Raw genomic sequence first — 144,179 nt, forward strand, 5'->3', positions numbered from 1 at the left:
GGAGTGTGCCCAGAAAAGGGCAACAATTTGGGGAAAGGTCGCCCACAAGTCCTATGAGGAGCAGCTGAGGGAGCTGGGGGTGTTTAACCTGGAGAAGAGGGGGCTCAGGGGGCACCTCATCACTCTCTACAACCACCTGAAAGGAGATTGTAGCCAGGTGGGGGTCGGCCTCTTCTCCCAGGGAACAAGTGACTGGACAAGAGGAAATGGTCTCAAGCTGTGCCGGGGAGGTTCAGGCTGGACATCAGGAGGAATTTCTTAATGGAAAAGGTTATTAAACATTGGAATGGGCTGCCCAGGGAAGTGGTGGAGTCACCATCCCTGTAAGTGTTCAAGAACTGACTGGATGTGGCACTTAGTGCCATGTTCCAGTTGATAAGGTGGTGTTCACTCAAAGGTGGGACTCAATACTCTGAGCGGTCTTTTCCAACCAAAATGATTCTGTGATATTTACAAGCAGTTAACTGAAGTAACACCACTTGTAGGGCTTTTTCCTTTTCTGCTTCCAAGTTATTCCTCTGTCTAATGTTTCATTGGTAAATGTTTTCTAGAGCTTCAGAATTGTTGATTGGAGAGAGGCCTCTGGAGGTAAACTACTCCAATCTCCTGCTGAAATTCCTGAATAAAACTGCTGTTGATATTTGGTTTAAAACTTTGCTTCTTAATTTCATATTATCTTTTCTTAGCAAATAGCTAAGGTGAAATATATACTCATTTGTGACAACCTCAGAATATGCTGCTGTAATTTCAGAGGCTGTGAAATCTATATCTGAGATATCTCAGTGGGTCCAAGGCATAACTGAAAAAAGAGAGAACTCATTGCAGCTGCTTCGGGTTCAGAAACTGCTCAAAGGACAGAAGACCCAGGTTTTCACTCCAGGTGGGTCCTACTGACAGCTCTGTTTTTCTTCTACCATGCTGAGATACATGAAGGTATGCTCTCCTTCACCTCTGACTCAACTCACATTAACCATTTTTCCCCTTCTGCCCAAATTACATAGAGAGGTGGTGAAAGAATATGACTACTAATTCAAGCATTTTTTTTTTAAAGTTAAGCATTTTTTAGTAAGGATAAGCAACATCTTAATTGCCTGACATTCAGGTAGGAGGAGCTGATGACATGTAGTTAAAAAGTTATGAACCCAAGGAAGCCAGGATTTTAAGTCCTGGGTGGGAATGAAAGACAGACATTAAAAATTTTTTAAAAGACTGTAAATAGTGGCATTGTCTCTACTCCATTGCAGGAACCACAGATTTCTGAGTGTCAAGGGCCCAACCACTGTGTTATTGTTTATCTTAAGCCATAAGATTCATGGAATTCTGCTCATACCTTTCATATGAAGAATTGTCTTTTATTTATTCTTTTTTTTTATTTATTCTTTTATTTATTTCTTTGCCAGAAATCAGCATATTTGTGTTGATAGCTGAGATATATAAAATCACAGTCACTGGCATGTAAGAACATTTAATAGGATAACTGGTTTCTATGACCTCTTGTGTTACTGGGTGCTCTCCAAGCCCAGACCACGCTCCAAGCTGTGTAAGGAATATTCTGATACATGCGCCCCATCTGGGAAATTATGAAATGGTCACCTGGGGTTTCACCCTCCGCTATTGCAGAGGTTATTCAGGCACAGTGCTGCAGCTGGAGAGGAGTGTTAAAGTCACTGTGTGTGAAGGCACAGCTCCAGGTACTAGTGAATGTGGTTGTAATTCATACCTGTGGATCTTTGGGTGAAAGACACATTCCACAGCGGGATGAAGGAGAGATTCAGAAGGGTAAAACTGACAAAGCTCGTGAGCTGAGACGAAGACAGTTTAATAGATAAAGTAAAAGCTGTTCATGCAAGGAAAACAAAGCAAGGAATTCATCCACCACTTGCCATGGGCAGACAGGTATTCAGCTATTCCCAGGAAGGCTGGGCTCCCAACACACACAGTGGGAGACAAATGGGAAGACAAATGCCATCACTCCAAACACCCCCCTTCCTCCTTCTTCTCCTAGCTTTATATGCTGACCATGGTGCCACATGGTATGGAATGTCCTTTGGGGAGTTGGGATCAGCTGTCCCAACTGTGTCCCTTCCCAGCTTCACATGCACCCCCAGCCTCCCTATTGGTGGAGTGAGGAGCAGGAAAGATCTTGATGCTGAGAAGTGCTTACACAGCAACAAAGAAAAGATCCCTGTGTTGTCAATGCTGTTTTCAGTGCAAATCAAAACCAGCCCCATAGCAGTTACTATGGAAAAAAATTAACTCTATACCAGCCAAATCAGCCAGGCTGACAAAGGTTGTTTATCAGAGGTCACTCTCAAAAGTGCTTAATCAATGGGCAGATAAATTTAAAATTCTCTTCCCCGTTCTTACAATTTTTCTCATGATGCCAGAGGAAAGGGAGCTCACACAGGTGTGCTCTATTTACAAGGGAGCAGGAGCATGTGGTGGGGGGCCTGGGCACATTCGGGTAGTGCATAAGTAAAAAGGTAAATCAGTTATCCTGAATGCCAGAACTAATAAGATAACCCCTTTTTTAAAAAAAAAGAACAAACAAACCACCCAAAACATTACAGCTAGACCAGAGATGGCCATCATTTGAAAGTGTTTGGTCCATAGGTTTTTTGGTCTTTGAATATTCTGAGACATGTAGCAAGGCAAGTGTTGAGGGTCTGTAGAGGCCTCTCCATTATCTAGGATAGGGAATTTTTATGGTCATGTTTTCCATTGCCTGGAGTTACACAGGTACTCTTGGATGTGTGAAGCAGAAAAGTAGAGGCAACTGGAGCTTGCTAGTTTTGAGTCAGCTTTCCAGAAACAAGCTAGTTTTTTTCAGAACTGTTAAGATTGTGTCCTGCCACCAGGAGGGAAATAAAAACATAATTCTGTAGATTCACAGAAAGGAGGAGCTTTGGAGTTGGGTATCTCACATTTGGCAGTCTCTCAGATGTACTGCTCCCAGTGAAGAGACCCTGCTTTTCTTGCTGCATTCCATATTTAGGGCAACTACCATATTAACCAGAACTGCCTCCTTAATTTAGCACACTGTTCTGTCATCCTGAGCTTCCATAGGGATATTTTCTTGCCCTCCTTTCACAGCCATTTCCTAAATCTTGTGCCCCTGGTAATCCATGGATTTAATCCATAATCCAAGATTTCCAGTACAGTCCAGGACAGATTGTATACCTGAGAGTCTAAGCACAGCTTAGCCTGAGGGGAACGGTTTCCCAGTCCAGTCCCATGTTGCTGACACCTTCCTTTTATTTATTTCTTAAACTTTGATTGATTCCTGCACTTGATTCCTTCTCTTTCTCACGTTCTAATTCAGACAAGAGGAGTGGTTCCTGTGGAATAAGATAAGCAGGAATTCACCTGCCTCTTCGTTTTGTGATTGTAGCATACTAAGTAAGACACAATCCATAATTAAACAAAACCGTGATTTTTTTCTAAAAGGTACTTAATAGCTCGTGCAGAAGCTAAGGCATGAAAAACAGTGGCAGAAATTCCCTGGCAGGTGTTTCCTAGACAAGGCCAGGTGGCAATACCTAATTACAGCTTTATATTTTTACAAATAATCTCACTGGCAGGTGCCTTCATAATTTCCATGAGTTGATGGCTATCTTGCACAAGAATCCTAGTTAAAGGTCCTGCTTTAATTATTCCATTTTGTGTAGATGCCATTTTTTTAATTGCCGCTTTTTAATTGCTGCTTACAGCTGGGTTTATCTAATTGCTTTAATTATTTTTCTGCTGCTTTCTCTTCCTTTACTTTTATTGCAATTCATTTCATGGGTGGATGACACTGGGTTCTGTTCTGTAAGAGAGGCTGATAAGGTTGCCTTATTTTATATCCCCTTTCTTATTTTATATCCCCTTTGCTTAGAACAGTAATCTGCATCGTGCAATCCCTTAACTACTGGAGGTCTGTATATAATTAGGTGATCTGTGAAACATGGAGGGTTTGGTTTTTCTGGCGTTTTTCTTTTTTTTTAAATTTATTTAATTTACACACACAAGCAAGCAACAAAATACTACATTTTCAAAGCTTAGGCTAACTTGTTTCGCCACTAATGATAAACAAACGGGCAACACAAAGATTGTTCATGGTGTGTTTTCTGAAGGCTTATTTTAGTTTAAAGGTATGCGTACAATTTTAAAACCATGTTTTTGTTCTGATCTTTTTAAACAGGCTTGCCTATCATAATATCCTCTTAATTAACAAAGTAGATTTATAACAACTTCAGCCTGCTCCTAAACGTTTTGGGCTGGTACTGCTTTTGTATGGGTGTTTTCCGTGTTGGTGGGCTGGACCCAGCTGATACTTCAGTGCCTTCTAGTGGCTGGAATTGATGTAGAACCCGGTAACCTACAAGGGTGGCTCACGCTGTATTGCTGTTTGTCTCATTACATCCTTCTTTCCCCCCTCCTCAAGTGATCTGACAACTGTCTGCTTCCCTTGCATGCCCAGGGCGCTGGTACATCAGGGAAGGCTGGCTTTTGGTGGTGCCTTCAAAGGGAGAAGAACTGAAGCGCAGGATGTTCTTCCTGTTCTCTGATATCCTCATTGCAGCAAAGCCCTGCCACCCCCTGCACCCGCTGAACTCGCACAAGCTGGCGTGCCAGGCTGTTTACCCTCTCCACCAGTGCACCGTGGATAAAGTGTTCGGCCACACGCGGAGCCAGGGAGGGCTCCTCAGTGTAAGTCTCCCCACTTCTGCCTGGCAGGAGTGCCAGTGGAGTCAGACTTGGAAGCAGGTTTCCAGCTGTCTCAGCAGCAGCAGGACTGAGACGATGAGACTAGTGACAAAATGCAATGAGCTAGTCTGAGTCAAGGCAACTCTTCTCTTTTTGAGTGGTGTAGGTCCTTTTCCTTTCATGGTGTAGGCCCTCCTGCACGCTCTGGGGTACAGGTTGCTGCTGGTTGCTTCACTTAGCTCAGGTGAGGAGGGTCCAATAAGACTTTGACATGCCCTCATCAGAGCCACAGGTTTGGGGGGACAGCCCCCCGACATGTGACAACGAATACACTGACTGTGGGCTGAACTTACAGAAAAACAGAGAATGAGGGAGGTGTATTATCACAACAGATATTGCCTGTGCATCAAGCTCCCTGAGGGCTGCAGGGTCCTTGGCAGGGACCAGTGTCCTCAGTAGAGGTTTCAAAGTCAGTTCTTCCAAGGTTGCAGGACCTGGGGCTGTGTTATCTCATTCCTTGTGAGCTGCGACAAAGAACACTTCGAGCAATCTGTGACCTGGTGGTAGTGGAAGGACCCCGAGGGACAGCTTGGAATAAGGGAGAAAACTGAATGAAGAGCTGCTAAGAACTGCCATTGCTCATCTCCAAACAGCATATAAAGTCAGAGTGAGCTGTCAACTGTGGCTGGAAAGAATGGTCAAGTCTGGCACTTGCTCTCTACTGTCCAGCCTCTGGCTTCTCCCAGTACTAAAGCTAAATTTTTCAGTCTGGGAAGGAAAATGGTGAAAATCAGCATGCAGAGATGAGTTGAATTCAGTAGTGATGATTCTCCTTTAATCAGAATTGCTGCCTAGGCAAGGAATGCCACAGATTCTGTTTGCCTTTCAGCTTTCCTTTCCACACAAGGCACTGCTGTTGATGTCCAGCGACCAACAAGATATCAATGACTGGTATCGGAGTCTCACAGCTGCAGTCAGGTAGGCATCTCTTTTCCAGAGGTGGAAGGGGCTGAGAGTAAGGGGACAGGACATAAAAATGATCATATAGGCCTGTGTATGGTTATAAAGGTGATAGAGAAGGACTGGCTCTGGCAGCCAGGAACACAAGGAATTGTATGAACAGATTTCACCTATAAAGTGGCCTTTCCATTTGTTTTTCTCTACAGGCAGCTGAAAGCCTGATGTACTTGAGTACAAGACAGACTGGCAAGACAACCACTGTGTAGGCAGAAGCATACACAACCTTAGAAAATGCTCAGGGGCATATAGTAGAACTGCATTTAGAGGGACTACACACTGTGCTTGTGAGATGACGAATGCTTTGTCAGCTGTCCTAATGTTCATTCAGACACTGCAAAAAACAAGTGTGCACACTAAGCATTTGTGTATAAAAAATAAGTATCAAGAATTTTCCCCAATTTAGTTTAGAAGCTTCTAGCTTTTCTGCACTTTTGTAAACTCAGATTATTAAGGACAAGCAGACGAGAGCCTGATTTGCTTTCCCTCATTAAATGTTTTTATTCAACCGTCTTTCTAAACCAGTTTTCACGCTCATTTGTCTATGTATGTGTCCAGCTGCTCATGCTTCTGGGTCCTGTGACCAAAATGTGTGTTTTGGGTAGTGGTAATATGGACATTACACTGTATTTCCTGCCAGTGGTGCAGGCCACAGTCATCTTATCAAGAAGCATTCACATTTATAATCTGAATACTAAGAGATTATGCAGCTGAAACAGCTCTTGCCTTTGCCTGCATGTTTTGCAGTGCCTTATTGCTTTGAAATCCTGCAGAGAAAACCTTTGGCAGCACCTCTGCTCCTGATCTCCAGGGAAAATCTCCAGGGGCTACAGTCAGCATCCTGGGTCATCAATCCCTGGTAATGTGCTAGGGTTCAGTTTACTCGGATGCCAGACCACTTGAGGAATAAATACAGAAAACGTATTATTCATGAGGATTTTGTTAAAGCCTCAGCATGGACTTTTAACACTGTGGAAGCTCTGCAGCAACAGCAGTTTGATTCATCTCCCTACAAAGAGGGCAAATTCAAGGCTACTAGAGACAAAGATTAAGGTCTGTCTGAACACTGACCTTTCAGCATTTTGACTGTTTTTTTCTTCTTCCTTAAGCAGTACACGTCTTTAATTTCACACTGGGTTCACTAAAACAGAGAATACGTAACCTTAACTTTTTGTCTTTCCATACAATTAACTTGCTCCATGGGATCACTCATTTAAATGTCTTAAGTCTGTAAAACTTGGGAGGGAGGAAGGAATGAAACAGGGGTTTTGGAAGCCACACCAGTTCCACCATGTTTTACCAAGAAAGGTCAGAGTAGATATCCTTGAGGTCCCTTCCAACCTGGTGATCTATTCTGTGATACCATGTTTCGGTTGGTTTAGGTGGTTTTTTTTTTTCACTGCAAAGGTACAGCTAGGACTTTCAAGTACTAGCTGTGCTTGAAATCAAAGACAAAGCTAACAACTAAAGATCCTTAAATAACTGAAAAAGTCCTGCCATTCTTCCTTTTTGTTCTCATTAGGTAACATAGAGACTTCCTGTAATCCTGCACCCGAAGCTGGGATGTCTACCAAGCTCTTCCTAGAGATGGCAACAACTCCTACTTGTGCTGCCACCTTATTATAAGACAAGTTCCTTTGATACTGTCTCTTTATAAGACTTATCTCAGTGTTACCACCCTATTTGCATTCAGTACTTTTTGAAACAGCAAAAGTATCTAATTTTTCACTGAACTTCCTACCCTGAAATGCTGCACACTGGCTTCTAGGAAACAATGTAGCTATTGTTTCCTAGAAGCCAGTGTGCAGCATTTCAGGGTAGATGCTGCCCCAGAGCAGGGCTGTGTGACCAGAACCTCTAACAAAGCCAGGTTTTGCTGGAGTGTTACTAATGCTCATGCACAAGAATTAAGCTGTGCCAGGGGAGGTTTAGGTCAGACATTAGGAAGAATTTCTTCACAGAAAGAGCGATTAGACACTGGAATGGGCTGCCCAGGGAGGTGGTGGGGTCACTGTCCCTGGAGGTGTTTAAGGAAAGACTGTACATTGCACTCATTGCCATGGTCTAGGCGGAATGGTGGTATTCAGTCACAGGTTGGACTCAACGATCTCAGAGGTCTTTTCCAACCTAACTGTTTCTGTAAACATAATTCAAACAGAAGCAAACTGAACTTTCTGAACAAAGTTTATTTACACAGAGAACATCAACCACCAGGGCTCCTAGCTTGATTTCCTCCTCTTGCCGAGTCTCTATTCAAACCACGGGAAGAAGCAAGTAAACTGTGCGCGCCTCCCATGGCAACCTCAGGTTAGTGACCAACCTCCAGCCCTCCCGACACACTCCTTCCATTCCCGTGCTCCAGGACAGCCTCTCGGGGCACGGGGGGACCCCTAGACAGGGGTGCCCGGCGGGGCCGCCGCCCTTTGCAGGTCCTCCCGGTAGCCCTTGAGCAGCTGGTTGAGCAGCGTCTTCTCGGAGTCGCGGCGCGGGCGGACGAGCGGCGGCAGCGGGTTCCCCTTCAGCTCGATCACCGCCATCTTCGCGCGGTCCAGCGCGTCCCGGTTGGGGATCTGCAGCATGCGCGTGTAGCTCCCGGGGTGCGGCTGGAACCGCGGCGCCAGCACCTTGAACAGCTTGTGGATGAGGTCCTTCTCCTGCGGGGCGGCACGCTCAGTCAGCTCCGGCACCGCGGCGGGATGAACAGGAGGGATCCGGGGCTGGGAATGCGGGGGTGGACGGGGGGGTACTCACCGTCAGCCAGAAGTTCGCCATGCGCATGGCTCGCTCGTCCGTGTCCCCCCGCTTGGCGTAGTCGATGAGCTGCGGAGAGGAAGGAGGCGGCGGATCAGGGCCCCTCGGCCGCCCGCCCGCCACCCCCGCCCTAAACCCCGGCCCGGCCCGGCCCGGCCCCGCCGCTCACCCGCTCGGCGTAGCCGCGCATCTCGTCGGCCCGCGCCCAGGGCGTCTCGATGCGCTCATGGCGCACCAGCGCCGTCACCAGGTTGCGCAGCAGGTCCAGGCGCCCCTTCGGGCCGGACCCGAGCCGCCGGTACACGCGGCCATGCGAGATGGCGGCCGCCACCGACAGCCGCATCCCGCCGACCTTCCCCGCCGCCCGCCCTTCCCGGCCGCCGGCACCGCCTCCCGGCCTCCGCGCGCCGCCCGGGCGCTGCCGGGAGATGTAGTCACAGATGTGGCCTCAGGATCGCGGGGTGGGTCAGGTTGGGAGGAACCGCTCTGGAGTCATCTGGTCCAAGCTCCCTGCTCAAACATAGCACGGATTTGCGTCCAGAGGGTTCCTGAATATCTCCAGTAAGGGAAACTCCACGATCTCTTTGGGAAATCTGTTCCAGTGCTCGGTCACCCACAGTAGAGAAGTTCTCCCTCATTTTCAGGTGGAACTTCCTGTGCATCTCGCCCCGTTGCTCGGTACCACCGAGCAGAGCCTGACTCTATCCTTTTGACACCGTCCCTTTAGAGACACGTTGATAAGGTCCCCTCTCAGTCGTCCCTTCCTCCGGCTGAAGACGCCCCGTTGCCTCAGCCTTTCAGTACAAAGAGAGATGGTATAGTCCCTTAGTCATCTTTGTACCCCTCGCCTGGACCCGCTCTAAGACCTCCACACCTCTCTTGTCCTGAGGTGCCCAGAACACAGCGCTCCGGATATGTCCTCGGCAGTGCTGAGTAGAGGGGCAGGATCAGCTCCCACTGCCGCTGGCAATGTTGTTCCTAACGTAGTCCGGCCCGCAGCCGCGTACCGGGACAGGGAAACCGGGACAGACCCGGCAGAGAGAGGCGGAGGTGCTGCTGGCGCTAAAGGGCCGCACTGCCCCCGGGTCCCGCTGCCGGTCCCGGCGGTCTTTTGCTGCTTCTTTTAAAACTATCGGACGCAAGTTAAATAGCCACTCAGATTTTAAAATGTCTAGCTTGATTAAACTGCTGTGTAAGTGATTAAAATCAAAATTAAACTGCATCATCATGTCATATGACTATACCATCTGGCTTTCCCCAGATGCAGACGCTAAATGACTCTGCTTTTCATGAATTCTTGTCAGTTCTGTTCTGTTATCATCATTCAGTCATGGAAAAATAAAATTCCAAGTACAACTGGGAACGTCTTTGTCTACCTTTTCATTCTTAGATCTGCTAACCATAGATTTTTGTCTTTAACATTTTGCTTCCACTATCTACTTTGTAAAATCTAAGACAGTTGTTACTATGATTGTTCCAGCCTTTTTTTTTTAATTTCTTTCTTCTTGTTTATGTTTCAGTATGATTTACAAATGCTTTTCGTTTTACTTTGCGTTACCCAAGTCCTAGGTCCCAGCAGTGGAGCCGGATCCCACCAGGAATGACAATCAGCCCGGTGTACCAGCCCTGCTGCTGTCCCTGTGGCATCGGCAGGCAGGGTGGGCTCTGAGGGGAGGAGAGAATGCAGCCAGGCTCCCCGCTGCCGCTCACTACAGCTGTGATGGGGCACAGCCCGCAGGATGCTCCTGGGGCTGCAGGGAGCGGCTGGGCCACGTTCGAGGGGCAAGCGAGGCCTGACAGAGCCTGTGTCTTTATTCCCCTCTTTTCCACAGTGCTGGTGGCAGGATGTCAGAGAGCTTCAGACCCCTGTAGCACACGCCCAGGCTGTGCAGAAACTGCACACTGACAGAGTGGGGTAAGGCTGCTGCATCCAGCCTCACACAGCACAGGAGCCACCATCCATATAGCAGAGCTGGTGCTGTGCTTTATTCCCACAAAGACTGAAACCCACATTAGTTTGCAGGAGCTGATTCCTCATAGTCAGAGAACTATGGCAGTATGTGTACCTCAGTTCCAAGAAAAATGCCAGAAGGCAGCACAAGGAGGTTTCCCTCCATTTGTTTCTTTCAGCCAACATTGCTGTATTTCAGAGAAAGTGATGTGTAACAAAAGCAGCTTCCAACAGTCTAAGAAAAAATATCTTTGTTATTATGAATACATCATAAAATCACAGTCATCTTATACACATTTTAGTATTTCATATATAAATAAAGTGAACAGTATAGTTATTGGAATGTGTAATAGGAACAAACATACGGATTTTAATGTGAAATTGAGAGACTTGGACTCCACCCCCATCTTTTGTTGCTGCTCTGGGACTTGGCATATTAACTCTGAAACACTTCTAGGAAGAAGGCTATGTAAGCTGTGATGCCAATAATAACTCCAGCCATTACCCTAATTCCATTTACAATCAATTTTCCTCTTCTTTTCCTGATTTAGCATGACAATATAAAATTCTTCCATGCCAGAATTACAGCTTTGTAAGAAAGACTAAACCTGTATGTACTTGGCACAGCGTTGAAAGAAAACATTTTTCAAGATTCATGATTTTGTTAATCCCGTTAACAATCAATTTTCCCACCACTACACACTCTCGCAAATGTTTCCATTAAATATATTTCTAATATTAATAAAATAACAAATTCTTTATTATCCTTCTGCTTATAACTTGATGTATTAACATCAAAACAATATTTCTTTCTAATAAAACTATACATAATATTTATATGAAACAAAGTTGTCATGTGCATGAGCCTAGTAATGAGACTAGACATGAGTGTAGAAGTTTCTACTTTCTTGTTTTGGATTCTTGGGGAAGTTCGTTATTTTTGGAGCCACAGAGTAATAAATAATTTGAAAGGTAATGACTTCTCTGGCTACCCCGTAATGAAACTTAAGTTTGGAAATTATTCCTCTGTGCTGGTGTTATAAAATGTTGGGTATGCTGAAGAAAATGACACTTTTCTGAGTGTCTTCATGTGTTTATCCAGAAATCTTAATGAAATGTTGCTGATAAAATATGTTATGAAAGTTATCATACCGTTAATCAGAAACGAGAAAGGTCATAGCTGGACGCAGACCGGAGGCTGACCCTTCCCTGCCAGCTGTGCTCAGAGGGGCTCTCTCTGCTCTAGGAATTCCTGTGCCATGTTGGCTGAACTTATCTTTGCCACAGTGTCCCCCTTGTTGCTGGGACTAGAACAGCTTTGGGGCAGAAAGTCTGGACTGAGAAGGGTGAAAGACAAGGACAAGCCCAAGGAGCACTTTCTGTCACCTTTTTTTAATGAACTAAACTCATCTGTTGGAAACCCAGCTCTAGGCTGTGAAAACCAATGATGCTGACTCCAGAAAGGGAAGACACTGAGGTTTCTATTCAGAAAGTCATGTTAACATGTGCTATATTTATAGTCATGAACCTGTAGAACAACTCTCTGTACTTACAGCAAAGCACATGTTTTATCTACTTTTCTGGTCGAGTCTCAGAATTTTCCTTCCCTGGATACTTATGCACAGCAGGGCAATTGTCACCTCTCCCTGAATTTGACTGTCAAATTGTGGGAACTTCTCATTTGGTATGTTTCTATATTTGAAAAAGCAGAGCTTAGAACTAAAATAAGTGCCTTTTTTAGAACATATCATCTTGTGGGCAGGGGGCAATAGAATCTGTAGATATGTAGGAAGTGGCACATCTAACATAAGTTATGTCATTTTGTAAGTGATGGTCAAAAATCTTAAGCTACTAATTCTCTAGTGGGAACCAACCTGGCCCAGCAGGTGATGAAGTGTACTGGTAAACATATGCAAGAGTTACACAATTTGCAAGATTTAAAAATACAACATTTGACACCGAACAAATTTAATTAAAATTGCATATTCATAAATGATGTAATTTATACTTAGTTGCCCGCCAAAAAAGCCTCATATGCTGTCTTTGAGGTTTCTTTCAGCCTGCTGCATATAAGACCATCCCTCTTCTGGCAACAACTTCCTTCCTCAAGTCTCCCTTATGACGTGGTTCACAAGCCTACTTGGATCTGCAGCTGCTGGCAGAGGTCCTCCCAGACTGAGGAGAAGCCCAAGGACCACAGGGTAAGACCACTATCTTTTTTTTCAGCTATCCCTGTGATTTAGACATTGCTTTGTAAATACTGATAAAGACATAACATGAAGAGGAATACAGAATACTCATGTTAAAAGTTAATGCCCTTGCTTATGGCTTAGTGATAGTGAGAAGCTGGGAAACAGCTACAGGAATGAATACATCCTCTTAAGACGACACACAACAGACATGAAAGGTCTAGAGAGCCAACTGTTTACACTGCATGATCTGTACTGGTGGTGTCGGGATTACACCAACTATCTTTTGGCCTAGAAAATATGGAAGGGAATCCAAACCTTTATGTGTTATCTGAAAAGGCCCTGCTTATATTTTTATCTGTATTTATTCTATTAGAACATGCAAGCCCTGAAAAACACGGCAAAATAACAAGATTTGCTTTGCATTTGTAACATGGACACCACTGAGCACTAGACACACTGTAGAAGTAGCAGCTACACAGATACAACATTGAAATTTTGTGCTTAATATACTCCTTTATATTCCAATCTTGGCAAAGTCCTCAGGAGCTGTGGAAATCCAAAAGAAATGGTAACATACATCACCCATGAGGTATGGTCTAACTTGTGCATCCAATCTTCCAGTGTAAATAAAGGGCACTCCCTTTTATCCCCATTCACAAATACAGGATCCCATGTGCAGTACCTCACTTAGCCATCCTCGTACCTGTTGAAATGTTTTGTCATGTGCACTCCTGCACCTACTCATACTCCTCCATACACCCAGCCAAGTACGCTGCCACTCTGTGTTTCAGTTCGGTGAAAGCCGTTTAGGTTGATCTCATGCAGCAGAGGAACAAAACAGATGGAAGCTCTTTGCAACCATGAGGCCTCTCTCCGGTGTCGATTTCACTCAGACTTCAATTTCACCAAGGAAGACATGAACATGCAGGAGGTCAGAATCTGACTCTTTCTGCAAGGCTGGGATTGATTTTGTGCTTGCCAGTAAGCCTGCCTGATTCACTTATGATTGGTTTTCCTGTTTTAAACATCCCCTTTATCTTGCTCATCTTTGTGCAGTGTATTCAACATGAATCTGTTGAGAAAGGTAACTGGCCTTCACACTGAGCAGTGGGACAATGGTAAGGAAAAAGTAGTGTTAGTTTAGGATGAACATCTTTTGACTGTCTTTGAATGATACTCTAGCAACACAAAGCCTAATAATTTCCAGATCAAGCAGTAACACCCTTGTATCACTGCTTCACCATACTTTTTTTGCCTTTTTCTGCCACAATGGGGCATAATAGAAGACAATATCTCACTTACAGCTGGCCTCTGCTGTGAAACAGGGATCCACTTCTCACACTGTCCTAAGCCTGGGGACAGTAGCTGGAAACTTGACTTCAGTGGTATAATATATTTGCATTTATAAAGTAACTGCGGACCAAGGTTTTCATTATTGGCATAATTCAGGGATGATGTTCAGCTACCCCTCTGTCCCTGGCAAGATTTGGGTCATTTGGAAATAGAATGCAAGGTAGGCAGATGGAATGCTGTGGTCTGCATTATTAGCTAGAGCATGCCTTAGTCATATTATATACTGTGAAGGTTTTCTTGATAGTATAGGTACAATGCACAGTGCAGGCTTGATGGTATGGAATTACTGCAAGGAGGCTACCGTGAACCAGGAAAGCTACAGTACAGGCAGCATGGTTCAGAAAAAGCAGAAAGAAAACTGGGAAATAATATATATATATATATTTTACATTGTCAGTGCATCTTTTATATTGAAGAATTCTAAAGGGGCTTTATTTTTCAGTGGGCATAGCTAAGGATGGTCTGCCTTCTGTATCCTGGAGTTTCTGGGTGCTGCCCGTGGTTTGTAGTCTTCTCCAGATCCAAAATCTACTGTATCATGATAGTTTGTAAATTCCTGAGGTAATGGAAATTCCTCTGTTGATGAGTGAGTCCTGTGTCCAAACACTCTCTCTTGCAGCTCAGCGATGTCATTTCTGATGTCTGCCATCATCAGCAATAGGAAATCAAATGAACCTGGTGGGCCCTGCAGTCACAACGCATGGTCATTAATAACAAACCACCTTGCTCTTACAGTTTTCAAACTGCTTGATAGAATTACCCTTGCGGGGGTAGTTCAGTAAAATACTGCTTTGTATCAATTGCCAAAAGTTAGTGGTCTGCTTTTTAACCAACTTGCTCAGGAAACAGTTTTCAAAAGAATAAATTTTTTTTTCAGACAGAGCCTACATTTAGAAGATACTCAGCCCTTTTGTCACTTAACAATTCCTTTGCTGCATCTGTTTCCTAAGAGTAGCCTGACACCTCACGGGAATAGAGGACATAAATCTTGCTTCCCCGTCTTGTTTAGTATTAAACTGACAGAAATTATATTCTTAGAATGACTAAACAACTCATTTTTTTAAAGACTTCTGTTCTTTGGAAAGTATCTTTTCAGTATGGTAATCTCACTGCTGCCCATCACTTACTAAATATATTGATAATTACAATGCAGAGAGTATCTAATTTTAGCTGACTTCACACATTAAACTAAACTGTTTAATACTGAGGATACTTTGATGGGCACACTCTTAAAAATCCACTCCACCTATGAGAAAATAGCATAAGAAGTTAATTCATAGAATTGTAGAACAGCCATCTAGTTCCAACCTCCCTGCCATGGGCAGGGACCAGGTTGCTCAAAGGCCCATCCCACCTGGCTTTGAACACTTCCAGGGATGAGGCATTCACAGATTCTCTGGGCAACCTGTGCCAGTGCCTCACCACCTCACAGTAAAGAATTCCTTCCCAATATCCAATCTAAATCTACTCTCTTTCATTTTGAAGCCGTTCCTCTTTGTCCTGTCACTACAGGCTCTTGTAAGAAGTCCCTCTCCATTTTTCTTGTAGGCCCCTTCAGGTACTGGAAGGTTGCAATTAGGTCAGCCCAAAGCCTTATTTTTTCCAGGCTGAAAAATCCCAATTCTCTCAGCCTTTTCTCATAGCTGAGGTGCTCCATCCCTCTAATCAACTGGGTGGCCTCCTCTGGACTCGCTCCAACAGGTCGATGTCTCTCCTGTGCTGGGGACCCCAGAGGTTTTTAAACAATTTCACCTGAAAACAGATTGTAAATACTCATCCTTCTGATGACTGACTCAAAGCCTATAGCTTCCCAAATCCCAGAGAGATGAGGGGCAGGATTTTAAAAGGTTCCAGGGATCAAACTCCAAATAGGAGCTGAGGTTGAATTTGTGCTAACTAGCACTCTGCATGGGATCTCATGCCTTCTGAGGATGTTCCAGCACTATTGTAGAGCAGAGGGGTACCTACTGCCTCCAGTCTCATACCCAGAGAGGAAAGAGGTGTGCAAGCAAAAAAGACCTGGATGAAAACAGGTAATTACTTTGTTTCCAATAAAATTTTCTGTGTATGTAAAGCATCTTTGTTCTTGACCCAGGAGGGTTTTTTTTAAAAACTTTTGGCTGACCTGTTATTAATAGTCAACATCACTCTGTTGTGTAAATTCTTCCTGTGAGAAATACTTACAGGTATCCCCTTTGGTCCTGGTGCACCTCGCTCCCCCTGTAATCAATACCACCATGGTTAGTTTGCTGTGACTAAAGAAAACAAAAAAACCCCCCACTGTTTGCCTCTGCAGTCTCCCTTATTTACTGTCTCCAGGTCAGGAACCATCAGCTGATGCTTGTTTGGAAAAAGAAAAGAAAGCGAAGGAGGAAAAAAAGGAAATTGTCACTGATTTTAGAGGGAGCAGAGTGGGGCACTTCTGATGTTTGTCCTGCACAGTAACAAGCAAAGCAATGAACAGGAGAAATTCACAGAAGAATCATCTAATGAAAAGGGCTAAATCATCAATGCTTCTTCAGGGGAAAGCCTAAAAATCTACAGGGAAAGGAAAGAAGGCTGCTTGACAGCCTGGAGGGACTATTTGCAAGACTTTAGTGAAGCCAAACGCAAAATAGGAGAAGGATGACATGAAGGGACAACAGGACATTTTCATCTTAGCAAAGAAAATGAGATGGTGAAAGGGTTTGTCTACAGGTGTGCAGAGACACAAGCCTTCACTCTAGCAAGCCTTCACTTCACATGTGCATGTGTCCATCTTACAGAAATTATTACTGCTCCTCACCTTGCTACCATCTCTCCCTGGGGCTCCAGGTGGGCCCTGCAAGAGAAAAGAAAGTGTTCACAAGGACATGAGAAGTTGTGGAGCTAAGGCCAATTGTGCAGGGCATGACAGGAGATGAGAATACTGACCACGGGGCCCCGTCTGCCCTGCTTAATATGTGATATGTCTGGAGATGGGCCCATAGGTCCCATGGATCCACGAGGGCCTGGCTGTCCAGGAGGTCCAGGTAACCCAGGAACTCCTTGGCTCCCTTTTGGTCCTGGAGCCCCTGCAGTCAACAGAAAAGGTTATCTGTCAGGGAAAGCCTTCAGGACACTTCATCAGTGCAAACAGTGAGGAATGATCATTTTCTGAATGACTCAATTGATTGGTTACCTTAACACATCCAAATCCATAACAATACAACAAACACATCTGCATATGCACATCAGCGGCCCTCTGAGACAATACTCTTTGTCATAGTAGCTACAAGAGATGATCAATTAAACAATTCAATATTGTGTATACAAAGAATCCAAGTCTGCCACTGCCAGATGGTTAGGGACACAGACTGGGAACTAAAAGAAGAGCAAAAATGACTCATTTTGACACAAAGAAGAACAAGTCACATTTGAGGAATATCTGATAAAAAGAAAGCCTCATAAAACTCATGGGAATTCTGTGTTGATGGCATCTACGTGACTGGCACAAGCAAGCCCTTTCCAGTGGTGGGCTGCACCTCTCTTTTGCCCAGTACTGTAGCCAAAGTGTTAGGGGCAAAAAGGGCTCTGTTCTTCCATTTTGCTTTATATCCTTTTCAGTTTCCGTTGGTTCAGCAGAGCATGTTAGATTTTAGGAAGCACACAGGCAACAAATGTATGTTTAGCTCAAGAGAAATTCTATGAAATGAAAATCAGACAGAAAATCAGAAAATCAGGCACCCGAAACAACCTTTGCACAAAATAAAGACCATTGAAGTGCCACTAGCTGAAACGCTTTTTGATTAGAGGGAAAAGCACTTTTCTTCATAGAGGACACATGAAAGACATAGAAAATGAAAGGCAGAGAGTAAAGAGGGTTCAGCAGGACAGAATATGTACAGTTAAGATTTTCAAAAGGAGACAACCCAAGTTCGGTGATGACTCTCTGGGATTCCTCCTTTCTGGGCAGCAGAGGGGGTGATTTTAGGGGGAGCAGAGTTCTACAGTACCTCGGACAGCTCATTCATGGGAAAAACTGGTGGGTGGAAAACCTTGGAGGGTCAGGCCTGTCTTGGGGGGATTGCAAGGCAATTGTACCCTTCAGAGCCTGATGCAAAACCTCTAACCACACTGTCCTTGCACTTGTGATATATTGAAAACTGAAGGTACTCATCCTCCAAGGAAATGAGATAAAGACTCAAAAACCAAAGCGAGACTGCAAAAGGGGGTATAAACACAGGGAGGGAAGGAATGAAGGGAGGGGACAGCTTAATAGGGAGTAAAATCCTTGTAAGGAGTATTTTCTAGTTCTCTGTAAGAATCTTTCTGAAATCCACCACAATGTTAAAATTCCTTGGATTTATTGCTAACCCAAAATTAGATTTCCAAAACTTTTAGTACCGTTGGCTGTCAGTTGCAAGATGTCTGGCTTAAGTTAGAGCTTTAGGATCCCTCTATTTTTCACATTGTTTCAATCTATACCTTAGCAAAGAAGGTGTGAGTAGAGTTATACTTTTCTTTTCAGATTCCTTTGAATCTGAACACAACATAAAACCAAATCCTTGCAAAACCAGATGAGGAAAAATAAAACAGTTGGCACAAACCCCCACAAACTGAAAGCATATTTTCTGCTCTACTATTGACAGTGAGCTAAAGCAATTGATATTCCTGAAATAATAGCGAATGTTTTAAGACAGGGTTAAAATACAGGAAATGACAACTGAAGCAGGTGAGATATCCCAGTGAGAGGGAGAAATTTAACACATACGGGACAAACGCAGCTTGCACGCCAAGAAACACATGGAGACACAGTGGATGATGTTAAACAGTTGGCAGAGGCTGATCATAACAACCAGAAAGTTTTTCTTTTCAAATTTAGCACAAATGCAAATATAATAGTATCAATCAAAATGCGAAAATGCAAATTATAATAGTATCAATCAAAATGTGAAACACATAAAATCCTATCACACTGAAAGACTGAAGCTTATTATTTTTACTTAGTAGTACTGAACACTTCTACACCTCTCATCTGTATCTTACCTGGAGGGCCTTGTTGGCCAGGCTGGCCTGGGGGGCCAGGAATATATGCATTAGATGCAAGCACTTTTTCACCAGTGATTTGCTTGCTAAGATCAGCAGCATTATTTGGTAGCAAAGCAACCTGCCAAAACCAAAAATCACTGTAAGACCTTCATTGTTCAGCTGAATAAATTCCATTCTTAGTTAAACTTTCACAAGAAAAAACAGTCTATTTAAATATTTCAGGAAAATATAAAGTGTTTAATCATATCTTTCATTGAAATCATTAGGAAAGAAAAAGTTACTTCGTGAGTCTGTTCACTTTTCAAGTCACTGTGGAAACACTGAAAGCCAATCCAATGGAGAACAGGAGAAATTCAGGAGAGATACAGCAACAAATTCTGAAGCACCCAAGTCTCAAAACTACTTGGATCTTCTCAGGAAGCCTGCTTTTCTTTTATTTGAAGTTTCCTCTATTCATTTACTCTTCCTTTCTCAGGGCAACATTTGCTCAGATATTTAAGTACTCAATTGCAGCACAAGCTGCTGATTTTCCATTGGTTTCAATGAGAACCCCAAATCTTTAGTGGATCTGGCCCTGTAACCATACTAGTTAACCCAACAGATGTCTGGATCTTCTCTGGATAGAGACGCAAGATAAAGTAAGTGAGAATGTAAGAAGAATTGCACATTATAGTTTAAAGTGTCATTATCCATTACATGTTTAATTATCCATGAAACATTAATCTGTCCAGATTGAACATATTTAATAATTAAACATACTTAGAAAAATACACAAATGTTTAGTCTCTCCAGAGGCAGCTGAAGGGAAATGACGAGCCAGGAGGCTGGTCTGCAAAGAGGAAAGAAGTTTATTAGTGGTGAGCAGCTGCATGTAGAGTTGGGGATTGTGCTCTGCCAAATGGAACTGAAGAGCTATTTCAGCCACACCAGAACAGACCTATCTCTGGGTGAGCTTTTTTGCTTGAAGGAATTTGGCTCACTCGATAATTTGATGCTGAATTCTGCAATATTTGCCTGGGAGAGCTGCATTAAATAAAATACATGATGACTCCTGCTATCTGACAATGCTTTTCATCAGCTATTTGGAATTCCCTGAACTGGGTTGTTCTCAAGACTCCTACTTGTTTCTGTAATTATTTGATATACATTCCCCTGTCATTACTGCAAACCTAATGTTTGTAATGCACAAGAAAAAAACCCGGTGCTATGCACTTTCAGTGCCTACTATGACTGGGCAGATTTCCTTTGGCAAGCAAGTTATTACTTACAGAATGCAACTTAAGAGCAGCTAGTGCTGCTTGCAGTTTTGGGTTGGAGGTACAGAACAGTTCTGAAGGAAAAAACTCAGGGAAAAAAAGGAGCTGGAAATCCTGATGATTCTGGTGGCATTTCTGAAACACCAGTTTGATTATTGAGGCTGGAATTCAAAATGCAATGACAGAAATATTAAGATTTATTAGCCATTTGTTACTTAGGTTTTGGAAAGCACTGCAGTTCCAAAGACATGATGACTGCACTATAGGCAAATTAAGTGTCATGATACAAGTCCTACAAGAATTTGGTAGATTCACTCCACCCCCACAGAAATCAGTGGCTATATGAGGTCAACACTTCCCACAGTGTGTTCCTTAAATGCTCACTCGTATCTGCTCACACAGAAAATGGGGATCCGGTACACCTATGGCTCTGGGGTGAGCTGTCATCTTTGGTTTTCCAGAGAAACACCTCTGCTTTGTTTACCAGTGACCCTGCAGCTTTCTCAGCCAACACCCCAGACCTTGCAGCACAGACCAAAGTGAGGGGCTACTGAAGATGAAGGGCTACTCCATGGCTCACAGCATCCTACACCTGGGACTGAAAAGGAAAATGTGGTAGTTGGGGGCTGACAGAGCCACACTGGCCAGGGACCAGCATGGGAAGCTCCAGTGTCTGGCTCTGGTCAGCAAAGTTTTGTGTACCAGAGGCGTGTCCACTCCGTCAGAGAAGGTTCCTGGCTGGGTGCAAATGGAAGGGTTGCAAGGACCATCATGCTGCAAAACTTTCGCTATGTGACACAAATCATCCAAGGGTTCTGCGGTGCCAGTGCTGCCATGCCAAAACTGAGACGCAAAGATAAATCCTGTGACCACCTGAGAACATTATATTTTTCAGGTAGTTTTTGTGAGAATATTTTCAGTAAGTGTTTCTCCTTAGGGGTGGCCACTGTTGGGTGACGGATTAATTGAAGTCCTCTTTTGAGCTTGTGCATATAATTCTCAACAGATCTCATTCTGGGGATCTGTCCCAGCTGATAAATAGATGTCACTTAATACATAGACTCTGCTGTGAATACTCTCCACGTTATATCGCAAATAGGCAAGCTGGAGTAAAAAGGTGCATGTAGTGGTGAAGACTCATCAAGAAGAGGATTTGGAAGCGTATTCTTTTCTGTTGCTTAAATATTGACTTCTTCCTGCCAGCAAGGCTGTTGTAACAACTGAGTATGTAAAAAAACAATCACATAGCTGCTGTGAAAGCATCTACACATGCTTCCCCACTGAGTCAGCTGGACTTGAGGCATACACTAGGAGTGCCAAAATACCCAGGCTCTGGTCTAGCTCACTACTCTTTGATATCTTCTGGACAGAAAATGGTTGTTAAATGCACCGAAGCCAAACCATGTGCTTTTGATGTTGACTCACATCCTCTTAGGGATTGGCTATACCCACTAGCCTAATTTGTTTCACCTTTTAACTGAACCGAGATCCTAGTCCAGGGTGACCTTGGCTTTCTCCATTGACAGCTCCAAATCTGAATGGACCTTCGAAAATAATTTTTTTGTCCCATGTGCATGCAAATATTAGTGAAGGTAAATTTTAAAGAAGGATTGCTCTAGAAACAAGACTCCCATATGCTGTGTTGCGTGCTGCATCTGGAGTTTTGGGTAGTTTCTAGGGAATCTGTGGTTTAGACAAATTTTGACAGTGCTTGTCAGGAGTGATGTGGAACATGGCTTTCTAATTAAGATGTTTAAACACATCTGTGCAATAGAATCTAGTTTACTTGATTTTTAAAAAAAATTCTTGGCAGTCTGTCAGCGTGTCAGATATCTTTCCCCCAGTTTTTCAGCTTTTCACTCTTCTTCCTTCCATCAGGGTCTGGGATCAATGTAGGATATCCCACAGACCTCTAGCATATTGGGACAGAGCATCACACAGGCTTTTCCGCTAACCACAATTTTGAATAAAGTTCATAAAATCTGAAAGCCTTAACCACAAGACTGAAGACTCATTCCATAAACTGTCTTCCTGGCAGACAGAAATGAGTTTTTCTACACAAAACAGAACAGCTTCAACCACAGATATTGAGAGACGTCTTCCCCAGAAGAACTTGACCATGGGGAGCAGTGGGTGAAACACAAGAGTTGATGTCTCCCTGGGTAGAGAATTAGTAGTGGGCCAGATCTCTCAGCATGGACAAAAGCTCTCCTCTCTGGGCAGTAAAATTGCTGAGGGTATCAGGGACCTTCTCTTCCAGCTCTGTCTGTATGTGGCACAACCCAGTGGGCTCCCTCTGAGGATGCCAAACAGGTCAAGTCTCAGTAGGAAGATACTGGGGGAAAAATTAAGCTATGTACTGTGACAGGACAGTTATGAAGTAAGAGTGAGCTGCTTAGTTTGGCCACAACTGCTGTACCAGTGCCCATAGTGACAGGTATTGATGGCCTGAACACAGGCATCTAACATTTTGAACTCAGGCATCTAAGAGTGGAAGTTAGACACAGAAAACTTTCCATTGATTCCATCAGTCAATTCTTGCAGCAAACAACATGACCAACAGTGTGACTCCAGATCCCTCCCTGGAGGTCGGTGTGAGTCTGTTCAGCATCACAGAGAGTGGCTGGAGAAACAGCCATGCAAAAGCATAGATCCTTTTTTAACTTCTGTGCTACCATTTGTTTGAAAAACAGAATTTCTATCACACATGGAATTCTGTCACTTCCACATTTGTCTTCATGCTGATCCAGAAGGAAAACATGACATTTTGAGATTTTTGAGATAAAGATTATCTCTAACCTCAGTGAATTTCATTTTTAGTGAAGCAGATTTCTTTCTTCCTATAATTGGAGGAATAACATTAAATGCAACAAGCACACCAAATTCTGTTTTGACACAGTGAAATTAAATTAGTACCCTGGGTGAAATAATTACAGCCTGTCAGCATGAATTGCTGAGAATATTCCTGCAGAACATTTGAGTTTGAAAGAATATGAATGTTCAAAGGAGATGTCACCAGAAAAGGCATTACATGTGCATCCCTGCACTAGGCTCTCCAGATCTGAGGCTGGGTCCTTGGGTTATTTCAATCCTAACTCAAACGCAAAAGGAGGCTACATATAGGAGCAATTAAAGGCCAGGGGAAGTTTCTAAATGCATTGTTCTCTACTTGTAAGACGACAAGTGAAAGCAAAAAAGGTTTGGGACTGAGGGTTTTTCTTTTTTAAAAGAAGAGTGATGTTTCAAGCTAGTGACGTTCCTGTTTAGCCCCGCACCTAAGAAAGCAAGAATCCTGTTATCAGCACCCCATTAATGCAAAATCATGTTCCTACATCTACAGAATGTCTTGCACTTGCTGACTCTGAAGGTGGATCAAGTCCAAAATCCTGTGCATCCAGAGTGAATGAAAAGCTTAGGTCAGCACAGATTGCCAAGAAAGCTGGGCTCAGCCCGGGATGGGTGTTTGCCAGTCTATTACCACGAGCTTGGTAACAGACGTACATGAACTTGGGTTGCAATCTGCTTAAAATCCATACAGAAACGCAAGGAAGAGATGCCATTCTTACATGATTTTAAAATATATTGCCATCCTCTTTATGGGTACAAGAACGACATGTCAGTGACAGCTCCAAATACTTAAATTTAATCTCAGTTGTTGTAAAACATGCAGATCTGGTAAAGACATGGCTGATCAGTGTTCATACCTTTTGCTTTAGCTGTAAAACCGTCTGCTTTATTTGATGAAATTCCTTACAAGAGGCACAGCATGTCCCCGGTTTCGCCACATTTTCAGATTTCTCTGGAAGCACAGCTGAAAGAAAGCAGCTTCCAATATAAATATAAAGATCCAAAGGAAAGAAGTTCATAAAGTGACTGCAAAAGAAACTTGAAGGCTGTTACATTTCCCCAGACTGTGAAAAGAGAAGAGAATCTTACCATTATTAAATCTTTGACTGTGAATTCCTATGAAAGGCTGAGAAACTTCGCAGGGACAGCTCTAAGCTCATTTTAAAAGCAGCTGTTTTCAGTTAACAGTCCCCAAAGAATTCATTTTTTTAATACCTGGAAAAGTTTACACCCCTTCTTTTATCTTTGTGTTTAGGGTAGACTAACCCCATAGATCTGAACCAATTTACAGTCCCCTGAAGGGCAAATTTTCATATGCTATAAATTACAGTAAAATCCCTCACAATATGGTAATTTTGTTCACTTTTCACAAACTGCTCTTTATCACTGTGGGTTATTCTCCATGCATGGAATCAGCCTGAGCAGAGATGAGGATTGAGATTAATGACAGGGATTTAAATCCACACAAGAGAAAGGGTCACATCTGTTGATACTATGCATGGATGGGATCTTTTCAGGAATCCATTAAATGATTCAAACTGTAAGAGATATTGCAAATGTTATTTTTGTCCTTTTCCCAGTCCCATACACAGTCGAGCACTTCTGCATCGCAAACAAACAAGCATTGTTGTAACAGATGTCTGCTTAAAAAGAAATCTGGTTTCCAAACCACAGGGTGACACATACTGGCAAACTCCAGGTGAACTTTTTCCCTTCCACATACAGTTGCTGAGAAGCATGAAGTGGCTCTGCATAAAATGTGTGGCCCTGTACGATGTTACCTGGGCAGGTTATCAGGCATGTTTGAAGTCTGACCTTTCAGGGCACGTCTGGCAATGGAACAACTCTGCAGGTGCTCCTGGTTAAAGCCAGGAAATCTTCAAAATCTTCCAAAAGGATCAACTGCAATGTGCTTAGCTATTGTGTTGTAATTCCCACTTGGGCACACACTTATATGGCCTTCATCTTTTCAGAAATGTGCATTGATTCTGAAAACATCTGCATCTTTTTAAATACACCCAGAAGTTTCTAATACTAAAGATATTATGTAATACTTGACTTTAAGTGTTTGCAGGGTCCAATAAGAAAGAATCTGATGGTTATCTATGGACCACCTACACACAATTCTAGGGAATGTTTTTCAGTATGTTTTGTCCATTGGGTGTAATTACACATCAGGTAAGCTTGCTTTTAGAAGAGAAAGATTAGTTTCATCTCGTAATCAGTAGAAGAGAGCTGTAAGGGCAAGATGCTGGAACAAACAGAAGCCTTAAGACTGATATGAGTACTGAACTGATCAGAAGATTGGGAGGCAAAGGCTTGAAGGTTTTCCCCACTCATCAACTGCCTGTTCCCACAGCTGCACTCTGACAGCACTACAATATTACATATATTATTTATCATATTTATGGCAGCAAGCACACTCTGCTGTTTGAGCTTCACAGCCCTTTCTGACAACACAGGCTTGGTACCTGAACAGCTTTCTGTGCAGTGTTCAGGTGGCTCGAAGATTTAAGGCCAGAAGGTGCTATTTGGTGTTTTCCAGCAGAGTCTACATAGCATAGAATAGAATTTCATCAAATCAAGCTACACTGAATCCAAGGCTATTTGGCAAAAAGACCTCTCAAAAGAACTCCAGCATTTGTATGAAGATACCTGAATACACAACATTTGCTGCTTTCCTTCCTCTCTGCTGTATTCATAATGCTAATCGTTTTGCCTTTAACTCCCTCCAAAACCTCTTTGCCCATAAACCTTTTTCTGGTAGATTAAATAATCTGCAACGTGCAGGGCTTTTTTTCCTTAACGAGGAATTGATGTGCTTTAATCCAGACGCCTATTGACATTTCTATAAAATAAATTTTCTCTTGACCACAAGGCAGTTTTGTGGGGTTCTTTCTCCCTCTCCAATTTTTCATCTTTTCTTAAAAAAAAACCTGTGTCTTGACATGTCCGTTTTTGGACCTGTGTAGGATTTACAGATATACATAAATAGAACTGTTAGGAAAAAAAGCATTTTTTTTTTTCTTTTCAAACACCAATAAAGTCTGTGTTTGGTACTAGTCTCAACCAAAATTTCTTTTAATAGCTGTCTCACCAAATGAGTTCTGTCATATTCTGTTAAGAAATGTTGCTGAAAGCAACATAGAGTCATAGGGAGAAACTGCCAGAGTCTCTGCTATTTGAAACCTAATGTAATCCCACTAGAATCAGTGGAATTATGAGCAGATTAGGAAGCGGTGAATTTGGCCTTGTGTTTCATTATGAAAGCCAGTTTATCTTCCAGAAGGATGCGGCACACGGGGCTGACAAGTTCAGATAAAAGAGGGCTGTAACAATCCATGGAGATGAATGCTGGGGGGATCAGCAAATGTTTGGGAAATATCATACCAGTGAGATTTCTGCAAATCCGGTTGGATTGACTTGTCGGAGGAAGAAGTCCAACATCCTCATATAAGCAAGCGTGAGCTGCATCCCAGGAGAGAGGTGGAATCCCCCTAACTCATACCAGACAGAGGTGATGATTTGCCCAGGGAAGGAGTCATCCATCAGACATTCACTCTACCCGCATCCAATCCTGTATCAGGACCAGACTACGAGTAAAGCCAGAATAAAGCATGGATAAAGCCAGAAGCCACCCAGGACAGGCCAGAGGGGGCAGGAAGCCGTTAGATGGAGCCACTCACGCATGGTGCAGAAACAGAGATCACCTACCATGGCCAGTTTGACCAGCACTGAGCAAGGCACTTACAGAGCCTGTTTCCATTGCACAGACCTATACCAGGAAACTAAAGTTATTTTGGAGGAGGCTTAAACCCTCCCCATTTTCATGAAGGCTTTCCAAAGCACAAAGTCTAGTTCACACATGATGTTGCTGTCCTGACGGGGGTCCTTTAATCTTGGCGAGATGCTGGTGAGGCCAGTGGCACCTATAGTTAAGAGATCCGCTCAGGGAAGTTGTGTGTTTTCTTTCCATGTGCTTGGAGGCTCTGCCTTGCTGATGCTGGAAGAGAAGGAGACGCTGGCAGGGGAGAGCTCTGCGGGAGCTCTGCTGCGGGCGGTCTGTGCATGGAGGCTGTGGAGCTGATCATCTGTGTTGTATTATCTGGGCTCAGCCTGCTGAGATGGTTTAATTTGCCTACTTCTGCACGGGCAGCTGTATTGTCTCCGTCAAATGCAACGTGACTGCAGATGCAGGAAAAATGCTCCCTATTCTTCTGTCCCCGAACCAACACCAAGCTCTCAGTCAGGCCACTTACAGAGCCAAAAAAGTGTCCAAATTGCAGCCTTCAGGCGAGGAACAATGACAACATGAGTATGATCTCTCTGGAAACACGCAACATTGTTAGAGATGGAGAGGAGTACGTGTGTTTTTGTCTCCCACAATATTAAATATTAAAATAAAATCGGAGTGTTCTGGCTACTATGAAAAGCAAATCATCTGTTCATTTGGAAGTCGCTCAAGCCCAGATGCAGTGCAGGGCTGGGATTTACCACGGGGTGGTGCATCGCTACAGCTGGTTCCTCATGAGACCTTTTCCTTTGGAATGAGTTATGGACGCAAGTCCTGTGAAATAGCGATAGCCAGCTCCTCCCTCATTTTCACCAGAGGTCTGACAATTAGTAACTGAGCAGAAAGCATCTTTCTCTGCTTCACACAGATGATTTGGGAACTGTCTCAAGAGATGGTGGGTGTTCCATTCCAGATTAACTACTGGAACTGACATTTTTATGTGCCATGTGCAATCAGTGTAAAATCGGTGTTTTTCAAATATTAGAATTATTTCCACAGCCTTGTATATTTGAATGGTTGGTTATCCTGAATTCCTTGGACATTACCCTATCAGGAAATTTGAACTACCCAGAGGAAAAACTAAGTAAAAAAAATATTTGTAAGGAGATTATAGAAGTTATATCTCTTTCCTTTATGACCCATGCACACACACTTATGAGGAAAAAAAGAAACATTTGAAAATTACCAGGAAAAATTACATTTACTGGAGTGGCTCCAGTTACACATTTTCAGAGGAAAATCAAAATTATAAATTGCTCTGGCCATCCAGTGGGATTTGGAGCACTCTATGATACCGTGTTCAGGCATTAACTGGTGAACCTATCGTAAGTCACCATTCATCAAAAGATGTTGGGTCTTTTTTTCAGAGCACAGGGTGTTTGCTTCCTCCTTTCTTTTTAAATTTTCATATCAGTATTTAATCTTCTGTACTCTCAATGTGGTAATTTAATGACTGGGATGAGGTCAAAACCTGTAAAACCATTTATGCACAGCACATGTGTATACTTTGAAACCAACAGTGAAAGGAAAGCCCTCACTTCTGCCCCTCTCCCATTGCATTTTATTTTCTTAAGAAATAAAATGAAAATAAGAAAAAAAATCTGACTGCAGTCACGAGACACACAAACTAATTGCAGGTCAGCAGAATTCAGTGTTACTCAATGTAATTTAGAAACGGATTTAAGCAATGCTTGAAATGTGTGTTGAACTTCCAGATCCACCTGTTCTGAGCCTCTTAGTGCCAAGGGGCACTAACAATCCAATCCAGGGCCATTTACTAACCTCAAACATAGGCATGTAATACAAATTAAAGTTACTGAAATTATTTAAATAATGTAGGTTTGTCAGAGTCATCATCTGGCAATTTTTTTCCCTGTGTCTCTTGAGCTCTGGGCCACAAAATAGGTATAATTCAGGTTGATATGGGAGAAAATATGGCTTTTAGCAGCTGGATCCAGCAGAAACGGTCTAGCTGAAGATGTAATGCCAAATTTCACTGTTCAGCCATTCTGCCTCTCCAGGGGAAGATTCTTTCCACATCCCTCAATGCAACTGTGCATTGGAGCAGAGCATGTGGCAGGACTGCTCCACAGGTGCTGCTCAGGTGCCCAGTGAGCAGCTCTGGTTCTCCAGGAGCATCAGCTACATCCCAGCTTTGGACCCTCAGCTCCAAGTGTAGCGTAGGGAGCAGTTCTTCATCAAAGATCAATCTTTTAGATGTCCCTTAAGCCCGGGACATTTAACCTCCAGTGGCCCCTACCTTTATCTCCTTTGGTGCATGTCTTGCCATCCTCCTCCCGGATATAGCCCTCATGACACTCACACCTGTAGCTGCCCAAGGTGTTGACACAGATCTGAGAGCACAGAGTCCCATTGCTCGTGGCACACTCGTCGATATCTGGGGAGCAGCAGAAGTTAGAAAATGTCCTACAGCTGGAGATTTCAGACCTCAAATACAATTAAAGGCTTCCTTTAGAGGTATAAAGAGATTTTGTAGTTAAATATAGCTGCACTATTAACACACCTAGCATTTTATCAGTGAACACTGCTGAACCATTTCCTTGCATCGAAAAGCTCACAAGCAAAGCTCAATCCTGCAAACCTTGGCTCCCTGGCATGGCAAATCACACAGGGCAGGGAAGGGCAGGGCAGGACTAGCCACACTAGGACCACATCTAAATGATCAGTCCTGAATTAGATACTGGTCATCTGGATCAAACCCCAAGGATTAGTTTTCATAATTGGGAATCATTATAATGCTTCAATATTCCACAAATATAGCTCACAACCTGCAAGAGGAATTAAAGGAAACATTACATCAGCCCAACACTTCAAAGTGTTTGAGTATATGTGTTTTGTTGTAGGTAATACCTCCTAATAATTTCAGGGGAATCTAGATCTCTTAATTCTGCTAAGCAATCCTTAACATAGATAAAAACCACATTTCTTCTGTAACAATCATTATTATGAGAGTGAGAAAGGTTTCAGATTTAAACTGATCCCTAAAAGACCCAGGGGAGCAGGATACATCATTAACCAGGGATGAGTTCAACACGCACTTCTACCCACCCAGGCAATAAGGCTTCTCTCTGTTCCTGTGCCTCTCGCGATCATAGCGGTACCCGGGATAGCAAGTGCATAAGACTCGCCCAAAGTTATCTGTGCACTGTTGTTCACAGGGAGCTTCAGCACAGACGTCATAGTCTAGAGAGAGAAAAACATGATTAGGAAGAGTTCCAGTGGCAGTAGCTGAACGACACTTTGACACCTCTCTGCTAATTAATATAAAGTTGAGTCGCACTGTTTATAAGGACTGAAAATATGGATATAAAACATTCATGAGACATAAGCAAAGAATTATATTAAAACTGTAATTACTTCTCGCATCTTTACCGCAGTTAGACTATTTTTTAAAGCTGGATTTTAAGCAGAGGTCACTTTCGCAGTTGGCAGAATTTAAGAATTCTTTTCACAGAAATATTAAATTACCTAAAACGTTTTTTGTTGTTTTCTTCCACAGATTTTTAAGTGCAGATAGCAACATTTTCCTATGCAGAATACTGTAAAAAACCACAAGGCTAATTGCCAAATCCAGGCAGAATGTATATTATAAGGAAAAGTTAATTAAATCACACAGTAATTGTTCAAAGCCAGATATAACCCTTCTAGCAAAGAATGCATTGTTACAAAACCATCATCACTCTTAATAACAGCAATGTGCAGATTAGGGTATGGTAAAATCACTGCCTGGCTTTGTCAGTGAAATCCCAAAAGACTGAAGTCCCTGTTTGAAACCCGAAGGAAGGCAAATCTGTTTCTGATTTCACTGCTATGTAGCAGCAGAGCTGAAGTCTGAGGAATGGACAGCAGAGCACAACAGTCTGACCCATATCCCTGCCCTGCCAGGGGTTGGGTTTGGCCCCTGGCATTGTGCTGGTGACAGTGTTGGGGGTAGAAGGGCAGTCCCTGGCTGTGTGTGCAAGGGCTTTGTAGTGCCATGGGGAACATCTGCCAGAAGCCCGGAGCTGAAGCAGCATCTGGTCTCAAAACCAGGTCAGGCACACCCTGCTGCTGAAGGTCAGGTTTTACACCAAAGCAAGTGGTAGTTTCTGTGGTCGTTTCAGAGAACATCATTCTGCACAGAGGATCCATGTGGCTGTGATCCTCCGTGGCTGCGTGCAGCAGAAATACCCTCCTTGTGCTCCAGACCAAACATATCTAAACCAAACCTAAGTGGTTTAGCCGAGTTCTCAGCAATGCAGTGTTTCCATGTACACAATTAAAACGCAAACTCATTATTGACTCACCCTAATGACTAGCAGACATCTCTGGGTACAATGATTGGTCCAAACAATTAAATTGAGCTAATAGGTGGTAAAGCAAATGAAACCATATTTTTTGTATGAAATACATAGCACATATGTGTAGCAATAGGGTTAAAAGTGATAGTGTGCCAAGGTACAGAAAAGCACCAGATGAGATTTAAAAAGCTGCTGTGTTTCACACCAGAGCCCCACAGACAAAAACAGAGTATTGTAATGGTGCCAAGCATTTCCTCCCTTCTGCTTGTCACCTTTTGAATAGCAGGCATCCTTTCTTTCCTTATTACTTCACAACTGTGTTGACTTTAGCTCTTGAAGTCTGAATTCTTGAGCTCTTGAAGTGCTGTGGTGGTGAGTGGCAGTGCCAGGATCCCCAGCAGTAACCAAGGTCAAACAGTGCAGGGCCATGGAAAGAAAACATAGCCCTTGCCTTCAAACTGGCCGGTCTGGGGGTCTAATTTGGACTTTTTAGGTGATGTTGGGGCTGTAAATTCCTGTTACATTTGGCACTACTAAACAGTCCCAAATATAAAGCACTGCTGGTGTTTTTCCTGGGCACAGCTGTGATTTCCATTTTCTACTGAAATGAAGTCAGATTGAGAACAGGTTAGTGTGCCCAGCACAGAGGTGAACACTCCTGCTCCTTAGCCAGTGTACCTATGCAGATGCTGGATTTGGCCTGTGCCATGTTCAGCTTTTCAGAGCAGAGGTAAAATGAGCTCTGGCCTCTCTGTGCTTCCGTGAATAGATGTACCCTAACAAAATAATAAAAAACAGTGCTGGAAGGGACCACCTCCCACCACAAGCAGGATTAGCTACGTGTAAACTTTTCCTAGTTTCTTTTTTCCCTCAGGGGTTGATATGGCCCACCATGTAGTCTACTCCCAAGATGAAATACCTTTGCAGGCAGAAAGCTTTTTACTCATATCTAATCCAAACTCCCCTTTTAGCCACTTAGGCCCATTATTTTTGTCTTCTTCTACTTGGCCATAAAGAACAGTTTATTTTCCCCCTTGCAGCAAGTTTTCACATACCTAAAAACTGTTATCATGTCTCCCCTCAGCCTCCTTTTCTCTAGACTAAACAACGCCAGTTCTTTTTATCAGTTTCTCTTTCACCATATTTCATGTAACCAGTCTTTAAATATGGTTTTCATGTCCACCCCAGCACAACTTCATCATGACTGTTGCCTCATTTACCTTCATACAAAGCTGGGGAAGGGTCCAGGGGGTACAAATACCTCTGCTGGTGGTCACACACAGTCAACTTATATCACACAACGACTGTGGGCAGGTCCCATGTCACAGAGCTGTGCGTCCCCAGGGCTTTTGTACCAGGAAGCCTGACTTGCCCAGAAAGAGTCCTCGCAACTGGGATGAAATTAGGCAAAAGCTGCTGCACCACCTCTGTGTGTTCTGCAGAACTGAGGATGCACATGCCCCCCCCATGTTCAAACCCCTTGTCTGCCAGCCCAGCCTAAGAAACGTGGTTTGAGAACAAATCAAAACCACACAGTGAAGGTCAGGCTGTTCCAGGAAGGAACAATGCAAAACTGAAAGCAGAATAATAAATGTCCCTACATGTATTTCAATGACCTCAGAAATGACAATGCAGTCATTTCTGGGAACAGGAAAGTTGTACTAAGAAAATTTTCGAAACACCATTAGTGACGAAAGAGCAGATCTGATTGCAGCTCACCTGTAGTAGAGTATTTTGCTCTGTGCTCCCCCACAGCCAAGAAACTCAGGTAAAGCAGTGGTAGGGAGGATGCTCTCCAAAATAAGCTGTTTCATACTACATTTGTCCCTTCTTCGCTCTATCACACCATGAGACAGCACCTGAGACAGCATTTGGTTGGAGCTGTGAGTCTCCAAAGCAAGGAAGAAGGAGATCATACAGGAGAAAAAGTGGGTTTTGAGCTTTTCTGATCGTATGGAGGAGGAAGAGATGTTAAAAAGAGAATCAGACACACGGAGGAAACTCCACTGGATGTTTTTCCTGAGGATCATTGCTTCCTGCTCCTGCAGCCGAAAGCCAGAACAAGAAGGTGAGTATAAAACAAATGAAATGCAGAACATGGAGGCGTGAACTTATACTGGACTATGCTGATTTCTGTTCAAGGGCAGATGAGAAATAATAGGACAGAAACCAATAATGCACATGGACAATGACACAACCCTTTGGGAAACAGTCTATTTAAATAACAGCTGTCCTAGAAGGAGATTGGTGTTTTTCCACAGCAGCTGTAAACGGGTGGACAAGGGAGGGTCTCTCCCTCTGCTGACCCTCCTCCCTGCAGCCACAGCTAAATCATGGAGAAGACAGGGATGGAAATACTTCTCACAGTTAAGATGTGCCAGTACTGGATTAAAAGGTGAAGATGCGCTCTAATAAACTCACATCTGTAATGCATTTATGTGCCTGTGTCGAGATATGAATTTCATACAGCTACTCTGTCAAGATTATGCCAAAACAATGTGTGAAGAGCCAAGTGATGTCTTGTAACAGAGTAAGTGAAACGAATACTTCAGTGAATCATATTTCTCATCTCTATTCCAATGGCCCGAGATTGTCTCGGATGTTACAGCGACGGCTGTGGCCTCCAAAGTTCAAGGCAAAATACAGATGGAGCTGAAAAAGGGGCAATGAAGAAACAAAGGGAGAGAAGCCACAGCCAGCAGAGAAATTGAATTAGTGGCAGAAACTCTCAAGTTACTGAGATGCAGTTAATAACAGGATTAAGTGAAGTCAGTGGGTACATAATAAAAGCTGCTTTCATAATCACCTAAAATCTCAAGAGATGAAAATCAGAAGCCAAAATAATATATTGCCATGGCTCTCATTTTATTTTTGCTCCTATTACTTCTCCTGCTGTATCCATTATATTTAGTGAAAAACCAGTCTATAAAATTGTTAAATCCATAGGAAAATGGGAGGCCAGACTGTGGAGTCCTGGCTTTTCTCCACTCTGAAAGGATTTCGGACTTCTGCCTCCAACACACACAACCACCTTCTCCAAGTGTCAGTTTCCCACTGGAGCTGTCACTTCTTGCCACACACAGTGAGACAAAACTCACTGCAAAACCATAGGGCAAGGAACTTGGTGTAAGCATCGATTTCACACACACTATATCCAGTTTTTCAGGGTTCAGGCTGGCCCCATAAACTGTTTCTTTGCAGGGAAGCAGCAAATACAGAATTCTTGTTTTGAGAAGTCTGGGGGGGAGGGTGCTGTGTTCCTTTTTTTGTTATTTTTTTGTTTGTTTGCTTGGTTGGTTTAGTTTTTGGTTTTGTTCGGGGGTGACTTTTTTGTTTGTTTGCTGGCTTTGGGGGTTTTTTTGCAACGAGTGCTTTAGTGTTTCCACCCAGCAGCAAAGAAGACACAAATTTACAAAAAACAAACAAATCAACCAACAAACCAACTGAACGCCCCAAAACCACCTCCCCCCAAAAAAACCTCAATGGAAAAAAAAAAACCCAAAAAACCAAAACAGCAGGATTAGAGTTTGGACTATAATCCCTGTTGGCTGGAGACTGTAACTCAAAAAACAGACAACTCTCTCCATGTACATTTGTCACTTTTTTTTTCCCCCTCCAAAACACTGCCATCCCAAACTGGGAAAATTCTCAGACCAACTCAAGGCTTTTCATATGTCATCAAATAGAAGGTTGTGTTGCCTTAAACTAACTTTTTAACCTGCTTTTTGGAGCAGAAAAGGTTTATTGGCTTGTTGTTTCTGGACATTTGCTCCTGCCTGGCAGTTCCTCTGCTTCTACAATTCACCCAAGCCAATTTCACCCAAGTCAGTTCCCTTTTTACTACTGCATGAATCACCCTGATTAAATTTACATCTTCCTCAGCCCCTGGTGACAAGGAAGCCATGCCCATGACCTGGAGAGGTGGCAAAAGAGAGACACTATTTGTTGATGCTCTCCCCTCTCTTCAGAAAATAGGTAACTAAAGGCAGGACTAACCCAATGAGTCACCCCCTCCCTGTGCACCAACAAGCCAAATCAGCTGTACCAGATCCAAGGGATAAATGGGGAAAACCATTGTCCAGGCAACATGTGCTTCTGGGTGCACAGAGCATTCCTGCCTATGTAGCCAAGGGTAGAACATGTCTCCCTGTTTGCAGCAGGTCATGGCACAAGATCTGCACAGCCACGTGTACTTAGGGAAGGATAAAGGCTTGGCATACTAAGCAAAACTTTTGGAAGTTGCTGATCTTTTTATTTTTCCAACATTTTTTTGGAAACAGTTCCCCCCCTACACCGACACATGAGATACAGCTGAGCCTGCAGTTATATCAGGTTGCTCTTCCAAACTGGCAATGTGGAAAACAGGGTAAACGGGGAAAGACAAATGCATGGGTACATAATGGGTAAGAACAGTGAAATCACATACCTTCAGGGATGCACTGTCCAAGAACAAACTTATAACCCTTACAGCATTTTTTCCTGAAAAACAATAAAATAAATAAATGAATAAACAAATGTATTCTCTAAAGGTTGGTGCTGCCTTTAAAAAGGTCATAGGTAGATGATGGATCTGATGAACCAAACAAGATGAGGATCCTGAGCACTGTAGTTGGAGGCATCTCAGCTTTAAAGAACGCAGCATGGAAATGCATCACTCGGTCCATGTTGCACTTAAATGGTACCATGTCCAGCCACCTCAGCAGCTGGGTACCCCAACACCAACCTCCCCAACATCCCAAGTGGTTTCCAAAAACCCTGCTCTCTTGTGTTGACAGGATGCAGCACACCTCTGCGCTGTCCATATACACAACACAGGTCATCATTTTCGTGGTACAGTGAAGAGTGTTTTCAAACATCCATCATCACAATGTAAACTTGCAGAAAGGGGTAAGTCTCAGCGAGGAGCACACAGAGAATAAATGTTATCAGTAATTTCTCATCTTTCAACTAACCTGGAAGTGGCAAGTGAAATACATGGGGTATTTCAACTGGTATCTTATATTGGCTGGGGAACAAAACTGAAGGGAAGCATCAGTAGGATCAGATACTTTTTATGTGCCTATAATATGAAAAAAGTCTGAGGGCTAAGAAATTATTGTTTCTGATACACTGGCCTGTAATGACATTTAGGCATCCAGCTATACCTGCTGGTTTGCTTTCTAGTCAGGAAAACACATTAAGTCACCAGGACTCACAGCAGTGCACTGGAAACTCTATAAACTGGTCTGTCCCTTATCACCCTGAGAGTTTCTTGCTGCAGGAACTTGGTGACCTTCAAAGGGTCCCATGTTGGTGACCAGCATGACTGCTGCAAAAGAAGACTGCTGCTCAGTGCGCTATGATATCAAGTACACGTGAGTCCAAGGGGGAAAACTCCCTGTATTTTACAAATTCACAGTTTTTCATGCCTTGTGGACATGCTGAAATATCTGCAAAACTGGGAAACCATCCATTTTGTCTTTTCCTTTAATTCAATAACAGATGCAGAAGAGTGCTAAAGCCATGTCAGTCAATGTCACAACACTCCCCTAGAAAACAAGCAGCCATCACAAATCATCATTATGCTGAATTTAAATCAACTATCAGTTGCAACTGACCTCCTAAAGCAAACAATGCATTACTCCAAACTATGTAAAAACAAACTTTAGCTCCATATTTTACCCTCTTCCAAGATTAGCTGGAATATAAATTACGCTTAATGAAGGTTGAACATCTGAAGAGGAAGCCTTGCTTTGTTATGCAAACAGTGGTCCCTCATTAGACTTCTCTCCAAACACTGCTGTGAAGTTTTATCTGCAAGACAAACAAACGCAGAAGGAATGAGTTCAAAGGTGCACTGGGGAGGCTGTTCATATGCTGCAAGCCATGCTGATGGCTTTCCAAGTGCACATCCATCTCCTCCTGTCTGCAGAAGAAGAGAGGCTGATAAAAGTTTGCCTGTAGCAGCTCTTCAGAGGAAGATACAGTCCGACTTTAGAGGGCTGGAAGATTAGAAAGGAGAACATCCCTGGCATGAGATGCTGACCTGTGGGGTTGTGCCAGCCAGAAGTAACCAGAAATAGGGAGCAGCAGCTTCCATCATGTCTACCCTTCTCCATGGAAGATTTTCAGGCTTAGAACCCTTAGGACTCCCACCCTGGGAGTGGCTTGTGGCAGCACATGGCAACTGCAGCCATGCAGCCTGCTCCTCAGCGAGGGCTCACCTGCTGGGAACCTTGCAGGAGCTGCCTCTCTCCTCTCAACTTGGACAGCAGTGGCTTTTGGCTGGGCTTGTTGGCTTTCTTGTGGCTAAACTGAGGCTTTATCCTCCTGAAAGCCAAACCACTTGCCTCGATCACACCTCAATCAAACGGCCACATATTGAGAACCGACCACATGCCAAGTTGCAGCCACTAGACACCACCCTGGTACCCTGATACTGCCCCAAAGCACAAACAGCCTTCCATAGCCTTGTCCAGGATTGATCCACTTAAAGCAACCAGAAAATCATACTCGACTGGCAGATATCCAAGTCCTTGCTGAAATTCCTCTCTTTAATGGCCTCTTGCAGCAATGAGTTCCACAGGGGGATAAGACTTTTTTGAGAAACCATTTCCTTGTTTTCAGTCTCTCTCTCAATTTTTTGTTGACTTTTCTCAGTTTACTGGCAAGGAGAGCTGAAAATATTTTCCTCTACAAACTTAAAGATTTTTCTGCACCATGGAAATTTTAAATCTCACTGAAGGGAGTGGTTTAGAGGAGGGATCCCCTGCTTTCAGGACCACATTCCAGAAACCAATTTCCCATGTTAATTTGTTCCCAGCTGAAGATTACAGATATCTGCATTAGTACTCAACAGCAAGCTTGAGCCATCAGCACAGTTTTGCCAGGGAAACTGCTACTTTAGGGTTAATGCACAGGAAATACAATACAGCAATACCTATTTCTCTGAACATTACATTGCAACCCTGGGATCCCTGCATGTTTTAGCTTTCTAAATTCTTAAAGAGAAATCTGTCAAAATGATGGACATATGAGCATTAGCAAAGGCATTTTAATAGCAACACTCATTTTAAGACATCTAGGTCCAGGTTGACATGTCTAATCAACGTTGCACAGCAGCAATCTTGTTGTACATAATGAGAGGTAAGAGGGGGTTCCTGATAATTTTAGCTACTGAATAACTTTCAGTAAGGTGGTTGCTATGCAGCTGTACATGTTTCGAGCATGCACGAAACACAAACACAGGGCTGTGCAAGAAGCTCCCTCAATAAAATCTGGATCTATGGGGAAATTAAGTTGATTCATTAACCTCAAATCTGGCTTACAAAAAAAGAAACTTCTGGCAGACTTATCTATTACAGCTTTTAATGAGGTACTTTGGCAATTAAAAATATAGCAACTCCTGATTCTCACGCATATTCCTTCACTCAGGAATATGCACAAGCCCAAATTCACAAGGGCTTTGGGCACCACAATTTTGACCCCTGCAATATCTAGCTTTTGTGTTACCTGTATGAAAATCCATAGCAATAGGGACTCTCTCAAAGCAAAGTCACTCTTGGGTTTTTTTCTGACAAAAAAAGCTGCAGGAAACTCAGGGAGATGTTCAGCTACTCCCCTCTGCTCTGGAGGTTGAGATGCTCCTGGATCACTGAATGCCAGAAGATGGGATTTAGGGTCAAATGTTTGATACCAACAAACACATGTGTGACTAGATAAGCTGCAGATCTACCTTTGTTGCAGGCTTTTGTGGCCCATCACCTTGCAAAATGAGAGGGGAGCTGAGCTTTACAGGAGGTCCCCCATGTCCCATCACCCGCTGGTCCCCCAGAGTGCCCAACACACAGAGTGCACCAGCACAACACCCCTACCCCATCCTGCAAAGTGGTAGCTGCTTGATAGCATCGCCTCAGACAGGCAGAGTGAAAGGCAAGATGCAAGGAATGCAGCTTAATTAAGCCACCACTTTATTAAGTTAGCTTATCAGGCAGCTATCAGCAGTAACTCATCCAGTGCAGACCATGGTTTTTTTCCATAATTGTTTCCACCTGGTGCAGAGCTGCCATCACCCCCGGCCCACCTCCTGCTCTGCACGGGGCACCGCAGCTGTCCTGGAGAGACTGACCAGGGAATACTCTGGGTGAGAGGGAAGGGAGTCACTCAGACTCCTACAGCTGCTGAAATGCTTCCGAAATGCAGACAATAAGAGGATAAACATTTTAAAGTGATAATTAACCTTCATCTGTCTGCAGTAACATGACAGTGACTTGGGCTGTAACATCAGCTGCTTGGTGCATTATTAAGGTTTTGGATAACACCAGCAAAGAGGTAATTCTAAAACTCTGTCACAAGTTACTTTGAAAAAGATACGTGATGATCTTTCAGTGATTAAAAAGGGGAAGGCAAAGGGGAAGTGCAAAGGGAAGAGGAAAGAGAAAAGTTTTAAACCAGTTTCAGACAAAATTTAATATGGTAACAAAACTCTTGGTAAAGATGTCAAAAGTAGAAAGAGAAGAGTCTGCTCTAGGAAATATTTGCCTCCTGAGAGCAAAGTAGACTCAGAAATCTCTACGCTGAGTCAGAAAGTGAGTTCTTAGGATAAAATATTGGTCTTATTTTATCCCTACAATGCTGACAATCAGCCTCCAGGCTGGCTCCTCCCAGAAGACAGAGGTAGTTCAAGCAGAGGCACTTTACCTCCCATTCACTGGGGCTAGGGGCGCACACAAGGACAGTTTCTAGAGCTCAGCTGAGGCCTGAGGTCGCTTCACTGGTGCAGCAAATCCACAGGTGGTCAGGCAAGTCAAATCCCTCCTCTCCGAAATGCTTTTTCTGGCCAATGAATGTCAGATCAGTCACAGTTTAGAGGGTATAAAAGATGCTTAAGATTTTATGTAAGTTTAAATACGTCAACACTGTTTTCCCAGGTCGGTGCTGGTAGAAAGTAATGATAATATACTCAAGAAAATGTCTCTAATAAAAAAGCAATTTCCTATTGAGAACATTTTTTTTTATACCAGAGCTCTTCAGCCTATGTCATAACATGAACTCAGAAGAACTCGTGCTGTATTTGAAGACCTGAGTCAGCAAAGGCCATGGCATGGTGTTTTTAATTGCACAAAGGGGTCTTTGTTAGAGCCCCTCCTTATCATGCCTGCCCAGCGTTTCTTTTTTTGATCACACCGGCTTTAAAAAGTACATAGTGTAGCAAAAATGCAAATATAAAGTACAGCAATTAACTTACAAAAAATAATTAGACAGCTATAAATGCAAGCCAATAATGTACATTAAAAAAGAAACCTAACAAAAACCCAAACCAAACCAAACCAAACCAAACAAACAAGAACAACCAAAAAACCCCAACCAAAGTCTTATTTTTATCATATCCTATATAAAATTCAATTGAGGTACAGGTTTGTCTGCCAAAGCACGCACAGACAAAGCCCATCTGCAGTGCCAGCGCTTTGAGGAAGCAGCTCAGTAGCTGTGCACAGTTTCACTGTAATTCACATGGAGAGAAGATTTGTGTCAACATGGTGTAAAACTGAAGCAATGCACTTTATTTTTTGTTTGCCTTTCCATGGGACACATACCAAAATCTTGAGTAAGAGGGGATGGCCTCCCTGCAGACACTTGCTCAACATACACTTTGCCATGATTTCCAGACTTAGTCCTTTTTCACAGTTTTGTAAAGAAACGATTTATGTTCACATTGAGTGCAACACAAGGTCCGAGGCCAGCCCGAGCCCTTCCATCACTGTCCCAGCTGAGAGCAAGTAACCCAAGTACAGTGACATCTTCTTATGCTGCAGCACCTACAAGTGCTGTGTGTATCTGTGTGCTATTTTATTTCTCTCAACTGACTGAATAGAGCAGGATTTGCCTGAAAAACCATGAAGACAACCCAAATGTGGAACACAGACTTCTGAGAGCAAATTGCTACAACTTATTGGCTGATTTTTGTGGAAGTAAAATTTTTGGGTGATTAACGCGTTACCTGAATCTAAGCTTTGGTTTTTGTTAGCTACTTAAGTCAAGTAGTTTTACCCACATATAATGGTTTTCTTTTTCTTAGGGGAAAAAAAAAGAAAAACCCTGCTATCTGCTCTTTTGCTCAACTCCGACTACTAAGACAGATACCAGAAATGAAATCACATTCCAGTCATTGCTAATGGGAAGGTTTTGATAAGATTCACAGTTCCTGGGCTCCTCTTCCTTGAACGCAAGCCAGGGACCAGATCCTCTCCTGGTAAAAGCCACATACCTCTCTTGACTCCAGGGAACTGTGCCAGCGTTCACCCTGGGAGACCCCGACTGATGCTCTTGAAAGCTTTCAGATACACTTCTTGGCTGCTCCTCACTGCTAACTGACTCCTTCTGTCCTCCAAGTGCTGTTTCATGTCATCTTTTTATGGTCAAAAGGGAGTTTTATGGTGCTGGAGCATAAACTGAGGTTCCTTCTTCTCACAAGAGAACTTCCAAACCAATATGATGGTTTGTAGCCCCTGCAGAGCACAGTATTTGTGAATGCTTAAAGCTCATTATTCTGTAAAAGAGAATAAAAATACTTTGAGAGGTGGAAGAAACCCTCTACCCTGTGTGTGTATCAGTGAGGCTTGGAGGTACTGACCTGCACGAAACTGAAAGATGCACAAGGAGCAAAACTTCACAGGTCTGGCAAATTTAGTGACCAAAAAAAAGTCTGTTCTTTTTTGTAGAACGCCAGGCCTCTGTTCTCCTCGGACACAGCGCAGGACATGTCTCCATGATGGGGTTTACGGTTTTGTTTAAGTAAATTAGATGCAGCGTGGTGTTCAGTAGAGGTTTTCAACCATCTGGGCAGAAGACCGCTCCCCCAACACATCCCCCTGTGTCAGCAGGTCGGCAGTCCCAGGAGACCATTGCTTTTGACTATTTTAGGGCTTTGGGAAGCAGACGGAAGGGTTGGTGTGAAAACCCTGCAGCCACACCAGAAAATTTTCTCATAGCCTCTGCTAACTGCAGAAAGAAGTGGCAACTAAACCTCAGCTTACTGTCTCTCTTTTTGGCAGAGTAAAGACTTCTAGAAACATTTCCTGTCATCCTCCTTTCCAATGTGAAGTGAAATTAAAGGGTCATATTCGGATTTCCACAGGAACCACATGGACTAGGGCTTCACGTTTTCAGGGAAGCCATGACACTGTGTGGCAGGACCAGCACCAACACTGGCCCTTGTCAGTCCCTGGTCCACCCAGAGACTTGGGGCTGCAAACACACTGACTAACCACAGAATAATCAGCATCTTTTTTCTGTAGCACAGACCAACTGGCTGCACTGGTAACCATCAGTGCTTGTATCTCAGTTAGCATACCAAAGTCTAAAAATGACTAAATAAAAATCTTCCAGTGGATATCCTCTAAGCAAAGAAGGAAACTCTCAGAAGGAAAACATTAGACAACTTCAAAAAGGTAATGACCCCTGTTGCTACTGGAAAAGGCGTTTGTTGGATATTTTACAAGCATGTGAACATCATCCTCAAAATCACATATGTGATTCCTTCAGTGTTGGACTATACTTTCTTCCCATCTTTCTTGGAATTTTATTTCATTAGCTTTTGTTTTGTTTTGTTTTGTTGTGTGTTTTTCCTGTTTTGTTTGTTTAGGGTTTTTTATTTTGTTTTGGTTTGTTTTGGTTTTTTGGTTTTTTTTTTTTTTCTTTTTTTCTTAACACAAGGGAATGCTCATGTGGATATCACTAGACAACATGTCAAAAATACCAGAATGATTAAATAAAAGGCTTTTGACTGTTTTCATCTGCTTAGACTCAGCTTTATATACATACTGTCAGCCTTGCCTTGCTATCTTTTCTTATAAATTTCTTTTATTTTCTGGCATTGTACCAAGAAAGTGATTTTGTTTAGTTTCACAGGTGAAGTTGGTATGGATTACACAGAATCAAATCAATGTTTGACAGGTGTGAAATTTGAGGGGAAGAAAAAAATGAATTTTATACAAAGATAACACAGTTTGTATTTAATATAAAGTCTAATGAGCTGGCAAAATACAATGCATCCTCATAAATATATTGTAATTTCTAAGAAAAAGTTGTCTTCTAAATCTCAATTTAAATGATCCAAGACTGAGCTTGTGTTTTAAAATAACTCACTGCTTTGAGATTTAAAGTACAAAAAGTGAGCAAAAGTCTTTTTTTCCACCACCTCTGACTTCCAATTAGAGGACTGCAAGCCAAATTTCCTTCTAAGTCTGTAAGTAGTATGTTTTGCTGATGGCACACATTCAATTATATATCGAACCCAAGGTGAGCCAGAGTACAGAACTAATCACAGCACATCTGTCCTGTCTCTTGGATTTTTTTTAAACTTCCATGACTCTTCATTTTGTAGCTCCAATTTCCTACTAAATATCCATGTGAGATAGAGAGCAATAAATTCCATTTCAGGAGGGAAGGCAGAGCCAGAGCAGGGCTGTGAGGAGCTGTGTTCGCGGGCTGGCTGCTGTGCTGGTCCTCGGTCACTGGAGTCAAATAGCAATAAATTGCTGGCAAGCTCTCAGACTTACTGAATCCAGTCCAATCCAGCCCTGTTTATAGAGCATCTTTCATCAACAAGATCACAAAGATGCTGCATAAGCAATGTCTAACAAACTCCTTTCGATAAACAACAAAAGGCAAGTGCCTTTTGCACAAGCATGCACGGAAAAACACATCACAGAAACTATGCCAGGCAGTCAGATCTCTAAAGCTAGATTTCCAAATAGGACATAAATCCCAATTAACCTTCAGGGAAGCTATTCACTCCATCTTTGTTTACTTACTGGTGAGCTGACATTAAAGGGCCTGATCCTGGTTCTGCTGCAATCCCTGGCAGCTTTGCCAGGAACACGTGTTAGGCTGGGAACAGGCTCTGACCAAGACTTAAGATGGTGGGTGAGGACATGCTCGGCTCTGAGGATGTGCTACAGTTGGACTTCTTGGAAGAGTCATTCCAGAAAATCACTTCTGACATATACTTAATCAAGTCTGGATGACTTTTGTCATTGGAAACTGTTGCAAAACTCTTCCTGGTTTTGATGGATTTAGGATTTGACATGTACCACTGCTCCTGTACTTCCCTCATGGGCATGACATTCATCTCTATCTTAAAGCATCCATCTACATGCCAGACACAGACATAGATATTTAATCCAGAAGTTTAACAGATATTTAATTTGTGATGGTTTTTGAAATTCCACTCCAGGAAAAAAGCAAATAAACAAGTCTAGTCAGGCTAACACTTTCAATTTTAATAGTCTAGATGTTGGGAGAACCAAACACAAAGACATCAGCTTTTAAGGAAGTCATATAGCATGGAAAAATACTTGAAGAAAGATACATCTTTGAGTACCTCAGTCTCTACACTAGGTCCACATGATGTCCAGGTGACATCTCGATTTCCAGCACTGAGCTGGAAACCGACAGCATGAGGTAGATGTCTGCATTTGGATAATCTGCCTCTCTGTGGAAAACTCATGGTGAAAGGACAAGAGGCGCACAGGGCATGGAGGTTTGTGTCAATTGTCCCTGATTACTGGGACAACGTGACAATCATGATGTTCACGCTCTATACCATCTACAGACAAGGGGTATGTGATGGCTCCTGTCTTCAGAGCACACTTTGTGCAATAAGCATAACAATCTAATTTTATACATTATGAATCACATAAGGGTGCTTAACAGCTACTTATGCCTAAGGATTTTTATCCTTCCAGAACTGGCTTAGAGTCACCGGGGCATGACCCTGTTTCAGCATAGCTGAGCGAATTTTTCAGGGCAAGGTTTCAGCCAAGCAGCAGAAACAAATCCGAGGAAAATAACCCTATATTTTTAGAAAAAACAGACTTGAAGCATAATTTGGGTTGCATGGGACTTTTGGAAAGCCTGTGATCCAAGTGCATCTGACAGCAGTGCTAACTGCTCAGAGATTTGCCCAGAGTAGTGTTGAATGTCTTCAGGGATGGAGGCTGCCTCACTTCTCTGGGACCCTCTTCCAAGTGCTTAATCATTTCACTGCTTATTTCCCCCTTTATGCCTACTTAAAATGTCCATGCAGCAACCCCTGGCTCTTGTCTCATGTCATTTCACAGTGCACTTCTGGTGAAGGTCTGGCTTTGTCTCCTCTATAACCCCCATGTCTTCTCTGTAACTCCCCATTAGGTAGTGGGAGGCACCAATTAAATTTTCCCCTCAGCTCCCTCTTCTCCAGACTGAGCAAGCACAGATCCCTTGGGCTCCAGTTGAATACAATGTACTTCAGCCCCTGAGCATCTCAGCTCCATTTTTTTGATAAGTGTACAAAACTGTACATAACGAAATCAAAAAGTAACACCAGCTGATATTCTCTAAAAATATTAAAGTAATTGGAAATGAGAAAACAAACAATTTAAAAAAAAAGTTATTTGTTAAATTACAGCTTTGGTCCTCTCCCACTGTTTTCTCTCCTCTCCTCTTCATTTTCCCAGTAAAAGTTTAAAAGGAGAAAAACTGAAAAAAAAGAAGTACTAAATCTTGAAAGAAATACAAACATTGTTATTTTTTCATTAAAGTATTTTCAAACAAAAGGGTTGGCCAGCTCTGATCACTATCTAAGCAACAAGACCAAGTTAAAATTGTTCTTTTAATATAATTTCAACATCAATAGCAGCAGTGGAATTAACTTCTTAACGTAAGCCCCTGGAAATCTCTATAAAGACACTAAAAAAGATGATATTTCAAGAGTGTTTCACTGATCCAGATGTTTCTCTCCTTTTCTCCTCTGTTTTATTGTTCCCAGAGAAGACCTTATAAATGCTGAAATTGCTTATTAAGTATACAGACTTAATGAATTGGACAAGGAAAGAAATCATTCTTAACATAACATGCTCACAAGTCAGACTCATGTTTATTGTCCACAGAGATGATAGCAAAATACTCTCTATACACCGGGTAGTTCTTGTTAGAATGGAATTTGTCTCCATGAACCACTTGCAGCATACAGAAAAGATTAATTTCTAAGACAACAAAAGTTTGTTGAATTATGTAGTGATGCTATACCACGGCCCCAGTGCCAAGGATTACTTTTAGAGCCCACACATCTGCAGGTTATTTGTTGCAGGGTAGGTGGATGAAGTGAATCTCGAAACAATTCTCTAAGCAGGGAAGCATTACTGGAACAAGTGGTTATTTATATGGTGTCACTGGAAAGCTTGGTATCTGGGATGTGGCAGTTGTGTCTGAGCTGCCCCGGTAGCTGAGGCTACTCCACTCATACTACAGTCAGCAGATGATGGAAAGTTCATGAAGCAGCTTTTTGATGTGGTAATCAGCTCCTCTGTTAAGAATGGCAGTGGCAGGAACACCATCCGACCAATGAATGTGCCGCAGTGATTTAAGCACGGAGTGCACGAGACCGGCAGTGCCCTCTGCACGTCAGTGCATCCTGCTCTTTAACTTATAAGCAAATGGGTGGCACGAGGCCAGTTTTAAAAATAAGGAGCAAAGCTGTTTTCAGAAACTTCCTTCCATTTCCCCACCATGCCGTGAACTACACAGGGCTCAGCTTTCTATCCAGTCAGAGCCGAGACTTGATGTCGATTGTCCATTAGCCAAGTACTAATTGCAGGAGCGACAGCACCATGCCCTAACAGATCAAACCACAGCCCTAGTCCTATTTCCTGTTACCTAATTTAATGGAGCTGGCATTGGCTGGTGCTCTTCTCTCTCACCCTGCTGCTGGAATGTGGTCTTAGCTCTGAATAACCTACTGAGGTTGAACAGACGACTTGTATGAGATGTTGAAATGCGATTGAGACAACTCACACCCCATTTCACTCTTTGTGCTTGATATTTGCAACCACACTCCAGCTGAAAGAAAGGCTCTCCTCCACCTCCAGCCCTCCTCTAACCCACTGCCCCAAAACCAGGGATGAAGTCTGCTACCAGGCATGATGCCTGGACTGCCTGAGGTAGTATGAAGATGCGCTTTGCTTTGGATAGCTATGAAACACTGAGAGCAAAGAGGTGGACTTGATCCACAGGCAAAGTGGACTTGCTGTGGGGAAAACTCTTGCTGCTGGGACAGAGACCTGAAGGCAAAAAGATTTGGGATGCCCCAGGGAGCTGAGAATAAAGGTCACAAAACCAAACCTGCACTCTACCGTCCTCAGGTGGCTGGAGAAGATGTGGTTCTGAGCTGGTGGGGATGGCCTGTGATGAGTGTAGGGGGGACCTCAAGCATGATGACATCTGAGAGAAAGCCTGTTGCTTGCAGTGTTCTGCACTTCCCCCTGTATTATTTGTGCTTCACAACTGAAATGGGGTTGTGTTTTCTGATACTAGTGCCAGCTGGCATATGTCAAATTTACATTATTACACTCCTTCCTAAAATCAATGACAACCAGGGATCACTGCTGGAGCTGGTGCAGCAGTTCCAGTTCCAGGCAGCGATTCAAGCTGCAAGCACTGGAGTGACTGTGGTGTTTGAAGCATCAAAATGGCCTCAAAATTTTGGACTCAGAAGCAAAAAAACCTGTGAGACCAGAGTGAGAAAAGAGTCAGGGTTACTTACCAATTTACTCAGGGGGCTGAGTAGAACAGTTAGTGCTGTTGCCTAGAGATAACATCACTCCTTGAAGGCATGCACAGAGCATTATTACTTCATACCTGTCCAGACTGCCTTAGAAGGTACTTTGTAAGGTCTCATCTGTACAGATGAGACTTTGTAAGGTCTCATCTGTACAGGATCAGAATGTTTCCTTGTATTCCTGCTTTTCTCAATTAAGGTTCCTCAGTTTGCCTCATTTCATCAGGCTTCTCCCTGCAGATATCCTGAACAACTATCTGTGCAGCAGGCCAGTCGTGGCATTCGATGGTTTTGTCTGTGACTGCAGGGCCTTTTCAACTCTCAAACGTTTGTTTTCTTATAGCAATCGGATTTTGCTTTGTCTGCCTTACTTCTGTGACCCAAAATGAGGGCAAGTATCCTGCTGGGTGTCAGTTTTAAGATGTGCTCGCTGCTGGTCATGGATTTGTTTGCTTGTGGGAACCCCTCTCTCCCCATCTCCCTGCCATGGGCTTTTGGCATTTCTCTCATAATGTCCCTTTTTTTTTTCGGTGGTGGTCTGGACAAACCTCCTTTCTGAGCAGCTCAGGCTGCTGTTTCTTGACAACATTCAGTGCCCTGTTTCTGTTTCTTCCTTTACCATTAGCACATTTAAAGTATTATGGCCTAAATATCTTGCTATCATAATACTTGTTGATATCCAGGAAATATGTTGAAGGATGGTACTCCTGAGGTGATCTGAACCTGACTGCACAGCTCTCACTGGAATGCCATCATAAACCTGACAAATTTGGTGTTGTTAACAGGAAAGTTAGGCAACTGCTACAACATGCAACTTCATCTCTGCTGGTGCTTTATTCTCTATAGAGTATTTAAACAGTTTCTTCATGTCACAGCAGTTATGGCTGAGAGGACACCGTTTTCCTCCAGGACATCCTCACAGGTAAAAGGAGCATCATCTCACGCTGGAGAAGCATGATGGATCACTTGAAAAGGAAAGAAAGACCTCTTGCCTTCAGTGCAAGTGGAAGAGACAACAGGCTGCTGCAGGTACACAGGGAGTGAATACTGAAGGCGCACTGCAGTCTCACTGCCTGACAGTCTCACTTGCCTTGGCCACACCAACTACATCAGCAACATCCTCTGGTCACCTAGTAACCTCTTCCTCTGAGATTAATTAGGGGAGACGTGCTAATGGAATGTGATGTATCTTGGGCTCTTAAAATCTAATTTCCAAGTAAAATGAGTGACAGTACTAAGAGCTTTTTGTAGCAGGGAAGTTACAGCTATGGCCTCAGTCAGCAGCAGTCCCACATCACCTGTGGGAAGTGTTGACAAGCAAAGGCAAATGCTACACTGCTACACTGCCCAAGACAAACCACCACCATGGCCACGGGCATGAGTCATCACCTCCATCTTAAGCAATCCCCTGGGGAAAGTTTGGGTAATTTCTTCCTGTTAACTTTTCCTCCTCTAATACATGTTGTTGTTAAACTTCCAGAAATTGTCAGGTTGATGTTGCACTTAAATAAGTAAAATATCGAGTAACTGTTAAGGAAGTCTAGAAGATAAGGGAGTAATTTATTTTTTCTGACTAACTTATCATGACTGATGTGGCTGTGGGTGATAGTCACTTGGGTGCTCCAAAAGTTAATTTTAGTTCTCCCTGGAAAGTGCACGTTGTCTCCAAAAAGTGGTATTGCGTTGTATTCCCAAGGCATCTGCCTGTGTTAGCTTGTAGACACAATGCTAAATTTAGATCTGAGGCTAAATCAGTATCAGCAAAACCAAGATTAGCATTGCAAGATTCATACTTGAGAATATACATTTTGTGTTTCTGTTCCTCTCAGAGCATATATTTTGTGTTAATTTGTACTGCTTCTACATTACCACCAATTCATCTGCCTGTAGTACTTGTGCATTGTCTTTGAGCCCACTCCACAGTTCACACCACAATATTTTATGCAGAATAAAAGAAACTAGTTATTTTCTTTCCTACTCTGTTCACAAGTTTGCTTTTATTCCCAAGACACTCCAACGAAGAAAACCCAACATTTTTACAGCCTGAGATATCAATCTGATTCTGCTAAGTTGTTTGAAAGCACTATATTATAACTGGTGCACTCTAATATATTTGGAATAAAGATTTGGCATGCGGTGTAAAGCAGACTCCCCCAAATGTATGAGTACAAGCAGCAAACTGAAATTAATACTGTGAACATTCCTCAGGAAACTTCATCTCAGTTTGAATTTTTTCTCCAATCTTTTCTACCTAATGAAGTGCTTGTTCATCAGTGTTACAACCTGATGGGCACAGTGTGTATTATAATCTCACCATCTGCATCATTTACATTCCCAAATGTAGAATCTCAGCCCAGATGTCTGACTTATCTCCAAGGCGCTGACTTTGGGCATATGGTTTTTATTTAAGAATCACAATACTTACAGAAATCCAGTATCTATTACCTATCACAATTGCAGATAATAACTCAGAATAAATTTATCTTGGGCTTTTTATTGTTGCCCACACAGACACTTTGTGGATGAATCTCTTAAAGTGCAATAGTAAAAACAGAATAAAAGGTAAGGCAGGATGTAAAGCAGAGTGCTTCATTACAGATGAAGTCTGTAGAATGTATAGCAAGCAGAAGAAAAATGTGCAGTCCATAGTAACATGGAAATCCTGAAGCAAGTCATGACTCTGAGAAACAATTCAATGCCACGGCATTAGGTAGCACCAAATCCACAGTTCTGTTAAGTTTTTGTAGAATCCAGTAAAATCCACTGTGCTGGTGCTCAGCAGTAATGATTGACCTAATGTGCAAGGGGGGCCCATAACCTGAAAACATCACACTCTCCTGCTTGATCACAGAGCTCGAAGCTTCTACCGAGAAGTCGTGTGGTGTTTGCTGGCACAAAACCCCCCACTTGAAATAAAAAGTACACCTTCATTTGGAAATGTGTCATGTTACATGTTTCGCTCTGACTTGGATTTCTGGACCTTTACACACTCTTAATTAGTACTGGTAGTGGTAATAATATGTTTTTACTTCCATAATGTTAACCTCCAAAATATGAATGCTGCAAATAGAAACTAAGTTCAACATAAAGAAAACCAATAACTCCTTACTTAAATTTCTTCATCTTCCCACTTCGATAATTCTATGATTCTAAATCCTTAGAGTTACTACCAAATGAACACTACCCTTTAACTTTCACAAAGAAAAGTATTTGTACTTATATTAGACTGACACCAAACCATGCCTGTCATTGACCAGAATTCCAAGTCCTTATGCAAACTCTGACCAAAACTACAATCCTTGACTGAATACATTTTCAAGCCACAGCTATGACAGCGTGTAGAATGCAGATACACAAGGACCAGGACAGAGATCTCCACATTAGCACATTGTGAGTGCAGGAAAATCAATGCCATCACATTCCTTATTGTAGCCATACACATTCCTCATTATGACTGTACACAATTTTCAGTGAAGTAGCTGAATTACATCTCAGACATCTGGCTAAGTACAGGTGTCTCTGTCTTCAACTGGGGGGACGGAAGCTTCTGGAGAGCAGCTCAGCCTAGCAATAGCATAGTAAAACTCCTAACCCCAGGGCCTCGAATGAGACATGCAAGTAGAGAAAACCTGGGCCTTAATGCCACAATTTTCAGCAGGGTTATCCAAGTTTTTTTAAACTCTTTCAGAGCTTCACTCCTATGGGATGTGGTCAAAGGCCATGAAATAGTGAAATTTGCACCAAAACCAAGAGGAGGAGGTTGCCTCCCTGCTCACTCTGCTGAGAGTCTCCAGTCACAGCCCTTCTGGGGTTGGGGGGCCCTGCAGAGGTACCTCCTCGAACCCAAACACCCCACGTGCAAATGCATCACCCCATGTGGAAGGCTGGGCGTGTGCCTGTGGTTTGACAGCCAAGCACTGTGAACCCAGAGCTCCTTGAGAGAGGGATCAGTCTTGTGGGAGCTCTTAGGGGAACTCTGTTTGCAGAGCTGGAGACAAGGGCAGCCGCCCCCTCAGCTGCGCAGCTCCACTGACCCTCCCTGTGGATTCAGCTGTTTCGTAAGCCAGGGAGAGTGCAATACTAAAACATCATTGCATTTGGACCTCTCAGGAAACCTTTCCAGAAATGGAACTAGAAAAAACCCCCAAGACTACAATCATGTAATTAAATGCTGAATCACAACAGAGAACCGCAGAAGTCCAGGGAAAATTATGCTGGCATGTGGTTAACGCTGGCTTTTCTTAATTTGTGAGTGCCAAAATCCTTTGCGTGTTCGCAAGGTCACTGTTGTGTGCAATGGCAACTTTATTTGATCATTGTTTCCAACACACCAAACTCCCTTCCAGTGCTCCTTGAAGCCATCAGAAATTATGCTTGTCCCCCTGTACTTGTCCAGTTAATGTCCAACTTACTACTTCATCTGCCAGAATATTTTAACAATGCAGCCCTACAGAAAACAGGGTTCAGAGCACCACAGTGCAACACCATGGGCTGCCTCAGTGCCAGCCCAGTGACTGTGCATCATCAAGGAATGATGGTGGATGTCTAATGGGGGGCAAATGTAAAACACAGGCTGGGGTGAAAAATCATGGGAATGGGCACTCCAGTCTCTATGTCTGGATCTTTTCTAGCCCAGTGAGCAGTGCATAAAGGGGCCGTCATTTAACCCCTTTGAGGAATCAGTTGACGGTGCCCCACCACTGAGCATGGACTGGCCTGATGGTAGTCACTTTGAGTGTGCCGATGTGGGCCTGGCAGTGGGACAGCTGCCTGTATCCATCACTCTGCCCAGGCATTGCTCTGTGTTTATATTCCCCTGTCCTACGGCTTTGGGAATAAAACAGGGACAATTAGACTTTTATTGCCCACTGGGATGTCACCACAATTGCAGTACTTTGATCAATTCTTGTCAGGGAATGATCTTTGGAGTAAATGCTGCCAGGGACTGAAAAAAATGGCTGATGATTTTGCTTGAGGAGCAAACTCAGGGGCTTGCTCATCACCTGTTTTTAACTGTGCAATGCAAAACCAGCAGGGAGTCCAGCAGAAGCCTCCTGCCCTTGAACACACCTGTACAACTGTCTAGGTGCTACCTGATCCCACCACCACTATCCTTTACAGAAGGAAGGGTAGGACTGTTTTGCCCCTCCACGAGTGATAAAGCAGTTAAGAGAACATCTGAGATCTTATAAAAATGATGAATTAACTTTCCACAGGTAGTCCAATAAGTTTTATGCTGCTGCCTACAAAAATGTCAACTGTGGAGTTTCTCACTGGAATTTAGCTGTTGCATTTTGACAGCGATGGAAAAGAACAGCAAAGTGGTAAAATCTGCTCTTATTAGAGCTGGGCAGTAAATTACATGCTCTGCTCCATCCACAAAGAAATGTTTATCAACTGCTGCCAAAAACCACAGCACCCTGGTGTTTCCTCAGGCTTGCCTTCCATTTCTACAGCCACTGAGGAGGCTACTACCCTTGGGAAGTCTCATTTAGGATAAACAGTTCTTTATGTTCATTATCGTGATTCCCAGAGAAAGGGCTGGAGGAGCTAATTAGCAACTAAGCATGACCGATCAGGCAGCCTGGAAGCGCCAAGATGGATCTTCAAGTGCATCTTCCAGGCTGAAGAGCCACAGAAAACCTCACGACTCTTCCTCTGGCCCCAAGGACACTCAGGCTTTGAGCTGGGAATTTCTTCTTTTTTGTTGGAGTGACAAACAGTTCACTAGAGGGCAGGGGGGAAATCAAACTACAGTGCTGCTTCAGGAAGTGACTGATTTTAAGAAAAGGCTGAATAGACCAAGTGACCTCAGCTGCTCCTCATACATCTTCCCCTCTGGGCCCTTCACCATCTTCGTTGTCCTCCTTGGGATGCAGCTACATTGCTTGGGATTTTTTTTTCCGTTCAGCCTTTGAACCTCAGTTTACCCTCACTTTGGTCTCATGGACAGCAGGCCCTGCTGGGCTCAGCGAGCTCGGAGTCCAGGCAGGAGCACCCACGGATGCTCACAGCCTCCTCATCTGCAACCAAGAGCTCCAGAGAAAAATGGCAGCTTGGCTTTGGCTCAGCTGCTGGGGCTGGGGGCTCACACCCACTTTTGCCTGGCTCATTCCTCTCATCCCAGTACACTGGGGATTCTGAACTCAGCAGCTGTAGTTCATCATTCAACCAGTGAGGGGAAAACAGGATTTATAAGCAGCCCTCCTCAGAGTCTGTTTTAAATCCAAGCAAGATGAAGCATTTTGCCAGTTAGGGAGTTAGCCAGAGACTTCCAGAGTGGCATAGTTTTTTGGTTCGGCTTATTGCCTTCACCACAGATTTAACTCAACTCCTAGTAATAGGGGTTAATCTCTCCTAGTCAATATGGCTTATTAAGAGATCACCGTAATCCCTCTATGGGTTCAAAATCGACAAGTTGAAAATATATTAACATACTCAATGCCATGGCAGGTTAAAAGAAACGATACTCATGCTGTGGCCTTTCTGTAAGCTGAAGGCTGGATTTTGTTCTGCTGGTTGTACTATCTAAAAGAGCTGTTTGCTAAGATACAACTTGATTGCTGTCTGATGTTTTCTAACAGGCATAGAGATTGTCTCACTTTCAAAATGTCTGAGATTTCAAAGACCCACAAAGACAGTCTTCTAATTCCCAGTGGCCTGCAGGAAATGCTTGTAACCCATGAGTTTGAATCATTTTTTATCAAATCTTGTTCAAGTTATTTTTTCCATTACCAATTTCTCCCCCCCCCCCCAATCATTATTTACTTATACATTCTTTGCTACTTAGAAACACAGGAGGAGAGAACAAATGCATCAGCCAGTAACGCACTGAGGATCACTTCTGGAAACACTAATGGCTTCTCACTCAACAAACAGATTTTGATGTAGGTATGTCTAGTTCAGAGAAGGAAGCCGAGAGAATGGCACCATTTCACATGAAAGCATAGAGGTGGCCAAAACCCTTATACAACACAATGGGATAATCAGCGTGGTTAAAAACAAAACCATCACTGTGGTGCTGGACTGCACTACACACGGTGCCCCAGAGACCTGCCTGTCCTGGATTCAGCAGGACGTACAAATAGTTGGGCTGTTTAAATAGATGAGGAATCACGGCCAGAATTCCACCGCATCTTCAGAGCCTGGGTTAGCCAATGTGCTTTGGACGTGGAGGGAGAGCTTTGCAACTGCACCAAGAGGAGTACAGGTTGCATGGCCCTGTCTGCCTTCCCCACCTCAGCCTGCCTGAATTTTCCCCTGCGGTCAGCAGGCAGAAAGGAAAGTAAGGAAATAAGGTCTGACCTGGGGGAAATAATATTAAAAAGAAAAAGACAACATTTAAGTTTCCTACTGCACTGAAAGACAGAGGACATATGCAGTAGGAGCTGAAAAGGTAGGTTTTGATCAGCAGGGGAACTCAGCATCCCCCTGCTGCATGACTGCACAAGGGCCCCAAAAGGCAATAACCTACTTGTTTTGCTTCAGCATTTCCAAAGTACCTAGGAATGTGTGGTGCTTTCTTACAAAAGCAGGACAGTAATGAAGCAATCCTGTGGCTGGAGTGACACCACAGAGCTGCTCCCTTTCCACAGCAATCCATCTCCCCTGCCACCAAGGTGTTTGGAGCCAGCAGTTCTGCTCCCAGCCAACACTGAGGGCCATCATACAAGGACACCCAAGGAGATAGGATGAGCCTGGGTACCCCTTCCTCACCTCCTGGCTGCTGCATGTCCTGCACACAGCATCACATGTTCAAAAGCAAGGAACAGTACTGCAAAGGAAGCTTGTAAATAAGGCAAGAACTTCTCAATGGGGAGAAAAAAAAGGACATTGAAGAGGGGTGGGACAACAGACTGAAACTCTGGCATGGTGGGGAGAAGGCAGATAAGGAGCATTGCTATGCTGTGTCTTGCTTCATAAAATCCAGACAGAACCAAAGGAAATGATGAAGCAGCAGAATAAAATAAACCAGATAACAAGTACCTTTTCATGCAACACTAAACTGCAATATTTGGGGTGAGTTGGAGGCTAGAGGATTAGGGATGTTCACACAGGACTCAGACATATTCACGAGGATGGGCTCTAGGTGAGCACCACAGGTAGAATTCTACCTGTCCCCTTGGCACAGACAGGCACAGAGATCCTGCCAGATGCAGAGGGTTGGTAGGCACAGCAGCAGTCCTGCCCAGAGCTGCTTTCATGCTGCCACCTGCCAGCATTTTATCTAAGCTCATACAAAATCACCCATCACCAGACCATCTCAGCCTCCTGCAACTGTCAGCAATCTGCTTTTTATAGAGTCATGGAAACATTTAGGTTGGAAAACACCTCCAAGATCATTGAGTCTAACCGTTAACCCAGCACTGCCAAGCCCACCACTAAACTATGTCCCTGAGGGCCACATCCACATGTTTTTTAAACGCATCCGGGGATGGTGACCCCACCACTTCTCTGGGCAGCTTATTTAGTGCTTGACAACCCTTTCCATGAAAAAAAATTCCATAATATCCAACCTAATCCTCCCTTGATGCAACTCGAGGCCATTTCCTCTGGTCCTAATCTTTGAAGCTCTTGCTGCAAACGGGAATGCCGAGGAAGAGCAGCTTATGGTCAGCCTACTCAGCTACCTGGGCCAGTTTGAAAGCAAGATAAAGCAGCTCCCTGAGTGTTATGACAAGAAGCTTTGCAGCAAAAATGAAGTAGAGAGGCTCTGTTTACAAGAACCGCTTGTAAATGGAAACCAAGACCCAAATCTGAAAGGAAAACCACATGGCCATAATCTCTCTCCCATGAAAGGAGCAGTAATTACAAAGTCACCCAGCAAGCTAAATGGTCTTCTCTAACCAAACGAGGATTACAACTGCATTCCTGGATCATACCTGACCTGGAGAGGGCTCTGAAGTGTGTGTGGGGGGGAAGGGCCTCCTCCCTAGCTGAGTTACATGTCCCTGGCACAGCTAGACAAAAGGTTACAGATCACCTCAGTTAAATTTACAGAACAACCTGAATGATTTTCCTGGAATGAAACCTTGACGTGAATGTTTCCAGAGGGAGATGGAAACCAGCCTGCATCCACTGCTTCACTGTCAAGAGGAAACGTGTGAAGTATATGATGGGATTGACCATATTTCATAATGCAACTTGTAGGTGCAAAGTAAGTGTGGATTTAGGAGGCTGTTGCAGTACTTACTCTACCAGCAGATGTTCCATGCAAAGACTGGACTTTGGTTTGTACTTCATCCCAGTGGAACGATGGGTTAGGTTTGGATTTGTTCTGAATGACTGTGCAAGATGGGGCTCGCAGTGGGCCCGTATTTGCCTACACAAGTGCACTTGGACAGATATAGATGCATAAACCAGCACTTCTACAAGCAACAAGCCCTTATACCAGGGCTCTTAATGCCTTAGATCGACAGCAAGGAGATTCCACCCAGGGGCTTCCGAACCTCCATTCTGACCATTGCAGTGCAAAAAAGCTCCAGGACTGAGCTCCTCCAAAACCTCATCTTGCCTCTGACATGGCATCCGTAGAAATGTAGGGCTGCCAGAAAGTCTAAACATCAGCCTGGGGTGGCAATGGAGCTGAAAAAAATTACGGAATACTGCCTTTGCAAGCACTGAATAATGCCAACAGGGAATAAGAGAGAGCCTCTAAAGACAAAAACGAAGGTCTTGGTTAGAAGGCCGTTATCATCAGCTCTGAAAAGGAGTGCACTGACACAGGACATTCAGTCAGAGGCACAGATAAATGTATAAGAAAACAATCGAGCCCTTGTTCTCCTTGGGAAACCCAGGAGACAGTCATTCTTGTACTCATACGATTAAGTGTCCTATTGCACAGCCTTGCAACATGATTCTCACGGGTTTTCACGCAGTGGGCATGATGAAAGGGCTTACTGCAAAGCCATCACATCAGCAGAGACCTTCCCTACTCCAGATCAGTGCACACAAAAAAAGTAGGCACTTGCATGAAGTCTCTGCCCTCAAACACAACCATAGCCTCCTGACACCCACAGTCACTGGTCTCAGTACACAGGGAAACAAAACAGCCCAGCAAGTTGGCAACCACACACTGCTGAGCACTGTGGTGGAGACAGAGGCAGTGGTGCCTGCAATTTACAGCATTCTCCCTGACCAGCATTTTGTGTGGTAAATGCTCACATTAAAGTGCCTGAAAAAACACTGAAATCAGTGCTTGCCCAACACCAGATTCTAGTCAGCTCAGATGTCCAAGCTACTGCTGTTTTTCCCAAGTAATTTGCAACTTTCAGCTTTCACTTGAAAACTCAACACGTTGCAAATTCCAAGAAAATTGCTGAAATTTTTAGCAGCATCACGCTCAGAAACCAAAATCAAGAAACAATCCTTAAAGCATCACCCAAAAGCAAATAATTTAAGGAATTAATGGCTGCACTGACACCCTTTTCTAGTTGAGCAGTGGTTATGCCCCAACATATTTCTGCCAACTGAACAGAGGTACATGTCAGCCTTTCCCTACATCACAAGTATAACAGTCATTTTTCAAGAGCTGAAATTTCACCAGTGGCCGCTTGTCGCTGCACTAACCATCATGACAGGCTGGCTTGTTGCAAAAGGGAGTTGTTTTCTTTGTCAATTATGCCATTATTTCCAAAAACATGCTTTAAATGACAGGATACAAATCTTGGCAGGCCTCTCCTAAGCACATTCTGCCCCACATAAATATCAGCAGTGAAAAGCCATTTAACAAAAGCATTAGACCCAAAAGACGAGCAGGGCTGGATCGTGGGAGAACGCTGGTGAGAAGCACAGCTCCACGATAGCACGGCAGCCAAAGAAAACAGGGCTGCTCCGAGGCTGTCCCTTGTGCGGACGAAAAAACAGACAAAAAATGTTAACCCCACAGGTAGCAGCCGTGCCACGACCTGCACGTTTCTAGTTCCAGGTGGTGTTTATTATTTCTTTTCTTTTCAAAGGGTTACAGCATCTTCAGATATCCCAGCAGCTCGCGGGAGACACGGTGACATGTGTGACGCGATGATCGCTGGAAGTGCCGTGCAGGACGGGGGCAGGAGCACCGCCACATTTTTCTCAAAATTGAAAATGCTTTGCACGATTGTTCCTTCAGCCCTGCGAGATGAAAGTAAAGCTCGGACAGGATCAGGAAAAACAAGACAGGACTGATTTGAAGGAGGAAAGAGGGAGGTAGGAGTGCCGCCAGTCATTGCTTGGGTGCTCAGGCTGCCTCAGTGCTGCACCTTTGTGACAATAACAGCATCAGAAAGGAGACGGGAAGAACGCCCAAGAAATAACCCTGTCCAGATGAGAAGGACCCCTGGAACAACCAAAAAATGCATTCACTGAGCTTGAACAATTCATTCACTTCTTAAGTTATATGATCTGCGTGGTACTTGCAGACTTCTCTGTATCATTTGATTGGAGATCTGTAGGTTTGCTTTTTTGGAAAAGACATTTCACCTTTTGCAATAAATTCTTGACTGATGCAAGCACAAAGAGATGCAAAGGAAACACTGGAAGTGATCTTGCCAAGGGTCTAAGAAAACACTTCAAACCCACATGTCAGCTAAGGACAGATTCATGTGCAGCACGTGCTTATCTGTGCTACAGCATTTTCTGAAAGTATTACTGCTATGGAAGATAAAGAAAATTTACTAGCATGCATACATTTCCAAAAACCATTTTATAGGATTCAGATTGGAGATCAGCAACTGAAGCCAAGAGGAAAGATTATGGGGTTAAAAACCCTATATTAAGCCCAAAAGTCAAAACAACTACTCAATCAGAATTAGGTTTGAAAAGATGAATGCATTGTCCAAGAGCTGTTTTGGACAGGAATTTTATATTATATAGCAAATTCTATGCAGTGAGCTAGGACACACTCTTCTAGATACACAAAGAAATAAAGAGTTTCTATGAAGTTTGTGAACAGTTTTCTCCTTTCTTTGCTATATAGGGAGATGAAACAGGGAGATTAAGAAAAAAAAATCACCAGTTACTGTGCAGCAATTTGTGCTTACAAGAGGCTGTTTATTTCAGAGTTTTTGCACCATTTTGTGTTTGTTTGAAGCCTGGTTCACACTGACTCTGGATCTAGTGTTTCCTACTATTAGAAATGTAAACAGAAGTCCCAAGCCAGGCAACACCTGAGAAAAGGGCTTAAAATATTTTCCGCATGAGAAGGGCCTGGAAAGTGAGCTCTAGCCCTCCCCAAGCTTCCCCTTCTGCAGCCCTTGCTTCATTTTTACATGTTGTCTTCCAGTGTTGCCAGAAGCAAAGACATATAGAAAAAATCCTCTTGATCTTCTTGAGAGGAGGGAAGGGGAGGGCGAGAGATGCAGATAATACAGGATTTCACCTTTCATCTTACCTTCTCCCCAGGACAGACACCCCTTCTTGGGATGCTGACTGGATGCAGAGATGTCCTGGCACAGCCTCATCCACCCACCACTTCCACAAAAGGCTTTCCTGTGCAACCATCACGTGTGGGGTCTGCAGCACTGGGTACATCCTGGTGCCTTGGAGAGGACATGGGGGTGCCTTTTCTTCCCTCTCTTCCTCACTTGCATGTAGAGGATTGACAGGCGTTGCTCCCCATTCCTTTCCTTCATGTCGTTAGGCATAGGGGAAGCATTAACCACAGGACAGGAACTTCTCACATGGGTGGTGTGTACTGCAAGTTAACAGCTACCCGTGTTTTTCTTTTCACTCTAAAACTGAATAAAACAACCACTACTGCAAAGTGAATTTAAATAAGGTCCTGTAGTTGACTCTGAGCTGATTATTTAATTTCATACTTCTGAAATCTTTGGCAAAGCCAGAAAGCCAACTATACTATTAAGTTTCTCCTTAGTTTTCTTTTTAAACACATCACTACAATGCTAAGCAACTCCAGAGATTCTAATGAATTCTGTTTTAAATGCAAAACATGTTTTTCTGCACTTAAAAATCAATCAAATGGCCAGAGATTGCTAAAATAGCTAGCATGAATTCCCTGCCATTTTCTACATGCAAAGGTTAAGCCTGGGAGATGAGCAGGCACTCTGAGTTAGCAGACTGGCTCCATCTGTTACACATAAAGTTTGGGTTTGGCAGTGAAAACATTAGAGGGGAGGAAACCCAGGACTTATTGTCTGTGTTTACTAACTTCAGGGCCTGATCTTGCAGGGACCTGAGTGTCTCAAGCCCCTATGAGCTGGACAGGACACACTGGTGCTCACCACCTTTGGTGACCCACACAGAGCTCACCCTCTGCTTGTTTTTATTAAATCACAGAAACCTGCATCTTCTTTGAAGCCTTTACCTCGGCTTTCTCTGTGCCTCTCCCACTGGCTGGGATGCCCATCACTGCTCTGGTGTGGGAGACATGTCTCCACCTGTGGGACCACTCATGTGGTTCTCCTCTGAACCCACAAATGTACAATGGGGGTAGTGAAGGGCTGCAGTTTTTTGAACCTCAGGATGGCTAGTGCTGCTGGCTGCAGCTGTACCCTGTCTGCAGACAGTGATAAAGAGGGAGTCATGTTTTTAATACCAGAATGTGAGAAGACCTTGTATCAGCAAGGACATGAGAGAGCAAACTGCACAAGAACTCCCTCCCCAGCATTCCTCCCCGGTGATGATTAGTGAGCGCAGACTGCTGGCCACACGGCCATAACTGAGGATGACATGGCAGCTAGACCTTGTGTTTGTGCAAGGATGGAGGCAGTCCAAAGCTGCTTTAATGGAAGGGGAACTGTGGGCAGGTAGGAAGGCAGGGGCACTTACCCATCTTCAGATACTCAGCGTTCTGGCACTGCCAGGTTGCCCTCCTCATCTTGGTTCAGATCACTCCCATTGAAATGTAAGATGAAAGCCATCTTTTTTTGTTTGTTTGTTTGTTTGTTTGTTTTTTCTCTTCATTTCAACCTTCCTTTCTGTACCAAAGGGTTAGGTGTCCCTCTATCACTAGAGGTGTCCTTCTCCTGTTGTCCTTTATCAGTGAAAGCCTAAATACTGATATACCAGGCTGGCAGACGAGGGAATGCAATGGACAAAAACATACCTTGCACTGACCTGGCAGGGCTGGAAAGCCACTGCCCCTGTGGGATAAATCTGTGGTTGGGGCATTCGTCCGAGGTGAGTCACAGCATGGACCAGGAGTGCCAGCCTGGGTTACTAGCTAAGCAACAACGAAAAACAACCCAATAAAGAGAACAATGTTATTGCATCTTGGAATTACGCTTGTGGTAAGATGAAAACCTTTGCAAGAAACACAAAAGTCTGCTGGAGGAGAGCAGAGGGCAGGAGGAGGAGGAAGGCTATTAAAATGGAAGTCAGAGCTAAGCTTCTTGTCAGGCTGAATTCTTTGCTGTGAATAATAAGCTTTTACCACAAAGAGAAAAGAAAGTTTGTTCATTAGCTGGGGTTTTTCCAGAACCCACACAACATCTAAAATGCTACAGGCTTTCTTATCTCAATGAAAAATAATTACTCTAAAGAATATTCTTCAATGAACCCTTAGGGGACAAATTATGATACTTAGCTAGAAACACTCTGTTCTTTTCCCTTCGCAAAAAAATGTTCTTGTGCTTGTTTCCAGGAGGTAGGCAGGCGAGCACCACAACCAGCAGTAAGGCTCTTTGGTAATCCATTTAATATCACATGTTCCATGGCAGCTTTATTGCACCATTCATGGTGGAGATACTTCAATTTTGTAAAATTCAGCAATGTCAACCAGAAGTCCCACATAGCAGCATCCCCGCGGGAATCCCCAGCAAAGGTACTTTACTGTCCAGGGTCAAGCACTACAGGCACTTAAGAGACGTGCATTTGTCTGCATTTGTCAGTATAAATTTTCCTATAAGCACTGAGGAAAATCTGGCCAGCAAATTCGGTTTTAAGTATCCAGGAAATACAGCTTGTACACAACAAAATAACTATTTTAAACAGGATGCAATAAGCTTTTCATGTAGGATATTTATGCTACTGTGATGTTTTATAAATAACAGAGGAAAAATAGTAAATAAAAGAAGATTGGACTTCTGGTGATCACACAGGCTGTTTCAATCATGTTGGAGGTTGCCAAAAGTACTGTTTTCTTGTCCCATTGTAGCTACCAGGCATCCAGAGTTTCATATACACCTCAAAGACTAAGAAGTGTGATACAGGCCAGTGATGCCATGGACAATCTTTGCTGTTAAAGACTGTAGGGTGCATTTTTAATACACCTCCCTATCTCATCTGAAGAATTCTTGACACAGGTGTCAGAAACACAGCTGCTTCCAAACATGTATTACCGCTAAAAAAGAGGGAACTCCCCCTCCCCCCACACTTCACACACTGTGGAAGTTCACAGCCCAGCAGGATGTTCAAGGACTTATTAATGCCTCATTAGCTATGGAATAACTAAAGCAGGTATCCTTTGCATAATTAAATTATTATCAGTGGCATTACAGGAGGGGAAGGCTTACTCCTAATACCTTACCAGATTTTTTATTGAAAAGCACTGACTAGAAAAGTGCTGGAATCAGTTCACATAGAGGGAAGAATCCAAACCAGAGTATTTTTAAAGAGCAGCATTCCAGACTGGACATTTTAAAATAGCAACAATAGGAGTTATTTTATTTACTTTTCTTTTCTGCATGTAGAACAATAGTGTGTTCCAGGATCCCAGGAAAATTATTAATAGCACTTTGTTGATGCTGAGATTGTGGCATATGCTGTGTGGGGCAAGCAGGGTGCATTCACAGGCTCCTGCCTTGACAGCTTTGCAGTGGTTCAGTGCAACTTGGCTTATTCCAAACTATTCCCTGCCATACCATCTCCCTCACCATCGTGTTATCTCTTACTTGATCCCAACACAGTTATTCCCCACATAATGAATGGTGCATACGCACTCATGTCATGAAAGGGCTCACAGACAATAACCTAAAGGATGGAGTTGCTTGAACTACTCACTGTACTTCCAAAAGAAGTGAGACTTTATTCTGTGCAATAACATGAAGCAAATTAATTCAGCTCTACTAATTTTCAAAGTAATCTCATCCCAGTGTCATAGAAATAAATTTGTATGTGTACACCCACTCATATTGTTAAATGATTAATTGTGAACAACTTATCAGATGAATTTTTCTTTTTCAGTATGTCATGTAAACAACAGGATTTGAAAATTAAATCCCATTTTTTTAACTATTTCTCAGGAGCTCCCTGCTAAGTGGCTTGTCTCTGACTTGAAGAGGCCAGGTCAAAAACCCCAGGCAGACTCATTCAGTAAGGAAAAATGCTGATTAACCATAATTCAAATGTTTTCTATAACTGTGACAATTTTGATGACAATAGAAAAAAATCCCACGAAACTTAAAGAGCATTTCAAGTTTTCTTTCACAGAAATATTTCAGGCAATAAAATATTTTAAAATTCTTATTTTAGCCCTTAAATCAGGAGACAGTATGCCCCAAGTATTGTTATTTCCTGCTTTTTGACATATTTGTGAACTCTTTGATATAATTAGCCTCTGCTCGCGACTTGTGGTGCACAACCAACCCCAAATCCCTTGGGTTTGCTCCTAGTAGGATGAGTGACAAGTCTTGCTCTCCAAAGGCCTGAGAACGTACAACTGCAGCTGAGCTCATGGTGCTACCCACTAACTCAGGTAACTTTGGTGGCAATGGCTAGGAGATTAATTTATGCTTGAATCTCAGATCTTTACATATAAAAATGGGTATCTCTCATTTCACTTGCAAGAAATTGAGTAGGTCCAACATTTACTTTCCACAAACAATCCACTTAACTCTGTTATCCTGCTACTCACAGTGCCTGTAATTTACCTGCAAGCTCACCCTGTTTCAGCAGAGAAACCACCTGTGCATTCTCCAGTACTGATCTAGGCAGTTTGTTTGCTATGATTTACTTTTACATACACTGCAAATAACAGTGTCCATGGGTTTCCACGGGCAATTTTTGACCTAGCGATGCTTCATTTACACACCACACACCCATTTTTCTCCATGCTCGTACTCCTGGTTTGACTTTCAAACGTGGCAGAACAGCAAGAGTGAATCCCCCCAAAATGCTGCCCGTTAGGAACATCAGCTAGACAAACTGATGACACTGAAATCATGGTTCCAGCCTTCAGTTTAGCTTATGAAAGGACAATTTAATTCTGCAAGTTCGTGTGGCAACAGTCCAGGCCACCCCTGCTTCTGGACATATGCAAACGTGGACAGATATCACGTGTGCAGTTTCCGACCTGAAGTTAAGCAGTTTTGTGAACATTTGCATTAAAAAAGCATTAAACAGCTCAGTGCCACCAGCTGCTGGTGCAGTCCTGAGACATCTCATCATCCCCGTGCAGCTAACCATGCCCAGCTCCTGCAGCATCACACATCTCCAAACGGAGGGCAGTGACTCACAGTGCAGATAAACCAACAAATCCCTGGGTAAACAGGCTCAGAAACCGAATATTAGAAAGGGAGCTCTGTAGTTTAATAGTGAATAAAGACATCAGGCAAGCCCTGTTGTGATCTTATTACAGCTGCAGTTTAACTCTCCAAGTCATGACAGTCAGTGGTTTGATCTGCCTGCAAATGTGGTGGTTTCTGATGCTGGAGCTGCAGGACAGCACTTGGACACCAGTCTATTAATTCTGTGCAAAGTGTAGGAAGAGAAGATGTCCCCTGTAAGCAGAAGGTTGCTCCTCACAAAATCCTTGCAGGAGGAGAATGCCTTCACACATAGATAGAGAAGAGACAGTCATATTCTTCTCTAAATACACAGTGTAGACATCACCAGAGGAAATGAATAACAAACACTAAGCTTGAGGAATTGGGTCAGGCAAAGGAAAGAGAAACCATACGTGAATCATGTCACAGCCTGGAAAATGATCCTTCAAGATCAGCTAAATGGCAGCTGAAGCAGAGCATGAACTTTACAGACTGTGGAAGAGCACACAGCAGTGTGGACATGGCTTGCAACATGCAAATCTTTCATAAGAAATCTGAAAATAGTCAGAGATCATCTTCTCCTGGAGCAATTTCAGGTACCCATGTGAGTGACTTTACTTTCGCTTGTAATTTTCAACTAGCAATCAAACAGGGATAAAATAGACATCTGCCCTTGTTCTGCAAGGCAGCAACCAGTGCTAATCTTTCCACCCAGAGGTTGCAAAGCAGATGGTAAGAGCTATAGAATTTAAGTCATAATTGTGATATAAGGATAAAATTAAAGCTTGTCTTATAGCTGCAGCTGTGGTAGAGCCAAGCATTGGGGCTGTGCTTGTTCATACACTCATGATGCTCAGTCATTAATTTCTAGGGTGGTCCACAATTTCCCCAGCATGTATCTGCATGGTGGGGCAAAAGCCTGGAAAGACCTGGGAATTGATCCACCTGCTAGCTTGCTTCACAGTACAGCATTTGACTGCTGCAGAGGAGCTCCAGAAGGGGTTTTTGGACAGCCCAGACATTCCCCCAGGCTGTACTTACTGTGCTACTGTGCACAGGCCAGCAGATAGACATGATTTGTATGTTTCAATGTACTCATTAATATCAGGGTAGAGAAGCTGATTGTCTCAGAGACTCCCCAGTGCACCCAAAGCTGAACTCAGAAAAGACACTCACAAATAAGACAGTAGAAATTGCTCTTGAAGATGTAGAAATGGTCATGAAGGAGAGTCTTTTGCATATTTTTAAGCGAGGAGATGTTTTGTGTGTAGTTTTATGGTAATGGTAGCAATGGATCATGGATGCACTGGAACATGGCCAGCAGGACTGTGTGAACTGAGCAGCACAGCAGATTGGGGAGTTTCACCTTGTCCCACTGCAGGGACCTCTGCAATGGTGCCTCCTGCCACCATTTGGGCAGCAAATGACCGTCCTGTTTGAGAGGTTTGATTCCCTGAGCAAGTTTTATGCTATGCCAAGACCCCAATAATTTAGTTTTGTGGATTCTCTTAAGCAAGCATTTTATCTGTAAGTGTTTCTGTGACATGTGGGAAAATAAATTAGAGGAAGAGAAACCCCCACATGTTGTAGTGAACTGGTCAGAAATTCAAAAACAAGGAACATAAAGGGAAAGAAGAACACAAAAAGAATACACAGTAAATACACTGAAAGACTGAAAGCATCAGTCTCAGGATACATGCAGCAAAGTTAGATTTCCGTCATATGCAGGAGGACCACTGAACATCATGTAAGAGCTAGTGAACTTACTTCCTAGTTGACTGATCTACAGAGATGACAAAAAGGTGTTATACAGGCACTGCATAAATTAGTATCAAATAAGGTGTCATATAGACACCAGTGGTTCTCACAGGTGAGAGACCTGATCCTTCTCACTAGCAGGGAGACCCTGCACAGTCTTGTTTTAAATCCCTCTGTCTTACACTTGGGAAGCATGAGCTGCAGTGTAGTCCCTTGGTTCATTCCTTTGCTCTTGTGGGCACTAAAAGCTTTGAAAGGGCTGGCTGGTGATATGGCACCAACAGTATTGCACTGCCCCAATGTCCTCCATCCTCACATTGCTGCCTGAATCTGGACCCCAAAAGGCAAACGTGTTCCTCCTGCTCTGTGTTGTGCAGTAACTAAAGCAATAGTGTCCTCCTCCAGGGAATGGGAATGCAGGGCTCTGGGATGACACAAATAACAGCAATCCAGACCTCACTTTTTATTTCCTTAGCTTGTGTAAACACAGGTTGAGGAAGGGAGAATAATAATCATCCCCTTACTCAGGGATTTGGACACTTTACCATTTCTACTGACCTGTGTGTTCATAAGTAAAAAATAACAGAGGATCCCTGCACACCAAAAAGTTATTTCCACTGTTTTTTTTTGATTTACAGCATTAGATCAGATTCACAATCAAAGCATTGCTGTGTATAGTCCAGCTGAGGCAGTATTCTTGTAGCAGTTGAGAATTAGACAGGTTTTAGAAGCTGGAACCAATTGCCAGCTACAATGAAAGAGGAACCTCTACATAAATGGCTCAGGATTTCCTGTTATTGCAGTTTGATTTTTGTGATGCAAGGCAAGATTCATTTTTTTCCCCCAATAATTAAACACATGTGAAGTGGCATTCTTTCCAGTCCGCAACAATGACTTTCCTGGAGATTGTTTTGACAGCGCTTTCAACTGAAATATTTTTCATTAATATAAATAAGTTTGTTTCTCATAGTCATGACTGCACAATGATATCACAGCACACCAATCTACTTTTTGAGGAAAGAAAGATGTTATTTTAAGAACGTTCACAACACAGTTCCTTGAAAAAAGCCTATCTTAATCCATTCCATTTGCTTGAAATTTTTGGGCTTGCTTGCAAACATGAGGCTGGTGTAAAAAGCTTTAGTGTAAGATAAGCTTTAAAAATATACATTACTGTTTCATACAAATAAACTTAAACATGACAGTGACTCAAGTCCACTGATGATTTTTTCCTATATGGCATTCCAAAGGCAAATTTCTCAGCCACTTTAACTGCAGCTCATCTATAAAATAATTACTTTTGATATAAAAAATGCACAGAGCTTATTCCTGCCTGGAAGTGGACTATGGCCCCAGTTCAAAGTTTGTTGATGTTAGTGGGGATTCACACACAGTTTAATATCTTAGTTAGCAGGAAATGCACCGTCAAGAAGCTTACTTTTCCAAATACCATGATCTAACCACTAGAGATAACTCAACAGTTTCAAACAAGAGTTGGAAATACCAGCAAGGAAAGCAAAAATTAGGACCAGTTTGTGTTATTCCTAGTCAAAGGAAACAGAAACTCACTCCACAATTAGTTCTGCTCAGTGCTTTTCACTGTAAAGCCTGTCGTCCCCACAGTCCTGCCAAGCAGCCCTCTTCTACTCAAAGCTGTTTGTGCTCTGCATTTCACCGAGCCCAGCCTCTGCTTCACTCTGCAGCCTCCTTTCTACCTACACACCAAGGTGAAGTACTCTGTGGTTTGCCCTGTCCTCAGTGCACATCCACAACCTTGCCTGCCTTCTCCCTCTGCACAGCCCCCTGCCACAGGCCACTGCCCCTGCCACTACTGGAAACATGAAAGTGCATCATATCAAGGAGATTTAGCCATAAACCAGCAAATGGACAAATGGCCACACAGCCCACACTTCAAAGGGCAATACACTTCTTGGGTCTCTGTCCTGGAGAAAGATCTGTGTGCAATAAACATCTGATAACTGAAGCCTGAAATGAGCTCTTTGTATTCTCACTGTTGCTTTTTATTAAATGTGGGATAACATATCTTTTATTACCTCCACTGAAGCAATTCATTTGTACCCACAATGGCTTTGGGGAAAGACCCAACTTCATTTTCACCTTGACTAAGCCCTTCCACCCCTTGGCCCCCCCTATTTACTGCTGCTTTGTGTGCCAAATGAATGAATGCTCACTCAGGCTTCAAAGTACATGGCAGTTTAAAAGGACTTGTTTGTTAAGATCTCCCAGCCGTCTGCTGGGGAATTCCACACAAAAGCAGATCTCCCCTTAGGGATTATTTCGCTACCTTTGAAGACTGTTTGCCAGCCTGGCTGCTTTTTATTTGCAGAGGTATTTCAGCCCTGTGAACTGACTGTATTACGCGTTAGGGACCGTTTCGTTAAAACATCCTCACAGGCCAAGTATCTAAAGGTTGACTTGCTGATAAGTAGCTTCCATGAGGCTTTTTTTTCATCCAGCCCAGTCCTTTGAAAAGCATTTGGACAAATCTTCCCACTGAAGCTGAGATGAATTTAATGATTAAGTGTGCAAGTCCAGCACCAACCCTGATGTTGACAGCCCTGCTGTTTGCCCCCAGGAGAAGGCAGCAGGTTGCTCCTGCCATCACCAAGTCCCCATGCACCCAATACCTGAGCAGAGCCTTCCACAGTCACACAGGGCTCATCACAAAGATCCTTCCACTTTCCCCATTAAAAAAAGATTCCTGCAATGCCTGGAGCACCCAGCCACAGGGAAGGGCTTCAGGCAGACAGTGTAGCACTGAGCAACATCTTAATACAAAATCTTCACTGACTTGCTCAGGCAGCACCCCCCACCACATGGGCTTTCATGGTGCTCCCTCATGCAGGCCCTTTGTTTTGCCTGGATGTGCCTGGATGTCTGAATTGATGATCTGGAATTCATTAGGTAGCCGAGTGCCTAGGAGTCAGACACTGCAATACCAAAATCCCTCTGGGATTAGCCTACAGCAACAAGCCTAATGACACCCAGCATCTGTAGTTAACTCTAGAAGGATCCAAGATTGTCAAATGGGATTGAAGGACCCACTCCTGAACCAAATAGGCTCCTTTCTAAAGATTTATGCAGCATTTTCCTGAACGAGACACAGATGCATCTTGTCTTCTCAGCACTGAGCACACACATCTCTTTCTGACTCCAAGTTGGGATTTAGGAGTGCTAAGTTTTGAAAACTGACATACAAAGTCTGAGTCTGAAAAAGCTCCAAGCTGATGGCTTTAAAGCTCACAATCTGATAACTGGGGGCCAGCATAGTGTAACCAGAGAGACACAAGATGGAGATCCGGGACAGCCCAACGTGCATCCTCTGCGTGCAGGCAATTCATGTTTCCCTTGCCAAGTTTGCTTAATATGTTAGAGTAGATAAATGATCTCCATAACACATATCACACTCTTCTCCAGATAACATGAGGGGAGGGGAAAAAAAAAGACAGAGTAGATATGCGAAAGCTCCCCACTTTAAAAAGATAAATTTGACTTTAGAAAGATAAATTTGATTGTAAGCTGGATGAGCTTATAATTTATTTTTAAATTGGTAAGTTTAAGAATTAGTTCTGAGCATGCACTGTGAAAAAAAAAACATAAATGTTTGGAGTTTTTTTTTATTCCATGCTAGAATAATGAGAAAGCTGCACGGAACAGCTATAACTGTACCAGTTATAGCTCATTTGTCTAAACCATTGCCCTACTTGTCTGAACTTCACTTTTAGAAATTCACCAGCTAAACCAAAACGTATTTCTAAGGCCAACTGGAATGAAACAAAGGACTTCTCCCATGAGGTAATCCCATAGCAGAGGACTGCTTAGTCCCATACACAGAGCTATTACCCAAATATTGCCAAGCTGAAATTTCAGCTCAAATTGTTTGCGTATGTTCAACTGGAAAAGTGTATGAGGAATGGCACGGATTAGCTGTACTTGCTGTTACTCATGGAGTAGTGCAGGCATGCCAGGCCTGTCACAGACAGATGCTCATCTTCAAGCACCTTTAAGTAAAGGTTAGAAACCCAAAACTGACCCAGAGAGATAGCATATACTTATGCCTGCAAAAAAACATAGGCCTTGACATAGCAAATCTAAAAGAGTAAGGACCAGCAAACCACTCCCTCTCTTTATCACACATGTAAAAATTAATGATTAATTGTAATCACTAATATTATGTTACAGGCGGAGAAGTTAAAAAGCAGAGAGAAACATTCCTAAAGAAAATGCTAACATTTTCCAACATTGTGTGTAGTAGCAGGATAATGACCCGCCTTTGCTGTTAATAATGATTACTGCCTGCTAATTATCAGCTGCGTAAGGTGGGAAGATACTTGTCTCGCAAAGCATTCTGGAAAGTCACATTCACACAAATCTGAGAGACACCAGAAAGCCAACAGACACACCAGTGCCCTGGGAAACTTGCTGGGAAGAAACACAGTACATCCCAGAAGGAGCTTCTACACATTCATAAATTCTAACTGAATGTAAAACATCCAGGAAAGAGACCTCAGAGATGTGAGGAATCCAGTGAGAACATCTGCTTGCTGCACAGGAAGATGGGTTACATAGCCAAGAAAATATTGCATTGCCTCAAGAAAGATAAACTAGTAGCATTAATATTCTAGCAATAGGCTCAAACCTCTAGAAATAATAAAAGCTAACTCTTGTTTAGGCGAAAACGTGAATCAATCTGATTCTGAACCTCTTAAAAAACCTGGTCTGCAGAGGGATACTTTTCCTTTGAAACAGCAAGAGAGGATGGCCACATGAGAGAGAGACCTCTGATAACTGGGCACTTGGTGAGAATTGCTTTGCAATTCCTGTTGGCACACCAGCCTGCTTCTATGGCACTTGGGATAACAACCCACCAGCAAGGTGAATATTGGACATTAGCAGAATTTAAGAAATGGTGTCAAGAGCTTAAAAAATATGCAGTTTAGGCTTGTGTTGTCAAAGACTTATATAGAATTGAGACACTTGCTAGGAGCAGAGCTGGTATAAATCCTAGAAAGGACAAAGAAAAAAAGCCCATAAAGATAGAAGGGATTTTGGTATCCATGTAGGCATCCTTCATCTTAAAGACACCCAGACTGGCAGCATCTGTGCTGACAGTGGGAAAATAAGATCACTCCCAGCAGCTGCTGAACTCATTAGCATCCAGCCTCTCACAGCCACCCTGAGGACATCCCAAAAAGTACAGAAATGAGCCCTTTTCTCAGCTTCCCGTGTCTCCCACCCAAATGACGCCCACAGCTGACAGATACTCAAGCTAAGTAGTTATCTGAGGAGCCATTTATCCTGAGTTTGGCTAAAAAGCACACAGCTGCTTAGCATGCTTCATGGGCTTTACCTTCGCTTTTCAGGAACAGCTTTTCCATTAGCACTTGGTGAAAACTGTAATTTATATCCTGGCTTGCATGCCACACTGCGCAGAGATAAGCCTTCATTTCACCAGCTCTCCCTTTTCCTACAGTTTATCAGTAAATCCCATGATCCCTGTTCTGTGTAAATAAGTCACCTACGGAAAATTCCTGTGGCGGAGCCCACATCTCTGGAGAGGTCACAGCACTCTCAGGCTGACCTCCTCTCTCCAAGCCTCCACGTGCACCTGTCCCAGGGACAGTCATTGCACACGTCAACCCAAAGCTGGTGAGGCACTTTGGAAATCAAGGACAGGTTACAGCCCTTGCAGAGAAACCAGCAGTGTGGCTGGAGGACCAGATGTAGGAAAAAAGTGCATTACCTCAGTGGTGCCAGGTGGCCAGAGTGAGCCTGGAAATCTGCCATAGATCCATAACAATGCCATAGCAGGCAGCTAGGGGGGTTTCAAGGAGCCACAGCAGTGGTCAACCAACCCTGTGCCAGCAGATACAGCACCCAAGCTTTGTAAGTGCAGATCTGCCCATGCTAAATCTGGCCACAGTTCCTCCCTCCTTCTGCAGAAAACGTCCTGAATGGAAGTGCTTCCCTCAATAATTTCTTTCTTAACTGACAACAAATGAGAAACATTTTACTTAATGGAAAATATATTTTAAGAGATGTTTGTCCCAGAAGTCAGATTTAAGAAATATGAGGGATTGGAAATAGAGCCTTTATAGGAGGAACTTTTGTGCTGGAATAACTTTTACCAAATAAATGTCCATAAAACATACCAGAGTCCACCAAGCTGAAAACACTCAAAAAGCATGACTGTCCTGTACCATACGATTCTAATCCCTGGCATATTGCAAGAAACAGGGGGCATCAGATGAAGCTAATAAGAATCAGATTCAAATGAAACAATCATAAGTTTTACCCACACAACTGCTATTTGAACTGTGGAGCTACTAGCCAAGGGATGATAAAATTTTCTTCAGCCAAAGGGAAACTGAATTGTCACAGAAAAATAATGCATTATTTTGATTAAATAAAACTAAATGTATAGAAAATGTCTCCTCATCTGGGAGTCCCTGAGTTGAAAATGTTTGAAAACTGAGGGAAAACTACAGCAGAGTCTTGAGAAGAGTGGCTTTGGATACTCATTAAGGTGACATACTGGGACCGGTGGATCAACAGCATCACCCAGCTCAACGATTCTGGTGATTTTAGGCAGTGCTTTAGCTTGTGACATTGCAGCTTGGTTGGAGAGGAGGTGCCACAAGTACTGAGTTAGTAAGCAGCATCATTGCACAGGCCTGTGGGGAGCATCTGCAACCTGCTCCCCCCAGCCCCCCGAGTAATCACATCATGTGCGCCCAGGGGTGGGGAGGATCCACCCACAAACAGGCACAGACCATTTCTGTGCATAAGAACCAAACAGTTAAACAAGTGAAAACATCTTTACCCAAGGTCATAGTCCCACAGACCCCACAATGGAAGCCAGTGTCCACACCAAGCAGTTTTTTCCACTCTTTGGTGTCACCTCTGCTGCCCTTATCGAGGTGAAACGCAGAGAGTCTCCACTGCTGCAGCTTGAACAAGGTTTGGCTTTCTTGTGGTTTATCTCAATGTTCACATACTTTTTGGCAATGGCTCGCATTGCAGTTCTGTTTTGTTTCGTCAAAACTGACTCTTGAAAAGCAAACCATCCTCTAACAGGCATCCCTGGAAAAAGCATGGACATAGGACTAAAACGCTGGCACTGCATGACCATATTACAGGGAGGTCATTAAACAGAGTCCCCAGACTGATCCCAGAGACCAGTTGCAGCTGCAGGTGTAACAGATTTTCAGCTGGCACAATGACAGTAGCATTACTGGGGAAAAACCCCAGAAATTGTATTATGTAGAAAAGAAACATGTATAATGAATTGACAGGAGACTTGCAGGCAACCAACTGATACCTTTTGCTTTTCTGGACAGATGCTGCCACAGATTAACCCATCCCTATTACATGGTACCAGCAATCATAACCCTGGAGCTATGGGCATTTGGCAAAAACAAGAAGAATGTAGCTAGCTGAAAAAAGGTTAATGGTATACAAACTCACTAAACTACAAAGTACAGCTCTTAGTTGCATAATGTGGGTAAGTTCAATGTTATTTTAATCTTAAAACAACAGAGCATCTAAAGTCTTGCATTTTTTTCAGCACCGCAGGGAGCTCAGGGAGGCTGTTCAGACTGTGAGCTAAAATGGAGGGGATAGGTGACAAACGGTTTCAACAAATTCAAGCCTAAAAGTAGCCTTCCTTTCCCTTCTCATCAGAACGTGGTATTTTGACAGCTGAATGTGTCTTGCTCTCCCAAGAGATGCAAAGATACAGACTGGGACTTGACATCACCAATTGCATCAACACAAAGCAATAAACAGCTGCGCGCAATGTCTGCTGCGGCTATTGCAACCAAAGTGCTCCTTCACAGAAAACAGGGAAATTCCTAAAGTATTGGTTAAAATCACAGTTGGAAATGGAGGCTGCAGATTTCAGTCTGTTCAGAGATTCAGTTCCCAATTGCACAGCCTGGGGTGCGTGGTCTACCCTTGGCAGAGCAACCCGGCATCCCCCTCCCTCCTGGGGTGTGGCAATTTTTCTATTACCTTTTCTTAAGAAAATCTTAATATAGGCTTTCTCCCTGCAGGAGCGCTCACCCCTCCAGCAGCCCACAAGCAGAGCTGTGTGCCTTGCCAGTGGCCCCACAAAGACAGTTTTTCTGAGCCTGGAAAAGAAGTTGTGAAGAAATCTACTCCCTTGGAGAAGAGGAGGAATTTGGAGATAACACCAGCAGAGGATATAAACAATGGACACCCAGTGGACTCGCACACACGGAGCAAAATGCCCTTACACAATAGAAAAATGTATAAGGCACATTAAAATGCCCACCCAGGTTTGACAACACTGCAGACAGTCTCCTATTCTTTATCCTCCAGAGTCAAATACAAAACAAAGGTCTATTTTTTTAAGATTAAGACCAGATACAGTGGGATTATATGAAAGATATGACAAAGGGTATAATGGACAGACTCAGCATGCAAACGGTTTGGGTGGGTGCCAAAGGCTCAGGTCACATAAACTACATTGTTTCTTCTTCCCCCCCTCCCCCCTTTAAAGTCCTTATAAATAAAGACTTAGCTTCGTCGGACACAAGCTATTTTTCTTCTTTTTTCTAAACATTAAAATGATTTCTTAAGCATGGCAAGTATTTCAGATCCAACTTTTGCACAGTGATCAGAAATTTGAAGTTAAATTTGCTTCTGATGATAAAAACAAATTAATTAAATACACACTTTGCTATTTGGGCTTAAAGGAGAATACTTCTTTGTATTAAGTTTAGTGACACGAAGAGCAGCAAGTTCATTCAGCTTCCAAAAAACCTTCTGGCATTAGCATACAACGTGCTAAATGTACACACACAGAGAGAACACACGTAGCTCCTACAAGGTAACATCCACCTTTATGCTAATAATTGGAATTAACTTAGTTGTCTCACGCTGTTCACATCAGGACTGGGATATGAAGGGTAGAATTGGACATGCATCATTTAGGGAAAAATTCACAAAGCTTCGGGACCCTGTTGCAACCAGTGGATTTTTGGTGTGCTCCCTGCAACACTCTGGTTGCTCACAAGCAAAAAACACAGCATTTGCAGGTGAGGTTAGAAGTACAAGTATATTTGTGTACACTCTCGGTGTCAGCCTGAATCTGCCATGCAGCCAGAGCAGCACAGGGACAAGCACCAGCGAAGTAGTCTGCACCATGGAACTGCAGAGGAAACTCTGCTTGAAAGCACCAGTTTGTACAAGCAGAACAACAAACACAGCGTTTCCAATGGGACATTGGATGACACCATCAACATTTCTTCTAGCAACAAGTAAGGCCATTCTGTAAGTGACATCAAGGAGGTCCAGTAAGAGCTACAGAGAGGGAAGTGATCTTCAACCACAGCTGTTCCTTGGACACTAAAGCTGCAAGGGTTGACCTGGGCTCATGGGGATGTGGTACCACAGGACGGGGATCCTACCTGTATAAAGTACCGAGGAAGGCAGCCTGCAGTGGGCACAGGAATACTGCACAGCTGGGGGGCTTCTTCGCTTGATGCTTTTGGGTTTACCTTCTTGAGTCCCCCTACAGACAACAGCTTAAAAGTAGTCAACAACAACAAGAAATCCATCCCTTCCCTGCCAAGCAGAGCTTTTTCTCAGGACAGTCAGGAATCAGCAGTTCAGGTGTTAAGCAAAACCTGGACACAAGATTCCCAATGAAACTGAAAGGCTGCACAATTCTGCCACAGCAGCCAAGAGTTCCTGTTGATAACTGCACAGGTTCAGAGTACTGTGCTGGCCTTTCCCTATCCAGCAAACTTGCCAGTTGTTTGATTCAAAGCTTCCCTCATCCTCCAGGAATTCAGATGAAGCTTTTGGCATCATCCCAGCTCAAATTATTTTTAAAACCCCTCTGTGCACTTAAAATGACACCAAAATTAAGATTAGAAAACAACAATCAATCCAGAATTTGATAATACCACTGAAGGCCTAAGAATGAACAATAAAATTGGTTTTAGTTGTGCAACCCATCTGTAGGATGAATTTGTTAAAGACAATCTGGATAGGAATCTTTCTAGTAAGCCAAGAAGTTTAGGAGGGATAAAAGGAATGTATTAGTGCATCCAAACTGTTAAAACAAATTTCAGAGTGTTTTGCCATTTTTAAATGTAGCATTTTGGCTCTTCAAATCTTTCATGTTTTTTTTAAGAGACATATTTCATTTTCAAGTTATTGAGAAACTAAATCAGCCCGTCACTTCTTTAAGTACATGCATGTGTTCTCCAAATGCCCAGAAAGATGAAACACTGTAAAACAACACTACTTTGGAAATTAATAGACACAAGAGCAGCATAAATAACCAGTGATGATAACCCCGGAAAACTGCCATAGGTAGGTCAGAACAAAAGTCTATCTATCCCAGCCTTGTCTTAAGCAAAAGCTTAGAGAAAGAGTATTAAAAATAGCCAAGCACTGCAGGGTTTTCCTACTACATCCCTTTCCCAGAAATAAGCAGGTGGCATCCCAAGGAGGTGGCACACACAATGTGGAGCCTGAGAGCTACCACTGGAGCTGGCTTTTGGTTTGTGGGTGTTCTAATATGGCAAAACACGTAGAGTTGCAGCAGGCTCTGCTCCAGACCGTTGTGCAGCCCTGGCATACTGTGCTCAGGGCCAGTGTTGCTCCCTAGGGAGCTGCATCCCTGTCTGCCTAAAGAAGCCCAAACTGCCCTGATGGTCGATGGAAAGTCAACCCACACAGCCACCAATAAACCCATCATCTATGCCCAATCAGGCAGGAAAATTGACCTTTGGAGTGTTCAGCACCTGGCCAGCCCTTCACCTGCTCAGGCAAAGAGTTTGGCTGGGGAACTGAGAAATCCTTGTGTCCTGGCTCCACTGGTTTGGGTTTCAAAATATTCCCCAGTCCATTCCAGAAGAGCCAGACTCCTGACCCAAAAAACCAAGTAAACAGACTTAATTTGGCTTTGAAAATCTTGGCTTCACTAAAGCCTTTTACCCCCATAAACAACTTGAAACATCCCATAGCTTTTTCTGGCACAGGATTTATTCAATATTTGAATGCACCAGGATAATTCAGACAGTGTCTTTTTAAAAGCTCTCAATTATGTAAACACCTCAGCTATTTTTGGTAAATGACTGCTGGTATAAAAACTGTGAAAAAGAAATCACATAGCAATTATTATTATTATCATAATTATTCACAAGATAATGACATTATTATTTTTTGATTAAACAATGTTGCACTCAAGAGGCTACAGGAAATGGTCAGACAAAGACTTTGGTGCATTTACAAAGCCACTCTGAAGTTTTGGAAAGGCCTCAAGTCTCTTAACAGTTTCACCCACAGTTTGGGACTAAACTGCAGCAGCAAAGGTAAACTGTGTCAGGGAGCAAGGTGTCTCTCAAGAGGATGCCTCTACAGAGCTACAGAGGGAATTTGTATTTTCTGCTACCAATTCTCCTGTCTCTAAGGGTCCATGCTGTCCTCCTTCCTCACACTATATCTCTATTCCTCTCCATCCTTCTTTGTAAGATTGACAGAACTGGATGATCCCGTCACGCATATAATAGCAGCATCTTGGCAGGGGTGAGGGGGACACACGACTTGGAGTGGATTAATTCAGGTTGGATAAGAGAATTCTCATTTCTGAGGACTACAGACAGCTCAGTGTGCAGGGGAAGGAAGGAGATGGTCCACAGAGCCAGACTGACAGGGACCCGTAGGAGCAATACAGTGTCCCAATCCGCAGGACTGATGAGTATCCATAGCAATGGCATTGCCTCTCATGTGTGCCAAGGGAAGTGGACCTGGCACAACAAGAGGTGCGCTCTGCAGTAATGTGGCTTTTTATAAACACAGAATGTTTCCTTGGGCAACTTTTTTCTTTCTCTTTTTTTTTTTTTAACCCCTTCGAAAAATCAAATTGTGTTCTAAATTTTCATTTAGATGCTTAAAGCTGATGTTGGAAAAGCGTATAAAAGTTATTCTCAGATAAATTAGCCAGCCTTACTTATTTCTCAGTGATACATCTCATCTTCAGTTCTGGTCATAGAATTTGTTGTTTTCAGACCCAGCTCCACAGGATACCCACAGGATAACAAGGAGAGCCTGAGTAAGGGAACAAAAGTCCATGTGCCATTGACTGCTTTAGGTTAAGAACTCAGACTTTCTTATTTCTAAATTATTATGTTTTTTAAAATTTATGAGTGATTTCATAGAAAAATGTGATTTCACAGAAAAACATTCCAGCTGCAGAAATGTAGCAAAATAATTTCCCTCTCCTATGGATTGCAATTTAAGAAATATCTCAGTGTAACCCTCTGTTTTGAAGGGTGAAAGCGGGAAGATGCTAGAAGCAGAACATCTGACATCTGCTATGACCTCTTGGGAAATCTCTCTATGCAAAAGCCTGAGAGCACAGATTTTAAGGAATCTTTCGAGTGCTAAATGATTTGGTGCATACTGAATGAGACTCTTTCTGGCAGAGTTTATGTCACTTGGAAGAGACTGGGATAGAAAGATCAGGAGTTTATACTCTGAAAAACGACCAAAGCAGATCACTGGCCATGCACATGGCAGCTCTGAATTGCCAAGGCACTGCTTCCAGAAGGTGATTCTGCCCCAGGCTTTGCTAAAAAGCTCTACCTTCCTTGGTCCTCACCATGGTGATCTGCCATCTCACGGGGATTGCTGTTTACCCTCAGAGATTTGTACACAGCTGCAGTCAGGCCAGAGACCCCTTGCCTGAACCAGCACCAGCTCTGGCAATGTAACACGACCCAAATGGGTTACTGGCCACAGATGTCTCTCAATCTCTGGTGTAGACACCGTGGAATCTCAACCAAAAGCCTGCTGCCTCTCTTAAAGCATGGCTCATTAATTCCCTTCTGAGCCCGCACATCAGCCCAGAGGGGAAGGCTGCACCACTGTGCAAGCCTGGGTGGGACTGCGCACCTCGCCTGGGCTTTTGCTTGGCTCAATAAGTAATCTTATGAAACAAAATAGAAAAAAAGTCGCTCCAATATTAGTCCAGGAAGTCAATTCCTTCCCTGTTTAGGTCTCCCCCTCCTAGCAGAAGTGTTTAGGTTGATTTTCTTGACATCTACATTTTTTACTGTCTGCAAAATAGAATAAAAAATTAAATAAAATAATGTTACAAATCAGTGCAGCATGATTGATCTGTGGAATTGAGGTGTATTTGCAAAGCATTGCTCTGATACCTGTGTCAGGGTTTATACACCTGAGGTCAGTTCCGAGGAGTCCAGTCACTTAGCCTAAAGTCAGGTGATAAACAGATGCAGATGGGCAGGTTTAAGTCTACTTTTAGGTAATTTAGCCATAGAAAATATGGCAGTGTTACACCATTCTCCAGAGATCTGGCCTCCAGCTCCAAACCAGGTCTTAATGCAGAGGAAACAGCGTTTGCACAGCCACCCATTAAAGATTTGAGGCAAAACATACAAGCGATTAGTATGCATGAGAGCTCCCTCATTTCTTTGTTATTGTTCAACAGAAAGCAGTTCGGAAATTCTGCAACTAAGTTTTAAAGGGAGAAAAACAAGGGATAACTGTAGCCAAATGAACCTTGACAAATGTTGTTCCCCCGCACAACAGATGCGAACAGATTACATATCTGCTTACAGGAACATGCAGGTTTGCTATTACACTTCAGAAGGCATCTTCATTAATAATTTCAAGTATTCGTAAAAGTTCATACACTCAGAGGAATTTTCGATTAGGTAAAAGATTTGGGTTTTTTTCCGAGCCAAGTATGTACATTGGCAGAGTGACACACGCGCAGTATGACACCGAAACTTTATTAACCTTGGGGCAATACACCTCAAGTGTTTCCTGCAAGGAACCCCACTTGAAGAAAGGACATGAACACTGAAGAGAAACGGTACTGTTTAAAGTGAAGAAAATAAAAGTTTCCATGAAGAGGATAAAGAGTGTGTCTGTCCTGGTAAAGGAGGTCATAGGTGGAATGAAAGCCTCCAGCAAAAATCTCTTCAGAGGTTTCTTCAGACAGGTTTAAATCACGCTGTTCTCTATCACACTGGCCTTTGACTCCTGCTATCATCTGCCCCGGGGCACTTGGCCACACAAGCTTTCTGAGGCTGGGTTATGAGACATCTAAAGCATCTTGGTGAGTGGGGAGGGAGTACAGCAGCCAGGCTTCACGGCAGGGGAGGGATGATTAACTGGATGGTTGAAAAGCCTGATTAGCAAAACATGCGTTAAAAAGGCAACACAGATCAACCAATGCCAGAAGAGTCTTGTAGGAGAAATATGTTTTAAATAAGGAAAAGAGCTAATTAGGCTTTTGGAGAATTATTGTGGATCATATGACTTACTGAAGAGTGAAATGCTTGTCAAATGTAGCTGGGATTTATTTAATCTTTTGTGATTAAATCCCCTTTATAGCTCTAAGCTTTGGAATACCTCCCTCAGCACCAAAGCACAAATTAAATACTCTAAATGGAGTTTAATTATACTCTGATGGCTATCCCTAGTGCCACTAAAGGCTGATAAAAGTCTATGGTGTAAATACCACTACTAAAATATAACCAAAGTGAAGTTTCTACTTTATAGCTATTGTTGATTTACTGTTCTTTTGATGACTTTTTTTTTCATTTACTATAAAATGGCAGTGATGATGCCGCACCCGCATCTCTCTTCTGAAGGCAGACTGCAAACTCCACTCTGACGCCACTAAATATGCAGCCTTATGACAGGCAAAAGAGACTAAAACGTTGCTGAGGTCAAAGACTCTGCTCTGTTCCACCAAGCAAGTCGAAGTTCTGGTTTGAACTTCATAACAAGCCTTTCTCTCAGCATCACATAAAGCCTTGAGGAACTAGTTAAATTTGGAGGTGCACTTGCCATCGCTGAGAAACACCAAATGATCACAGCACGGGTGATAGCTGAGGTCTCTCTCTTAGAGCTTTGAACTCCCAGGAGGTCAGTAATCAAGGCACAACCTCATCCTCAATTATAGAGGGAAAAAATTCCACTGTTGTTCCTGATAAGCCAACCATTAGTACTGCTGCCTAATTGCAAGAGTGCTGAAAACATATGAATTTATTTTTTATTTATGTGCTCAACCACTTTCCTAACTGAATTGTCAAAGCTTATGATAATTATCTCAAAAAATACTGGATCAATTAACTCATAGATGAAAGACAGGCCACAAGCAAAAGAAGTATGTAAGAAAATGGCTTGTAGGCATCTCTGCAGGCTTAGGGGAGGCACTGAATGGGCTGTATTCCTCTCTGCAGCATCATTTTACCAAGCATCATCAGCATTAGAGGCTAAAAATGTCTTTAAATATGTAATCTGAATTTGCCAGAGAAATAGCACCCAAGAGATCACTGGTTTGTAAGGATTTGCCTCCTGTAGGAAAAGTATTAATAGACTGTGTAAGGAACATAATCTTGTCCAAAAATGGAAAGGCTAACATGATTCACATTTTAAAAGCTGCACTTCTGTCAGGAAGAGGATTATGGATCTATTTGTAGTCTCAATTAATTATGTGGTAATAGAAAGCCCTTTGAGAAACAATACAGCGGCTGAAAGTTGATGTTGCAGCACCCAGTGTGATCAAAGACTGCACAAAACAGGTTTTTTACAGAGTATTTTCTAACATTTTCAGCACATGGACCCCTCTTTGGTTTCCAGTTTTCAAACTCACTTACTCTAAATTCGTTAGCGACTGCTTCATTTCCTGTGGTTATATTTAAAATCACAAACTAATTGCACATAAAAAAATCCCCTACTCAAGAACTTAACTTCGTATTAATTCAGCATAACAAGGAAAAGACCAGACTCCTGGTTATGCCCAAGGAGAGGATGTCCTGTCTTGTCTGGAACATAACTGTATTTCCTATCACATATGTCTGTCACACACTCATTTATCACTATGAAACCAAAAACAGGTGGTACAAAACACCCGCTGTGATTAAGCCAGAAATAAATAATCAAATCTCACACCCTTTACACACTCATATTCAAAGTACCATGTAGACTGTAAAAATACTAGGCCCCCACCTTAAAAAAATACACAATCCCATAGAACATCTCACATATAGCAAGGCATATTTTTAATCTGGAGAAAATATTATTAGCACTTGAAACACACTCAGTACATTAGACCTGTACTAGCTCTCTGTCTCTCTTTAATTACAGACCAGGACAGGGCTTGGCTCGCTGGGAAAGTCCTGTGGCTGTGCACGGTGCAAACAGACAGATTTTCCCCACTGTTTCGGGACATGACACCCTATGGACATAGGAAATTACTCTAAACATTTCTTCATTTGAAAATACTCAGAAATTACAGAACATCAGATCATGATTTTAGAGGTAAGGAGCCTATGCTTTCTTATCGATCAAACAAGTTTTTTCACCCTTAGTGAGTTTAATTACCTTAATTTAGTTAACTAACGTTTTTGCAACATTACTGAAAAGAGATTACATAATATACATAGTTTAATACTAGATATTATATCAGCTTTATAAGCAATCAACTAGAAAGAACTCTTAAGATTGATAAAATACAGACTTCAGTCCGGTGACTGCAGAAGGACCTATTCACATCTCCCTGTAAATATGAGGATAAAAGTCACTAGTAATTTCTGTGACCTGTTTGATGCTGTATTCTATCAAATTTGATATGCCAGGGTTTTTCACAATGCACATGCAAATTAACATGAACTGTTAATAGAACTTTTACGTTCCCTGACACAGCTACAGGACCAAGCTCCTCTCTCTCCGATGGCTGCATCAAATCCAGACATGGAGGGTTTGAAAATGGAAAAATATGTTCTATGTTTGTGTCCTAGGAGAAGGGGAGCACAGTCAGATCCGAGAAATTTTAATTCAATGAATTGTGACTTTGACAAAACACATTCCTGTAGTTTTGTGTTGTTTGGAGCAGAATTTTCCTTTAGTCAGATTTTAAGTGGTTGCCTGCACGTTCATTTAATATCTTGTTTGTTCTTGATAAAACTTTGTAGTTTGGGAAATCTCTTCCCAAGCATGAAACTTTGGAACAATTTATTCTCTGCTGGCCAGTTATTTTAAGTCACTTAAAAAGAAGCCAGGCACTCTTGAAAGGTAATTATCTCCTGCTGGGTATCTGCCAGGAGCATGGAAACTACAAACCAGCCTCTCAACATTATCTGGAGGTTCATACGGAAACAAACAAACAAAAATGTAATATATTCCTTCTCTCTATTGTTTAAAATATGTTTTAACAATATGAAGTTGAAATATTGGTATTTGTTTTAACTTCTTCTTTTACAATCTGTTACGCATAACCATGCCTTTCCTATGGAGAGGATCTCAGGAGTAGTGGGACATGATGGCCGTAGAAAAAAAACTAATATGGTTATCACCCATCTGCGGGCCAAGCTGGTTTCCCAGGGGATGTGGAAATCTCATTAAGCTGTGTAACGAAAGACAGTGTACATGGGTATTTGTGACTTCCCCAAGTGTGGGGTAATTCACACTGAGTCGCAGATGCACAGCCAGACTGTGGGTATGGAAAACAGCTTAATGCCATCAGCACCCGGGATGGTTTAACGCTTTAGGATACGTATTGTTTGAAGACCATGACACTGTTAAATGCAATCAGAGCCATGAAACTAGCTCTAGCTCACAGTTTATCTCACATTTACTCGATTAAATGGTCATTAGGATTTCAAAAGCCACAGCAGATGAGCCAAGCCGCTCTCACGAGGCTACGGGCCATTTACAAGAAATGCATGTTAGGGCCATTTTGAGAAATAAATCATAAACTAAACAGAGAAAATGTTAGTCATGGATTTTTCTGAGAAAACCACCACTTTTGTAGACAGCAGCTGAGACACCTGGCTGGTAGGAGAAGAGGATGTCTTTAAGGCAGCCCACACAAACTGAAGCCACCACAACCAGGGAAGTTAGACATGCCGTGCACGCATGAGACGTTTGACTTCCCACCACCCAAAGTCATCCAAAACATAAGAGATGACAATGGGCAGATCTGATGTCTCGTAGAAAGTAGCAGACGGAAAAGATCCCCTTGGTCTGCCAGTGTTTATTTTTCCAAAATCAGTGCATGACTGTTCTTGGATTATGGTCATGTGACAGACAGTGGTTTTAAAAAATGTCAACAATACACAGGTGTAAAAGCTGTTAAAAAAATGCATCCGTAAACATTTTTTTTTAAATGCATGATCTGTTATTTAGTAAGCGTTTACTGAAACTGCTGATGTGAATTAAGTGCGAGGTCCCAACCACAGCACACTCCTGGGGCTGACTGAAAAAAGACAGGCCAAGTCAGCCAAAGAAAAAGCAGAACAAAACCAATAAAAACAGTGTTCCCAACCTCTCAGCAAACTCCATCTGCACGCAAACAGAACGCTACATAAATCTGTTTTGAAACTGTCCCCTCGACAAGCACCTTCCAGACTGGGTTTCCAGTAAAGGCCTTGTAGACACCTCTGCAGTTTCTGGATCAGCAGAATTTACGTTCACAAGTGAACAAAGATATAGAAGGCATAACTTGTGAAATATTGTCCTAGCTATATGGATAATATTTTTGGCGGTAGTTACCACCAATAATTCAACTTGCAAAGTATTCTTTTTCGGATGAATGTTTTGAAAAAAGAAAGTCCCTATTTATCTTATTATTAAGAAAAGAGATTTTTTTTTAATTAGCCTTAAAAATAACATATAAACAAGAAGAGATAAAACAGCACAAAGTGAAACTTGTGATGAAGTCAATGAAACTTGTCTGCAATTTTCAGTTTTTGTACTTTCAGTAACAATACATTTGAACTTTCAGTAATTGTACTTTTAGTTTCTCCCCTCTTTTCCCAGATTCCCCCTTCAGGATGCAGGCATACTGAAATGGAGTAAGCTGGGAAAAATCCTTAACTTCAACCTTAGCCAAGGCCTAAAAATAATAAATCTTTTTTAAAGGAAGCTCAACAAAAATAAAAATCATTTTGTATTCTTTCTAGAGCCAAAGAAGATGTAAAAATAAGATACAACTAGAATGCAGAAATCATTGTGCTTCATCTACAGCAAAACAGGTCTTCCGGATTTTTACAGACTAGAAATAAATATTTGACCTTCTGTCATCTAAGACACAACAATTTCAACTACATACACTGAAATCTGAATTAAAAATCAATTTTTAAAATGCTGCAGACTTCAAACTGTAATCTCACCTAAAAAAAACTTTGCTACACTTACACAAATACAATGCTATGAAATAATGCCTTAAGGAATGATAAAGAGATTTTAGTTATATATATAAAAATAATATATATACAAACCCATAAATATTTAAGATTATATATATTACATAAAGTTTATTATAGACATTATAAAGATTATGCTACATACTTTAGCATATTTTGATATATTTATGCTAAAAGTAGAGCTTGTCTCCGAAGCATTTTGCTAAAACCAAACCTTCTCAGGAGTAATCCATAATGCAAGCTTTCATATCTGCATGTGCAAAATCCCGCCAAGTACAGTGATTCTATCAATATTCCTATCAGTTTCCAAGTAAACTCTATTTGCCCAGGCATTTATGGGGACCAGCAATGTTGAAAAGCCCATTAAAACACCCTTTGATCATTCTCTCTGAACAGGGGTTAAAATCATGCCTTTACCTGCGTTTTCAGCTATATCTGACATTTTTTAAATGTTCTTTTCCTTGATGAACTTCATCAACCACTTGGATTTGTTCAGCTGTTTATACTCCACAAGCATGCTAATCACACAAGTGATAAATGCAGTCACTTGGGAACTTTGCATTTTCAATTGACTCTCAATAACTCTTACAATTATAAACATTAGGTCATAGTCTCACAGCCAGTCTTTAAGGAGGCGATATATCCTGGAACACCATTTTGCTTGTGTGGTCTGAGCTCTGAAACACCACTGGCAAAATGTCAGCGAAAATGCAAGCAATTTAGGTTTCTATCCCACAGCCAGTATCATGTTGCTCCTGAAAACAGATCACTGTTAAGGCTTTGTGGGCGCTTCACGTAACCTCCTACCCACTCAGTTTTAATGCCAGCTGGTGGCAGATGCTGATATTAGAAGGAGCTGGCTCCCTTTATTAGGCATATATATGTTCTGGACCTGTTTCTTGAGAAATAGCATCCTCAGTGAGATGCATCTCGTCCCCACTGTGCACCCTCATGGACAGCCCACAGCTCCTTCCCTCGGGAAGTGTGCGGGAGGATGCAGGAAGATGTGGGCTCTGCACAACTAGATCAGAGGTTGTATTTAGGGAGGCTCAGGACAATTTTCCTCAGACTACAAGTTACTGGCTCACAAGTGCCCTTCTTAGAGGATTTACAGCTTCCACAGCTTCCCTGGAATACGGAACACCAGTTGTAACCTCAGGGCCCCTGTAGTGCTTCATTTATTTCATCAGTGCTATGTAACAGAAATTAAAATACCCGCCTAGTCTGGGGAAAAAAATCCCAAACAACAAACCAACCCAACAAATGAAAAAATGCCATATGAGTGTCTAAAAATCTTCTCCATGGACTAGACTGTGAGATGGTAAAAACTAATCTCTATTGGAGGAAAAAGCAAATTTTATACAAGTCAGCAACAGTCATTTCTTCCCCCTCTTCCCCCCACCCCCAAATACTGTATGGCTTGGGGTTATTAGAAAATGTACCTAGTTTCTATTTAAAGCACAGTTTCCTGTGCTGATTTCACTCTGCAGCATTCATTGAGATTGCATTCAAGACAAGTGGAACAGAGAACCTAAACCATACCAAAATTATGGCTCTTTCCTCACTTTGCCTGTTCTTAAAAATTATAGCAGGCTTACAGCTGCCACAGCTTAAAATACTGTTTCACATTTCCCTGTAACCCAGATATAAATTATGGATATCAGAGATTGTCAGAGCCTACAAAGTGCTTCCCAGCTCTGATTTTACCTTTGGATTTTAATTTCAGTTGATAGATACAAGAGATCATATATTGCCTGAGAAAGCTTTACTTCTACTACCTCTCCAGAGATTAGAGATAATTTGTGTTCTTCAAATCTCTCCCATAATATTTATTTTCCAAGAAAGTTAATGTTTCTTGAGGTCTCCACCCATTTTTGCTAAACTGTACCCCCTCTGGAGATCCCTGCCAAAACAACAGCATGAAATACAGTTACTGGCTTTAGAACTGGAACTGTATTTTCAAATCCTGAACTAGACACAGTAACTGCTCTCAGCCTGTAACAAGTAATTGCAACAAAAATATTTGGCTTATGTCTAGCTTGCTTTGGTAGGTGCCACTGGGGGAAAAAAAACCACAACAACAAAAACCAAAAAATCAAACCAAACCAAAACCAAAAACAACAACAGAAAAATCATATTCCTCTCTATGATGGGGAAAAAAAATGAAAAAAACCCCCAACAAACACAACAAACAGAACCCCCCCCCAAAAAAAAAAATTCAAAACAAACAAAAAACCAACAAAACAAAAAAACCTGCACCAAATACACACATAAAAAAACATGTCCCCTCCCCTCCCCCCCCCCCCCCCCCCCCAAAAGAAAACCCACCAGTAAAATTGGAGAAAGAGATAGGATACAATTGTGGGAAGTGTTTCCAGCCACCTGATCCATCTGAAAAGGTGACTTGGCTCCTCAGTGGCACTGAAGTGTCAGCTGCTGCCTGCTGGTATCAAAAGTCAGGCGTGGGAATTGGTTTATTCTACATTGCATTTTGGAACACATTGGCCTATAGCAAATAACTTCATCATGTGAGCATCCTCATTTTTTTTGAAAAAGAAACATGAAAACAAACAGACAAAAAACAACGTGTTGAAGTTGACTACCTTACTTTTCTGTAAAATGTTTCATTTAGTTCGTTTTACCTCCTGGTCTCAAACTTGTCAGGTTGTCAAATTGACACAGAGTATTACACTTCACTTTACGATTTCATCAGGATCTGGAAAAAGTCATCAGTATTGTTTATTTACTTGTACTTTTTCCATTCTGTTTGCTTGATATATGAAGTTCCAGGACTATCAACCATGTAGAATGTGCCAAAACCAAGTACCTGTGAGACTGCATTACTCTTTTAGTACCTTCCAGTACCCTGAGCCCTCCTTGCAATTAGTTATCAGCTCATGTGGTGACTTTTTCTAAAAAATTGTTCATGTGTGTACCTAGAACTAAATGTGTCAGTAACTTGCAAATATTTGGCAAGCTTGGGCTTCTTTGTGTTAAATGATCATAATGCCTTCGGTGATGGTTTGTCACTGTAACTCATGATTGAGATGTCCTTCATTCATGTCCCAAGGACCTAAAAGGTAATAAAAAGGGCAGAATCTACCCCAAAATCTCTGGTATTTGTGGTAATGACTGTTACATACAGAAGGTCAGGAGAAAACAGCTCTAAATGTTGGGTTGGAAGTTAAGTGGAAAGCTGAGACATGTTTGCATTGACTTCATCCTGTAATTCCTCATTCCATAGTAAGATCCTACTCATGGTAAAAATCATCTAGATGGAGCAATTTCTACAAATAGCAGAAAATAGAACCTTGGCCTCACTCTTTCTGGCGATTGAGTCATTTCAGATCGGTAGAAACTATTTTTTCAAAGACTCTTTTGTCCTTCTTGGCTGAGAAGTACACGGAGAAGTTCCACAAGGCAGAGAGCTCATTCTAATAATGTTAATGATCCTGTTTCAGATCCCAGTTTACAGTAGTATAGAAAGGATATATTTTGTCTCCATGTGGCCTTAAGCAAACCCGGGGTCTGACCTTGCAGCCTCTGAAACATAGTCACGACTGTTGGGGAGATAGTATCGCTCATGTCGCTCCTGTATCAGCTTTCTGCTGGCATTGGTTCAGTTCTTCTTACAGAAACAATCTCCCTTTTCTTAGCCCACAGCTAATTTTCAGCTTTTATTGGTGCAACTGCTGCTTTCTCAGTTATTCCAACTTCAAGGGTCACTGGAGAGTCAACCTTCAGATTAAGTCTTTGCTCTCTTACTATCTGGTAACAAGCAGCTCTGAAAATCACCTAAACAAGACAACCCACCTCTTCACTCTCCCAATGAAGTGAAGTAAAGCAAAGCCAAACTATCCCAACCCGTGTACCTGCAGCCTCCAGACTGGATTTGGGCAGGCATACAAAAAAGATCTCTTTTTACATATGTCTTGAGATATTTAATCCCCAAACTGCCACTTGTAACGACTTCATAAATAGCAAAAGTTCTGTTCTTTGAATGACATTGTGGCTATTACCCAAAACTGTCTCTGGAGACACTGTGTGACTGATGTTTAGGTCTGTGGATCAAGTACTGAGAAAAGCATAATCAAACATTTCTCCCCACCCTCAAAAGTTAGTGCAATACCACACTGTTAACTACTTAAAAAATCTAATTTTTCAGTAATTCAGGTACTTTCATGACATTAAGGCTCTAACTCCATTTCAGGTTTTAAATAATTTTGTACAGGAGACTTGTCATGATTTAGCTTCATGAAAGAGACTCTGACATTTAAAATACCCCATGTTATCCTGCTAAGATTCAAAAGGAAAAGTCAACATTCAGGGCTAGACAAAGCATGCTCTGCTTTAAATGTGTATTGATAAGCTCCCTGGGAAAACCTTCAGTTTAAACACAATTCTGTTTTATAGCAAATATTTTCTATATTTCCTTGTTTTGTTTATTTCCAGGGATATTTGTTCCATGCTAACAATGACAAGGGAGATGTTCATAAAGAGACAACACCATCACAGGATGTTGAACACAGCCATGGAAGTCGTTCAGACAAGAGATAAGATTTCCCACATTCACCACTTTCAATAACAGAGCTAAAAGCCCTGCCAAAAAAAGGCCAAAAAGGAAGGAGCACCCGATTTTAAGGCACCAGGCCATGATGTATGAGTCTGAGGATTTCCATCCTACTGAAGTCACCATGGTAGAACCATGGGCATCAGTGCAAGTGTGAGGGGTAGAGCTGGTGTTGTCCCCAACACCCTTCTGGTACTGACAGAAACTCCAGGCTGCAGGAAACATGGCCACAGCCTGGGGGCTGATGGTGTCTTAGATGTGAGGGTGGCACTGGCACTTCCCATGTGAGCTGGGAATACACTGGCTCAGCTTGGCCACTAGACAGTAAGTCACATGACATATATAAGGAAGAAAACCACTCTGTACACAGTTTTGCAGGCTAGTGAAAGCATGTGAGCTGTGCAGCACAGGGACGAACACTCCAGGTCAGGTGCTTGCATATAGATGCCTACAAGGTGCCATCACCATGTCCAGAATTCACAGTGTAAACTAGCTGCAAATCCAGAAGCTGATTTTCACGAGAATATGGCACTACATCTAACCCATTAAGACCCATATCTTAAAGCTTGGTACTGATCATTAGTCAAATAGCTATATAACTTTTTAGCTAGGACTGGCTTGTACTTTTCCAAGAGTGATGTTTCTTCTTTCCCTCTCTAAACCACTTCCTTCTTCCGATCACATGGGCTGTTCCTGTTTCTGAAATCCTTGTACCGGGTGTGTCTCCTCATCCTTGCAATTTAACAACCAGGATTGCTCAGGCTATTCCAGCTGAGGTCTTACCAAGGGTTTGCACAGTAGTATGAAAAATTTCTCACCACTACTGAAAATACTTCACCACGTGCACTGTGGCACCACACTTTTCCAGTTCCTGGTTGTCTAGTAACCAGACCTTCCCTTCTGTGCCTTGGCCAGCTGATGAACCTCTCATTTGCAGCACCATCTTCTGATAAAGACAATTGCCACAATACTCCCACTAGGCCAGATAAATTTGTCTTACCTACAATGAGCTGCCTCTTTAAAGGGTACATGGAACAGCAAAGGTTTTAGGTAATCCCTGTTGGGATCAATTCCTGCCAAGTTTAGACCATTATTTATTTTCTCTCATTCCCAGACATGTAAGTACCAGAGGCAAATATCCACCAAGCAAGAGTGTTAGAAAAGCACAAACATTCCAGTCTCACCAGAGTGATATCTTTAAAGCAGACATAAAATGCAGTTTTCTCCCCCGAGATGCACACCCTTTGGCTCTTCTTGGATGACATAACAAGGGGCACTGTAGAGCACTTCCTCACAGTTCTGGATGCCCTAGAGGAAAGGTTGCCTCTATTGCTTTCTGAATTCTAGCACAGATTTTGAACAGAGAATTCATCTGTGATCATTTTTATTTTGGGGTGTGGAGAGTTGGAAATGCAGAGATGCAGGATGAGCGTCTCTTTGGGCATCAAAGGGCTCAGGATAAACTTATGCTGATTTTGATGGGACAGGGCTAAAAATACAGTGTCTTATTGTCTTTAGGTAAGATACATCAATCCATTGAAGATTTCCAACTTTTTTTAAAAATTGCACATCATTTATTTATTTAGAAGCAGCCCAGAACTGCTGACTAGCCAAACAAATTATACAAGAAAGCTAGGTTTTGTTGGGCTTTTGTTGGGGCTTTTTTTGTTGCTGTTTCGGGGTTTTTTGTGTTTGTTTGTTGTTTTTTTTTTAATCCTGGATAACCCACAATCAAAAATAACTTTAAAAATCTATGGTGAGGCAGAAGAGTGCTAAAAAACCAAAATTGTTCATGCACAACAACTGCTGAGTCAGATGATTCCTTGTAAAATACAATCAAATTATTTCATCCTGATGGGAACTGGGAGACATTTCACAAAAGTCAAGTTCCAGGAGCTAAACCTTATTTTCACAATAATTATAAGCAGCATAAATCTAGGGAAGCTCAATCAAAGCCAACGGAGCTACATTCAATTTACACTGGTGGTGCAAAAGAGGTTTTGGTTCTAGCTAATTTTTTTGTTCACAGGGACTAAAAAAGAAGCACAAGGTATTCTTGCTGTCTTGGATCAGACAGCAATTTATGTAGCATTTTTAGGTGTATATGCTGTCATATCTCAACCTAATTTTCTTCCAAGAGAATCCATGTTCTGCCATTAGACAGCTAAGAGATTGCCAGAACCTTTCCAACTTCAACAGCTGAGATGGTAAGTTTATAAATAATTTCCTTTTGTTATGATTTTCAGCTATATGCTGTAAAAGGAAAAACTATGGGCTCCATGGCTAATCTTCTGTCTAAACATTGACTTTACGAAGGGAATGACTGACTATCCAACTGCAGTCCATCAACCACCTCAGAGCAGTTAACAGAAAAGTACATTGTGGAAAATTTACTTCTAAGAAGGAAATTTAAAATTAAAAAAAAGTTGTATCAAAAAAATCAGCATGGAAAAATTCAAACAAAAAGCAGCGGGTGTCTGTGTCTCTCAAAGTCTTTCAAAGATTTGCATTTAGTCAGAGTAAAGCAGGCAAATAAGCTGTCATGCTCCACATCTGCTACCAAATAATAAGAAACATCTTGCATTTACTTGCAAAACTCATATTTTAGTAAGAAGGGCTGCAAAAACCAAAATATATTCTGTCCAATAAACTAAGTTACATTCCATAAAAGTTTCAGGAAAGCTTTCAGGGAGTCTTTCAAATGCAGAATGTTTTCTTGCTATAGGGTAAAAGATGAAAAATTATCTTCAAAGACAAACAATTTTCTCTCAAGGAATAAGGAAAAGCTTGAAATTATTTAAAGACTGTAATTTAGCCATTTTAAAAACAAAAACTATTTCTAATAGAACCTAGCATCTACTTCTGTATTTATCAAGAACCTGCTTCTTCAAAGAAACATTCCTTGTATAAAATGCTCTTAGGGACTACAGTTTTCCTACAAAAAAATCAGTGGTGAAGTAGCTTTTCAGTCAGATATTGATATCCAGCTGCAGAACACCAATTTTGCACTTGACTTCCAAACCCATGTTTGACTTCTCTCTGCCATTATCACAGGGCATTTGGGATGATATAAGGATACAATGGTCTAGGTCTTCCCCATAGCAGCCCTGTTTAGCTGACAGGGCAATCAGGGATGGTGGTATTTGGTCAGGACCACTTCTGAAACTTGTGTGCTCAAGCATTTCCCATAAGTACCAACCACATGCCTGCAGATCAAGACATTACACAGCCTCTTCCAGTTCTCCGCGGCTTTGCAGCTCTTTTCCAGATGCATCCCATTGCAGCAGACAGGATATTGAATCTTTTGAAACAGTTAATCTTCTCACAACTGAGACTGGATTTCAGTAATAAACACTTGCTCTAATTTTTCATCCTCTGGGCCATTATATTTCCAAGAAGCAAGGTCAAGATGGCATTTAATAAAAGGGTTGCTAGATTTGTTTGGTTCTTTCTTCTAAAAGAGAAGCCCTACAGAGCAAGGCAACAAATGGGACAATATGGAATACAGCCAGAATTTTAAGACCTAATACACAATTAAGAAGAATCTGAACACAGGAACGTTTCCCCTCTATTTCCATCCTGAAGATATATTTTGTCCTGCATTCAGTCTTTGTCAAGTCCTTAAGGAAAATTTCTTGGAAGAGTTTTCTTTTCATTGGAACTACTTATAACGGTAATGGCTGTAAGGTCAATGAAAATGTTTGAAGCCTACTTTTCCTCATGCTTAAAAATATCCAGCAGTCTATATTGCAAACAAAGATGTGTAAATAAATATATGTGTACATTAGCCGGTCTTGCTCCTGACTACTTGTTTTCTACTGCTCTTTTCACTCTGCCACAGTTATTTTCACTGGAGATGTTCCAGTGATGTACCATAAGCTTACTCCCACTGTGGAAATACTCTGGATACTTTAGAAACATAAGAAAACATCACAAAAATCTAATTTGTCTCTTGGTGGATATGAAAAAATTTACTTTTAAAAATGAGCATTTTTTCCTTCTTATCTCAAACAGTAGTATTTTGTTGAACTGGAATGACAGCAAATCACCAAAGTAAACAAAGTCCAGCAAGTTGTTGGAACACTTGATTTACAGCAATCTTCTTTTCTATAATAGGAACGCTACATCTTCAGTGTAAGCTACCAAGTTCTTTGTTTTTCCCTGAGAGGCATAAATTAGGCTTTTTCCTCCATTTTATAGCTGGAGAAGTAGCTAATAGTGACATACTACAGAAAATCTTAGAAGGTAACTGAAAGCAGAATTTGGCATGATACAGCTCCTTGAGGAGTACAGAAATTTATCCCTGGATCTAGAACTAAAACTGGACTGCTGGTAAGTCCATCCTAAGGTTAAACCTCATCTCCTCCCTGGATCGCAGTGCTCCCACTGATGTAAATCTGGAGGGGCACCATCCAGGACCCTTCCAAGCACAGTCAGTAAAACTACAGTTCAAGTGTGGGTCATTGTGAGGACAACAAACAGCACAAACAAGACTCTGGCCAAAAATCTCAGCTTGGAAAACCAGGCAGAGAACTTGCTTCATCGGTAGGATGCCTTCAATCTGCTTTAACATCTTTTTACATTCTTTTTTTTTCATGGAATGTTAAGAATAATTATGAAGAAGTCCCAAACTGACGCACTTTGGTGTAGGTCCAGGGAAGTCAGCAGAGCTACGGAAATGCAAACCTCTGCAAATCTTTTCATACAGCCTCTTTAGTGCCCATGCAGGGACCAAGAGAGCCCTCCTTTAATAGAGGTGAGCTTCTAACAAAAATCAAAAGGGACCAGTCCTGCAGACACATTCATGCCAGCAGATTCCTGTGCCACACAGAGAAATTTATGGAGGAAAAAGGCCTAATTTAATATGAAATACAAGGAGAAAGTTTGACCGCACTTTGAATCTACTTCGAGCCCAGAGAAGATTCCAGGAATGCAAGTCTGTCTTTATGAAACTTTTGTGGGTAAAGTTCTTTATTGAAGTCATATCACAGCAAAATTTCCGTTTCTCTTTAAGAAGTTTTAAAACTAAGAGGAAATAGCACGTGTTAGCTTGCTCTGAAGGGTAGCTCTTTCCCATTTTCCTCATTAACCACAGAGAGAGGAATCTGAGCCTGGACTCCTGAAGCCCACTCTTAAAAGAAATGTTTGAAAACTGGGAAGTGTCACTTTGTCCCTGTGTTTCCCTCTGTCATCCCTAATTTTCTGCATTTTGTTTGGAGGATACAAATGTGGTGAACTGAAGTGTGACACTGAGCAGGGAAACACTCTCAGAAGTAACGTTTAGTACCTTCTGTTCAGTTATCAGGCAAGCTAGAAGGCAAGCAAGATAAGGTAGAATAAAAATGCATCCCACATTCTCCATTTCTAAGCACATTCCATTTTCTGCTTCTTCATTCTTAAAGTAGAAAAGCCTGAAATGAGAATTTTTCCATGAAAACCCTAAAAAGAAAGAAAAAAAAAAAACAAAAGAAAACAGCTACAGGCTATAGGCTTCTCATCTCTGCAGGCCTCAAGGGAGTAGGAAGCACAGTGGAATAGACATACACTTTCTTCAGAAGAAAACAAACAAACAAACAAAAGAAACAAATAAAAAAGCCTAATAAGCTTTTAAAACCCAAATATATATCAAAACAACTTTTATACATCTGCCTAAGCAAACATACTGTTTTCCATACAAGCAGCACATTAAGTAACATATCAAGGAGTCAACAAACAAGGCACCACGAGAGTCACAGTCTGAGGCAACACTTGCCCATAGACTGTGTGGGCCATCGTGCAGAACAGCAGCCCGACCACAGCTGGGTTCATCATGCAACAGATTTCCAAGCAGAGGCCAGAAATCAGCCCAATCTGCCAGCATTTCTGCCTGCCACTGCTCCCTGCTCCTGCCCTAGGAGTCTGCAGTTAAAAGCACATATTCCCAATAGGATTAAGCATTTACTAAACAGTAGCTCTACTGACCCCTGGTCCCTCAAGTCTCTTTCTCACTCTCCCCTTCTCAACCACTTAGATCCACCAAAGACTCTCAATCTCATTTTCACCTGTTTTTTTCTCTTCCCACAGATACTATTTTAAAGATTAAATAATTTTCCCTTTGGCTATTTTTGTTTAAATTAGAACTCATTTCAACTCTCAAAGGCAATAATCCCTAAACCAAGGGGTTTTGTCAGAATTCCAGAGGGTAATGTTTAGGAAACAACATCACTATTTTGGTGCAGCTATGATAATAAACTCTATAATGAAAATTGAGTATGATAATAACATCTTGTTGAATAGGCAAGATGTCAGATTTAAAACATACGTTAAATGTGCTGAATGTGATCACAGGGTTCTTAACATAGCACTGGGACGTTGGAGCTCCTAGCAGGAAGCTATTTACAGTGAAAAAAAATGCATCCAAAGAAGTTATTTGCTCTCTCTTATAAATAGAATTATGATACACTTTTTTGGGGTATTTTCACAAATTTCTATATTTTCAGCATATACACCTTTCTCATGAAATATTATTATAATATTTAATGTATTTCTTCATCCATTTTGCAGACTGCACCATCTGAATTCTTGTACTTACATGTCTTGTCATGGAGAATTAGGTGGTTGACCTTCTCCCTCGAGGGATGATAATGACACGATGAAGCCAACATGAACACTGCTGTTTTACATTGGAAGCTATGCACCAGTAATTTCTCCATAGAAAGACTATTGTCTGTAATACACTTGCTTGCCCAGATGAATACTGTCCTATATTTCTCAAAACTCTCACTGCAGCATAACTTGCCTTTGACCTATAATAAGCTTATTCATTTTTCAAGAACAATCCCTTCAAAACTCAGATTATAGCTTTGATTTTGCCTCTCTTTCCCACATACATACTCTGTATGCATCACTTTATCTCCCAGCCCATTTGAAAAGGATGCAGAAAAATTCTGTTTGATGTGTGTTTACTACTGAGTGACTGCTAAAATTAATACAATGAATACAATCGCTGTGTATTTCACCTTATTCAAATTCCAATACAGATCAACAATTAAAATGAATGTAGTTAGAACTTAAATTTAACAAAAAACTCAGAAGAGCATATTTTTAATAGCTGGATATATGCTAAATGCTTGACAGTCTTGTACTTCATTTTTTGAACCAGGATCAACAATGAAATCAACACAACATCGTGGAAAACACTCTTTAAGTGAAAAGGATTTTCCAAACACAACTAAGCTCTGAGATTATTGTCTAAAACTGAAATTGTTTTTCTCTTCAACTGTTAAACAGTGTTACCCTTGAGGAGATGCAAACAAATTGCTTTCTTTCACTAGGCCAAGAAGAAATCAAGTCAACATTGCATGGATTCTGCTTTCCATTGTTTCTGCTTACAATTGGAACCACACAGAAGAAATGACAAAGTAGAGCAGCAGAGTGACATTTGCTACTGTTAGTTTACAAAAGAAGCCACTATTAGTTTGAAAACTGAAACCAAGCAAACAGAAAATAGGCAACACAGAGAATAAAATTCCGAGCAGATTTTGGGGCAAGGTTTGAGGGTTTTTTTACAGTTAATCAAAGTCAGCTTTACTTGTTTTGATGGGAGGCACAATTAAAAAGAGGAATCCTAGAGTGGCCCACATGGTTCTGTAGGAGACAAGAGCAACACAAGCAAAGGTCTCCAGAGCAGATCTTCTCTCTGTCACTGACTCACTACAAAGCCCTGAGCCATCCCGACAGCTCCAGCTGCAGTGACACGGGTATCAAACACTCAGCAGTGACTGAGGGACAAGTCATCTCAGGACTTGGGGCACTACAGTGGAGGCAAAACCAGGAGATTATACTCAAGAATGTGAGAATTCAGCACAGTCTCGATGACACCCAAAATCACAGGCGCCCCAAATGACCGGCACTGCACAAGAGCGAGTGCAATCTCAAATGAGATATATCCCAGGTGCAGTGTTACTGCACATCTGTACATCAGTGGTACAGGCCACACCAGGCATCTCGCACATACCTGCTTTGTGTGATCCTGTTCTGCACACACAGCAAATTCTCTCCCAAACATGCAGTGACAGAAAAATAGATCTGCACGGCAGAGTTCTCAGAAAACCTGTTGCCTGCTTGGTCTTTGTACGGGGCAATGGCTTTCACAGCAGGATATGGGCAATCCCATCTAACCTGGGATATTTAGCAAGCTTGATCTACTTTTCCAAGAGTTGTTTAAATATTTCATGCTCAGCTACTTCCCAATAAGTCTATGACAAGGAGTGCAGGCAATCCGAACTGAGCAATGACTGAATGGGCAATTTAAATATCTGCCTGTAAGTTGTCCCTCCTGCCCCTGCACAAACCCAAAGTTTACAGAGAGGGACAGAGAGGGGGAGAGATTTTCCAGACTGAGGAAGGAAGGAAGGGAGAGGCTGTCAAGGGAAGATGCATCAGCGTCTGTAGCTTAGCTCCAAATCTCCAAGCTGGGAGAAGAGGAATCCTCCCTGGGGTGTGTGTGTATGGGGTTTTGTCTGATTTTGGCTGATGTTTTGTTTTCCTGGGTTCTGCTTAAATAGAAGCCTGGAAGCATTTTAATTATACTTTTCTGGGGAGTGATTACCTCCTTTCTGTCACACATGTATCTGTCACACAAACCACCAAGAAGATGGAATTTTTCTCTTTTTATGGCTGTATTAATTCTTTTTTCTGCCTACTCCATACCCCTGGGTTTTTTTGTTCTCTCTTCTTTGTTGCTCCATATTTTTATCCTTCCATTCCTGCCTTTTCTGTCTTGCCTATTTTGACTGCCATCACTACAGAACAACCCTGCTCAATGTGTCTCTATCACAATGGGAGCAGTAATAAAAGTATTAATAACATCCTCCTGTTACCAAGAGAGACCCCAATCACTTTTTTAAGGACAAAACAGCCTGACCTTAGGGAGCACATACAATACTTTGGATAATTACAAAAGTCATGTTCCCTTTGGCGGCCTATTTTTATTACATATTTTGTACCAACCATGTGAGGCCCTGGGGCTACTATTTTGTTTGTCTGGAATCTCTGAGCTAGACGACATGACCAGGAAAGTCAGTTCATATTTAACCCTATATTCTGTAGATGAAAACTATAATGCAATGCACCTGGATTTCATTATCAATCAAACCACCAGGGAGGGCACTTATCATAAAGCTCTTGGCTTACCAGTTTTAAAATTCTCCAAACTGCTTTGATGTGAACATCAAAAACTTCTGGACTAAGTGAACGACCACTTGCCTGACCTCATCCTTTAATTAGCACATCCTACCTGAAAGCACCACTCACAGGAATTATGCAATGTTCTTAAAGACCATTAATTACATAGTTTCATTTTGGGGTGCCTTAGCACCTGAGACAGAGAAGAGATACAGAAAGTCACAGCCCCCCAAATGTGGTACAGAAACCTACAGATACCTGTGTGGCATTGGTGTTACTCTTAACCAGTAGTTATTCACAACGTGTTTCAGTAGCTGTGAACAATATGTTCCTTTGGCAATCAGAGCAAAAGAAAACAAACAAACCTAAGGACTGACTGCAGTCAGAAGTATGAAACTGAAAGTGCTAATTCCAAAGCAATAGTGATTAAAAAAAATCCAAACCAAACCAAAACAAAAACAACTAGGAAAGGCAGGAAAAACTGTCTTGGTATCATTGTAGCACACACTGTTTTTTAAAAAAGTAGTGCACTGAAGTAAAATTTTCTTTATTCATAGATAAAAAATTTTGCCTGTGATGACAATTTCCTGGAAGATTTAAAAAACAAATATGTAAAAGACAAGAGAAACTTTTTAACTTGGGGAACACTTACATTTACTGCATTTCTCCATAAACACCACACTAGCGAATGACTTAGTATAATTAGTGAGACTTGGAGAGCAAGTCCAAGTGAGACTTGGAGAGCACTCCTTCCACAGATGTGCCACATCACAGAGCTGCTGAACACATGGCTTTCATGGTGATGGTTTGATACAGAGTTAAAAAGGCCTAATACTATAAACATATTGACAGGCGTCTTCACAGGATGAATAATTTCTTAAGGTCTGATAATCTTCGTTTTCAATCTGATCGCCAAGCGCCTGCAGCCCTTTCCAGTAGTGCTCACAGTCTACAAGGGCCTGTTTCAGATGATGGGGCTGCCCTGAGTGATGCACAGAGATAGCAGCTCACACGGCATTTCACCACGAATCTGCGTACAAAAGAAGAGCCGCTTATTTGTTGAAGCGTAAAGAAACTCTTGGCGGATGTGGAATTACAGCTGTTGTATAATGTTTAGTTTTCTAAAACCAAAACAAAATTTGAAATCATGTTCTCTCTTAAATTTTCAGATAACTGGAGGTAAAGCAGTACTTTGCTCTAGTCAGGTAGGTTTCCTGTTTAACTGTTGTATTGTAGTATATCAGTTGGGGCTCTTTCAGTGTTACTAAGACTGGGAGGATCAGCAGAACTTCAGAGAGGAAATGCAATGGCAACTATAAAAGAAAAATTTATTAAAAGTCGTAAGATAAGACAACCAAATGTTATCCTTGCTCACTCCAGCTGAAAGCTCAAAAATTGTATACAGCAACTTTTTCTCATGTTGGAAAGCTCTGCAACATGCTTGTTTGAGTATCCAGGAACCAGGAATTGCATATGGTCCCCAAGGGCATATTAGTGAAAGTGCTGCTCTTTGTGAAACAGCTACAATTCAACTTACTTGTAGTTACTTTTATCTTTTAAGAATGTGCAAAATGATACAGTCTATAAAAATAGTAGGCTTCACTAGCAGTATCAGCATTAAAGAGGGTAAAACAAAATGCTTTTTGAGGCATGCAATCTCTAGTTAGCATCAGAACTAAGTAGGGTATAAGTATACATGCATTCTCTTCCACAGTACATTTGAATCATCTTTTTTGTTATGAAGTGCAGAATAAATCTTTACAGCAGAATTCAAAACCTGAAATGCAGGGAAGGCCTCTGCAAAATACCTGTAGCTGCTAATTATCAGATGAAGAAGCTAACCTACATTGAAATGTAGGTCCTATTTAAAAGACCTTTTGTTTGCAAAATACTACCCCCAAAAAAAATTACTGATTAAGTTCTAAGCCAAGATTTAAGTCCCACAACATGGGGCTTATTTGTAGATATGATATGTAAAGATTTGCCTTATCTTTACAGAGATTTTACAATCATTAGCTAGGATTGTTCTGCCAAGTACCCCAATTCTGAACCTCCTACTTCCTGCTGGTCCCACAGAAGGAAGGACCAGGAGCAGTTCTCCATTACTACACACACAGAATCAGTGTACGACAAGTTCCTTGCACACTTAATTTTCAGCAAAAAATGCAGGAAGGAGGGAGTGCTTGTGGTGATGTCAAAGAAAGATGGAAAATTTTTCTCACCATGTAAGAGTCAACTTGGTTTTGTCAACTAATTTAAACTGACTAGTAATTTCTTCTAAATAAAAGAAAAATCCCAAACCTTCCCTTTGCCCACAAAGGCAAAGGCTAAACTGTTCTTCCAGGCTATGCATATCCAGGTTCAAATTTTCATTTGCCTGATTCATGCATGGTTTGCTTAATTCAACACTTTATTTTTATAAAAATCTTCTGAAAAAGAGCAAAAATAATTCTTTCAAGACAACTTGCAACAATATTTAAATGTCTAGTAGATAAAGAGATCTGTACAGTGAGGGAATAAATATATTCACATTTTCCCATCTGTTTCAAACTTGAATCTTCTTAAAACTGGTGATGGGCAAACAGCTTCCCACTAGCAAATGTTTCTGTTAAGTCTGTATATTGCCTTTCTGAATAATTTTCAGTACACTCTCTGAATTCTAACTGAATATAATATTTAGCTCTCCTAAGCTGTTTTTTAAAAAGGAGCAACTCCAGTAAATAAATTGTACTGGATTTGGTGTTGATCCTCCTGAACTTGGAAGCAACATAACCACTACCATTCCTACCATTCCCTTACCCAAACTCAGCTACACAATCAGGTCAAAGAAAGGGGATGACAGTTCCAGATGCTGCTTTTCCTTCTGGACCACAGCAACAATGTACAGTAGCACTGCTTAAAATGAAAATGAAGGAAGGACCGTAATGAAAAGGACTGCTGCCAGGATGTACAAACTGAATTGTCACAGGCAAGTGATAACACAAGAAGCAGTGGAGAGAACTACAACATTCAGGTTAATCTATCATGCCAACAAATTGTTAGAAGTCTGTCTGAGAGTGAAACAGGCTAACATCACATCCAAATAGCTGGAGAAGACAGTAACAAGGGACTGGGCCCTCATATTCTCATGCTGCCCAAATTTCATCAAATTTGATCAATTTTTGCATTGTACAGTAGAAAACAAAGTCTACTGGACCATCCCATTATCAACAAATCTGCATAAATTCTTCTCTGTACCTACCTGATGGGGACATGTATATTGGGTACTTTATGCAGTTACATACAAAAGTTTAAATGAGATTTTCACTGAAAAGATTTTGTATAAGCTCCCACTGCTTTTTACATCTGTTTCTCTGTATTCTTATGAAAATAAATACAAAGGATATGTAAAAAAGACAACTCAAACTAAACCAAGGGCCAGACAGCACACATTCAAAAAAAAAAAAAAAAACAAAAAAAAAAAACAACCAAAAAACCATCTGATTGTGTACAAGGTTGCTATGACTGCAGGGAAAGATGCCAACATATTCCCAGTGTTTGGCCCCACTTTTGGCTTGGCCCTCCATTTGGCTCATCTTTATTCATAAGTAAAATCTAGTTAAAAAAAATAATCAAGAAATATTTTTTGTGATGAAAAGATGCTATTTTTATTGAAGTGCTCTGAAAACATGCTGATTTTCATGACAAATCCCAGCAGAAGGAATAAAAGGGTGAAATTGCTTTCTATCAAGAATTTTGCTCAGGAGTTCTGACGTCTGACTTCATATGGGGTTGGGGTTTTCTTCATTTAACTAATTGCACAGCAAAGCATCAGAAGTGGTGCATGTTGCCTTACGCCTGACATGTTATGACATGAGATAAATTTTGTGTAAGTTTGTTTAATTTCTACACAAAAGGTACTTTGACCTAGAGTGTATGCTAATAGTAAAGAGAAGCTGACATTAACTATCCTTTTATCTACCTCTAACAATGTATATAAATTACCTGACTATTGTAATTGTGAAATACTGTGAAAAAAGCTGTCTAAGAAGACAAAAAATGTAATGTTGTAAGAATAAATACTAGAACATCAAAATCAAGCTTATATGAAACCTGGAGCAAAAGCTCCTTAAAGCCACAGCTGAGTTTCTGTTGAGCTGAAGTTCTTTAAGTGTAAATTGTCATTCCAGAGATGAAAACTGAATCCTAAAGTTCCTAAATGTCTTATGAAACAAAATCTGCCTTGAGGCATCACAGGATCAGTCAACACTCGCAAGTTTCCTGTCATCTTGTTAACAGCCTCAACCTCAAAATATTAATGAATCTTACATTAAAATGTGTTCTGCCAAGAGTAATCCCACGTGCCTGCTGGAGGCACACCTTGCTACCAGGAGCAGCGGGGACGCTGCTCTTCCCTAAGGTTCGCTGTCACGGGTGGGTGAGACTGCTGGTCCATGTCAGAGCATGGTACCAAGTCTGAGGGGCAGGACTGGCAACACATGGCAGCACAGGTATGTGCTCCGTGCAGGCATGTGCTCTGTGCAGAGCTGCTCTGTTGAGCCACACGCCTCTGTTTCAGAGATGCTACCCTGAGCTTTTGCATGTGGACATCATGAAAGAGAGCTCACAGGGTGGGGAATGAAGCCCTCACCTGACTCGGAAGGTTAGACCTTGAAAACACGTGATTATATGGAAATTGAATTTTTTCTTTTTTAAAGCAAGGTAGACTTAGAAATCATAGGTACAAAAAGGGTTTGAAAACATGAACTAAAACAATCGAGAGTTCAGTGCAGAAATTTGAAAGTGCTCATTTGAACTGCACTGATTTTAGATGGTGAATACCACTCGGGATTGTGCAGAGGGAGAACTGAGGAGGGAGGGAGGGCTCGGCACAACTAGAGCCCAAAGGTCAGAAATACCTCAGCAAAGACGAAAGAAAGTACAAGGGGGACTTAGCAGCTGGACAGTCCTGCTTTCTTTGCATGGTGGTCTGCAGCAGTCAGTGGAGCCTCCTCATCCATCACACACAAAGCAGAACTACTTTCCTCAGCTGGGTTTTGGGATATGCAGTAAGGGGCAGGATGGTCATGTGTGTACTGCTTTACGCAGCTCCTACTCTGTCTTTTTCATTCACTAACTCCCCACTCAGCACAACCTCATCCACACCATGCTCTGCTCCCAAACCAAAGAAACGCTGCAGGTTCAACTGAGTACTCTCCTTCCCTGCAAATCGACACACTGTCCCTCTCCAAAAGGTGTTGTGTGCTGCTGGGTGCTATAGAGCTGCTTATAAGTGGGCTCTGCCTCACCTTCCCAGGGAGAGGAGAGAGATGATAAGGGAAACATGGAAGCGTGGTGTTCATTCTCTGCAGAGCCCTTCCCAGGGGCTGTGAGGAAGCTAATGCTGCTAAGCAATGGGCAGTGGCAGGACACCACTCCAAGTAGCTGTGGCTGCTGGAGGGCATGAACCAGCCCTGAGAGCATAAGAGAGGGACAAACAACATTGTTGCACTGTGTGTCTGCAGCTCCTTGGAGTTTATGCCAAACAGAAAACACATTGGGAAGAAATGGACAATCTCTGTAACACTTTTCACATGCGTTAATGTGCCTTGTCATATTTTGGTATACATAAGTGGCTCCCTGCCACGTACAAGCATGCACACACAGGCAGAGCATGGTTTCCTCCATAAAGCAACCTCTCACAGAAAACAGCTTTCATGCATGACACATCTCATCTGTGGGGACGGGACTAACAAGACGGCATCAGTAAAGGGATATGTGCTCATATTTTGTATACATTTCTTCAAAAGCACATATACTGTCAGCTGTTCTGGACAGCTGTCATTATTGAATCAGATGATGTTCCTCAAACACACAGCAGAAAAATGAAAACTCAGAATTAAGATTTATCGTACTTAATTTGAGAGGCCTCTGCTGAATTCCTCCCTCAGAGCTGGTTGCTGAAGAAGTTGCTCATTCTGAGGGTATGATTCACCTATCTTAATTGAAAATGTCTTCTGTGTGGCACGAATCCAGTTGATCTCACTGATTATCTTGCAACTGATGCAGCAGTAGGTCCAACGTGCTCCTGGAAACCCGAGTCAGAGGAAGTACCTCTCAGCGCATCAAAGACTGTCGGTGCCCGGGACATGGCAACCAGAACCACACGCGCCCTCTCCAGCGATGTCTTGGAGGTGACGTTTGCAGCGAGTTACTAAAACCTTTCACTGGGACAACCGTAGGACTCGCCAAGAGAGATGCCGAACGCGAGAGGGATGTGACGACGTTACCTGCTCCCTGGTGCGCGGGGTGGTCGGAGCGCAGGGATGGGCTAGCACAGAGCCGGGGGGAGGCAAACAGCTGCCACAGCTGCTGCCCCTGCCCTGACACCAGCACGCGAGTGTCCCCTGCTGCCTTCCCCGAGGGCAGCGAGCCCCCAGCCGCGGACACGCGTGTGCCCCGCGCCCCCTTTCCCCGCCGCCCTCCGCGGCCGCGGCGCTCACCTGAAGCAGGTGGTGAGCTCGCCCGTGGGCTTCAGGCAGGGGTAGCGGGTGGTGGCGATTTTGTTCTCGGAGCAAACCTCCCTGAAAGGTATAAAGTCGTAGTATTAGGGGGGAAAAAAAATTGGAAGGAAAAAGAGAAAAAGAAAAAGAAGGTGGTGGATGGGAAGAGAATGCACAGAAGCAGCCGCGCTGTCGCGACACCCACCTGTCGCCGTCCTGCGGCTCCTCCCGGTAGGTCCAGGCGTGCCCCAGCGCCAGGAGCAGCAGCAGCCGGAGCGGGGCCAGGCTGCCGGCCGGCCGCCCCATCGGGCCGCCGCTCCCCTCCGCGCCGCGCCGGCTCTGCCCGCCCCGGCCGGCGACGGGGCTGCGCCGACCCGCCGCTCCTCCCGCCCCGCCGCGGGGCCGCCCCCCGCCGCCGCCAGATGTGCCCGCGGGGAGGGGCCGCGCCCGCCCAGATGTGCCGGCAGATGCTGCCCCGCGGCGGGGCGGCGGCCAGATGTGGCAGTGGCGCGGCAGATGTGCGGTGGGAGTGAGGGGGCATCAACATTTCCCCCCGCACACCCCGGTCCCCTGCCGGCCGCCCCGGCTGCAGGGAGCACGGGGAAAGCAAGATAGGAGGGTGCGGAAAGCGGTGGAAAGATCCGAAGCGGAGGGGGTGATCAGCGGCTCTCGGTGCACCATCACTGATGCTTTCCAGATTCGGCTTTATCTCAAATCTCTTCCACAAAGGAACAGAACAGTTCAAAGCATCTCTGCTGTGACGGCTGTTTATCCTTGTGTACGGCTGCCACTTCCCCACCATTCATAAAGGAGGGGATTAGCGACAACAGACTGTGATAAAGTAGCGCATCAGGTCTGGCCCGTTGTACCATATTCTGTTTTCACGGTTAAACTGCCTGGGACTAGGGGAGCAAACCTGTAAAACGACCGTGCCTTTGCAAAGTGCTTGGCCGATGCATTGGCTTTGATCACCAGTAACTTCCTATGAGTACAAAATGCTCCAGGGAAATGAGGGTGTGCGAATCAGCCTTTACTACCACTTTCACCTGCAGTACAAATGACCTCATTTTGCAGCCAGAAAAATCAGGGAAGTGTGAGTAACAGATTGTACTCATTTATTAATACAGCCAGAAAAGTCAGGGATATACAAGTAAAAAACTGTAACTCCTCTGTTAAGCCAGCACAGAACTAATAAAGGGGTGTGAGAAGACTTGAGCAATACACTTTTATTTCTTGCCTCACCACAGGCAGCATTTAATCAAGTCACTCGACCATTCTGTGCCTCAGTTTCCCACGTCTCACAGGAAGACCCTAATAGCAAAATAAATAAATAGACAACGCAGATCCCCATATATGAATCAGCTATGATTAAGCTGTTAATCCCTTTGGTATGTTGTCCAGTACCCAGAAGAAGGCTAATGATAGATAGACTCTTGGGAAACCCTGGGACTTGTCAGAAATTTTCCCTGAGTTGCACAGCATCTGCTGTGAACTGCCAGCTTCAAGGTATTTCTATCCTCCAGGTAATCTTGTATTTTGTCTTTATTCTCATGTTCAGTTAAGCAAAGGAGTGCTGCATGGCAAAAGTTTTTCCTCCCTTCTTTTGGCATTTGCTCTTGAGAGGATGTTTCAGGTGTTTATTCTGTCATAATTACTTCTCTTTTCCTTTATACAAATAATGAGTAAGCAAAGACAGGACTTGCCATCTTGAAGCCAGAAAAACTGTAGTTTTTTCTCGCAGGGCTAAGCCCTCATCTCTCCCAGACAGACTTTCCTGATCTGGAGATAACAGGAACAAAAGCAGGACCTGAGTGCTTGGACCCAAGAGCTCAGGAGACACCTGTCTCCACATCATGTTCCTTACCCTCCTGCTCCAAGCAGAAAGTATCCAGTGACAAGGTCTGAAATGAAGAGAGGTTTGCACTGCTGTAACCCCTCTGATGTCTGTCTATAGATAACAAAGGATTTAATTTACCACATTCCAGAAGTGGTCACAGGCCCTCCCCAAAAGCTCCACTTTTTAAAGAAATTGGATTGTACTTGAGCACAGAGCTGAAATCCTTTGGATGATTACCAGTCCAGACCCAAGTGTCATGACTTCAGAAGGACTTTGGTTTTAAAAGGATCCCTATATAGGCCTGGCATAAGTATGCTTCCAAGATAGTGGGGTTTTTTACCAAAACTTTTGCCACTCAGTACAGATTTGATTCGCCACTTGAATTGCTTAACTCATCTCCCTGTCTTTGCTTCAATGCCTGCCACCCACACAGTACTGCATCAACACACTGCTATCTTTTTAATTAAAAATATTGTATCAGCTTACGTATGTATTTATTTAACCCATGCAAACAGCCTCCTTAATTTAAAAAAGGTAACCTGCAAGTGAAGCTAATCCTGTACTCAACTCTTCGCCAAAGCAGGGCCCAAAGTGGATTTCAGTGTGACCCATAATTGGCAGAAAAGAGAGGTTAAACAACACCATACTTTTCAGTTGGTAACTCTATTGCAGCTGAATACATTAAAGTTGAGGGTTTGGTCATTTTGGTTCATCAGCTTCATCTCAGCTTTAATGACCATGCAACCAGGGTCACCCTGAGAACAAGGCTTGCATCCTGGAAAGTGTTGAAGGGTGACGGTGGTTAAGGAAACATGGAAATGTTCCTGTTGCCTTGGGGAAGGAATGATTGGGACTGTTCTCATATATAGTAAATAAGCAGAATGTGATTTCTCGTGCGAAGGATGCTTCTCTTTGTGCAGGGTCGAGTTAGTTTTGACTTGCCCAACTCAAGCATGTATGAAGTTGATTAAGCTACACACTAAATTTTGGAATGCTCTCAAAGAAAAGAATGAGGAATTCCATGTAGTAAAGTGCTTATCAGAAGTTTTATTTATACTGTTTATACAGGAAGAAAATGTATTGTTTCCTGTAGTTCATTCATAATGATGTTGTTAAATTAATACTAAAAATTCAAGTTTCTTTTCTGGATATTGCTGGTAGCTGGAATAGCCTAGACGCAGATTTTGATCACTGCCCAGATCTGAAGATGCTCTTTCCATAGCGGAAAGGCAACAACCTCAGCACACTGCAGAACAGAAAAAGGGAGTCCGGGGCTCCCCCGAGTCTTTAGAAATACACTGAGGTTGTTTGCATCCATTAAGATCTTGAACAGTTATTAATTATCCTACTATTCACTGACCTCCATCAGAGATGTTGTATTAGGGTCAGTACAAATGCATACAGAGGTTTGAAAGTTTAATAATGATCCCGAACATAGAAGATTTTTTTTCTCTACTTCTTATTCCCACCTTTAAAACAACTCTGACCATGAGGTCTGGGGAGAAAGGGGGGTGGGGGTGGGCGTGCTGGGATGGGGTTTTTTTGTTGGTTGTTTTTCTTAGATGTTTCAATGCAGTCTTCAGAAGTATGCTCTGTGATTACTCTTAATCTGTTTATAAATGACATTTTCATCAATGCATTTTCCATCTGCTTCAAATATAAAGCAAGTAACCAGTTACTGTAAATAATCTTAATTCCACTGCAGCATTGTGTTTACATCAAGTGACAGGTCTCCAGCTGTCAGCGTTGACATGTTCAGGGAGATCAGAGCGGGACTGAAGGTGTAAATAAACAGAAAACAGAGGTTTTCAAGAACATCTTGGGCATAGGATGCTTTACAGATTTGAAAGGCCTCATGATGGTCATTCATGGGCTAGGTTCTCTTCCAGGTGAATGCCTAAGTTGAACCTGTCTAGATGCAGACTTCTACTTTCAAGGAATATTGCACAGTTCAAGCCTAGCTGCTAAACACTCACTCAGACTTGGGCAGGATAAAGACTTCCCAAGCCATTGTAACTCCAGGAGGCATCTAGGGTAGTGTCCTATCTCAGAAAAAAAGCCAGAACCAGACAGTAGAGAGACAAAAAAAGTCTTAAATAATTATGTATAGCTCCCTAGAGAGAGGTGGAATTTCTTTCCAACCTCTCCATAATCAACAGAGTTACCTGGTCTATAAAAAGACTGCATGAAGCGTGGAATACATAGACAGAGCAAAGGCTAGGAGCAAATGCAAAAACTCTCGAAACGATCCACTAGCAGCAACTGTGGGACAGGAAGGGAGAGAAAAAAAGTACAGAAAAAAATAATGAGGGAAACCTGGGAAGATAAAGGAGCTGAAGAAACGTCAGGGAACCATAACGTATGCCCAGGTCTAAACAGGTATTACATCCTGAAAGAGGATGGTAGAGCAAAGCATCTCTCAGAGCAGGGAAAAGGTAGAGAGGGGTGCTGAGAACACAATGGCACCAAGTTATATCTCACAGAATCACAGAATATTTTGTGCTGGAAGGGACCCACAAGGATCATCAAGTCCAACTCTTAAATGAATCAAACCCACAGCCTTGGTGTTATCAGCATCATGCTCTATTTGGATGGCAAAGAGTAGAAGATGATGTGAAGAAGGGCTAAAAACTGAGAGAAGCGGGTTATCTCTTACCTCTTTGTCCCTGCCATCCTTCTGTAACTTGAAAAGATAGGAAACTGTGAAAGTGAAATACTTTATTTATTTTATTTTTTTGGCCTATTAAGTACCAGGAGGCCAGCATCTGGAGCCCAACATGTGAAACACCCAAAAAACCACATTAAATAAAAATATTGGGGCAGAGAAAAGATACTTCTCACCACAAACACTAGAATGGCACTTAATCCTACTAGGAGACAAAAAGTCTCTGCTTTCTGACAGAGATATTTTTGGTAAAGCATGTTAATGAAGGACCAAGGAAGTTGAAATGTGATGCAACTCTTTGCAAAATAAAGCCATGGAAAAAGACACATCAGAAAACATGAAATGGTGACCATGAGACACTGCCTCCAGAGAGCATCAGAGCTACAGAAAGGAATTGCCCCAGACTCTTTCTTCCATTTCACAGATAATTACAGGGCTCATCCTAGATTAGTAGCAAAAATAAACACCTTTTGAAAGTATCAGCTAAAACAATAGCACTGCTGACCAAGAATTAAATACGTAAAAGAGAGCACTAATCCAGCAAAAACAAATCCTGATGGATACACAGGACATGGCATGACATTAACCAGGGCTGACTTATTTCTTCTAGGGTTAGGTTTGAATTTCATTTTGTTATAAGAGATTAGAGCTGAAGAATGCAAAATCTTCCATGGCATCCCAGATATCAAACACATCGACCTCTGTGGCGTGTACGTGCTCCCTGTCAGTCCGGGCTCCTTCGACAAGGCTCAGGACATTGCTCTAAATGCACAGACAGCAACATAAACAGATTCCTTCTATCCGGCCTTTGTAACACTCGGAACGAAGGCCCTGTGCTTCTGAAGTTTACAAGGTTATCCACCTAAATTGCTCCTGTGATGAGCATCCCATACAGTGTCATGTTCTAGAAGCTCTGGGTGGTGAGGAGGAAGGCCACTGACTGAGAAATCACTTTTTAACAACAGGCAGTTCCCACATGGGCGTAGAAGAAACTGAATAGGTGGGAAAACAGATCTGATGACACGAATTGAACTAAAATTTGAGCACTTGTTCTTTTGTCTGCAAATGCACACCATGGTGGCAGCAGAGGGGAAGATGCTCCTAGGAAGTATTCCTTCTTTTCCCCAAACCAACTTGGTGCCCTTTGATTAAAAAAGCTGTGGGACTCCTGTAAGTTGCTGCCAAAGGAAGTGCAATACTTCAGACTGTTGCACGCCCATGCCACAAAAACTGCTTGTAAATGGCCAGATACTGACACTCACAAGCCATTTTTGATTATGATGGATCCCCAGAAAGTGTCGATTTTGCAAAATGCAACCTGAATAGTGCAGAGACTAGACATTGAGGTATGAGCAAGAGGAGACCCTAGAGAAAGATCCATGCTTACTTAAAATTTACAACTGAAGGGGGGGGGGGGGAGGTTGTTTGTTTGTTTTAACTACATTTGGTAAATTCACAAGCCTTTATTTTGGAATATGGAGTGTTACTTGCAGAAGTAAAAAGTTTCTGTCAGTTTCCTAGCGAATGCTAGGAAAGATGTTCCAGTGACTAAGGCATCAAGCCACATATATGGAACACATCAGAAGAGAAAGGATGGCGCAACCATCCAAAAATATGCTTTTCAACATGCTTACACACACATGTAATTCCCATGCACACAAACAAGCATAACAGTGGAGAAAATGCTTTCAGCTACTTGCTCTCCCTCACATTGCTTGCATGACCTTGGCTAAATGACGTAGGCCCAGACCTTCCACAGCCTAAGTACCTCTGAGAATGTGGATCCAAATATCTGAAGCTCAGCATGCTGTTTACAACATGATCTAATCTCTTCTTTTCTACCTTCAGCCAGGTTTGCTTATGTAAAGTTCAAGGTATTTATCTGAGGGGTAAAATTTGATCCTGATGATGGTATCAAATTAATAAAATACACGTCTTTAAAAGTGCAAAATGCACTGGTTATTTATAGAAATTATATTTCGCACTATAGAATATGTTACTATAGTTTTCTACATGTTCTCAGTGCAGATTTCCTCAAGGAGTGTTGCACACTGTTCTTTCAGAGCTGCTAAACCAAAATTTCTCCATTATAGACCCATTCACAGCAAGTTGCAGAAATCTCAGGTATCTGCCACGGTGCGGTCCCTGCACACAGAGCCTCCTGCAGAGCAGGAAAGATCACCCCATGGACTGTGCACCTGGTTTGCAGCTATGGCCTGACACAGCTCAAGGCAGCTCAAGTAGCTGTAGTTACACCTGTGCAAAACCTGCTTCTCCATAGCTCACCTTAGCATTTCTCCAAAGTACTCCCGTACTCGGAGCTAGAGAGTGAAGTTGAGGAAGATCTGTGACACGGCAGAAAGCAAAGCAGCCCTCATGCTGCTCTGCTCATGGCAATCCTTGGAGCCTGTGCCAAAGCAAATGCAGCCTGGAGACTTTACACGTGTCCCTGCTGTGGCATCTCCCCCCAGCTGTGTTTTCTTTGGCTCAGGCTCGTGCGAAGCTGTGGGCACTCTCCAGTGGCAGATGCACTTACGCAGACACAAGTGGATAGAAACTCCGAAGTTTTTGAGCCCTCTTGGGGAGCACAGATTCCTTGTTCCTACAGCTATGGATTCCTCGTTCTTGTAGTTATGGGCAAATCCAGGTGCAGGGAGGCTTGAGAGATGCATTGGTATGCCACGGACTTTGAAATCTGCCTCTCCTGGGGTGCTGGCTGCACCTGCCCTCCTTGGAAAAGCCAGATCACACATGCATGCAAGCACAACCCTCCGACCCCTTTACCTCTAAATCTACTGAGGAAGGAATGTTTTAACTTTCATGTAATTTATAAGTGGGAAAATGAAGTTTACCCAAACATAAAACCCCCACACTCATAGACTCGGTCAGGTTATTTAAACTGAAAATCAACCTGGCATGACAGCAGAAGCAACAACTTTGCACTGACAGTGCAATTTTCCCTGACATGAAAATGATAGTATGTTCCATACTTTTCATCTCCTGCATGTTGGTTTTGTTGCCTTACTAGTACTGATATATTTTTTTCCCTCTAGTTTCCTTCTAAACGAGGCAGCTTTTACTGGAGTTTCACTCTACGCTTTGGAGCAACACATGTAACCCATCACAGAAGTGGGCTCGATTCAGACCAGTCACCCATCTCATTGAAGTTAATCTGGCAAAACACAAGCAAAAAAAAAAGAAGAATATGACCTTCACTCCACAGCTTGTGACAGCTCACTCACTGCTTATTTATTCTGCACTCCTTGCAAAAACACTCCACACATTCAATCACATCTCAAAGAAAGGGGTCAAAAGGCAAGTGTTTTTAAACTGTCTCAGTTAAAGAGTCCCTTCCCATTAAAGCCATGCTGGTTGTGTCAGAGATAAAAGACTGTTTTCTATGAGGACTGACCACTTTGACAAATCAACAATAAATTACTCAGAAATAGGCTCTGGCACATTCATTGCAGGAAAATGAATCTCCTGGCATCTTCCATGATAAGCAGTAAACACTTTGTAATTCTGCGCATGGCTGCGTGAAAAGTGCATGAAATTACTTAAAACTTTGCGTGTTTATTTCATGAGCAATGATACTGCTTCTGGCCTTATCTCTGCAGTGGATGACCAAAGACAAAGAAGAACAAGGCAGTGGTATGGGACACTCGTGGGGAAGAAAATCAGTGATGGAAAAAAATTTTAAAAATCTATTATTTTGAGCTTATACAGTGATGATTTTCACTTTTCAGTGATGCACATGGGAGATTTCAGAGTCTGTCAAGCTCAGGCAGGAAGCAAACTGAACAGGTTGGGAAAGATAATTTTCCTGCCAGAAAAGGGGAAAATCCACATTCAGATGTCCATTTACTGAGGTGTTAATTGTTAGGATAAATGCAGAATTTTGCCTTGAGAAGCACCTTTCTCTCCAAAACAAGCAATTTACATCTGACTTGACTTCAGGCTAAAAGTGTCCTAATCCTCGTCTGTCACTAGAAGGCTGATTGGCCTCAATGAGAAATTGTGCTTACTTTACACCAATTAATCTGAGACACATTCTTTCACATTTACTCCTTCGCAGGTCCTTTAATACCACAAGCAGTCAGGCCTTGATCCTCCACATCTGGCAAGAAGATCTTTCAAAACTCACTACCCTAACTCTTGTGTACTCAAGATTGTACCCAAGCCCCAACCCTGCCTTTTGTCATCTGGCTTCTGCTCCTCCTGTTGCCTGCACCAATTGCACAACCTTACAGTAACCAATGGATTAAATGGAGGAGAAGAATTTCTTCTTCACGGCTGGTGGGTGAGACACTGGGGTGCACATCCCCAAAGGCACAGAGGCTCTGCGTTGCCAGGGAACGCAGCAGGCATTAGGCATGCCAAGGCTTTCTAGGACTTGGGCCTAAGTCCCTTCATGCCCCCCTGTATCAGATCCCACAGGATTCTGACAGTGCCCAGTGATTCATAATGTACAGTTCCCAGGTGTCTTCAAGGAAATACGCAGCAAAGGCTCTGAGGCCTCAGGACACTGTGATAACACGGATCCAAGTTCTTGCGAAAGACAAAATAAGTCAATCAGCTCTATTAAAGTGCTTAACAATGTTCAGCATCTCCAGCAGAGCTCTGGAAGGACCAAAACACTGGAGAATTAAGTTACTTTGTTCTTGCAATTCCACACAGTTTTTTGCAGCCAGAAAACTGTACTTCTCTATTTTGTTATGTATCAAGTAATAGCTTTTCCAGGTCTGTTGTTCAGGGGAAAAAGAAAAGAAAAAAAAAAGGCCAGACACGCAGAGAAAACAAGTATCTGTGGTATTATATTTAGTTTATATTGAGTTTGTTTTCTCATCAGGTGAGAGGATTTCAATAGTCCATAAAATGAGATGTTTTTATATTATGCTTCTGCAGGTATTACTTTCCTAAGTTAGGTCAGCTATTTTTCTGTCTAAAAAGTATAATGATCAGAAAAAAAAGAGCAAACACAGGAATAATCACAATAGTAACTCATTACCATTGAACAACAGGGGAAATTAGCAATGCATATCTTGGCACTTAGCTGAACCAATCTGCTTTTCCTTACTGATTCTTCCTTTAGGTATCATGTCCAAATATTTCCTTGGAATACATTCCTAGTGTGTGCAGGAGCTATTTATAATCTACGACACTTATTTTTGGATTAAGTACATGTAGGTGGCTAGTTGCCATGAGAGCAAAGGGGATTCAATGAACTACAGGAATGTGTATGAAATATTACACTTGGGATAATGCCTTTCCAAGCTGAGCAGCCTGTACAAGCAATTGGGCTGTCAGAAGTGGTGTCAGAGCAGGTCCAGCACAGAAACTGGCTGAGTGGTGCATCAGCATGGCCTCACTCCACTTGTGTCTTCTGCCTGTTTTGGTGAGGCACCCCTCCAGATCCTGTTCCAGGTTTCAGGCCAGTACTAAGGAGCAGCCAAGGAGCAGCTCAGAAGGGCTCCTGTTTATTCAGTACCTACCCTGATTTTAGACAGTGTGTCCTTTGGCTGAAGTCCATCCCATCACCAGCCAACTGCCCCTGCAGAGGATAAGAAATGTTTGAGGAGTGTCCTTCCAACACCTCTGTCAGACGCTGAAATCTCCCAACTTCTCTTACGTGTTTGGTTCATAGAAGATAACTCTGGCCTCTATGCCATTTGTTGCAGGCTTGCTGCCTTCTCCTTCAGACATTTTTCCTCTCTATCTTTCCATCCACCCACACATCTCAGAACTCCTACCCTCTTCCTGAGTTAGCATCAGTGCCTCCTTGTCCCCAGCAGCATTGGCTTGAAGCTGGGGTGACAATCATCCAGCACAGCCCCTGACGTGGGCAGAACCTTCCAGGGACTGACAGCATCAGCCACTCCACTGCCTACAGGATTAGTATACAACTACAACAGCACCTTCCCCCACTAGCAATTCAGACTGAACAGAAGGGAAAACATTCGTTAGCTAATGGTTAGATGCACCAGCTGTGCTACTTACGCTGCTCTGTAGCGAAAGATGGGTAATCATTAATAGCACAACGCTCTGGTAAACTAGTTCATACATAGTTATTCTTCAGTCAATCCTGATTTACTGCAGTCAGTAAACCTCAGTAACATAACTTGGACATTCAGCATGTGCCAGGCAACCCTAGCTTGTGCTGAGAAAGCCCGTGGCATATGTAACATCCAGGTGTTACAAAACCCTGGTGAGCCCTTCCCAACTGAAACAGAAAGGGGCAAGATTGCCTTTCCTGATAGCAAATCCTTTCACTTCCTAAACTTGACACTGGTGATGAGTTAGATATATATATTGCTATATATTCTCCTGGCCCATTTATAATCACTGCTCTGAACATTCCAGGCTGTTCCAATATGGAGTTTTCATGAGAATTGGGTCTCTTTCTGTTCTACAAACAGTTACCTGCAAGCTGGCACTTAGTGGAAAGTTTGGGCCAACCTTAGGACCAAAAGGTAGTTGGTTGTGTGGATGTCACAGAAATATACTGTATCTCATACAAAACAGTCACCATTATTGCAACAAGATAGCAATAATTCCTAAGTATGAATAAGGTAGACCTGGTTCAATATCACTTTTCTGCCTCTGTATTTATATGTTCAAAGAAAATAATTTTCTTGATGGGGCAACATCACACCAGCCTAAACCTCTGCCTGGTCACAATGAAGCCAAGAAGGCTGAAGGAAGGGGTAAGACAAAAGGAGGACTTCCCAGCTACAGGTTCAACTATATAATAAAGTAAAGTACGACAACCTACCCTTGTGGGAGGGTTGCTTTGCAAGAACAACCAGATTGACACTGCAGCAATGTTTTATAGCATTAATTTGTGAGCAAATTAAAAGAACATATAACCCAAAGCTTTCTTATTCAAAATATTTGTATCCAAGCAAATGCCTAGGATGTATGTATCTGACTGAGCTGCAGAGAGCACAGCCAGAGCAGAGGAGAGAAAGTGAGATACTAGAAATGAGTGTATGACAAAATTTCTGCATAAGGATGAAACATTCACACTTAAATGGTCACAATAGCAGTGGAAAACTGCTCATCGTACTCCAGCATCTGTGAGGACAACTAACAATGTAAGTTGAAGAAAATATATTTGTTTTCAAAGTCTCTTCTGTCATCCCAACAAAAAAAACCCCTGGAATCTGAATCAAAAGCAATAAATTAGGACTGAATACAATATGGATGATTTTATTCCCCCTCCACAGCTCTATGAAAATGTCAATTTAACAACTGTAAATTCTTGAGGTACATCCTACCAGCATTCTGCCCACTTCTGTGGGACTACAAGTATGAAAATCTCTGTGGCAATTTCACCCCTTCTTTTGCCCCTTCAGCCATGGGATGGGTATTGTCAATAACCTGCTCGTGGCATCTGCCCTCATGTGCAAGTGGAGCCCCAGCGGAAGGGAGCATCTGCTCAGGCCTGTAAGAGATGCTGTGCAGCCCCACAGCAAAGAAACCACCAGATGGAAAACAATCTCCTATAGAGTATCTCCTCCCCTGCTCCAAAGCAGTTGCTTGTAGCTGGGAAAAAGAAATTGGAATAACCTCCTACTCCCCATAACTCATTCCATACCAGTGTACCCCAGCAGCTCAGCTTTCTACCCAAGCCCCTTTTCACTCCCTAACCCATCCTGATAAACACTGCAATCCTCAAACTGCAGTGGTGGGAAGGAGAGCTCCGCTTTCAGCAGTGTTCACAGCCCATCAGCTTCAGACAAAGACCAAAACTGAACCAAAAGTTCTGCCAGCTTTCTGACCCAGCTTGCTTTCTGGCTGTGAGATGTGGCTGGCTCTGCTTCAGAAAGGCTCCAGTGACAAAAATCACAAGGTCTTTCCCACAGTGCCTCTCTTACACCCAGAAGCATCCCAGGTTTCGCAGTTCTCCTCATCTTTTCCTCACACTCATAGTCTTTTACTGACCTGCCCCACTAGTGCACTGCTGTTCAGGACCAGCTGCCAGAAACAAACAGCTGAGAAAAAGCCGATGATTTAATTTCGTCACATGTGGATTTTAATAGCATTCCTGTCTGTAAATGCAATGGAAAGCGAAGATATGGAAAGAAGAGATGAAGACCCTCTTACAGAGACTCCAGCCACAAGTCACCATGCACAAGTAGCTCAGATAATGTGAAGAACATGGTCAAAATAAGGTGAAAAGCAGATGGGCTGTATGAATAAATTTCTTTCCAAAAGGGACGCAGAGGTTAAAATGATGTGAGCTTAGCTTTCACCTAGCTGCCTAAAGGAGATCGCTTTCCATGCCAAGAGCAGCCAAGGGCTATGCTTGGGACACCAACCTAGTGAAACAGTCCCTTTTATAGCGCATTCATCAGCTCAGAGAACCAGTACTGTAAGATTTAGCAAGTGCCCATGCTATTGCTGACATTTCTGTGGGTGTGGGTGAGAACCAAGCACACAGGACGCGGTAAGAGCCAGCGGCTGCGTGTGACTCCAGAAGTGGCTGTTGAGAACTGATCGTTTCAGGTGGTAAGCAAAGGTTTTGATGACTTTTGCTGAATGGAGATTTTCCTGTGCATTTTTAATGTTGCCTTTCTTCAGAAAGGGCTGCTGTCTGCAGCGACTCTCATACGTCACACATCTGTTGAGTGAGAAAGTGGATTTATGTGTGAGAGGCAGTACTACGTCTGATCTCAGGAGAGGTTTTTGCATCGCCCCAGGAAAGGCACAGTTGTGTAGGAAGAGCAAATACACCAAGGGAACAACAACATTCACGGGTAGGAAAATAAAGAGTTTCTAACCCCATTGCATTAAATTAGGATTGGGCTCAAATCCATCAATCCAAAGCTAGCTACACATGAGATGCTAAACTGTGAAAAGGGGCAGGTTTTACCAGACAGCATTGTGTTTTGTGTATTTGAGATGAAGATTTCCAAAATAATTCCCACTGCCCTATCTCTGCAATGGAAATAGAAAAGCTGTTTCTCTGGTCTTTCGTTGTCTCTTCCATACTTTCATGTACTTGCACAAAACATTGCTCTTTCTCCTGAACTACCTTACCATCTCACTAACTGCTGTTGTGCTGTACAAACCCTTTGGGGCAGACTTAAATGAAATAATTACTAAAACAGCTACCACATTTGAACAGCAACATTGTGCTTGCTGAAATCAGTTCAGAGGAAGACAAACCTAAAAGCAACCTAAGATCCTGTTTTAAAGTTCATCTTGGGCCAAATGCATTAAACCCTAACTGATAGCTTCCTTTACAATCAGTTTAAATTACTTCCTTTGACCTCCTGTTGGCAACTGACATTTCATTCAAAATGATCAAAGTTATGTGAGATTTAACAGAACTTCGTCCCCAGTGGAATTTCGGCGCCCAAGTGAAAAATTGAATTTCTCAGTTGTGCACACACCATCTGACACTGGGACAGAGAGCTTGTTTGGGAGTAGGGGGATAAATCACTCTTAAAACAACACTGTGACCATTGGGTATGCAGGGCCTAAGCCAAAGTGACCTTGGGTGCAAATCAGTTAGGACCAGGGGTGATTCTAGGCCAGGATTACCCAACTGCAAGATTGAAGAAGCTGGAAAGAAGCATGTATGTGCAATATGCCAGAAACCTCTTGTCCTGAGGTTCAGTGTAGGGTTTAGGCACGTAGGCTGATAGGAAGAGGTCATGCCTGAGTTTGAGCTCACTCTTTGCTGGAAACCTTGCACATACTGACAAACTCCAGTCTGTGCTTCTTGCTCACTGGTCCTGTTACTGCAGAGAAGAAAAACTTTCCTTTTGAACCATAACCATTTTGTACGTGTCTTCCCTAGGGCAGAGAATAGTTTTCTTTACTATATATAACTTCCTTGTGCATATTTCCAGAGTGAATTTTTTACTGCCAGCAGTTATTTCTTTGAAGGCTGTGCAGGGTTTCCTTCCCCCAGAGGAATAAGTCCATAGGTCTGATCAGTCCTGGGTCTACAGCATCGAGCAGGGATTCACTCTATTGAACACTGACAGAATGATCTTTGTGTGCTCACCAGAGTTTCCATCATTTCATTAGACTCATGTGCACTCACAGAGGCCATCCTCATGCATTGTTTACTTTAGCACAACGTTGTGGGTTTTCTTTAAAGAAAAAGATTTGAATAAATGGATGGACTTTTTATATCAGAGAATGTGAATTTGAATGTGAATTTAACTTTTCAAGATCTTAAGGGAATTAAGCAATTTAATCTCATAGCTAGACCATTTACCCAGTTGGGTTGCTTCAAACATGCCTATTTCTGTAACTATTGCATTTTTATGCAGTCATACCCTTCCCACACCCACTCCCCCTTAACTTAAGCTTGAGATGTGAACCTTAATAGATGAGTTACACATGTGTTTTAAAAAGAATCTTCAATTTATGTGTTCTGGATATCAGATATGTACATAGGATTGCAACTGACAAATGCAGCAGGAAAGGGAAGCTACCATTCCCCACTCCTCCTGGGGCCATCAAGGGGAGGACAACATGGTTAAGAAGCTACAAACTGACTGGACAACTGCACTGTGCCATGCATGTCCTACTCCACAGGGCTGCTGAGTGGTGCTTCAAGGAGAGTGATTAGCAAATGACCATCATTTTAAACTGATCATGGAACAATTCAAAAAGTGGAGCCATTCTCTGAGAGGTGCAAAGTTGATGAAAAAACCCTCTGGAGCACCACTTCAGCAGCAGGGCTTCTTCTACCCTAAGATCTCACTTTGTTCACAGCCAACCAACACAGTTGACAGTCCCTGTGTCACTTGGATGCTCCTGGGATGGTGCAGCACCATCAAGCTGCATCCAGATCATGGCTCGGGTCAGGAACACATGGACAAGCACTGAGCAGAAAGAGGTCAGGGAACCAAATACGGGTCCAGTGAGAGAAACAGGGTATGCGTGTATGTTCAGGGGAGCTTCACAAAGTGCTGGCTGGTGTAGGAATACAGCCACTGCTGGGGTTGCAGTGGCAAGGAAGACACTTCACACCGTTAATCATTGACCATTTTTCCTGATCATCTACAGAAGCAACAATCCCCCTCGTGTACAAAGCTCAGGTAGAATCATGGTGTCCTTTCTGTGGGATTTCCCATGCAGGGTCCCAGAGGGTTTCCCTCAGCACCAGCTGTTTTGCTGACCCTGGCCAGCAGCTTGTGGCTGTTCAGGCTCAGACTTCAACATGATTAAATCATTGGCAGCAAAAAGAAATTTGCTTGCTCAGTAGAAGTATTCAAAGACTTGCTGGGAGTGGGTATTGCTTCCTCACTTAGAAGAAATCATGGCAAAATGCATCAGGAAGGGTGTCTAGGAGGGGGTTCTCAGCAGAGGAGGTGAGAGATCATTCTGACAAACTCCTCCTCTTTTTCAGAGTGCAACAGGCTGTGTTCATTTATTCACTTTTACTGCTAGAAGTGGTCAAGCTACAGCCAGAGAAAGACCTCTTTAAAACTGGAATGTAAAAGTCTTGAACTTCTGTTTTAAGAAGCACCATTAAGTTTAATGACACGGACTCAAGAATGCTTTGAGTTATATGTCAGTAAAATACAAATGTATCCTGTTATTTACTTAATGACTCCTATGTCCCACCAGAGCAGGGATATGAAAGACTGCAGCACCTCAAATAGTCAAAAAAGAGCCAATCTGCACACATTCTCTTCAGCAATGTACTTTAAACACACTTTGTGACATTGTAACTGAAAAGCTTTTAACTTCATCCTGAATGTAATGGGAGTCAAGCTTACTCTTACTTTTCCTTTACTGTCAACAAGGCCATTAGATGGCAGTACATCCCAAATTATTCTTAGCAATGCCACGGTATTCTAGTGGTGCAACAAATAAATACATTTCACCACGTGTTGACAGTGTAATTATGAATATCATAAAGATTTAGCGTGAAACATATGTTCCATCTGTCCAGATAACTGAAAATGGAATGTGAATGAGAAAAAAACCCTGACAAACAAAACAAAAATAACCAGCAAAACGCACAAAGAAAGGAGAGAGAGAACACCAAGTATTTGGCCAACACAGAATAGACCCGATGTCAGAGATGTTTATTCCTATTGACACAGAGTCTTTGAGAACCAGTTACATATTAGGATACTCGTTGAACAAAGGGATTTTCTAGCAGAGGATCAGGAGGTAGGCAAGCAGGAGTGGGTCCTGCCCTACAGCCAGAGTCGGAGCCAGTCTGCATGCAGGCGGCACCTCAGCACCGCTCCCACGGACTCTGATGGGATCATGGCATTGTACATATCTGTGCTTCAGGCACATTTCACCACCAGCTATTTCACTGCAGATTACAAAGATGTTTATTGCATTGTGGGAAGGAAGCATTTGACCAGCAGATTTATACCACAGAGGGCTATGCTATCATAATTCTGTGGGAGGTCACCACAAGTTAAGCAGTCTGGCTTCTTAATCTATCCTTACAAAATGTACAGTGGCATTCATCACGTTTTATGTCCACAAAAATCCCCCAAGGAGAAACTAATCATGGTAAAAATGTTCCCATCCTGCCAGGCTATGAAAAATCATCACTAAATGTAGATTTCAGAGGGTTTAGGATGCCCAGAATCCATTAAAAAAAAAAAAAAAAAGAGTGTGTTCCTGGTGCCGCTGACTCTGGGGTCAATTGCAAAACTATTAATGTCAGAGAGGGAAAGGACATGGGAGAGAGGATTGGGTCTTTCTCCAGCTTTCCAATAGGATACACACAGGTACTTCCTTGATGAGCTGTTTTGTCACTCAAAATTGTAGTTTTAATCCATCTGAAATGATTCCTAATTTTAAGCTGAATTTGCCGAACACTTCATATGTGTTCATATAAAAAAGAAAAAAATAATACTTTAGGCACCAATATTGAAAACACAACCTACTGAAATTAACCAAGCTAAAGAAAGAATACTTCTCAGTGGGAGATTGGAGTCCTCGTTTCATAAACTTCATCCCTGCTTTTATTAAAAATGCCTTCCTTGTCCCATATCCCAGCTTCAGACTAAGCAGCTATTCACTTCTAAAACCTACTTATAGAGTACCAATTGTTTATCATATCTCTACTTATATTAAACCAAAGGGAGACTGGAAAACTATCTTGTGCCAGCTGACACACCAGTGTCTTATCAACAGACCAGCCACCAGTGAGAGGACGTGACCCAAGGCTTTTACTGTCACTGTGTGATAGCAAAATTTTCAGTACAAGTTGTCCCTTCAGTTCTTCCCTAGGTGCACAGCAGATAGGCCATGCTCTCACACACACACAAGAATTCATCAGTGTGAATATTGCACACACATGTTAAATCACAAGGTCTGTACAGTTTGTTACTGTTTTATCATTGCTTTAATTACTATAAGAATGTAGGAATGCATTTCAGACTACATCTAACAACACACTAGCAAACAATGTGTCATATGTACGAGAATCTCTATTATTATAAAGGTATTGGTCATATAAAATACAGTAGGCATTTAATAATGTTCTCCCTTGCTATTATTTCATCAAGACTTTGGAAAGCCCCTCTACTCAGTGTCATTCCATAACCCTTACATACAGAGCTACATTCATCCATGTCAGTTGGGACCTATATCACCATGTCCTTTTATTCAGCCTTTCCTTGCCATTTTTAAATAACAAATCTGTTTCAAGGATCTCTGAACAAAAGCTACGTGACAAGCATCTTGAGATGCAATGTAGAAGCCAGGAAAGTCTCCATATTGAACTGGCTTCTCGGGGTAGATGCACTGAAAGCCAGATTTCACAGAGACAAAGCAAAGCGTCTGCTTACACTTTGATCCTTTCATACTTGGAACTGTGCCCTATTTTAACTTAACCTCATTAATTAACCTTCAAAGGGGTGAAAACTCTCAGGGACTAAGAAATAACGCAGGGATTAAGGCACAGAGACTGTGCCAGAGATGCAAGACAAGACCTATGCATGAAACAGACTTTTAAAAGAGATAAATAGATTTAAAAAAAAAATAAAATTAAAAGAGTGATGGTTGGAAGGAACAGCTGATGAGAGGGGGGTTTCTGAATCTTGTGAAACCTCTGAAGTTCAACATAATTTTTGTGGTGCTGTTTCTGGGCTGTAGAAAGCAGAGAGCTCTCCTTTGAGCTCTTGTGAAGAGAACTGCAGTGACTAATGCCTTACAGGAGGGGAACAGACCTCACTGCAAGAGGCCCCCCCAAGAGATGCTCTCAGCATCCCACCTGGCAGTTCCAAACTGAGCTCCATCCTGCAGAAGGATTAGCACCAAAGGATGTTGGGAGGTTTCCCCCCAACACCCGACCTTATGTTACACCCCCACCACGGCCAGGACAAAGGAGGATTGTATGCCTGGCTGCTGCTGAATCACAGGGCTGAAATCCAGTCTTGTTTGTTGTCCCATGGGTTCTGTATGCCAGGCATAACCTGGAACTCCACAGTAGCAGGCCAGAATGTAAAAAATTTGGTAAAGCAAACACTGCAAGATCAGACTTATTTTTATGTCTTAAGCCATCTCCAAACAAACAGCAGTAGCAGGAAGCCGGAGGGATTTGCATTTCCCATGCTAGATTCCCTCCTCTTCTTCCAGCACAGCATTTTACATGTGAGGATGACAGACCTTAACCCCTGTGCCAGTCCTGGGTGGAGCAGCAACAAGAGCACGCATTTTCCCAGAAAACTCCTGAAACATCCACATCAACTGAAATGTTACTGGCTAAAAATCTGGAAGCCCAGTGCACAGAAAGGAAGAACCACCATTTGTTTTTTACCCAAACAGGAATACATTTAATTCTGAGACTGCAGGTAATCTGGATGGGCAGTTTGTCTCTGCTCTGTCTGCAGCCCATATAGCCTTAAGCCATTATGGTATCAATGATGAACTCACCCTGTCAACACAGTCTTCTTGTAGCAACACCACCAAGAGCCATATTCATGTTTAGGCTTGTGACAACAGCTGCTCAAACAGCACAAGTGGCAAAACTGCTTGTTGGAGAAATAATCGGTTTTCCTTTACTGTTCACCATACAAGGTAGACAACCCCGCCTGCCCTCCTTCTGTTTGTTACCCTACACAAATGCACACAGGATGGATAACAAACAGGAGGACCTGGAGGCCACTGTACAGCAGGAAAGCCGTGATGTTGTCAGAGAAATGTGATGGGATGACTTGGAGTGCTGGGATGGATGGCTACAAGCTCTCCAGAAGGGACGAGTGAGGAAGAAGAGGTAGTGACGTGGCTCTGTACACTGGGGATTGTTTTCACTGTATACAGCTCAAGGATAGTGAAGATAAGGTTGAGTGCCCATGGGTAGGAATTAGGGGAAGGTCGACAAGGCAGATATCCTGGTGGGAGTTTATCATGGACCACCCAACCAGGATGAAGAGCCAGATCAAGTATTCTTTAAGCAACTGGCAGATGTTTCACTATTGCTAGCCCTTTTTCTTGTGGGAGACCTTAACTTGCTGGATGTCTCCTGGAAACTCAACACAACAGAGAGGAGGAAGTCTAGGAGGTTACTGGAGTGCATGGAAGAGAATTTCCTATCACAGCTGATAAGTGAGCCTGCCAGGGAGGGTGCCATTCTGGACCTGCTGTTTACAAACAGAGAAGGGCTGATGGGTGATGTGGTGGTAAAAGTTATTGTGAGCACAGAGACCATGAAATGGCAATTTTTGGTTCTTGGTAAAGTAATGAAGGGGATCTACAAAACCTCTACCTTGGACTTCCAGAGGGTGGACTTGGGCCTGCTCAGGACACCGATTTGGAGAGTTTCTTGGGAAACAGTCTCTAATAACAAAGGGGTTCAGGAAGGCTGGACATCCTTAAAGAAAGAACTCCTAAAGTTGCAGGAACAGGCTGTCCCTATGTGCTGAAAGATGAGCCATCAGGGAAGAAGACCAGCCTGGCTGGGCAGGGAGATTTTGCAGAAACTCAGGGAAAAAAAGAAGGTTTATGAACTTTGGGAAAAGGGACAGGCAACTCAGGAAGAGTACAACGCTGTCATTAGGTCATACAGGAAGAAAATTAGTCAAAAGCTCAACTAGAACTCAATCTGGCATCTGCTGTATAAGATTACATTACCAACAAAAGGAGGGCCAAGGAAAATCTCCATTTTTTTTTGGACATGGAGGGACAACATTGTGATTAAGGATGAGGAAAAGGCTGAGGTACTTAATGCTTTCTTTGTATCAGTCTTTAATAGAAAGACTAGCTATCCTCAGGGCAATCAGTCTTTTGAGCTGGTAGACAGAGACATGTAATCCAGAAGGAAGTAGTCAGCAACCTTCCTTGCCACTTAGGCAATCACAAGCCTATGGGACTGGATGGGATTCATCCAAGGGTACGAGAGCAGCTGGTGCAACTAATGCCAGGACAAGAGGACACAGACTTTAACTGTGCCAAAGGAGGTTCAGGTTGGACATCAGGAGGAATTTTTTCTCAGAAAGGATTGTTAAACATTGGAATGGACTGTGCAGGCAGGTGGTGGAGTTGCCATCCTTAGAGGTGTTCAAGAAAGGACTAGACGTGGCACTTAGTGCCGTGGTCTATTTGACACGGTGGTGTTCAGGCAAAGGTTGGACTTGATGGTCTCAGAGGTCTTTTCCAAACTAATTGATTCCGTGATTCTGTAAACTGCCTTCTCCTCAATCCTGCCCTCCAGGAATTGTGTGTGTCCAAAACAGTCCCAGGATGTCGTTCCCACTTCACAACCCTGTGCACGAGATGTAGCCAGTTGGCTCATTTTCTGATCTACTGACATCCACCGCAGAGCAGGAGGGAAGTCAGAGCTTATGCTGCAAAAGTGGGAACATGTTTCATACCCTTCCTAACCACAGCTTTGCCCCACGACTCCTCTCGAATCAGGCAACGGGGACCAGCTCTCTTTCAGAAAAAAGGCAGTGCTGAGACCTGCCACAGAGCCTTGACATCTTGAAAATGCTGATACTGGTAGAGAGGCCAAGGATGCTTGATTTTGGCACCTTCCCTGATCAAGTACTGCCAAGAATGCTTCTAAGGACTTTCTGCTGACAATTAAAGCTGTTAATTCACACTCAGGAACTACCTGTGGAAATATGGCATAAAGCCCATCTTTTCCTGAAAGCAAATCTCCAGTCTAGCAAGGGTCTTCTTGGCAAAAGCACATACTGTTGACATATAGGGAATGAAGCCAGGCTTGGAATGAAGCGCTTTTTTTTATTATTATTAAGTAATAATAGTAGCATTTCAAGTATTTTCATTCATTCAAAAAGTTTTAAGCTTAACACACACTGCTCAGGTTTCTGAGATATCTATGTGTGGCCACTCAGGACAAAGTCAGACCTTATGAACGGTGTTGACATGGATCCCTGTAATACCATGTGCCAGGTGACAGCTTACAGTACCAAGACAAAGGGCATGAGTTGTTTTAGTTGTTAGTGAGCTTGTTCCTGACCTTGCCTAATATTTTTGAAACAAGTTGAAACTCACTTTTTCCCTTGCATTGAAGGCAACAGCGATTATATGTTCCCTTATTTATTGCCAGGAAGCATCTGAATAACAAGTATGTAGAAACTATGCGTGAAAAAGCAAATACAGCATTAATAGCTATCAGCTTATTACTTGAGAATGGACAATAGGATATCCAGTCGCAATACCTTCCAATAATAACATAAACCTGAGGTCAAGATTTTTGGATCTCAGCTATATTGGCATTTGTTCCTACAAGGGAGAGGGGAAAAAAAAAGTTAAACGAGGTTCCCACAGACCTTAAAAAGCAGAAACATCTGTTGCTGCTATGAACAGTTCGGATGCTGAGTTCAGCAAGAGAAAGTCCAGCAGCTAGGATAGGTCTCTGCTTACCACCACATGCCTCTGTGTTCAATGGGAAATGATCAGAGACAGTTTCAAGGGACATATCAATAATTCAAAACAGCCAAAACTAGCATAAACAAGTAAGAATTAGTGCTCTCTTCTTTCTTCTGCCAGCAAGACTGGAAGATGTCACTGGTGCCTTAAATGTGCAATCTCAAACATTGTTGTCAGAGCTGTTCCCAGCTGATGAGTTGCTCCACATTGTGCATTTGTTTCATTTTGTTAACAAACAGGTTTAAGCTGAAACACTGAGCAGAAATTCCAAAGAAGTGAGTCTTGTTCTCAGCAACACAATCTTCTGTGGTGTTGGGGGAAATGGCAAGTTCTCATGGATTCAGTTGTCCTCTTTGAGAAATTAATCCCCATTTCAGTGATCCATTGTTCGCTCTTTTCCCAGTAGTTCTTCATGCTTTGGGTTTGTGATTTTTTAGCTTATATATTAAACATTTTTCTAACATTAGGTGACACGCAGATGTCAGATGTTGTTTTGTCAGTGTATTGATTTAAACTATGCTCCATAATACTCCTTCTATCAGAACCTCTTTTCTAAGCAAAACCTTTTGGCAAACAGCTCTCAGCAATTGCCCAGCAAGTAGCATGGGTAAATATTCCCAAAGAAATTCCTGCTTCTACTTGGAAAACATCAAACTGCATCCAGGCTGTAGCAATCATGAGTGCAGAAGGAAAATGTTGATGACTTGGCATTTTGTACTGCCTAATCTCCTAAATATTGCATGTGGAAGCCTCACAGAAGTAGAGTCCTGTCAAAGGAAAGAACCTCTGTATGCCAGATTTGCACGTAAAAATAGATTCCCAAATACAGCGCCTTATTTTGCTTTACATTCTTGTACGAAAAAACCTCCCAGTGCTATGCAGAGTTCAAAAGCAAAGGGAAATGAAACAAGACCTCTGGACTTGAAGGAGTGAATCTTGGCCCTGCTTTCTCCTCAGTCATGTGCTGGCATCATCTTGGAGTTCTGCCTCCTTGCAACTAGCAGCTCAAGGAGACCCTAGCCCAATTTTCAGGGAGAAGGAACCAAGGAGTCTGGAAAAGGCAGGGATTAAAGAAGCACAGTCTTTGAAGTGTGGATTTGTTCCTTAAAAATATACTGGGCTGTAAGCAGACAGATTTTTTGTTTTATTAACACATTGAAGGAATGGACTTAAAGATAAGAATACAATGACCTGCAGTTTAGACTCATGCAATAGTATTTATGAAGACATGGGGTTAAAGACAAATATGACAAGAAATAGCACTACCAGATGTGCAGTTTGACATATATTTCTTTTGGCAGAAATGACATTGTAAGAAACACCCCCTTCTTCCTTCACCCCTCTTTTTATTTCCTAACTCTAGCTCACACACATCACAACATGCAGCAGCTGGTGTGGTATAACACAGGACAAGTATATCTAAGGGCATCAGAGGTCAGAACCAAGGAAGCAACAGAAGGCAAGGGCTGGCTCAGGCACTGCTGCTGAAAATCCAAGTTCATAAAAATTGGATGGGGCTTCACATTTAGGTCTTCTCCAGAAAGAAACTTCTGTGTTATACTGACTCTGAGGCAATTTAAAGAAAACATGTCCTGTTCCTGCCTGCAGACATCATCCCCTAAGAGCATCATCTCTTGCAGGACCCTCCACCTCTGTCTGGTCCAAACCTGAGGAACAGAGGGTATGTTCTCTTTTGCAGAACAGCTGCAAAGAGAGCAACTCCAAGAGAGCCCACCTACGCTCCTGTGCTCAGCACTGTTTGACAACTCTGTCTTTGCACAGCTTCGAAAGCAAGTGAAGACTTACAGTCTCTGCCAAGTGGTCTGGAGGCACTTATGTTCACACAGCTTGAGGCTAGCCGTCTCTGAAGCAGATTGGCATGTTGATTTCAGAACAGTTGCTCTCCTTTGGGAAACATACGGTGTTCCCCTTGCCCTCTACCAACTGGTTGCGGTAGTTGGAGTGGGAAGAGGAAGAGGGATAGAAAGGAGGATCACTTAAGCACCGGAATTGATGTCAGGGCTGTGTTGTAGCCCACCAGTGTGATGTTTGTACTGTAAGGTTACGTATTATTACATATTATTAGGGTTATTAGGGTTACACATTGCATGCATGTCCATCAGTATTGAGTCAGCAATGTGTCCTGGCAGCCAAAAGGGGCAACCATGTCCAGAGGGGCAGCAGGCACAGTATCACTGGTTGGTTGAGGAAGGGGATTGCCCTGCTCTGCTTTGCACTGGTATGGCCTCACCTCAAGTCCAGTGTGCACTTTTGGACATCACAATATAAAAAAGATATAAAGTTATTAAGTGAACATCTAAAGGAGGACTACAAGGATGATGAGGCACCTGGATGGGAAGCTGTGTGAGGAGTGGCTGAGGCCACATGATTTCTTCATCCTGGAGAAGAGGAGGCTGAGGGGAGACCTCATTGCAGTCTACAACCTCCTTGTGAGGGGAAGAGGAGGGGCAGGCACTGATCTCTCTGGTGAATGGTGACAGAACCTGAGGGAATGGCATGAAGCTGTGTCAGGGGAGGTTTAGGTTGGATGTTAGGAAAGGTTCTTCTCCCAGAGGGAGGCTGGGCACTGGAACAGACTCCCCAGGTAAGCGATCACAGCACCAAGACTGGCAGAGTTCAAGAAGCGTTTGGACAATGGTCTCAGGCACATGGTTCTTGGGGAATCCTGTGCAAGGCCAGGACAGCCCCATAATAATCAACCTAAACTTCCTCTGACACAGCTTCATGTTCTAAATGTAACATTTTCTTTACACATATGTACCAATCCTGGAACGGAGTTGACTGAGAAATGAGAGGCCACTGCTTGGAGATCTCAGCCCAATATCAACACAAAGTTGCCAGGAAACAACTCTATTCTAGGATAAAACTTCAACCGGAGACCAAAGTGGAAAGCAAAGCTCTCCTGCCCTTTCCCCAACTCCCACTGCACCAAGGAGCCATGCCTTGTCCAAAATTAGCAACACATAGAGTCAGAAATCCTGGGTAAGTTAGGAGTCTTTACTTGATGTGATATAGATATACAGACAGTGGCCTGTTTTGAGGTGGTCTCTGCAGTCTGATCAATACAGTGTCTTCTATCCCTTTCAGTGGGGAATGGAGACATGGAGGTGTAGGGTACTTCCACCTCGTTGTTCCTTAATACATGGACAACCGTCACATTTGCAGGCTACTATAGCCTCCTTATGGGTACAAGTGAACAGGGAGAACCTTGTCAAACAAAAGGGGAAAAAAAAAAGTAACAAAATAAAAAAGGAAAGAAAACAGAAGAAGCAAAAGCAAACAAACACAATGGAAGTGGCATCTTAACTGTTTGTGAGTTGGTCATATGAGAATCATTGCAGTCCAGTTGTTAAAACGAAGGCTGCAGATTAACCAGCTGTAGATCTAAGAGATGGAACTTAAGGAGCTTCTCAGTACTGCATCACTCAGTGCTGCCAACTTTCATATTTTCTTGCCAGGCTTACCAATTTAGTGTTCCTCAAAGTCCCACCTCCTGAAGGCAAACAATTTGAAATGAGAAGAGAAGGATGAATCACCTTAAAATATTCCATCTGTTTTAGTTTCAGAGAGATATTGTGATCTAAGCACTACCAGATGGGACCTCTAAAAAAAGTATTTTTTTTTTTTTCCTTTGGGAAATGCTGACTTGTTAAAATTTAAACCCATCACAGAACTCTAACAGTTTTGACCAAAGTTCTCAGATCCAGACTAGAATCATTTGTCATCAGATAAAAGGGATTCTGAAAGAAGGTAACTTGAAAAAATTGCTTTGAGGTATGCATCTATGGGTACATACTTACACAACCAATAAGGCCAAGATCTACCAGGATATGTTGTTTATTAGAGTTCATCAGAAAAGGCAAAGGAAGAACTCTAACCTGTTCATCTTTCTGGGCTGAGGCTATTTTTCTATCTCAGGCTTTGTGGAAGTCTGAAGCTAGCAGATATTATTTACTAAGAGTTGGACTTGATGGTTTTTGTGGGTCCCTTCCAACTCAGCATATTCTATGTTTTCTGTGATTCTGTGATTTTTGAACAGAGCATAACACACTGGGGCTGTGGCTGGAACTCAACAGGAGAGAAATAAAGTTATCATGGGCATCTTTACATAACTAGTTTCAGTTTAAAAACCACTTCTATAATTTCCCTCCTTGACTTCCTCTAAAGTTCTGCCAAAATTTGTTGTTTCTGAGAAGTGCCAAAGCATTTTACAGGCAAACTTCCTGACATACGAATTGCACTCCATTTTTAATTCCTCTCATTTCAATATAGATGATTCTCACTTGATCTAGATGTCTTTCTTTAGCTAATTTTTTCCCATATGAAAATGCATATCCTGGCTTTCTCTGTCAGAACAAAGGTCACTGGAAAAGAGGTGGAAAAATTGAAAAAAAAAAAAAAAAAAAAAAAAAGTCTTCACAGAAATTATTTACCTTCCATCATTTAACACACACAGCCTTGCCAAACCAGAAAATGACCAAAGATTAGAAGATGGGCAGAAGATGGAAAAGGGATATTCATTCCTCATTTTGGGCTATATTTTCTAACACCAGTACGATTCAGTACTCTAATCCTTGCTGGTTAGCAGAATCACTCAGAGCAGTAGTGTTGCAGGAATGTGTTGAAATATCATTCTTTAAAGTTTTATAATTTGTCAAATAATGGAGAGAGAGATGTTTCTGTAGTAGAAAGTAGTATTGGGCATCCCATTCTTGAACAGACTGTAATTAATGTTTGTGTGGTGGTTGGTATCTCAGATATAGAAGTAGTCATTTTGGTGGAAAAAAATTCCCTGATAAGTCCCGGCTTGCCAAAAAAGTTCTTGACCAAAACCGAGACTACCTGTGAACACCACTGAGAGAGCACACACTCCCACACAGCAGTTGTGAGCAGCAGTCAGCACTTTTATAGCACTGGTCTCCAGACCACTTACAGGATGCAAGTACTTTAGCATCGACTTGAATAGCATCAGCATTATTCTGCCATCGAGTATTGCTTAGAAAACCCATATAAAAACCATGATGTAATGACTGGAGTATAAACCGACATCTGAAATTTTTGTGAGTGGTTAAAGTGGAATGAAAGAAAATAAGAATTGCCTTGGTATTTTTTTTTTTATTATTTGCTGAAAGGATTCAGACAAAAAAGGTGGCTCTCACAAGTTCAGCATCTATTTAGTGTAGAGTCATGCCTTTTTGGCCAACTGAAACAATTAATAATGCTGTATTTGTGCTGAACAGCCATGAGAAAGCCTCAGAGAATGGAAAATGCTGGTACAAAGGAATTGGGCAGACACAGCAAGGAATACTTGGTTACAGAAAGTCTAAGGAGTTTTTATGGATGTGGAAAGAAAGGAGCCAAAAATAAAGTAGACATGCACTCACAGTTTTATGGAATCAGTACAGAAAATGCTCATCTCCCACCGCCCCAAAAAAGGAAACTTTTCTGGGGACTGGTATAAAGATCTCCAGAAGATCTTTATTCACTGAACGAACTTCAAGCATACAACACACATATAGTTGCAACTCCACAGTCAGTCATACAAGTCCTTTAAATCTACAGCACCTAAAATAAATCAATCTACTTAAAAATAAGCCATTATACCCCTGAGACACTGCCAAAGTCATACAGCTGCCATGGGAGTGCTCTTGCCTTGCAAGCAAAACAGATCTCATTTCATTTTTGTGCATTTGATTTTTACATGAAAATAGCTTCTACACATACACATGCAGAACTCAACAGTTTTGTATTGATTTCTTGTCTTAAACAAATTTGTTCTGTACTCATACAGCAGAATGGCTACTGTACTTTTTCCAGTTATTATGAAAGCTTTCAACATCAGCTATGCTCATCCATAGCATACGCTATGCAGGCTGTCACTCATAAATCAGACATTAGAATCAAACATTTTACCCACATAAATGTGGCAATTACTGCCATGGAGATGGCATATATAATGAAGGAGACAGATGCCACTCATTACACACACTTCTTTTCACAGCACTTCATTATTGTTTTGTATGCTGCAGAGAAGTTTGGCAACATTTCCCAGTCAATGTGGTTTGCCCGTGCCCAAAAACTGGGAAAATTTGTTATTGCAGATTATCTCATTATGTAGATCTGTAACCTCAGAACAAAAATAACTCTTAGGTTAGAACTGCTACTTCATATGGGAAAGATTTCTCAATACAAATCCATTACAATTTTCCCTTCTTGCTCCCCAGGCTTCGTTCTTATCTCAGGCACTAAAGCTTGCTCCATGTCCAAACTACAGAGCAGTTCCAAAAGATGGTATCAAAACTGACTCACTCCTGACTGCAAGTCAATCTTTGACTCTGTCTCCCAACACAAACGGGTGCAGACATCATTTAAGAAGTTATACTATGAACAACCACCTTAACCTTGAAAGGCTCTTCCCTTTTATGGCTGGATCAAATCACTCCAAGAACTTTCCTTCTGCAATTAGTTGTGCTTGTAATGACCATCAAATCAGCTTCTAAGTGCTCAACAGTGACTGCAAGTCAACCTTTGATGCTATCTCCCAACACAAATTAATAACAATAATATAGAAAAAAGCCCAACAACTATTGGAGGGGGAATAGTAAAGTCTGGCTTTTGGCAGTGTAGAATCCAACTGCCTGACTCCTGCAGCTACATATATGTAATTTATCATCACAATCACTTGATGAAGCAATGAATTACTGGTGTTTTTCTTTGGAGGTGTAAACTAGAAAAAATGATTAAATGATTCAACCAGTGCCATACAAAGATGCTTTGGCAAAGACAGGTATCGAATATACTTAAATCTCTTATGCAAGATCATAAAATTATTTCTGAAGAAGGAAAAACCTTGTGAAGACTCAACACATCCCACTGAGTTTTTGAGAACTTCTTGGATTTCAAAGCATCAAGAAAAATTCTTAAGAATCCAGATTATGGTACACAGGAGAGTTGCTTTGCATTTAAATACACTTAAGAACTAAGATACTACTTTTGGAGGAGGTATTGAAGAGTAGAGGTATTTAACACAAAGGGAGTTGTCCATAGGCAGGGGACAGAAGAAAAGTTACACCTTTTCATGGAGAAGCCACATTGCAAAGGGCTGAAAATTTTACATCATATGAAGGAAAGACACTTCACTTCCCCCATCAGTTTTGCAGGTTTCTTCTTTTTTCTTGTATGCTTTTCATGGTAATTCAGGTTTAAATCAGACATCAGGCATTTTGTTTGCTTCTTAATTGAAAAACAAAATTATCAGAATAGTACTCTCATGCTTTTTTAATTACAAAGTGGTGAAAGATCTTGTGAAAAACAAAGTGGGAACTTTATGTCTCTGGAAGCTCCTGTTCTCCCATTCAAGGTGCTCATATCTTAAGTTCAGGTTCCCCACTGAGTGAACAAGAGTACAGGACGGCGTGATCAGGGAGCACCCATGATATCTTGAAGGCAAAGGTTCACTTTCAGTCAACCCTATCTGAAAAAGAGCAAACACCCCTTTGCATATTGTGCATAGTAAGCCACAGGCATCAGTGGCTGGAGATGCTTCAAATCCATGACACAGCCCACGGAAAGGCCTCCGATAGCAACCCTCACAGTCATTCATATGGATATTCAGAATATCCTTCGGGTGGATGAGAAAACTACCAGTGTCCAGCTCTTAGTGAGAAAGTTTGCAGTGAAATACTCCCTGTCCTTCCGAAGCACTGTACAGGCTGGATGATTTGTCACCACATCCTGACACACAGGAAGCAGCTCGCATGAAAATGACAGTTTCCACAGCTCTCTCTTTCACTCATGAACAGACACATCTGTAGACTGCTGGTTAACTCAAGAGGTCGATGCCTCTACGTTCCAGATGTGCATTTAGAAACACAGCCCGACCTGCCAGCCCTGGTTCTATAAGTGTTTGATACAGAGTCTTTTGGAAGCTGTTTATTGTGCTTGTGAAAGCATGAGAAGACAGTGTGGGAACTACTCAGAAACTCAGATTTATTACAGCTTGATATCCCCCAGTCAGAGAGTATCCTCTAGTAAACACACATGTTCTCTCTTATGTTCACCAAGGCCTCCTACACAAGCAGAAATAAAGGTAGAACATCCCAATCTGCTTTCTACTGAAGCCACAATATGTGTTACCACAAATAAAACCTCTAGTTGAATTCTCTGTCATGGTTTCCTCAAAAGAATTACAGCAACACCAAGAAAAAAGCATGGGTCATTAAATTCCACACATTTATGCACAACCTACAAGACCATCTCCCTCTCTTTCTGGGAGACAAACTCTGATGCAGGCTAATATTATCCTCCAGAAACCACATTCTTTTTCATCCTCATCAACTACACTCTACAGAAACAGAACACACATTTTAAAAAAAAAGAAAGAAAGAAAGAAAAGAAGACCATCACAGTCACTCATATCATCCATCTACTAGTTCAACGAATGACCCAAGATCAACCTCCTGAAAGAGCCACACAAATGCACACAAAATGCTCCCCCCGCAAAAATGTGCTTGAAATGAAAACATGTGGTGGAAGAGTCATTAAACCTGAATAAACTGACCCAGAGTTCAATAAACAAGCTTTAAGACACTGATGATAAGAAGTGAAAACATCCAGTACAAACACGAATATCACTGCACAGCAAGAACCCTGAGCTACATGCACTCAACTCCCCAGCACGCAGAAACAGAGCAACTGTTCTTCCAAATATTTGCTGTTTATTCCCACTTATCTCTTGTTCAGGTACAACACACTTATGTCATAGGGATAGTCTGACACATTCATTTAGTGTTTGGCACGTTTCTGATTACAAAGATTTTGATTACAGACCTACGCTGCTGCACTCCAATCTAGGCCTCTGATTAACTCATGTTGGTATTAATAAGAACTGTAGATCCTTAAGTAGAGACCAAATATAGTTCATTTCCAATTCTTATCTCCTGAGGAAACGCAAGTTTTTATAGCATCTGCTTTCTAGGTCTAACAGTTGAGATCATGTTGAGCAGTGTCTGGAGTTCAGGCTCTTAATGCCAGGAGAGGCAACAGGACACAAGACCACCAAACCACAGCTAGTGGTAGAGCTAAGGCAGAGCATTTCCAGGGAAACCTGGGTGCTGGGAGTCCCCATTCAGGCTCCTGGTGGTACGTTTATAACCATTCACCCTTCTGCTTGTCCTTTGTCATACATCGCTCCTCACACACTTATTTTTCTTTATCTTTGGGAGGGAAAAAGGTCCTGAAGGGTGAGCTGCAAGAATCAGCAATGTTTCTGCTCAAAAGCACGAGCCCGAGTTGAACAACACAGCAGGCACTTACACCTGCTGCCATTAATCTGCAACTACAGAAATTAGGTTTGGGTGGTGTCTTGCGCAGTTTAGCTCATTCCTGAGCAATGTTTCCAATTCATTTAACAAATTGCCTGTTGCAGTCATTCAGTAAGGCTTGTAGTCACAGGGAGAGCGGAGGAACATCAGTTCAGACTCCGCTTTGTGGGTTTTCACAGTGGGGCTGTACCTGTGACCTAGAAGAGTGAGAAGGAAGAGGATAGAGAATGCCATGCCCGATACCTCAGATGGGCAGTGCAGCATCTCATGGCCAGACAGTAATGGTGGTAGAGTTTGGCTGTCTTGATGTTTCCTCAAGTGACTTGATACAGCAACTTCCCTAAAGCCAAGGCTGTGCACTGAACTTCACACTGAACTCCCACTGCTTTCGTACTTACTTTTGAGGACCTTTAATGCTTCCATTTCCTTATTTACATTTAGGTCAGGTAGCAGCTCTGTGTCTGACTCCTCACAGAGCGCGTGATGGGCTGTATGCCCTGCAGAGCCCAGCCCAGCATCAGCTGCCACCTCTCTCCAATCTCACTTTCTGTCTTATGCCTCGTAAGGAAATCCAGTGATTTCCTTCCTCTTTTTCTTCCTTCTCCTCCCTCCAGGTGCATATTTTTGTGTCGTGTTTTATCTCTTTCCGGGACTCTACCCATCAGCACCAGTTGTCCTGTAAATTGAGATAGCCCTGGAGCATTGCATTACCTGGAAAAAGCAGGGAGGGCCCTAAGATCTCACCTTGCTCCCTAGCTGATTCACATCACTGAAGAGATTGAGATCCACTTTTTTTCTCCTCTTTCTTGTAGTAACAGCACCACCTTTCGGCTCCCGGCACAATGCTGTGATTTCACATCAGCAGCTGAGCGGTCTCTGCAGAGCGTTGACATATTCCCAAACAAGACCTTCTGTGCCTTAACTGTGCACATGTTTCATTTGCAGTACTGTTGCCTGGAGAGAAGAGGATCCCACAAGCCACTGAAGTGAGAAGTCATCCCCTCACCCAACCACACATCACCTGAGTATTTCTTCTCCTAACTCAATGGCTTTTCAGATAAGATAAAGGTTAGCAGAGAATTCCATCTCCACCCAGGTCTGCACTCAGCATTCAGCAAAGCAGGTGGTGGCATAGCTCACAACACACAGTCATTTTCAGCTCTGAACGTGCATAAACATACCAACCCTTTGACCCTTCCCTAATTGGCCTCCAAACATGAAGTAATCAAATGCAAAGCAACAGTGCTCATAAACCCAACTCTTGGAAACAATCAAGACCCAGTCATTTGTCTGGGGCTGGTGGTGCAGCTAGAAGAAAAACAGAAACTGGGGAGTTTTTTCGGGCAAGGCAGTATGAATCTAACACATGAGAAGAGAAATGACAACACATACATATTTAAAAGCCCTATCTCAATGTTCAGTCATGCTTGAAAAAGGCCTGAAACCTTGGGTGTTCACCTCCTTTATTGGTGACACCAGTCCTACAGCTACAACACAAAAATAGACATGGTTTAGAGCAACTACTGTAACACAGACTTTATTAATCCACAATATTTCCCTTTCCCTTCCAGCTCTGATAAATCAATCTGACTTTATTGATATGATTCCCACCAGCTTGCCTCTGATACTTCTGCCTGCCTCTGGGGTTAGCAACACCAGCAGAGGTGAGGCTCTACGAATCAGGGACAAAGCAGAACAGATGCATCTCTTTATTGGTGCAAATTCAATCCAGTTCTGGAAAGAAAAGTGTTTTGTTCAGAATTCAGCAGAATTTGATTTTTTGGGAGGGATTAACCTTTCTTTTACCATCCGTGGTAAATCCCCTTTGAGAACGTCTGTAACACCAGAACTAAACCACTTCTTAAAGGTCAGTAAATAAATGAACCTGCAGATGTCTGAAGATGCAGAACAGATTACTACTGTCCCTGAAGTCTGAGGTTAAAAACAATTACAGGTTGACTCATATTTCCTTGAAATATGACTGTATGTCTTGACCTCTACAGCAGTAGAAAAAGGACTAGTCAGGTATACTTAAAGATGCATCCACAAGTGGCTACATTCTGATTAACAAGGTGTTCCAGTAACTTTGAAATTACATCTAGCATTTTAAATCAAATTAACAGTCATTTGCAACACCTTTCAAAATCTAAGCATAACTAGGCAACAGCTTTCTTTAACTACTTCTCATTCACCTGTAAATGACCTTAATATCCATTATTGTGTGTTACTTTTTACTTACAAAGGCCAGAAACCTGGTTCTACTGGAGTTACGCTAAGGATGAAACACCAGGGGACACAGACACCATCACAAATTGATGTCGCCCTTGCCTGGACTCAGATGCTGTCAATATCAAAAAACCTGGTTTAAAAGTAGGGAAACTGTCTCATACAGTTTTATCTTTCTCAGTTCAGTCCTTCAGGGTTTTTTTAGGGTCATAATTGGGCTAATCAGCAGCCATCTCTGGAATGAAAACTTGGCTGAAATGAGCATATTAGCCTTCCTGTCACTGTATCTAATCTGCATCCGAATGAAAAACAAATATCCAAAGTCTGGAACGATGTTTATCTGTTAAAACAATCTAGATGAGCAAACATGGGAAGGAAATAGCGAAGCGTTCAGGTATACACAATAAAGTTGAACACAGGTTTTGAGGCAGTTTTTTACAGTCTCTCCTGCCCACACATAGCTGTACCTAGACAGGACATCTCAAAATATCCAGCATTGCTCAACAGCTGCTTCTGAAGAAATGAACAGAGCTTTTGCAAACGCCATTGCTAACTGCAGTCAAAAGTTTTCCTTTTACTTCATTTACAGCCCGAACCCAAACTCATCAAGCTCACAGAAAGAGTCTCATTGACTGCTTTAGGCTTTCACATGGATGGAAGCCCTAGTTTTCAAATGGCTCAAAAAAGAGGAGTAAAGCAACTTGTCCTTCATTTAGGCATTCATGATGACATGTTTGAGTCTTGATCATAGAATCACAGAATGGTTTGGATTGGAAGAGACCCTAAAGGTCATCTCATTCCAACCTCCCTGACATGGGCAGGGACACCTTCCACTAGACCAGGCTGATCACAGCCCCATCCAACCTGACCTTGAACACTTCCAGGGATGGGGCATTCACAGCTTCTTGACAAACAGCCTCACTGAGGTTTGTCTTGACAAACACAAGCTTTGTTGTACTTCAGACCAGATGGCTTTTCCTGGCACACGTTTAATGCACTTGATAATTTCTTGTGCTGACTGACCTCTCAGTTGTTGCAGCTGGAGCTTGCAGAGACCATCCAACCACAAAGCTGTTTAACGTATATTATCCTCTTAATTTATTGAACAGAGTTCACTTAAAGCAGCCCTAAAATAGTGATTGTTCTAATTCACCCACAGTAGGTGTGAGGCTAACGAAACAACCCACTTCAAATGCCCTGGAGGTACCTTTGATAAGACACCTGCCAGCATACAGTCATCAGTAGTTTATACTCAGCCTAGTGCAGTGAGAAGTGCAACGTGACTATGAGAAAGGAAAGAGATCACTAAACGGAAACTGAAAACCAGCAAGGATAATAAGGAAACCAGCATGAAAATACTAATATGTAGACTAATGATCCACTAGGAACAAAGAACTCCCTTAGCAATAAGTAGTGTAAATTTACATTCTTCTTTAATTTTATATTAAGCTGTTGTTTTAGCAGTAGAGAAAGAAAAAAAAAAAGATCTTCCCGTATGACACTGGAAGTGTGAGTCTCCTAATAAACAAATTGGGTTATGAATGTTGACAGTGATCTGCCTGGCCCCTACCCCAGCACTGCTAGCTCTGGTGAAGCTGCTGAGGGGTTGGACACTACCAGGAGAAATACAGCGAGTGAGTAATAGCTTGGCACATTTTGACACAACATTTCCTCTAATTTTTTTTTTCTTAAAACCACTCCTTTGATTTCCCTTGAAAGCCCATCCAAATCCTCCTGTCACAGACCAGCTCACACACACAGCAGAGGGAGCCAAGCCACCAGAAAACTGAGAAATTGGGTATAACACAGTCAATTCACAGCCCTAAATCTCTTACTATTCACTACTGAAGTTCAGCTCAGTAGGTGAGGTCCTCTCTTCCATCCCAAACACCTCCTGAATACACAGCTGATGATCAGCAGTGCATATGCGGTGCTCCTGACTGCATCTCTCTGACTTTCATTTTTCAGAGATTTTTTTCTAAAGGATTTTTTTCCCCTACAATTTCCCTTTTACTGGTATGTTTTGTTCTATGTGTCAAATATAAATCCTGGTATTTTAAGGCACTGCATAAACATTCAAAACTTTTCCTTTCTGTGTTCGCTCTAATCCAGCTCCAAATTCCCATTACCTGCCAGCAAGCTGTGGAACTCTCTTGTGAACCTGTCCTCACTTGGTGCTGACACTGACCCTATCCTAGCCTTGGCCAAACCAATCAGAGAAGAGAATTTCACATCAGAAACCACAATTACTTCTCACAGTAACTACATCGCTTCCACCTATGAGGCACTAGTACTCATGGGGCCAATTTGTAGATGATTTGTAGATGATTTGTAGAACAGTCTTACTACTGCTGCACTGAGTTGCAAAAAAATCTTGCAGCAGAGAAAAACTGGACAATGAATTGGTGTTTAATTAAAGACAGGTAACTATGAAGCAGTAGACATGGTGGGGAAAAAATCCCATGAGAAAAAATTCTGTCTCAGGTGGCCAAGCTTATTCCCCAGCTGATTATCCTGTATGAGAATTGCCAGTCCAAAGGCCACCCTACAGCAGGACATCACCTTTGTGACTTGCTACTTTGGGGCCTCAGAATCAACATTTTTCAGCATAAAGAAATAACATTTATTCACTCTATGTCAAATCAAATTGGTTTTGTATCAGAATAGTTCCGGATGATGAACTTTTTTTTGCTAGTATGAGAAAAGACATCCTGCCCTTTGCACTTCCGTCTCCTAAATTTGAGTCCACAGAGAATCATAGAACTACAGCATCATAGAAAAGTTTAGGTTGAAAGGAACATTTAAAGGTCATGATCAGGGCCATTTCCAACTCCATTGCATCGAACAGAGCCCCATCCATCATGACCTTCATGGGGCATCGACCAGCTCTGAGCAACCTGTTACATTTGGTGTTTCACCACCCTCATAGTAAAAAATTTCTTCCTTATAATAATCTGAATCTACCCTCTTTTATTTTAAAACCATCATACCTTGTCCTATCACAACAGACCCTGTTAAAAAATCTGTTCCTGTGTTTCTTATTAAATATTAATAATTGAAAGGCCACAATAAGTTCTTCCTGGAGCCTTCTCTTCTCCAGGCTGAACAATCCCAAATCACTCAGCCTATTCTCAGAAGAGAGGTGCTCCAGCCTCCTAATCATCTTTGTGGCCTCTGCTGGACTTGCTCTAACAGGTATGGACCTTCCTGTCCTGGGGATCCCAGAGCTGGATGCAGTGCTCCAGGAGTCTCACTAGAGCAGAGCAGAGGGGCAGAATCCCCTCCCTCACCTGCTGCCCACCCTGCTTTGGATGCAGCCCAGGACAGGATTGGTTTCTGGGCTGTGAGTGCACATGGCCATATCATGTCCACCCTCTCACCCACCAGCACCCCAAGTCCTTCCCAGCAGGGCTGCTCTTGATCTGTTCATCCCCCAGCCTGTGGTGGCACCGGAGGTTGGCCTGACCCAGGTGGAGCACCTTACCCTTTACCTTGCTGAACCTTATGATTTTCCCATGGGCCCACTCCTTCGGCTTGTCCAGGTCCCTCTGGATGGCATCCTGTCCTTCAGATGTGTCAACAGCATCTCTCTGCTTGGTGACATTTACAAACTTTTCTGAGGGTGCACTCGATCCCACTGTCTTTGTCACTGATGAATAGTCCTGGTCTCAGTACAGACCCCTAAGGGATACCACTCATCACTGATCTCCATCCGGACATTTAGCCATTGACCGTTACCCTCTGGATGCAATCAACCAGACAATTTCTTATCCACCAAATAGCACATCCATCAAATCCTTCTCTCTCGAATTTGGAGAGAAGGATATTGTCAGGGTGCACATCAGAGGCTTCTGTAAGAAGTCCAGATAAATGACATCTGTAACCCTTCCC

At 42.5% G+C, this 144,179-nt stretch overlaps 3 protein-coding genes across 3 annotated transcripts in view; 1 reads left to right on the plus strand and 2 right to left on the minus strand.

Moving 5' to 3' along the window:
- LOC114000901 (rho guanine nucleotide exchange factor 39) overlaps positions 1-6,227 on the plus strand; it is a gene marked incomplete at its 5' end in the record, with an annotated part of 7,326 nt that extends 1,099 nt beyond the window's left edge. Inside the window, 4 exons of the mRNA XM_039390726.1 lie at positions 752-880; positions 4,463-4,692; positions 5,579-5,667; positions 5,856-6,227. Of these exons, the coding sequence (XP_039246660.1) occupies positions 752-880; positions 4,463-4,692; positions 5,579-5,667; positions 5,856-5,871 (464 nt within the window). The remainder of the gene's footprint in view (positions 1-751; positions 881-4,462; positions 4,693-5,578; positions 5,668-5,855) is intronic.
- A 1,645-nt stretch (positions 6,228-7,872) lies between these two features.
- MRPL17 (mitochondrial ribosomal protein L17) lies at positions 7,873-8,819 on the minus strand. Its single transcript, XM_027745663.2, has 3 exons — positions 8,627-8,819; positions 8,458-8,526; positions 7,873-8,360 (listed from the first exon to the last, which is right to left on the minus strand). The coding sequence occupies exons 1-3, from the start codon at positions 8,798-8,800 to the stop codon at positions 8,097-8,099; spliced, it is 507 nt and encodes a 168-aa protein (XP_027601464.1). The 5' UTR covers positions 8,801-8,819; the 3' UTR covers positions 7,873-8,096.
- A 1,823-nt stretch (positions 8,820-10,642) lies between these two features.
- On the minus strand, positions 10,643-106,707 carry CCBE1 (collagen and calcium binding EGF domains 1). Its single transcript, XM_027745658.2, has 11 exons — positions 106,584-106,707; positions 106,379-106,459; positions 35,587-35,639; positions 29,929-30,063; positions 29,120-29,257; positions 23,924-24,030; positions 18,961-19,081; positions 16,867-17,006; positions 16,739-16,774; positions 16,138-16,173; positions 10,643-14,638 (listed from the first exon to the last, which is right to left on the minus strand). Exons 1-11 carry the CDS (start codon positions 106,682-106,684, stop codon positions 14,405-14,407), a joined length of 1,182 nt encoding a protein of 393 aa, XP_027601459.1. The 5' UTR covers positions 106,685-106,707; the 3' UTR covers positions 10,643-14,404.
- Between the last annotated feature and the right edge of the window lie 37,472 nt (positions 106,708-144,179).

The sequence above is a fragment of the Pipra filicauda genome, unplaced genomic scaffold (assembly GCF_003945595.2).
Source record: "Pipra filicauda isolate LSUMZ 115617 unplaced genomic scaffold, ASM394559v2 scaffold86_size2582843_pilon, whole genome shotgun sequence".
In the NCBI taxonomy this organism is placed as follows: Eukaryota; Metazoa; Chordata; class Aves; order Passeriformes; family Pipridae; genus Pipra; species Pipra filicauda.

What these genes read in the sequence shown, in the direction of transcription:
- MRPL17 (XM_027745663.2), bottom strand. Translation starts at nt 8,800, where the DNA reads ATGCGGCTGTCGGTGGCGGCCGCCATCTCGCATGGCCGCGTGTACCGG. An exon ending in TGCGCGGCTACGCCGAGCGG is followed by an intron (nt 8,527 to 8,626) that starts GTGAGCGGCGGG and finishes TCCTCTCCGCAG; the next exon opens with CTCATCGACTACGCCAAGCG. An exon ending in TGGCGAACTTCTGGCTGACG is followed by an intron (nt 8,361 to 8,457) that starts GTGAGTACCCCC and finishes GCCGCCCCGCAG; the next exon opens with GAGAAGGACCTCATCCACAA.
- CCBE1 (XM_027745658.2), bottom strand. Translation starts at nt 106,684, where the DNA reads ATGGGGCGGCCGGCCGGCAGCCTGGCCCCGCTCCGGCTGCTGCTGCTC. An exon ending in TGGACAGTGCATCCCTGAAG is followed by an intron (nt 30,064 to 35,586) that starts GTATGTGATTTC and finishes TTCTCTCTCTAG; the next exon opens with ACTATGACGTCTGTGCTGAA. An exon ending in AGAGAAGCCTTATTGCCTGG is followed by an intron (nt 29,258 to 29,928) that starts GTGGGTAGAAGT and finishes GCTGCTCCCCAG; the next exon opens with ATATCGACGAGTGTGCCACG.